This window comes from Fundulus heteroclitus, chromosome 4 (assembly GCF_011125445.2).
Source record: "Fundulus heteroclitus isolate FHET01 chromosome 4, MU-UCD_Fhet_4.1, whole genome shotgun sequence".
Lineage (NCBI taxonomy): Eukaryota > Metazoa > Chordata > Actinopteri > Cyprinodontiformes > Fundulidae > Fundulus > Fundulus heteroclitus.
The window spans coordinates 23,869,138-23,991,541 of NC_046364.1; the positions used below are offsets into that span (position 1 = coordinate 23,869,138).

A 122,404-nucleotide genomic window follows, 5' to 3' on the forward strand; every position below is an offset into this window, starting at 1 on the left:
TAAGTAAACAAGCTAACAACCACTCTTCCGTCTTCCCAATATGAGAGACCAAATCTATTTCTGTCTGGAGGTCTTCAATAGCTGTCTTGTCAGCCTTTTGTCACAGCATTGTTTCCTTTGTTGCTCCAAGTAATCCACTTCAAACAAGAAAGCCCTCCAAGCACTGTGTCATTACTCTGCTTGTCACGCATTGCTTCAGAATCCGTTTTTATTCCTCGGTGTCGCTCATTTGTACCATTCATCGCCTTGCACAATCGGACACTTCAATCCATTAGGCTGTTTGCCAGTATAAAAGTTTCTGTCTGCTTTAGTCAAGGGGCTGCCATAAATTGAATATATTTGTCTCCATCAAAAGGCAGATAGTGTTTACAAAATCGTCAAGTGAATCTTTGTGGAGAGAAATTGTCTGAACATGTTAATCAATGCTCCTTATTGACTCATCAAAGGGGAGGGGGCAGCGTTTGATGCCACTGGAGACGGCGGATGTTGGCAGGAATAGAAGACGTGATGAGATAACTGCAACTTTGGTCGAATTTGTTTGGTGATAACACAGAGGCAGACATCAATTAGACAGACACACACTCTGCACTGGGAGATTGTGTGTGGGCATATTTTTACGGCTCTATTTTCTGCGTGAGTGTCCCTCCATCATTTTGACTTTGAGCAGCCCTTTGCTCTGGCCGTTGCTCTCGGCCAACAGCGTGGCTCAGTGAAAACAGCAGTATCCAATTCACTCCCCCTGTAGTTTCATGCCATTTTCTCTGCTTAATCTTCGCCTCACTTTCATTCTCCATCAATCTCCTCTTCCCCTCCCAGCCCGCGCGTCTCTCCAGAGGGTTTGTGACAGCTGTAAAACCTTGTATCAAGGTGTTGACCCACAAACTGTTGCCCTTTTTCTTCCACCTCTCCTCCCCTTCATCCATTTTTCCATGATCGGCGCCCTCAACCCTCCTCCTCGGCTCCATCGGTGGGCACCCTCTGCCATCGCGACAGCTATCAGCAGACGATGCGGCGGAGCTGATAACAGTCTCTTTTATCTGTCGCTTAGCAGCACAAAGGGGCCTGGGCATTGATCAAATGCCAGCAGACTGATGGCTGCTCAACAGGCTGCCTTTTACACCCACGACACTGCCTATGGGACAAAAAGAAATGGGGGAAGAGGATTCAACACTAGCTGAAAATACAAGGACTAAACTGACAGCCTGTATTTCTGGTAATACAGAAGGAAAAAAATAGCAAAAAAAAAAAAAAATGAGCAAGCTTTGTGAGTTCTCACTGCACTATAAGGAGCGAGTGAAATACACTCAATGCCTGAAATTGGGGTTAAGCTGATGGAAGCTGCCTCAGACAAAGCAACAAGGTAAAATTCATCCAAAAACACATGAAACTGACATCAAACAGATTCTTTTAACAAGCAAATGGTTCCAGTGACCTGAGAGAGGCTTTACTTTTTTAAACGTAGACCATAATCCAGTGCTTGTTTTATAATGGTGCCACATAATCCCACAAATTTGAATGTCATTTATTAGGATTTTAGGAAATTAAAACATAAAGAGGTACATAAATAGGGAGATCAGGCCATAATAATTATGTCTTGGGCTAAACATTCAATTCTCTGAACATATTTCATATGTAGCCCCAAGTGGAGGGGTCAGATGATTCTCAGCTGGATCACTCAGAAGACACGGTCATCCCTGCTGCCGGGGAGTGATGGCCTAGTGGTTAGAGCAGTGCACTTGCGTCCCGAAGGCTCCTTGAGCCAGACCCTTAACCCCAGACTGCTCCCTGGGTGTCGCACAGTGGCAGCCCACTGCTCCCCAAGTGGATGGGTTAAAAGCAGAGAACAAATTTCATTGGAATGTATAATGCGATGACAATAAAGATCATTATTTTGTTCATTATCTTTTATATGGTGCAGCATATACAAATCATCTCTACCAAGGCCAAACAGTCTATTATGGCACCGACCGTTGTTTGCTGCCATTTATTGTTGGATTTTTTTAAGTTTGAAGAAACAACACATTTATCGGTCAAACAATCAGGGGTGTCATCTCCTCCATTTGCTGATCACCAGCTTGGTTAAACACTGCTGTGTGATGGCATCCCATCCTTCAGGTTCAAGGGTGTAGGGCATTGGAGGAAGCCCTACATGCTCCTGTTCTGTGGAGATATGGAATGGCCAGTATCTCTCTGCATTGGGCTAGCCTCCAGCAGTGACTGGTCTTGTTTTTCCAGCATGAGACATGGTGTCCCACACTGTTCTTACTGCCTCACCCAAAAGCTATCACCCTACTAGTCCCAATCAATCAAATGATGCATGCCTGGTGCAGGTACTATTTGACGACTGTAGCAGGGTCCATGCTCAGGTTCTCCCCATCAGCTACCTCTCATGCACCTGCATGTCCATGTCTGGTATGTCCATGGTGATGCACAGATGCTGACATGGGTCAGAAGTAGAATAAGCATTGTGGCATTGAGAGCAAGGATTTAGCAAGTTTTCCATGGACACCACTCTATGTAATCAACTCCACTGTTTTCATCACAATTCCTTTCAAGGAGAATAAACACGATAACAAAAACCTTTTTACAACAAAGGAAAATACTTGATTACTTGTGGCGTCTCTGCATCTGGGGCCAGTGGAACGACCAGATGTCGCTGTGGAGCTCTATGTTCGCAATAATCTGCGGGACAAGATCGTTCTTTATAGACTAATATTGTAAAAAAAGACTGACTCCCGTACCAATAAAACTCTGTTACAAACATTTATGTCTATATATCATAAATGTGCCACGAAACCGACAAGCTCAGTAGGCTAAATCCTCTTGAGGCGCCTTGATATTGTGGCCGGCCCATCATTTGTTTAAATAATGGACATCTGAAATCACAGCGCGCATGCCCAACACGCTCTCAGTAGACAGCTGTGGGGCACAAATACTCCGGCCCCAAGCTCAGATCGTCCAATCAGAATACTGGAATTGCACATGTTATGTTTACGGTCTGCCAGAAAGTGTGCCACCATCTGGACAAGGCAGATTTATTTATATAGCACATTTCAGTACAAGTCAATGCAAAGTGCTTTACATGGTTAAAACATTGGAAAATAAAAACAGAACAAAGTTGGAATAAAATGTAGGTAAATTTAAACAAAATAAAAGATAGCAAAATGTAAACTAAAAGCAAGTATTAATCTAGTGTTGCTTGTCCTTGCTAGCTCATTGAAGGATTGATGTGAATATTTTCTGTTCAATAAATGAACAATATAAGTCAGCCTTTATTCATAATTTTATGTATACAAATTAAATCATACTAATTTATCTGTTTGATTTAAAATTGGTCAGTCAGGTTGTATGAATCACAAAAGAAATGTGTTGCTGCTAATAGGTGTTGAGTTGTTATGCCTCACTTAACTTATCGTGCCACTGTTGACCACACATGAGTTTCTGTACTTTCTGCAAAGTTTATTTAAAGTACATAATTTATGAACTGAGCCAAACTGGGGGAAAAAAAACAACAAGGAGGTATTTATCTGCAAGTTTGTTTATGATGCCGATAAAATCTTCCCATCTCCTGTCACCAGAGCATTTCAGAAGTTTAATAAAAATATCACTTCAAGGTTATTAAAGTTTACCCTGACATTTCGATAACTTGCTGTTATCTTGTCGAGATAATCCATTTCACAGCTGTAACTATTATTAGTGGCTGCTGCCTGCGCATTCATGTGTGTTACATTTTGCGAACACGTTATTAAATTCCTGTTAGACAATAGCACATTAGTCCTCGGGGAGTCATACAAAACTGTGAACTTTGGTGCAACCACATGCCACTTCAGGGAACAAAGGCAGAGTTGCAGGGAGATCCCCGCAGCAGTCTCCGCTAAGAATAGAAGTACATAATGACATTTTAATTTTGTGCTGCTAACAAATCCGCTCCTTTCCCTTCCCCTCGTTTTTTTGTCTCAAGTGTCAAGCCTTCAACATTTCTTCCCCTCAGAGTGAAACGGTGGGCGACAAGCAGAAAGCAGTGAGCACGGCATTATTCTCAGACACCACCGCGACAAAGGCCACCTTTTGATTGTCTTGAGGATGATACTCAAGGAGCTTTTTGTCAGCATTTAATCACGGCGGAAGAGCAACACTTAATTTGCCGGTTTCTTGGTGGATCTTTTATCACTCGAACAAAAGCAGCTGCGTTAGTTATTTCCAGACAGTTTCGCCTTAAATGTTAAAATAATCACAGGAAGCTGGCTGTAAATAGACTCCAGTTGGCGTTTCACTAACGGGATAATGTGTTCAGTGGGTTAGTTTCTCACCAGGCATTAGAGTTGTAAATCTAGGCCAAAAAGTGCAAATCAAAGCAAAGCCCCATACATGTTTGCTGTGTCCCCAACATGGGCTGTTGCAAACGGTAAATAAGACTTATAATAACTTTCTTACAGCTCTGTCTTAATTTTTGATTATCCATAAAGCCGAGATTTGTGGAGTGTGTGACAAATATACTCTTGGCCCGGCGGTTTAGGTGGAAAGCCAGGGGTCTGTAGGTTTGTGCTGAGACATGCTCTTTCCATTTTGACATAGTGGATTAAGCGGGGCTCTGGGAGGTGTTAGACTTCACCACAAATGTACACCAGACCTGTGTCCCCCGGTCTTCATGATGCATTTACGATCTCCTGTATTTATACCAAGTTACAGCTAGGCATGTCACCATTACTAATTAGGGGATTTCTTTTAGTTGTACTGGATTTTATCAAGGGGCTTCAGATTAAACAAAGTTGCATGGCACTTTTTTCAGATAAAGATAGAGATAAAAAAAGGAAACTTTTCTTCCACTTTACATATTTAGACTACTTTGTGTTGATCTGTCATATCAAACCCCAAGAACAAAAACAACCGGTATAGGTATTGGTCTTACAATGTGATTTCTGCTCAATGCCCAGTTCTAGGAGACAAATGGACTTTTTTAAAGCACCTAATTACACAAACATTCCCCTCAATCAAGAAAAGCAAGATTTAGGAGATATTGCACAGGTTGTATTCCATTGTGATTTTTCTGGCTTTCGAAATTTGCCACTGTTGTTAGATATAAGTACACGGCCTGCTCCTGTATATCTATTGAAGGCCCATCTTACCCCGGTTCCAGATTTGGCAGTAAATGAGGAATACATTGATCAGAGGTAAAACACTGTTATATGCATATTTCATTTATTAGAAATTAAATATGGAGACAGAGTATTACATTACCATTTGTAGTATTCATTATAAGCTGCCCTCATGGCGATGTAGGATTCTGTCTGCTTTTTCACAAGTCTGAACACATTTTAAAAGGCTGAGTCCCCTCCTATGTTTTTTCAGGAGGAGGGATCTGTTCAAACAAAGAAACTCTCCTTTTCTGACCTACCCCCTCCTGCAATAAAACTTCATGTGTTATTCTACCCAGCAACAGAGAGCAGACATACCTTACTGTCTGACTAAGATATTTTCCTCAACACCACCTAATCGTCACCTGATTCTGGGAATTTGCATGTATGCATGTCTTCGTCATGAAGGCTTTGCTCAGTGTATGGCAGTGCTGTGTTCACAACTCGCTTATGTGTAGCCAGAAAATATGTAAGTCATTGTCTTTGTTGTCTGCTTCCCCATGCATTTATTCCCATAAACCCACCCTACTTTCATCATACATGCATTTGAATGGAGCCAGTTCAGCATCCCAAAGCATGCCTGAAAGAAAAAGCTGGGTCATAAAGCAGAAAGGTTGCAAAACCTTACTTGTTTCCACTTTTATGACCACTTGAAAAGCACGGTTGTGTACTTAAACTGTTTTGCCTGGACTTTGGGTCGCAAAAAGCGGCAAGTGGTTGAGCAGACATTTACCAATAACGGTGAGTGGGAGTGAGAACTTTGAAGTGAAACTGATTTCTAAGCTATTCTGCCTGGATCAAAAAATTGCTGAGTTCAAGCCACTGCTGTTTCTTACTGTCTCTCTATCTGCGTGGATGTCAGACTCAATCAGCAGGATGGAGACTTTCACGTTAAATCTGCTGATGCTGCAGGGTTGTGTGCAGGTGCAGACGCATTTATTTGTGGCTGTGAAAAAGAAAACGCATTTTAAAATTATTACAAACACAAGGTTTTATTCTGTCCGATTTTCTGACGTGCTCCTGAACTGACCGCAGTCTGTCTGTTGTTGATGGTTTCTCTGGTGGTTAAAAGCTACAAGTGTGTAAATTCGCACCTGTTTTCTCAAATGCATCTCCAATTATTGCAACTGATTAAACCTAAAAAAAAAATCCTTGGCTGTTTCTTAAACCTAAATGCTAATTTTATGCTGTTGAGACTGATTTTAAGTAGTTAAAACCCAACATGAGTCCAAAACTGATGGCCTGGTTATTCTGGATTAACAAGAGGCTCCACTGTTTTTTAACAGATAGACATTTTGGAGTGCACACTCTTTAATCACTGTTACCATAACTTATTCTGAAGCATGAAATGAAAATGGTAAGATGTTATCAATATCTTGCATTATCCTGCTAGTATGAGTGGGCTTCGTCACTTTAGTTCTCTTATAACAGTAGTGGGCAAAGCGTTTTGCCATTAGGTCCAGAAATGTCCAGTTAAAAGTAAAGGCCTCAAAAGCTTGATTTTCTTTTTTAAATTGCAAAAACAAAATTTTGTTTTCATTTTTTACCTCCTCAAAAAATAAAATAAAGACTAATTGCAGCTTTGAGAACAGGACTCGGCTCACTCCAGCTTTATTTATCCAAGTTTAATAAATGGGTGTGTCCACGTCTGCTTTTTGGTGAAAGCCCCTGGATGTTTGTTTTCCCAATTACCCCCAAATTCCATTAAAGCCAAAGAACACAATTTCCAATTTAAGCCGAGTTTAATTTGTCTGTCCCTTTTTTGAAAGGCCTCCCATCAGTGAAAATCGCTGTCTGAGTCAACCAACTGAGTTGGCAAACCCGATTTCTTTCAGTTCTTAAATTGTGATCAAGGGCTGCACTTTGGGCACCCCTGACTTAAAATTGCTATAGCTTAGTAATTAGCACAAGCTATTGCTGGCAAATGTCACACTGGCAATATTACATACATTACATTGTGAAACCTTCTTTATAAATCAGCCATAGATTGTAAGTCCTATCATACCTTATTTTATCACAAATATCTCTTCTGTAGTTACCTAGGGTAGCTCTACTCTGTTTCACCCTCTCTATGGTAGCCCTAATGTTTGACATTAATCTCTAAATCATCCTAATCTTTAAATCCTTCCACAGATTCCCCCACCAGATACAAGCATTTTGGGTGAGCAACCGTGGCTCAGTGGGAAAGTGGTGGTTTTGAAGTCTGAAAATTGCGGGTTTCATTGCATGAATCATTGCCAATTGTTGATGTACCCTTAGGCAAGGCACTTAACTCCAAGTTGCCTTGCGATCTGTGTATCAGCATATGTGTATGAACTCAACTGGGTGAAAATGGCCATAGTGCGATCAGTAGGATTAAAAAAGTGCTGTACAAATTCAATTTACCACTCAACTCCTCAGATGGAGACTAAGGCAAGCAGAAACCTCAATGTAAAGATGGATTTACTCCTTTAAATTTTGACAATCATGTAGAGTCTAAATTGGGTTACAAAGATTCATGACTCTTTCATGTGATTTTATTGGTTCCATATGTGTGTACCGACTGAATACAGCGTCGTCTTATGCCAAGGCAGAATGTTTCTGAGTGGAACTAAGAGCACAATGCAGCATTCTGTAGCGCAGCTTTAAAAAGTGGCACCAGAACAAAACAGAGAGGACCACCCGCTCTCAGTAAACTCTGCTTCTTTGGGAAATATGAAGGTTTCTCTTGCAGTTGCAGTGGAGAAAAAACGGAGGACCGGACCAAACCTTTATGTCAGCGTCCGCTTTTTTTTTTTTTTTCCACTGTGAAATTCATTGAGCTCCTGAAAGAGACCAGATCTTTCAGAAATAACTGTAGAAGCATTCTGCACGCCATGGAGGACATGGAGGTGTTTGGAACACCTGCAGTCAATGATTTGAATGGACTTTTAGGGCTATGGTGCAAGTTATTGGATGTTTTTCAATTGCAATGAAATCACAGACCTGATTTGTTTGGATCATGATTAGGCCAGGATAGAGTCCGATTAGATCAATAGTTAAGCTTATCCAAACAGCTTAAAATAGAGCAGTCTGGATTTAGTTTAAAATAACACCCAAGAAAGAGCTCTAGTATCTGTTTTCTAGACCTGCTCCATTTTTTTTCTTTTTTGGTTGAACCCAAATACAGGCAGCATTTAATTTAAATATAGGGAACTTAGACAAATGACACGAGCAGCAAGGGACATAGAGCCTGGAAGAGCGCAACGGAAGAAACCAGCGATAAACCGTTGGAACCAAGGAGTTGAGATACGGAGGAGGAGTGAATAATGACTTTGAAGGCAGGTGAGTTTAATCCAAGGGATGCAGAACAGTAGGGGGGGGGGGGGGGGCAGAGAGCTGAGCTGAACTAAACACAGACGGATCTACAAACCGAAGGGAAAAGCGTGAGCCGAGCCTAAACCAGAATGCACAGAGAAGGCAACACAAGAAAAAAGTAAGAATCTCAAAACAAAGGAATGAAATAAATACAATGACAATTTAACAACAATAATAAATAAGCCATAAATGAACATAACTCAAATACCTTCAAATCATGACATATTTACCTTATTAAAAATGTTCATTATGCTTCGTTATGAATGCATAGTTGGTCAACTATAAGCGTTTTTCTTCACTTTTTATACTTTTATTTGTTTTCTCTTTGCCCATTTTCTCGTTAGCAATTGCACGCTGTGAGTTGTTCGTTACCTGTCTGTAGCCAACTTTGATTCCAGCCTGAAGATGTGGTCCAGTGAAACTGGCTGCTGCTCTCATTGCAAGGATCAAACTCTAATACTGTGATTATTTTGGCTGCAGATTTCACATACTGAGCATAGGAGTTATGGGCTTCTCATACGCTAAGCATGGAAGTTAAAAAAGAGTGATTTTAAGGCAATTAGAGGCTTTCCCATGGGGAAGTTTTTTGAATAGGAAATTTGAAGGAACATAAATGAGTTTTCACAGGATTAATAACTGCTGGAAAGGGACTTAAAGGCTGCATTAAACATGAACATTAAAGGGACTGTTATATACTTTGGGCTTTTTCTGTACTTTTTAGTAAATTACGTTTAACTTTTTCTTCTGCACAAGAAATATAAGCCACATTGCCATGTATCAAACTGGGATAATCAAACTTTAAAAGGATTTTGGAGCTATCAGTTATTGTGTGTTTATCTTAGTTATCTTATCTATTTGTAGTTTTATTAATGTATTCAGCCAACTCTTTTCATTACTACTACTCTGCCAAATTAGTCATACTTCTTGAACCCTTCCACCTTTTCACATTAATCTTAATGCATTTTATTGGGATTCTATGTGACAAAATCAACAAAAAGTAGTGCAAAGTGGAGGGATATTGTCATTGACTGTGGTTCACATTGATCCAAAAACAGGATGCTATTATTGTGGATTTACTATCTGCTATTTTACTATACTAAATACTGTTAATTGTTTTGTTTTTTTTAGAATAATTATTATAAAAAAACATGCTTTTATGTCAAGCACTTCATCTGGGAGCTGACCTGAATTCAAAGTGCAACTAAATACAAGCTGTGAAGCATGCTTTTAAAACAAGATGGCGGCCCTGCTGTTGCAAACAATGAAAGTGCAACAAAATGTTTGCTGCTGGTGGTATTACAGAAGGAGCTTAGGACAGGCTTCACTTGTGTAACTTCAAACTAACTTAAAAAAAAATTAAGTAAATGAGTCAATTAAAGTGCCTCATGTTATGGTAATGGTGAGTGCATTTGCTAAATAAAATCCAGATTTTCCAAAAATGTAATCTTAATAAGGTGTCAATTTGAATTAATCAATTCAACTGATTTACGTATCATCCAGCCTTAACTAGCAGCATGCACTACATCCAATAAGCATGAATAACCTGACAAAGAAGAAGAAGTTCCTACCAGCAGTCAGAGCAGCTCTAATCTTCACCTAGAATAAAGGCGTGGTCCAATAATTTATTCAGCAACTTTTAAAATTGGGGCAACACCTAATCTTTTTTGCTGATTTATTCAAATTTCTCTTATCCTATTACATTAACACTAGGAACGTGGTTCACGATGTGTAAAACATTCACTTTATTTCATGAAACATTTCCAAGATGACAACCGATAAGAGACAAGATAAAAAAAAAAAGCTTAATCTAGAGCATTTTATCTTCACCAATCAGTGAAGATAAGATGCATTCCCTCTAATCCACTGGCGGACATACTAATATGTAAAAGAAGCAAGTTATAGAAATGAACACTGACAGGAAAAAAAACTAAGCAGAGACTTGCATTCTGTTGAAACATATGAAGTTCACTTGAATTTAAAGTTAAAATAAAACAATGTGCCCAGTGGCAAAAGCCGACTCTGCCTGCAGGGATAAGCAAGGTAAGATTTGAACCCCGGGTCTTCTTGATGGGGGCCAGCAAAGCTAACCATACCCTCCTGTTTGCACTGCCAATTGGTTTAAACATATTACAAAATGTATAATGGAAGAAGAACAAAGCTGTGAAAAATGATTCTAGCTAGTACGAATGCATAAGGGTAAAGCACCGTGTTCATGTAGAAGCTTGCATGTGTAATGGGCTACAGGTTTTTTTTAAATGTGCCCTTAATGGGCATAGGGCATAATAGCAACTCAAATGCACACACGCATACATTCGGGAACAGGATCAAAGGCTTCCTATAAAGTATGTGGATGCTTTTAATCTACTTCAATATAAATTCAGCTGGATGCATATCTGCAGGGGTCAGAGAGTTAAGAGAAGCTAAAAAACAACGCCTCAGTTGATGCGGCATCGCAAAGACACTCCTCTGTTTTCGACAAAAAAACGCTCTGTCTGCCCCCTCTGTCTTCCCCCACTGTCTATCCATCTATCTTTTGATTTTTTTTCTTCTTCCTTTTTTCTGCAAAAATGACAAAAGTGCTCATCCCTCATGGCATCAGTGACACCACTGTAAATCTAAATCCTGACAAGACTGGAGAAAAACTTGTCTCCGCTGATTTATGGAACCCCCTTAACTATTGATACAAAATGCTAAATCCAATGCGGAAGGTAGCCTGGTGACATTTGTCTTGCAGTGAATGCAGCCTGCATTTTTGGTTTTCCAGTAAGGAGAATAGATCATCTCTGCAGTTTGGGAAGCCAAGACTAAGCCTTTCGTTTGAGATAATTTATTTATCAAAGCCTCTGTGGTTCAAAGGGAAATTGGAAAGAAGAATGCAGCTCTTAAATACTGACACGAGTGAAAGGGTATTTATCTTCATGCCTTGCATTTATGTTGACCATGTATTTGATGTTAGGTGGTAGTTAAAACCTCCAGGGGAAAAAAAAAATATGCCTCCCCATTCACTCGCTTCCATTTGTTCTTTCAAACATGAAATTCAAAAATAACCTAAGATGATGCGTACCCACTTATCTCCCCGAGCATTTAGCTCTCCCTGCTAATTCCAGCACATCGCAACCACTTTAAGCCCGTTCCTGCTCACATGGCACAAGCACCTCTTATGGGCTCTTTTTTCCCCCCATAAAAATTCAAGAAAGGTTTTTGGTGTTTCTGTGAAATAAAGGTGCGGAGACATAAAGCAATTATTCCAACCTTTTCACAAAATGTCATGTTGAGTTGTGGGCTGTGGAAACGGCGGGTGTAATTTTCCCTCCTGAGAAATATTTCCAGGTTCAAATCTCCTTTTATCTATACACAGAAGCGAACTTGCTGTTAACTATTCTCTCATTCTTTGATTTCCTTTTCTGAGAATCAAGATGATGCACAAAGCGTGGGGTTCTCTGAGTTTGGCAGGACTCCTTCAGTCTCTGAGGCCTCAGACTGTACTTGAGGAGTTTAGTGGCTCGGCGAACCCCTTTGGCCACTTTAAGGCGGGATTAACGGGCCCTTTTGCTGGAGGGCAGATGAAAGTCAGCCCGCAGCTTCTCCGTGCCAGATGAGCTCCAAGAGCCCTGCATCAATGGGACCGATGCACTGTATTCAATTGGCCATCATTTAAAAAAAAAGACAAGTGTGCAGAGAGTTCCCGACACCGATTTCATGCATAGTGCTGACGTCAACGCCATAACAGACCTATTGTCGTTCCTACATGCCCGGCTTCATTTCTTGTCTTCAGGGTTTTTTGGATGGAAATTGTGAAAGTACCTTGTTTCAGCTTCTTTGAAGAATTGGCAAGTGTTTTTTTGTGGGGCTAACTGCTGGTCTACGACTGTAGCAGACTGTAGCAACTTGGATTCACAGGATAATGGAACTGCTGGGGTGGATGGTGGCTCTTACACCATAACATGTGAATACCTGATTGCAGGTTCTCCTTGCTAAAAATCCCATTGTCATACAAACCCCTATCACACCATTTGTGCCTCTGCCCTGTATTCCAGCGGCGCAGCGAAACACTGTCACAAAACAGCGGTATCACCTTCCAAGGCATCTGCCACTGTAGTGCATGCAGTATGATGAGCCAACATGAAATATCGCCCGTCTGACATGCCATACATATGTGACGCTGCTATAGAATCTAAACAAGCGCTACTCAAATGTCACAGCAATTACCGAAGGGAATTAAGGAATCTTATGATACACTAATCAGTCACTGACTCACCTTTTCACTACTTTTTGGATTATTCAGCTAACGGTGCTTAGTCTACTTGGCACGCATGAAGCACTGAACGTTTACCTCCAATTGGCCAGTTGATCCTTGATCCTGAAGAAGGAAAAAAAAAAAATCGATAAACAAGACAGGGACATCAAAGCTGAGACGTGGGCACATCAAAGGCTCCACACGTAGATTTTTAAAAAAAATGACAGGATCTGCATGGAATGGGTAGTCATCGGTAATTTTAAAAGCAGCGGCAACATCACACTGAGTGTGAGAGGAAAAGCTGTTACTGTATCACAGGGTTTTACCATTTTAAGACAAAGACACAATAATTACACACATGACATTTTGAATGTCCTTCCCCGTCTTACATTAGCAATTAGCACTGCCTGCTAGCAGAAGCACCATTTCTAAAGCAGACGTTTGTGCGTTTATGTATTCTGCTATGTTTAAAACACTACCAACATCTCCAAGTCCATCTTGGTCCAGCTCAGACCGTGACAAGAGTAAAGCTTCCACACGGTGGAATAAAGCAACTCTTCTGTACTAAATCCAGCCTTTCTATTCTCTGTGGGGACTCTCACTCTCTACCCTTACTGAACTGTAAACATACAGGTATAATAAAAAAAATTATTTGCTTTGACATAGCTCTCCACATCTTTGCGCTTTACTCTGACTTCATTTTAAACTGATAACAAAAATAGCTAACTTGGTTTCTTCTTTCCTCAGTAACAGCATCAACACTGAATAGTGTTGAGATTAAAGCTTCTACAGCTCCTCAGGTTTGGATTAGAAGCAACCACTACCTTCTCTTTTCATATCTCCAGCTGCTCGGAAGGGTTTTGGTCTCCAACAAAGTCACATTCCTGTTTTAAAGATTCTACTTACAGACACTTAGAATCAGTGCCGTGCTGAAAGCCACAACGCCAGGGCCGGTTCCTGTTTTTTAGTCGGACTGTAGAGTCTACGGAAAACTTTATTTCACAGCAACTTTTTTTTTAATATATGCATGCAGTGTATCATTTGAACAGCTGAATGGAATCCTTGACTTTTTTTTTTTCTCAGCCTTGTTTTCCCCACTTGGATTGTATAAACTCTGACGAAAAACACAAGCTTTCAAAACAAAACTTTTTCACAGCTGCACGGTTGTGTGTTTTCAGATTTATAAGGGGGGGGAGTCCTCTCTCCCTGGACTTGTTGTAGGCAGTGTGATAAGAAAGTGGAAAAAAATTACAGTGACACTTGTAGCACTGCACCATTGTGTCATCTGAATAGCTAATCTGCATCTGCCTGCTGATTCTACCAACACTGCGTTCCATACGCCCCCAAACAGGCCTGTGGGGGTGGGGGAGGATGCTGAGTTGGAAGATGTCTTGCCTTGCAATCAGTCCCCAGCAGCACATGGAGAGCTGTTGTAATTAAGAAGATGTGTCCCCCATGAATCCTATTCATGAAACAGGACTTTAATTCCTCACTAATTAAGGCCAATGTGGGAAAGGAAGAGGGAGGGGGGTGACGTATAGGGGTCCCCTGCTGGGCGGACCGACCACTGAGTTAGATGATTAGCTGAGGTGTAGAAAACATTACGAGAAAACTGAATCTCACCAGCACAGCCAGACACACCTGCCCACCTCTCTCGGCGTCTTCAATCGCCTTCCCAAAGCTGCAGGAAGGAAACCCAATCTGCAATGAAGCAAACTTTTCAACTGGAAATCCACTTTTATGGCAGCGGTTTTCTCTTCTAATGGGAGGCAGGTTGGGGGTGGGATGAGAGGGGCTGGTTAGCCAGGCTGTTAGACTGATTAGTTTCACTTGATTTGGATATATTGTCAATGGAGGCTGTAACGCTACGGCGTTGTAAAAAAAAAAAAAAGTAACTGCCCCTTACAGATTGCTTCTGCTTGTGCTCTTTTGTCACACTTACCTGTTTAGGATCATCAAAGAAATGTTGACATCTGACAAAAATTAAAGAGAAATGCAAAAAGCGGTTTTCTAATAAAGTTTTTTATTTATTAGGCAAAAGGTGTAGGCCAAAACGCATTCATGGGAGAGGTCAAAGCCTGAAAACTAGTGCTGACCAAAAGGAGCACACAGCCCAATTTCACAATTGATGATCATCAATATTACGTGTTAGAAAAATATTCAGTAGAATCAGGGGACCAAAGTGGAACCTTTCTGTAGTGTGTCCCGTTACTTCTGTTGTGAAGCAGTAAAAGGTAGAGATGGCATGATGGTCTGGGGCTGCAGGATTTGTGTGACTTGTGGCTAAATACAAACAGTTCTGCAAAGAGGAAAGGGCCCGGGTTCCCTAACAGAGGTGCAAAAGACTCATTGGCAGTTATCACAGCAGCCTGATGGCAGTTGTCGCCGCCAAGGGAGGCACAACAGCCTAAGAGGCAATTACTTTCAAATAGGGCCAGGTTTGTTTGGATGAAGACCTGACTGAAAACCTTCCTGTCACTCTAGTTATCTTTGTCGGTTAATAGAATTAGTTAGATGATCCAAAACATGCAAATGCGGGGGGAAAAAGCAAAATCCAACGAAAACGAAGCAAATGTTTTTTTTTAACTGCACTGTAGATGAGATAAAGAGAAACTTTGCTAAAATGATTATTTCAGCGGTCAACTCTCAGCTGCACGGATAAGTGTCATAGGGCTTTTTTGGGGGGGGGGGGGGTTTGCCAGCTTGTCACTTTGTCGATGTTAAAGATGACTGTAAACAAACAGCTGAAGGTAAAGTGAGGGGAGCCGTCAGAAGCGAAAGCTGCGACTTCGGATGACAGTTGTTTTTGTAATATGGCTGTTCGCAGCTTTGGCTGCATGCAATGTCTTCTTCTCTTTTATGTGTGTACTTCACCAGAGGCAACGGGTATAAAGCACTGTGGAAGTGTCTCTGAGGCACATTGTCACCGAAATCTGTCAGACTCCTCTCTCAGATTCTGTCTTAGTCTGTCTCACTCGCTGTGTTTCACTGTCAACTCGCACACAAGCCCACTGACGTTCATATTCGTCTACATATATATATATATGTATATATTTGCATTCAGAGGAAACAGTGCATACATTTGCTTCATTGAGTTGAGATTAACAGTGCATTGCAGAAGTATTCATATCATTTCCATTTTTCATACATTTTACTACATTATATCTGGAAACCTCAATGCATTTTACAGGGATTTTATGGGACACACCAGCTGGAAGTGAAAGAAAAATGATATATGGTTTTCAATCTTTAAAAATAATGGACAAATTTGGCATGCATTTTCATTCAGTGCCCAAGTTTCTATTTTGAGATTACAATTTTTTTTTAGGATTTATGATTCGGGCAATTTTATAACCTCACCCTGCTTACACTTTTCTTCATAACTTTCTCCCTGACCTGTGTGCTGTGTTCCTTTACGATGCCGTTTGGTTACTAACTAACCTCACAGAACACTTATCTGTTGGTCTGACACAGAAACCCCTAATAAAAATGTATAAAGTTTGTATTTATAACATGACAAAAGTTCAAGTAGTGTGAGTACTTTTGCAAAACGCCTACAAGCAATTCTACCAAAAAGAAATATTACACGAGGAAACCCCTTTTTATGTATTCCTGTGCATCTTCACCAGAATTCCCACCAGCTTGCACAGAAATCTAAGGTTCTGTCACACACAGGAGGATGTTACATTAAGCATTCACACTGTTTTCACAGTCCTAATGATCAGGTTTAAACATGAAAATTATTTTGCAATTATTTAACACCAATTTCCTGATGCGTTCTCAAACTTTTCTCGGCAGCTGACTTGAAGTATTTTGTTTAAAATCCTGGCCCTTCTGTAATGATATTCTGATCTGCCATCTCAGTTTTTTTTTTTTTTTTTTACACTTGATCGTCTTTTCTCTCTATAGAGAAAAAATAATTCTGTTGGGTTTGTTGAAATAGCAGCAAATAATGCAAATCTTGCTCAAGAGAGACTTTCCATTCGAGGAGATGGGCTTTTAATTTTTTCCGAGCGCAACCTGTTCAGCTTCACAAAGGCTCTGGTTAGATGAAAGTCTTGTTGAAGGTGAGTCTGATGTGGAGGCTCTTCATCTGCTCCGCTCGCCACTCGATACAACAGAGTACGCAGCGAGAGGTCATGTAAGGGGGAGTAGCTGGTGGTGGATAGTACACTCATTATGTGTGAGGATGCAGGAGGGCAAAATGTGTCTGAAAGTTATGTATGTTGTAATGTGTCCTTGTTTGAAGTGCTAACAAGGCTTTGGTTTTTCAAGGTTTATAACCTTGGCGGTTTACCTACGAAACCCCTCCTTCCATGCTTTTTTTTTTCTTCTTCCAAACGTTTCACCTTCTTTCTACCTTAGCTGCTTGCCTTGCACAAAAACGTCCTTGCTAATCGGTGAGAGTCCTGACCTTGTTTTTCTGTTGCTGCATTGTTTGTTTTGCTTTTTTGACATCTGGTGACATTTCCTCCGATTTATTGAAATTCAGCGTTGTCCTCAGAATGCCGGGGACCGCGTTATTTACTCTGGAAAATCACTGGTGGTCTGACAATCAGGGCCTGACATGTATTTGCCTATTCATCTTCTTATCCGCACGGGGCAAAAATGAAGGATGGCCTCGGCGATTTCGGCTGGCACTCCGGACTCAGAGGTCTGAAAAATTGATAGGTCTGTGGAATTTACATATCTATTGTAGAATTGCATTTGGTGTTGCAAGCTTGAGAGCATCGTTTCTGAATAAAATATGACTGTTTGAGCACGTAATGTTGACAGGACACTTGTCCAAATGAAGCTGTGCATATAGAGGCTTCTTTAGCTGCGACACAGAGGTCAAAGGAGTTGATGCTTAGATTGATGCTTCAAAGTAAGAAGACATTAGAGGAGGCTGATTTGCATGCATCCAACAACAATATAAGGAAAGGAAGATGTAATACACTTTGTATTACAGTGGTATAAATGAGTGAGCACTGCCCTCTAGTGGTTACGCTAAAAAATACCAGCTTTTCTGCTTTCTCCGCTGTGTGCTTTGAAACGGCAAAACGGGGGGAAAGAATCATTCCAAAGGATGCCCGTGTGTATAAATGTATATGTGTTTACTGCTCAGGGGTTTGCAATTTTAAGTCGATGGAATGCAAAGTAAAGCATCTCTGGGAAGGGAGGCAGGGGGAGAGAAGGTGGCTCAGGCGTCTGCTCAGAACAAAATAGATGAGCCCTAAGTTGATTAAATCATATCCAAACACAATGGAAGCGCATGTGAGTGGGAGAAACGTATAAATAGAAGCAGGCGCCCATTTGATGCCCTTCGGATGCTATTTCCCCAAGGGCACGGGGTTAACAGGCAGGCCGGCAAGCCAGCAGCTGGTGTCCGCACAGGGACGGCTCGGAGGGTCCTGATCAATTCTTGCATTTCAGAGGGGGAAAAAAAATGATGAGAATCCAACACAGAGGAAGATGGATGGGAGGGAGTCACTGTAAACACACAGATCAATAGTATTCATGGCTTTGAGGAGAAAATGCGTCAAGTAAAAGCTTTTTACTTAGCAGATCTGAGGGATGCTCAGAAAAGCATCTTCATAGTCCTGTGAGGGAGCAAGAGATGGGCTATAGTTTCATTAGTTAAAAGGAGAAGAAAAAAGAGAAGCATATAATGTCTGGGGTCTGAGAAGCTGGACAAAATAGGCAGGACTGCATTTCACAAGAGCAGAGCAAAGGCAGCTTCTGCTGCACTACTACAGAGACATATCAGTTTTAGGCTGCTGTGACGCTGTTTCCTAATTCACCATGATTTTTAGGTGCATCTGAAAATATCTGTGTATATATGTATATAGGATTAAATTAAGGGTACTTAGTGACCTCTACAAAGTATGCTTCTCGCTTTAGATGCTCCCATTTCATATGGTGTTGGCATGAAGGCCGTATGACATCACCGTCTTGGTTTTTTCTACGTACTTAATGATCAGGAGATGAACACTCAGTACTCCAGTCTCAAGTGGTCAAATATTTAGCAGCAAAATTAATCAAAAAGTACCCTAGCTCAGAGCTAGGTTAATCGTCATCAGGGCAGACAGAGCATCTGCATGAGATTACATGATGTTATTACAGCCCAGGGCTGAAAATGTGGACCTGTGTTGTGTAGCACTAGTGCACAGTTCTGTAATTCTGGTATAGTAACTTCTGAAGGGTATCGTATCAAAAGCACAATCATCAGTGGGAAGTTTTCTGCTGAGAGAGGCGATGCGACCAAGCCAAAGGACGTTGATGAGCCCTAATGCTAACTGTTGTCGCTGTTAGATAGAAAGCCGATTCGTCCTATAAACCTGAGCTTAAAGACCAACGTTCTCTTTAACAGACTTTAAAAAGCTCCTCTAATCATCTGTTCCTACAACAGTGAACTATTAAACATGTTAAGGATATTTTTTAAATATTAACAGCCCCCTTTCTGCCTGTGAATGACTGAATATAGTGTAAAGCTCTTTGGGGTTGCTGGACTTGATAAAGTGCTATAGAAGTACAAGCCATTTACCATTTACTACCATTTTAACAAATTAAGACAATAAGGATTCTGTAATATTTTTTTTTTCCTAAGAGCCAAGTGCCAGTAAAAGATTTACGCAGTATCAAAAATGATAATGCATTTGTACTCCACATCAGAAAATCTATAAAGGAAAATGGGGTTCCTTTAAACTTGGATAGACCGTATAAATCCCTGCAGCGACCAACACCGTCTGCAGACAGAAACCATGCATAAAGGCATCAAAAAGCCAAACAGTGCGATATTTTCTTTACAGAAAGAAGTGAAGTAAAAAAGCCAAGAAGCAAGACGTGAGAAACAGGTTGGATAGAAAGGTATAGATCTTTCGGTCTCAGAAGAGAGGATGGATGATAGGAAAAGCTAATGAGAGGCCAGCTGGGAGCATATAAGGCTCACAGGTGAGCATTCAACAGAGCCGAGGAAGTTTAGTGAGGTGCCAGGGATCCAAGAGTCTTTGCTCGACTCCTACATCATCCAGTGTGACAGAGGCACAAAGTGTGGCCTTGCCTTGACGCAGAGCCACCAGTCGTCTTTTGATCTCTTAATCACGCAGATCTGTGAGGTGCAGATCTCTTAGCGTCGGTTGAGATGCCTGGCAGCAACAAATGAGCCTCCCACGCAGCCGTTCCCACCCAGCTGCACACCCCTAAAGCCCCGCCAATGCCTCCGTGATCCTCGGTGCAGCCTACAACCGTTTGTGTGTCTGTGTCAAAATAAAGAACGGTCGAGGGCGGTGGGAGAGTGAAAGGGATGCCGTGGATGTTGGCACGTGCCTGGTGAACTCTGTCTGATACGCAAGTGCTGATGCGAGAGGTGGCGCTGAAAAGATGACATCTCTCACTTGTGAAGTCTGCCCTCGGAGTAAGCCCTGCAAGAAATAGAGAGATCACTTTCACTTCTCTCCTTTGCCCAGCGCCCAACACACATGCAGAGACACTAGGATGGTACTCTGTTAAGATGTGATTAGGCTGACTGTCAGTAGTGAAGGGTCCTATCAAGGTTCACTGCACGCCAAGAGCACACAAACGACATTCTTAGCCAGCCTGCTTGACAGACCGCTAGTGGAGAGATGTCAGGGCTGGAAATAACAACCGGCTCTGACTTACAGCCGGACCGTCTACGAATGGGGCCTGAGAAAAAAAAAAAAAAAAAAAAAAAAAGGACGGAGCTTGAGAGCGTGTTGAAAACAGGAAAGAAATACCTGCATCGATCAGCCTGGGTAGGAAAGGTATTAAGGAAGACAGCAGCCCTATTTTGGAGTTGACAGACCAAGGTATCTACTTTAGCTTTGCTTGGTGTGTCCCGCTTTTCCTAAATGGAAAAAAAATAAGAATAGCACAGTACCTTTTTAGATTGTGCTTACCTTTCTAACAAAGATATTAGATTTTTTTTTAAACTCCTCCTTGATTTTCCAGCCACATCAAAATAAATGTTAGTGTTGTGGCTAAATAGACCCCTGAGCAAAAGAGATACTATTTGTCCATTATTCTCCTGTGAGGATGGGTAACTTCATGGTCCTGTTTATTCGGGTTTTTACCCCAATTATGTGACTAGAGACTGTACTGAGAACCAGGAAGTATCAGGATAAGTATGGTTCTACACAGAAATGCTACATATGGACATATTTCAACAAATACGTAGGGCTGCAGAAACATTTGCCTCTTAATGAGTTATTGTTCAAATAAGCATGCTGAGAAAACATTCAGCTTCTGTGACTTTATTTCAGACTTGGCCTCCATAAAGCTCCACTGTAGTAATGCAGCAGGTTGATGCCAAAATAAAATAATATATCATTAAGAGCCAATTTGGAATTAAGAAAATTGAGAGGCATCCAGAACCGGATGCAAGACGGAGCAATTCTCCCAACAGATGAGCTGTTAAAGAGAGCCAGGCCCACGATGCAAATGTATCAGCATTGCTGCTCTCTGTCTCTAAAACACACTTTCTTGAAAATGCATGCATTGGGGAAACCATAATATGAGTCCACACTTATGTTTCAAAAGTTTGCTTTTAATAGCTTTCCTTCATAATTGCATTAATCGCATAGAATTGTATGGATATTTGTGGGGCTCTCGGATTTGTGCGCAGGCCCCACTTGTGGTGTCTGGGTCAAAGCAAGCCGGGAAACAGCATGCAGCCGAGAAGATGTGAGAACCCGCAGCTCAATGACTCATGCAGACGCTTTGATTAAAGAGCAACTGGAGCTCCCATCGAGCAAGAAAGGGTGGCGTAATCACCATGAGACAAACACTGTTTAGTAAGCAAATCTCAGCTGGCTTCTCGAGTTAAAACTTTGTTGGGGCGGCGTTGAAACCTAATGTGGTTCTCAGGTGGCCAAGAGGTACGCCCGTTTCCACCAAGTGTTGAGACAAGCTTCTGGTTGGTCAAGGCACCGTCTTCATGAGACAGGCAATGAAGTAAAGACAATATCACCATCGCTCTTCAGTTTCCATAAAGATTAGTCAACAAGAACATTAAAGCCAATTCAACCTCATGGTGGGATACCTCTACATTGTTTTTTAAGTTACGGGTAGTGATGTGATCCTGAAAGATCTATAGGCCAGATCCTCTGGACACCCAAGCCACCCCCAAACATCCCAGGTATATCATGATTTCCTGCTTCCCTGTAGGGATTCTTCCAAAATATAGCATTTTTTTTAATCATCTAAGGACACCTTCCTTTTAAGTTCTCTAAAGCCTCCCATCAGTATGAGATTAAATTTAAAGGCTTGTATGGTCATAGGTGCCAGGTAGTGACGAGATCCTTGGTTCATGGAGGTTGGTCTTCTCAATCATCACCTCCCCACCAATCTCACTGGGCTAAAGAATCTTCTTCTCTGTGATCAGGTGTTTAAACAAAGGACATGAAAAGTCCATCCAGGTGGACAAAATATATTTGGAAAAAGGGGAATGTTTAAATTATTGTAGATGTGCAACAAAAAGAGTTCTATACGCTTGGCAAACAATATCCAAACTTTTTGGAGGTGTTTACTATGTTGTTGGTCAGGGAAAAAAATTTCGGTATTTTTCATTCAAAGAGAACCAGACATGGATAACTCTTTATGTGAATATGCATGCCTGCTTTTTTTTTAAACTGACCGATATTTGAGTTAGTCGCTGGGTGTATGTGTCCCTATTTACCATGAAATCAAAATGAAAGCAACAACGTGGTTACTAAAAGATGAATACTTTGCGTGGTACCAAACATTTCCCATTTCAAGAACATCCTTGTCAGAGAAAATCTCACCCTAAAATTGTAATGAAATGTCCATCAGTATCCATTTCCTGAGCTCGTCATTCGCAGTCGTCTTTTAGGAACTGCGGCTGAAGGCCCCCACAAAGTAATTTCTAGGGTCACAAAGGGCCCCCCGGTGGCACTGTGGACAGCCTGCTCTAGAACCACACACACGCTGCTGAAGAAATTCTCCGTATCTGCACGCAGTTCCTCGGCTTGGGGGCGGCTGACTCCACTCTCGACTTTAGAACTACCTCCAGGCTGCATCAGACAGCTGCTACATCTTTTCAGTGCGTGCTTTCCTATGTACAAGATCCCACTCAGAAAAAACACATGCATGCAAGATATATATATAAAAATGCAGCAACATTTATAACTGAATAATCATAGTCTATCTTTAGAAAAGATGCAGCCTATTTATGCCTCTTTATCTTAACATAGTTGTGCTACAGGAGGAATGGGCTGGTCGCTGCTGTTTGTAGAGCCAATGCACCCTGACACTAAAGCAGCCAGATTCAGCATTCTGGCCTTTGCTGCCAGGACGTGACTTGCTGAAAAGAAAAGGAAAAAAAAACACTGGGTGATTCAGAACAAGTTTAGGCTGGTTAACAGCTCCAACAGCAGCAGTAAGTTTGGTGTTTAGGTTCCTCTAATTTACCTTTCAGAAATGGGGGGGGGGGGGGGGAATCACATATTTTACATTATTTTTATTGTCGTTTTAATCTGTATCAAAATGTCAGTTAAAGACATTATGAGCTTTTCTGTATCTGTAGCCACAGACAACTTGAATTTGTCTGTGGCTACAACATTTTTTTTTTCTAATTTATTTGTGGCCACAAGAGCTCAGTAAAAAGAATGAAGTAATTTGACACACAATAAGTGGATGTGTTATAGGTGAAAATTTTGCACATTTATTTGATGTGAAGAGTAAAACATCACAAACCTCAGTTCACGTTGATTCCCTGTTCAACTAGACTACCGAGTCTAGCTTTTACACTGTATGAGTGGAAAACATACAAAAAAAACAAACAAAAAAACTAATTGGTTTCTCAGGGGGGAGTTTTTTAGACAGGAAGGTTAGCTTCCACCAATAAGTAAGACTTTAGTTTTTGTGAGCTTTTCATACTGAAATCCTGTCCGCCAAAAAGGTTGGCAGGAGGTTTTATTGGTGGGAGAGAGGCTCATTAATCAGAACTAAACTCAGTACTAAAGCTTCTGTGCATTTGTTTTTTTACGAGCGGTGAACAGGGAAGCATGTCTGCGTCCATGACTAAAAGAGAAGGATACAGATTGTTTCCTTTTGATGTTTTGCGAGCATCAGGCCGAATGTGAGTGTGTCATCTCTTATCTCCAGCTCCACCTGCTCCAATAGTTTTGACCAGACTTCAGTGGAGAACACACCTACAATGTTTTCTCTTAACAAGCACTTGCTATCTAGACTGCACCCACGCTCACCCAGCAATCATCCTCTTCTCTCGCTCTTCACCCTCCTCGTCTCTGCCCTCCCCTAGGCCTGCAGATAGCCTCACTCATTATGCACCTCATTTTGTTGGCAATCGATAGAGCGCGGGGAAGGAAAAAGAAAGACGCATAGATGGCCAAGTTTTTTTTTTTTTTTTTTTTTTTACCACAGACAAGCTGGAAAGAAACAGGCGACCATTACAGCACAGCTAAATAAAATGTTGTACGTGCACAGAGGAGGCAGGTTTTCATTGCATTAGCACAAATGGAATGCGCAGGGGAAAGAAGCGTCCTTTCATGATCCGGCAAGAGCACACGGGCTGAGCAGATAATGTGTGAAGGAGAACTGATGATCACCGATTACTAACAGCGCATAAAAAGAAAACACCTTATCGTATGGATCCAGGGGTGACTAGCACAGGCCTGTGGTATAGCTGAACGCATCAATAATATGTCCACTGCACGCATCAGCAAAGTAGAAAATGATGTATAATGAACCATAATAACTTAAAAAAAAAGACATGTAACCAGATGCCTTTCAATATACAACATATGAAGAAGCAAAACTCTAAAGTTCTGCTCTTGTGATGACTTTCAGAGGTCTCAAACATATATATATATATATATATATATATATATATATATATATATATATATATGTGTATATATATGTATGTGTATACATACATACATCTATATATATATATATATGTGTATATATATATATATATATATATATATATATATATATATATATATATATATATATATATATATATATATATATATATGGATGTATGTATGTATACACATACTTACATATATATATTTATATAAGTCATTGTTAGGCCAACATTGCTTTGGCTGGGGAACACCATGAGTTACAGTCCCCTCTGTAACAGAGGACTGAGTCCAAGCCACGTCTCTCGTACTTCTTCACTGCTTGCGTCAGTCAAGTACTCCAGGAGGAAAACACACAATTTTGGGCATAGTTCTGTGTGCAGCAAGCGACGGCTCCCTATTGGCTTCCGTGGGGAGGGTGGGGGGGGCTCCTTCAGAAGCTGCACAGCTCTGCCTGAGAGCAGAAAGAGATCTATGGCTTCTTGATGGAGCAGGACTTGCAGCATTGCTGTCCATAGAACCTGTGATTACAGACGCCGTGTTGGGGGACCAAGTGGCACCAGTTGAAGAGATCGATGCAGCGGTCATCTGTCGACGGAAGAGAAGAATAGTATGAGCAAGGTGCAGGGTTCCTACGAGTTGTTTTATAAAATGCATTGCATATTTTTTCAGATTTCCTGAGTTGTCTGTTGTTTTGTTGTATGTTTATTAGTCATAGGGCTGGACGATACAGGAAAAAGTACATCAATAAAATAGGAATCATATTGCTTGATATTGATAATTATCCAAAAATTCTAAACATATACATTTTATACTGTTGCTTAATGGCCTATTTTTAGATAAAGAACACACAAACTAAATTCAAATCCCAGCTTTTATTCAACCAACTTTTTACCAAAAGTTTTTTTAAAAAGAAAAAAGAACATGTGCTCTCTGAACTTTTTGGAGGGGGCGGAGCTTGGTGACAGAGCATTCCTGGGTCTGTTTGTGATTGGTTGGGAGGAAGTAATGACTGTAGTATTAACCTACGGCCCTATATAGTTGGCCATCAAATATGGAACCAGATTTACAGATTAAGCTTTTTTGTCAATATTTTCTTCAAATCAAGGCACAAAAAAAAATTTAACAGCTCAATTTCTCTTTTTAGTTTAAGGCCATCATAAACACAGCTGACAGACAGCAAGCAGCAACAGGTGGGGGGAGGGAGAAGACTGATGGGAGAAAAGCCGCCAGGTTTGACAGCTCAGTAAAAGAGGATGAAACATTTTTCAGTCTTAACAGTATTGACTTTTTTGTAACTATGGAATATTAGGAAAGGGAAACCTGCCCATGCCAACAGAATGAACTGGAATACGGAGTTAAGCACCCACTGTCTGAGTTTATGCGTAATCAAGCAGATTACAAATTAAATTTGGATTATTTGTGTGAATATAAAAAATAAAATAAACAGACATTTAGGTCTTTAGTAGGAAAATAAGAATACATTTGAGCTGCAGATGGCAGGGTTTTTAAAATGCATAGAATATGCCTGAACTGGCATTGGTGGCATACATAACTTACATATCTGTGAGTTGGTTTAAGGCGACTGGGCAGCAATGGTTTAAGGGGGGATGAATGCTAATTAAATCATTATCATTTGTTTGAAATATTTATGTCTATGACTTTGGTTTTGTTTGTTCCAAGGCAGCGAACAGAAACGGAAACAAAAAAACCTCTACCAGGGAGTTTAAACTGAAGCTAGCCCCCCTCGAGGACGTCACCTTTCAGAGTCGGTCCAGCGGCCGGGACACGGTTGCCGGGGCGTGGTGCCGGAGCCGGGGGAGCCGCGGGGCAGAAGTTGGTGTTGCACGCCCGGGACGTGACGGGCTTCTGGTGAGCCGGGCAGCTGGCTGAGGGGCGACCTTGCTGGAGACACTGGAAGGTTCGAGTCTGAACCCCTCCTCCGCAGGACACAGAGCACTAAGGCAGAGGCAGAGGCAGGGGGAAAGTGGCGATGAGACGAGAACAAATGAATGAGCATCTCCAACAGGCTCTCATCAGGGGGGGCTACAGAGATACATGAAGAAGAAACTCTGCAGCACTCGCTGTAAAAGTATTTGCGATGAAAGCAGACACAGCAGGGAGGGAGAGGGGTGGATGGGAGGGGGGAAAAGTCTTGGCCGAGACCAAGAACAGATGAATACAAATATCCCAAGCAGCATGTTCTTGCCCTCTAGCAAAGCTGTCAGGAGACATCTTCTCTGGTCCAAACTTACAGGCATCCCAAGCCTGAGATCAAACAGAATGAGACACTGTGACCGTAAGACTTTTTGCATAATAGATGATGCAACAGTTAGGCCACACAACCCTCCCTCAAAACGCTCAATAAGAGAGAGGAGCTTTTGGATTTTATCCGAGGCCCTTTTCCCCACGGCCGTTATCGTGCTGCTGGCTAAGAACTGAGTTACATGTGTGAGCACCACACCAGCTACGCTGTGCAGTCTATCTGTGAGCTTACAGAGATAATAACACGGAGGATACAGTTCACGGGGTCCAATGTCTTGGACCGAGCCATTCTAGCATAGCTTTCAGATTGACTTATTTATGCCGGAGCTTTCAAGAGCAGACAGCCTGATGAACTGAAATCGTTCACATGGGACAAGTCGGGTGGAAAATAAATTTCACGAATTGTACTTTCAGCAGATTTCTTTTATACGTTACCACTTCTGCTGAGCAGGAGCACCTGTTTAGATAGAAGTTTTTAGTTCAGCTTGTGTTGAACTCATGTATGATGGGTGTTGATTCAATTTATTACCTACTTAAAACAGTTTGGCTGAAATGTCCCAAAGTTGATCCTAAAATCTCAACTTAATGCTCAATTGACAACTTGAAATTAATTCTCATTTCGTCATGTTAGAAGCACAAGTTTTACAAATAAAAATCAGAAAAGTGCACAAAAATCGGAATTCCCCTAAACCATTTCGCTGCAGTTATAGCTGCAAGTCTCCGGCTGCCTCAAACACCTACACTTATATTTTCCCCCAATCATTACGTCCAAGTCACATTTATTATTACATTTGACGCAAAACGGAAGCAAAGATGCCTGTCTAATATTTAAAGGTACCATATTCCAAAGTCAGCTGGTCCCACGGTCAGCAAAGGAATAATTTGGCAAATTCTCATGTGAAAACTAGCCCAGGCTCAGTACGGTTGGAACGGGAGTGTCTGTGAATATCTGTTGTCAAGTCTAGCTACAGATTCTCATCTGGATTTAGGTCGGGACTTTGACAGGGCCATTCTCACACATGAGTAAGTTTTGACCTAAACCCATGGTGCTACCACAGCCCTTGCCTTTAGCGGTAGCAGATTTATGAGAAATTTGGGTATAAAATATTTGCAAGTTGAATAAAAACAAATGAATTGGGGTGGGTTTGGTTGGCTACATGTGCTGTTTTTCATTTAAGTCTGAAAATGGAGCTTGAATAACGTTATACCTAGGGTTGTGTTAAAAAAATAAGATTTTCCAATTCTGAATCAATTCTCAAACTAATTCCTAAACATAAATTCATATACCCAAAGATTGATATTAAACAAATTAATTTTCCACTGTGAACCTAACAGTAAATGCCGGCACACACCACCCAGGGAGGTTAATTTTTAATAATGCAGTATAAATAAAGTTAGTGTCCAATTAGCAGCTGTAGATATGGCTGCCATCCTCTGTTTTCTACCCTGGATCTGTTTGGATATTCTGCCCAAGGGTTTGGTCCTTACAGCTGCCATTAACCACCATTACTTTATTAATTTGCTTTGGAATGTTAATATAACACTACTATTGATATGTTGCATAACTACATAGTCATGTAATTCAGGTAACAATTAAAAAATGTTTTAATACCAGCAATCCAATTTGAGAATGGATCTGATTGAAAATAATCGATTCTAAATCTTGAGAATCGGAATCGAATCAATTCTTGAAATTTGAATCCATACCCAGCCCTAGTCATGCCCAACTTAACCAAGCTCCAGCTCCAAGTCCAAAAACCAGCTGGAGCTACTAACTGGTATGAGAAGTGATCAGCAAAAACTCCTGTTAGCTATATCTGCCAAGAAAAGTGTATTTCTCTGCTATTGCATTAACACTGTGGCAACAAGTTCAAAAATGGATGTTGGGTAAATGAATTCTTGAAATGTAAATAATGTAAAGTGCAAATAAATGTGTAGATCTTGGATGCAGGCAGCCATATTGGATTTGGGTGTCCTGTAACTCTTAGATGTGTCTCTGCTTCAACACGCCAGACTCCAATATGAGCTCATTAGCATGCTAGTGAGGCAGTTTAGCCATTTGATTTAATCTGGTAAGGCAAGGGGCTCATCTACAAGTGGCAGGATACTGGTCCACGAGGATTTGAGTTGGAGATCCCTGTATAATAAGGACCTTTTCGCTATATTTCCAAATCCAAAGGTTGAAAATTCAGCTTTTTGAGTAAAATGTAAAGTATTTGTACGCCTCATCCTTCAACCAATCAGGCAGTGTTCGAGGGATAGAAAACGTTTTTTTTTTCTCAAAATGCTGCTTTATTATTATTTCACCATGTTTCTTGAAATCCATTCATTGATACTTGTTCTAAAAAAAAAAAGAACCACAGATCCAAATCGCTCCATTGTACCTCTGACTCTCAGTTTAGGGTCGTTTTCCTGCTGTAAGGTGAACCTCTCCTCCATTCTGAAGTTTTTAGCAGTTTCTAGCAGCTTTTTTCCCTCCCACTCCATGCTAAAGGAAAGCCTCCCCACAGCTCCACCACCCTGGTGTGTTCAAGTTAACATGCATTGTTAGTTTTCCACCACACATAGTATTTTACTTGTAGTCTTAAAACTTTAATCAGTCTAAACTAACGAGAGCACCTTCTTCCTACATGTCTGCTGGCTCCCCTATATAGGTAGTACTGGACCTCTTATGGCTCTCTATTATCCAGAAAAATATCAATTTCATGTCCAAATCAACAAATAATTGGAATCCTCTCAGTGATTAGGCTGTCTTTTTTTTTTAAATAAGGAAATCAATTTGAAAACAGACCAGGCTTTTGAATGGAACTGATCCACAAGCTCTAGCTAAAGTGATGTAAATATCTACGTGACTTTGTAAAAGATCTTCCTCTGCAGTCAGGAAATCCACATTCCAACATCTCCGCGTATATTTTTAAACAAACTGATAGATAACACCTCCATTGCTAAAAGTATGATTTATACACAGTATGGCTGAACTTAACCGAAGGAGGAAAACATCCATTTTATGGTTTCACTGAAATTCACACATAATCCTATCCAGTTTAATCTCAAATTATGAATATTTACCTGCTGCCAGGGAGAAGGGTACCAGCCTGACACCGCAGCGCTGGTTGTTCTGCCAGGGACCACCCGGGGGTGCTCTGGGCACGGAGCTCGTCTGCAGACTTGCTGAAGATCCACCAAAGGTTTGGCCACGTTTCTGCACCGGCGTGCAGGGTACTCCACATACCTGTGCAGAAACAGGCACACCGTCTGCTTAAAACTCCCACAGACGCTCCCGTTTTGAACAAATATGGGGAAGTTAAAGCACACGGGTGACGCAGCGGGGTCTAAAGCGTCTGTGCCGCTGAGTTTTAAGTATGATGGAAGCCCTGGCGTGTGGTTGAAGGCACATACCCTCCCTGCGAGTCTCTCTCCCCACAGCGCAGCTCCCTCCTCTGGATGGCTGAGCCACAGGACCTGGAGCACTGAAAGACAGTCCAGGCAGGAGGGAGAAAATCTTAGAAGATCACCTTTTTGAGTGTGAGGAGGTGCTGTGCTGGGTTCCTGATGAAGCACATATCACGAGCTACTTTTCTGCAGCAGTTCTTAGTTGGATATTTGTACTTTTTTTGTTACTTTTTGTAAAACCCGGAGTCTACCCAAAAACAGTTCTTTTTAAAAAGTGTGCATGCCACTTAAACTTCTCCACCTTTTGCCACGTTACAATCCCGGGGTTCAATGAATGTTCTTTGAGAGACCAACACAAATTAATGCATAACTGTGAGGGAGACGGAATAGGATGTCTGGGTTTCACAAATAAAAATAAACAATGGTGTGCTTTTCCATTTAGCCTCGCTGCCTGGAGACTTTGAATTCGAACCGAATTTCATTACACTCACAGCAGCGAGTCTTTTGGAGTATGCCTCTACCTGCTCTGTAGAGCTTTTACATCTAGGGACTGAAATTGTTTCCCATTCTTTTATGAAAAATAGCTCAAGCTCCGTCAAATTGGACTGCTTCGGTGAACGTCAATTATTGCCACGGATAAATTTAGCTCTGGACTTGGACTGGGCCATTCTAACAGAGGATTCTGCTGTACCTTCATCTACAAAGCGGTTATGTTTGGGGTTATGTTGTCGTGAACCTTTGCCCCAAGTCTCAACACTTTGTTCATATACGGTGATATTCCTCAGTTAGAACATATGCTCCGATGAGGTTCGTTTGTCAGATTAAAAGCACCTTCAGTAACTTTTAAGCAGGCTTTTAAAATTCTCAAGAAGTGCAACCTTCCAATGTTCTCTAACAAACTAGTGAGATTAAATTACACATACACTGACCCCTTTTAGTAATTTAATGACTTTTAAAGGTAGTTGGTTGAACTGGCTCTTTTTTAGTGGTATCTATCACAGCAAAGTGGGCTAGATACAATGCAGGCCACACTTTTCAGATTTTTATTTGAAAAATCTAATTTGTCATTTTTTATTCCACTTCACAACACACACACTTCAAGTGGGATGAATAGATTAGATTTTTTATAAAGTCCACAAGCCAAAATAAGGCAAATGGCATTTTTGTGATTAATCCAAAAACGATATGTAGCAGTAATAGAAAGTCTTATGAGGAGGTGGACTGAGATGGATTTTTTGTTCCTCAGGGACCAAACATTTGCTAACGCTACTACATTTTAGATAGCATTCATAATATAATATTAATTATATTTAAATACTATTTGGTAATAATGATTTCTATATTTGATGCTTTTAGTACTGCAAGGAATAATCGAGAGAGTCGCAGACCTGTTGCTGTTTATCATAAATATCTTAGGGCTGTGAAGTAATGGCTGCTTTTTAATCTGAAACGAACAACTGCCACCACTGATTGTTCATTTTCATTATGTTCATTATTTTTTCACAATCAGATAATCACTCATCACGTCAGTGCAACTATTACAGCAGTGTGGTACTGCTACAAGGACAGGAGAAGCATCCATCTGGAACCCTATTAACAACCGTGTTTGAAAAAGCAGAGAGAGGAAAATCCTGTTTGCTTGATAAAATTGAATAAATGAATGGGGAGCGATCAGACTGCAGTCAGCAAAAAACACTAATTGCGAGCTGCTTTCATCTGAGCAACATGTTTTCTCTCTCTGCTCTCAGCTCAGGTTGTCTTTTTTTTTTTGTCTGTATTATTTTCAACAAGCTTCTAACAGGGAGGTAAAGCTGAGCAGTAATGATAGTCCCAAATTAAATGAACCGCCTTGCATATTAATGTGTTGAGGCTGCGAGCAGTGAAACGAATTTCTCTGCTCTGAAATGAATTTCTCTATTAATGACTGATAAATGCGTATGAAAAATGGGAAAACAAGAAATGCCTGCCATCTAGGATTTCTCTGTGAGGTGCGGTCTTTTGTATTTCAAGGATAACGTGCAACCTGCTGAGAAACACGGCGGTACAAAAAAAAGCAACTCTTATGTTGGATCACTTATAAATAGCTTAGCTTTACTTGCAAAAGTATTCCATGAACTTTTTTCAATTGTTATGTTATGGCCACAAACGTCATTGTGTTTAATTGGGATTTTTATTTCAACAGGCAAATAAATGTTCTACACTTTAGCAATTTCAAAAGTGTTATTTGCATTTGTATTCAGGCCCTCCGAGTCAATACTTTACAGAACAACATGTTGATGCATTTCCAGCTGTGAGACGTCTGGGGCATGTTTCTACCAGCTTGGCACATCTGCAGGAAGCTTTGCTTGAAATTCTTTGGAAAACAGTTCACCGTTCCTGTGTGCACAACGCTTTTCAAGACTTGCTACAGATTATGTCATCAGATTTAAGTCTGAATTAGAGATCGACCGACACAGGTGTTTTTAAGGCCGATGCCGATACCGATTATTTTGACATCAGTCTAACCAAGCCCTGATATGTGCCGCCGATTTGTTTGGAGCCAAATCGGGAAGCCGATATTGCTTTTTTTTCCTGACATATATTACTAATGTGTAGCAAACAATGTATAACATAGCTATAAGTAAGATATTTACTGTAAAATCATTCTCATCTGTCACCTGGGATGGAAGTAACATTCCCTATAAACAATCGGTCCTCTCCATCAACAATGTCTTAGTCAAGTTTGTCTCCTTTCAAACCTAGAGCTACGGTCCAGAACTACTTTGGTTCAGAGTGTAGCCCATGTTCACTTTCTGGTTCCTCGGCCAATCTTATGGAACTTACCAGGGTTCCCAAGCCAGAGTGCAGCATTTGGTATTTTATGTTGGCAAAAGATTAGAAGCCTGCTAACATGGAAGCCAGTAAGAGAAGCGGACCAGAAATAGGACAAAATATAACAGCATATCTCCTGAAAGTAAAAATTCACAACAGCAACACACAGTTTAAAACGGCATATTAAACTGTTGTGATTGGCAAGCTGTTGTACTGATTTGAGCCACAGAGTCTCAGTATTACTTGTAGCTCCTTCAAATACATAAGAAAACTAAAAACTTAACACTTAAATGTTTGTGCACTTTATGTAGCAGCATGAGGCAATTGTAGTACAAATAGGCTTCTTGATTGTAAACAGCAATACAGCAAAAAATAAATAAAAAATGTGAACAGTCTGAGCCTGGGTGTTCTAATAAATTGGCAAACGCATGTACGTATCAGCCGGTGTGATACAAGATAAAAACGCAAATATTGTCTCAAAATATCGTCTGGTTAATGTATAGGTCAACCTCAAGTCTGGATCATTCCATTGTGGCTCTGGCTATAATCTCGTGTCGTGTTCTTACTGGAAGGTGAACCATTGTGTCATTTCAATGATTTTTTTTCTGCCTCTGGAAACTTTTCTTACATGCTTGCCCTATATTTAGCTCCATCAATCCTTGTATCAAGTTTGAATATGTTCCCTGCCAGTTGAGGTAAAGCATCTCCCCAGCATGATGCTCCCACCACCACATTCATGGTGGAGAAGACATGTTTGGGGTTATCTAGAGCTTTAAATTGCTTAAACACAAAGTATTTTGCATTGTTAGGGTCCATCCACGGGAGGAGCAAAAAAGACCGAATGGCACCAAAGACCCAAAGAAACTGGTAAAGACTCTGAAGGCCAGAATGCATCGTTTCAACACATGCACAGCTCCCAGGAAAGAGGAGTTTCATAGCTGGAATCCTGGTGATGTCAAAGAGCGCAAACCTGTTGCACACAGCAGCTTTTACTCTCTTTTCCTGCAGATCCACAAGACTGCATAGGGGGTACACACACATGAATGTCTTGATCTAGCTGGCTGAGTAAAAGATTGCATCTTCAAAGAATCCTTGGACCCAAAATAAGTACGGAGCGCTGTTTGTGTGCACACCCTCCTCCCATCAGAGAAAAGTGACCAGGAACCTGGACATAGATGTCAGGATTAAAACCTGCTCTATTATTTCTAGATTACAGCTTGTCCAGTTTAAGGTCATTCATAGATCACATCTCACCAAGACTAAATTAAAGAAAATATTTGCTTCTGTTCCTGCCACCTATGATAAAAGAAGATCAGATGACGGGACCTTGACTCATCTTTTCTACTCCTGCCCAAAGCGGCGTACCTTTTGAAGTGACATTTTTCATTTTGATTGTTATATATACCACAGCATGTAGCTCCTGAGGGTTTTTTGATAACACTGGGATGCTCTAATTTCTCTCTTACTCTTCCTGTACCTTTTCAGCAAGCTTTTCATGTTTGGCTTGGTTGTAGTTAAACGGGTCATACTGAGGTCTCTGGGGACCCTTTATTGAGTACATTCATAGTAAAGGGCGTTGTCCTCCGCTTTTATCATGTATAACCTTGTCACTCTGGATTTTTTTTGGTTCCATGATGGCCACTCTGTGCCTTCAATGGCCACTTCTAGCTTTTGTCAGCTGGAGCTCATCTCAGCTGCAAAACTGAGACTAATTTTAAAGAGATGTACATGTGCTGGCTTGCTCACATGTTTTCTATTTAATATTACTTCTATGGATTGAACGTTTGTCTTGTTTCTGGTTTTTGTGTTTTGCATATTTGTTGAAAATTTGATAACTATAGTATAAAAATTATATACTAAGGTTAAATTACACCTAGGTTGACTAACAGTGTCAGGATGCAGTTCTCCTGCTGCACCATGGACAGTTCCGGAGCCTTCCACTACCTTCTCTCCCCTGCTTCACTCCATGCTGGATCAGTTTCACCTGCTGCAATAATCAAGTCTGGACTCATTCCACCTGTTCAACCTCCTACATAAACTCCTCTCATTTCTGCTTTCACTGCTGGTTCGTCAACGTCCTTCCCACGTCTGCTCATGCCTCACGTCTCCCAGCGTCCTTCGTCCCACATCGTGTGCTCCCATCTCCAGCCAGCCTCGTCTCTGCCTTCCTGCCTGCGTTCCCTCAAGTCCCCCGGCTTCGGCTCCACTACGTTCTCCTGCTCCAGCCACGGTCAACATCACTCTGCTGCCATCTGGTACAGTCTACTGGTTACCTTTCCACCACTCATCTCCTTTAATAAAACTCTTAAAACGAAGCTCTGTGTGTGGCTGAATTCAGGCTCAGTAATCAGTACCTGACAGTACGAACCAGCCAGAATGAGCCTGTCGCCCACACAGAGTCCAGTGCCTGCCTCCCATCTGAGCTCCTTGGCTGAAACCATGTTCCTGGATCTGAGGAAGCTTCTGGACACTTTACCCACCGTTGACCCGCCCTGGGTGCGGGTTGACACGGCGGAGAGCCTGTGGAACCTTTATAAGGATCAAACCACTGTGTTGTCTGTACTTGGAATCACTGGGCTAGCGGAGGAGATCGAGTGGATTAAGCAGGCTGCCTACGCCCAGATTCTCCACAGACCACCCCCAACCAGACCTCCGTTGGCCAGCCTGTCCGCCGCTGCTGCAGCTCCTGCCTCGGCTGTCTCCGCCGCTGCTGCAGCACCTGTCTCAGCTGTCTCCGCCGCTGCTGCAGCACCTGTCTCAGCTGTCTCCGCCGCTGCTGCAGCTCCTGCCTCGGCTGTCTCCGCCGCTGCTGCAGCACCTGTCTCAGCTGTCTCCGCCGCTGCTGCAGCACCTGTCTCAGCTGTCTCCGCCGCTGCTGCAGCTCCTGCCTCGGTTGTCTCCGCCGCTGCTGCAGCACCTGTCTCAGCTGTCTCCGCCGCTGCTGCAGCACCTGTCTCAGCTGTCTCCGCCGCTGCTGCAGCACCTGTCTCAGCTGTCTCCGCCGCTGCTGCAGCACCTGTCTCAGCTGTCTCCGCCGCTGCTGCAGCACCTGTCTCAGCTGTCTCCGCCGCTGCTGCAGCTCCTGTCTCGGCTGTTCCCGCCGCTCCAGCAACTGTTGCCACTACTGTCTCTGCTGCTGCTCCCGATGCCCCACCGTCAGCAGCAGTCTCTACATCGCTGCCCGGCCCCTCCCGGCGCAGACGCCGGACGCGGCGCCCCAAGATTTCTCCTGAGGCCAAGCCTGACATCTCCGCTGAAGCTGCACCAACTGCAGCCGACGTTACCTCCTTTTCCCCGGTGAGTCGGCCGAGTGCAGATGCCGCCGCTCAGTGGAGTCTGGCTAGAGCACCCCGCATTCATGAAGATCAGCTGTGGGACTTTTTCTACGGGGACAGGGACGACCTTCTCCCATGTTGGTCCGCCCCTGACGAAACTCCCACAGCCTACGAGGCCGGGGTGCACACCGCCTCACCAACCACCGCAGAGGTTCCCACCGCACACGCCACGGCCCAAGCCTACGTGGGTGTGCGCGCATCCGCCGAAAGCTCCGCTCTGCCGGCCGCCGAAAGCTCCACTCTGCCGGCTATAGTTGAGGCTCCTGCTTCGCTGGTCACGCTGGGAGTTCCCGCTGCGCACGCCACGGCCAAAGCCTGCGTGGGTGCGCACATCTTGCCGCCGCCAGCCAACGTGAGAAAGGACCCGCCGGCCGACGAGAGAAAAGCCCCGCCGGCCGACGAGAGAAAAGCCCCGCCGGCCGACGAGAGAAAAGCCCCGCCGGCCGACGAGAGAAAAGCTCAGCCGGCCGACGCAAGCCCCGCTCAGCCGGCCGACGCAAGCCCCGCTCAGCCGGCCGACGCAAGCCCCGCTCAGCCGGCCGACGCAAGCCCCGCTCAGCCGGCCGACGCAAGCCCCGCTCAGCCGGCCGACGCAAGCCCCGCTCAGCCGGCCGACGCAACCTCCGCTCAGCCGGCCAACGCAACCTCCGCTCAGCCGGCCAACGCAACCTCCGCTCAGCTGGCTATAGCTGAGATTCCTGCTGCGCACGCCACGGCCAAAGCCTGCGTGGGTGCGCACATCTCGCCACCGCCAGTTTTCGCTGACGTCCCGCCGGCCGCCGAGAAGAAAGACCCGCCGGCCGCTGAGAAGAAAGACCCACCGGCCGCCGGGAAGAAAGGACAGCTCGAGGCCTCCGATGGTGCTGCTGTGCCTCAGCCCGAGGCCTCCGATGGTGCTGCTGTGCCTCAGCCCGAGGCCTCCGATGGTGCTGCTGTGCCTCAGCCCGAGGCCTCCGATGGTGCTGCTGTGCCTCAGCCCGAGGCCTCCGATGGTGCTGCTGTGCCTCAGCCCGAGGCCTCCGATGGTGCTGCTGTGCCTCAGCCCGAGGCCTCCGTGGGTGCACACATCTCGCCGCTGCCGGTCTTCACTGACTTCCCGCTGGCTGACGAGAGAAAAGAGCCGCCGGCCGTCGAGAGAAAAGACCACCCTCAAGCTGAAGTCCTGCAGTCCCGCGAGGGGGTCCCGGTGGACCCGCTTCCTCCCTACGCTCCCGAGTCCAGCGAGGCGGTCCCGGTGGACCCGCCTCCAGTCTACGCTCCCTAGTCCAGCGAGGCGGTCCAGGTGGACCCGCCTCCAGTCTACGCTCCCGAGTCCAGCGAGGCGGTCCAGGTGGACCCGCCTCCAGTCTACGCTCCCGAGTCCAGCGAGGGGGTCCAGGAGGACCCGCCTCCAGTCTACGCTCCCGAGTCCAGCAAGGCGGTCCAGGAGGACCCGCCTCCAGTCTACGCTCCCGAGTCCAGCGAGGCGGTCCAGGAGGACCCGCCTCCAGTCTACGCTCCCGATTCCAGCGAGGCGGTCCAGGTGGATCCGCCTCCAGTCTACGTTCCCGAGTCCTCCGAGGCGGTCCAGGGGGACCCGCCTCCGGTCAAGCCTCCAGAGTCCTCCGAGGCGGTCCAGGGGGACCCGCCTCCGGTCAAGCCTCCAGAGTCCTCCGAGGCGGTCCAGGGGGACCCGCCTCCGGTCAAGCCTCCAGAGTCCTCCGAGGCGGTCCAGGGGGACCCGCCTCCGGTCAAGCCTCCAGAGTCCTCCGAGGCGGTCCAGGGGGACCCGCCTCCGGTCAAGCCTCCAGAGTCCTCCGAGGCGGTCCAGGGGGACCCGCCTCCGGTCAAGCCTCCAGAGTCCAGAGAGGCGTTCCAGGGGAACCCGCCTCCAGTGCCAGCTCTCCAGTCCAGAGAGGCGGTCCAGGGGAACTCGCCTCCAGCCAAGACTCCAGATTGCTCTGAGGCGGACCAGGGGAATCCGCCTCCAGTCAAAGCTCCAAGGTCCTGTGAGGCGGTCCAAGAGGACCAACCTCCACTCTCAGCTTCAGAACTCTCCGAGGTTCCTTCAGTGGAGTTCCATGACAGGAGAATAAGGGCAAAGCTCCACTGCCAGCTACCTGAGATCCTCCTGCCTCTCTGCCAGCTGACCCAGCCACGACGAGGTCGCCCACCGCGACGCCCGCCTCTGTTCCAGCCACGCCGGGGCCGCCCTCCGCGACGACCACCACCAAAGACCCTGCCGTTTCGCCGCCCGATGACTGCGCCTCGCCGGGGTCGCCCACCGCGACGCCCGCCGCCTGAGTCTCTACTGCTCTGCCACCGGCTGACCCTGCTTCGCCGCCTGCCGCGCCCAGGCCATCCTCCACGGAGCCTGCCGAGAACTCTGCTGCTTTGCCGCCTGCCGCGCCCAGGTCGTCCTCCACGGAGCCTGCCGAGGACTCTGCTGCTCCTTCGCCTGCCGCGCCCAGGTCGTCCTCCACGGAGCCTGCCGAGGACTCTGCTGCTCCGTCGCCTGCCGCGCCCAGGTCGTCCTCCACGGAGCCTGCCGAGGACTCTGCTGCTCCGTCGCCTGCCGCGCCCAGGACGTCCTCCGTTGCTCCCAAGCCGCCGTTCAAGAGGCGTTGCTCCCAAGCCGCCGTTCAAGAGGCGTTGCTCCCAAGCCGCCGTTCAAGAGGCGTTGCTCCCAAGCCGCCGTTCAAGAGGCGTTGCTCCCAAGCCGCCGCTCAAGAGGCGTTGCTCCCAAGCCGCCGCTCTCAAGATCCCCGAGTTCCACGCTCTCAAGATCCCCGAGTTCCACGCTCTCAAGATCCCCGAGTTCCACGCTCTCAAGATCCCCGAGTTCCACGCTCTCAAGATCCCCGAGTTCCACGGCGCTTCAAGATGTTTCTGTTCTCCCGGCACCTTTTGTTGGAGTCTGACCCCCCGTCCTGTCCTCCCTCCGCCCACCCGGGATGGGTGTTCCTGTTTTTGAACTGGTGTTTTGTTTAGGCCGCCTGGGATTCGGCCTTGAGGGGGGGGTGATGTCAGGATGCAGTTCTCCTGCTGCACCATGGACAGTTCCGGAGCCTTCCACTACCTTCTCTCCCCTGCTTCACTCCATGCTGGATCAGTTTCACCTGCTGCAATAATCAAGTCTGGACTCATTCCACCTGTTCAACCTCCTACATAAACTCCTCTCATTTCTGCTTTCACTGCTGGTTCGTCAACGTCCTTCCCACGTCTGCTCATGCCTCACGTCTCCCAGCGTCCTTCGTCCCACATCGTGTGCTCCCATCTCCAGCCAGCCTCGTCTCTGCCTTCCTGCCTGCGTTCCCTCAAGTCCCCCGGCTTCGGCTCCACTACGTTCTCCTGCTCCAGCCACGGTCAACATCACTCTGCTGCCATCTGGTACAGTCTACTGGTTACCTTTCCACCACTCATCTCCTTCAATAAAACTCTTAAAACGAAGCTCTGTGTGTGGCTGAATTCAGGCTCAGTAATCAGTACCTGACAAACAGGTTTACTATATAGGTCATTTCTGAACATTTGCGGCATTGGATTCTTTTGGGGATCCAACCTAACACTGGTCAGATTTTCATTTGTAAAACTATCTTTTCTCAATTCTCAACTACGTGCTATTTTGTGTTGGTATATCTCATAAAATGCAAATAAAACACATCAAAGTTTTTTGGGGTGTATCATTACAAATGTGAAAAAGCTCAAAGGGGCCGTAAGTACGCTTGAATGGCGTCGTTATCACAGATTTTTGGCTCACCTCTCCCCAGGGCGTGGGGATCCACTGCAGTTTGTCGTTCTTGGGGCAGCGCCTCAGGATACATGTCTCCTGGGCTTTTGGCCTGTGGTGCTGTTTGCACATGCTGTCGGGCACCACCACCGCGTTGGCGCCCGGATCAGTGCTGCGGCAGAACACGGTCCGCTTCCTCAGTCCACGGCCGCAGGATTTGGAGCACTGAGAGTAGACGAGGAGAAAGTAAATTAGGCAACCACGGAGCTAAGGTTGAAGTGGCCATAGATCCTGATGCTGTTAGCGATCCATTAAGCAGGGATGTAATGACTCTAAGTGGACTCTATCAGAGATGCATGTTCAGACCTAGAGTGTCTTGTCTTTGTTTTATCCTTCAGTTGTCGTCACATTCATGCATATTTACAGAAGGGGACATTTTTGGCACAGACACCATGGGTAAGTTTGTTATTCACAGTGCGGTGGCCGAGCAAACAGAAAGTCATTGCTTTGATGGCGACACACCTTCTGAAATACGATAAAGCAATAGTTCTGAGATGAATGTGACCCCATCTACGTCTCCACCCACAGGAGACAGAGCCGCGGTAAACTCCACGTGAACTGTAAGAGACGGACAACAGAGTCAAAATGCTCCGCTGGGACTGAGGGCCAGAGCCCGAGAGGCTTTTTATCTGACAGAGTCCCACTAATTTATTAAATAACACAGACGTGCGTCTGTTGATCAACCTGCACATCCCAGTTGTCCTCTCCGAAATCAAAACTCTGATTGATCTTTTCAGCAAAGGCTGGCCTTTCCTCTGTATGACCGCCAACTGAACTTGGGCTAGAGCTACAAAACAGCGCAAGCACAGACCATGAGCGTCCCACAGAGTGACGTCTGAGTGACAGCAGGGTATCCGGACTGGGCCGATGATGGCAGCTAATCATTCCTAGATGTCTGACCAACTATCACATGTCCCTTCAGGCTGTTAAATTGAGCAGAGAGAGTCTCATCACTTCTACACTCTACTGAGTAAATTTAGCCACAGACTGGAGGTTTAAATACTGCAACCAGCTGAGGAGTTTAAATATAGGAGAAATAATGGAAGTAAATAAAAGGAATTAAGTCCAGAGCATCACTCTAATTCTTTGACCAAACAACACAAAAAATATGGATTTCCAGGAAAAACGAGCTGAAGTCATTTTAAACCAACAGCAAAAGGAACACAAATGACCTCAGAATTCAGTAAATAATACATATTGTATAAGTTTTGATTCATCAGATTAATAAGTGGCTTATTTGTAGCATGACAGATCATCGCATTCTCTGATTATCTGTCAGTGCCTCCCACATGACCAGCAGGGGGCAGCAAAGCACCATTCTAGCTTGACTGGCAGTTTGAAGAGTGGTGAGTATGAAAGCCTTAGTCAGGTCTCATCTAGATATATACATCATTATCCCCTTGTTTCAACCATGGACTGAACTGGATTATAACAACAAACGAAAATAAAGAGTTTTTTTCCATCAAAGAACTTAGAGAAAACACATATGAAGTCACTGTTCTTATGAATATGTTATTTTTTTCATAAGCCATAGCTATTGTCACCACAATAGGTGGAATCAAATAGTTTGATTTAGTTTTAGCTGAGCTGTTTTATAGTTGGGCAATCACCTTTACCCACAGACTGGCAATTCATAATCACAAGCCACTTCATGCATGAATTATGACAAGTTCACTCTGGTACTTTTCGTAGTGATTTTAATATTCTGGAGGCGTGAAAAATCATAGATTAAAATTTTGCTGTCATGTAGTTTCCCATCTCTGCTCAAGGTACCGTTGTGTGTTAAAAATACAACGCTGAGGCAGCAAATTAATCTTCCAACAATATTGTTTTGATTAAAAAAACTGTAATGAACAGTTTCTTTAAAATCATCTGCAACAGAAACATTTATTGTTGTTCGCCTATTATGGAAGATGTCAAGTAACAGCAGTGCTTTGAATTCCGACTAAAATATAGCCAGTGATGTATGATGTCCACTCTATTGCACTGATCATTAATTGCAATTTTAATCTCAAGATAAAATCAACACTTCTAAATGTTAACTATTTTAGAGGTGAAGACTTCAACAACACTTAAAGTACTAGGAAAAAAACTTTATCACCAGACCAATGCGTTTCAGCCTTCATCATCGTTGTTACAAAAACACCAAACAGTCTGGGTTTTAACTTACAAAGTGTAATATAGAAACAATTCAATGGGATCAATCTCACAGTCAGACATAAACAGGCTGACCAATGAGCTGTCAAGGGGATGGTGCTTCCTGATTGGTTGAGGTAAAGCCTAAATAGATTCTGGGCTGAAGGAATTCAGGCAAGTCAAAATTACACACAGCAATCAGAGGAACTCAGAATAAAACTCAATCCATATTAAAAGCTCAAAATATACACTATAATATCAATATTAAAAATCAAATCAAAAACATAAAGATAAAATAGGATCAATCACATAAATGTTCTGATCGTTAGCTTCTAATTCATAAACTCTTTATTAATATCCAGAATGCCTCTCTCTTTTTTCTTGATAAAATCAATACCACCACTTCTTGGCTGGGCTTAATAGCTTCAATGACTATAAAGAATAAATCGAACAGTTAGCTTTATCACATCATCAGAAAGACAAACCCACAAGCTTTGTTGTATTGTATTGGGATTTAAAGTGAAAACCTGACACAAAGCAATGCATAACTGTGAAGTTAAAGTTAAATGTCTCTGAGCAATAATAGTACTGCACACATCATCCCTTCTGTGAAACATGGTGGTAAGATGGATGGCGCTAAAGATGCATACGAAGGCAGACCACAGGTTTGAGACTTTCTTATTGAAAAAAAAAAAAAAACATGTACACCTTCAGGGAAGCAAGGTGGTACAGTTGTTGGCACTGTTGCCTTGCTGCAAGAAGGTCCTGGGTTCCAATTCGGACCTGACTTCATTCTCCTTGGAGGTCAATGTGTGAGTTCTCATCGGCTACCCCAGCTTTGTCCCACAGTCCAAAAAAACATGTCTGTTAGGTTGATTGGTCAATCTGAATTGCCCTTAGGTGTGTGTATGACTGTTTGGCCTAGGTGTCTCTGGGATGGCCTGGCGACCACCCCCCCCACCCACCCACCCACCCACCCAACCCCACCACGACCCTGTTGTCCATAAACAGGTATAGACAAATAGACAATGAATGGATGGATGTACTCCTTCAGATATGTGCTTCTTTGTGTTGGATTGTCTCATCAATTCCCAATAAAATAAATCAATGTTTGCCGCTGTAAAGCGACAAAAGGCGACAAAGGCGCAAAGAATGAATACTTGAATGCAAGGTGCTGTAAAAACCTACTCGGAGAAGACGACTATTCCAATCAGTAACATGAAAAACAACAGTAATTGTTAGAGAAATGCATTCAGTTGTCATATTCACTGGAAGCAATTAAAGGAGACAAGAAGGACGTAACATGAAAGTCCGATTTCTCTTCAGATTTGTTAGAAAATGGACCAAAGCAGCACACAAACTGATACTGCCAACATCGCAAGCTGCTGCCAGTTGTTGTTTTCAAAGACTGATACAAACCCACCTGTGACCACGATCCTGTGCTCCACTCTGGTGGGCAGGCCTGGGTGTGGCACGGCTGGATTTGGGCCGGAGAGATAACAGGACAGAGGGCGGGTGCCACCGCCTCTTCCCTCTGGTAGGTCACCTTCCTCATGCAGCGCAGCGTCCTGGTCTGCTGACCTCCTCCACATGAGCGGCTGCAGGGCCCCCAGTCTCCCGTGGCCCAGCTGTGGAGGGAGAGGAAACGCAGAGTCTCTGCATCAGGCTGCAGCATAAAGCAGCAGCGATCAGAGGTTTGGGTGAAATGTGCATGTTTAGGCTGGGCTCGGACTCTGTTATCAGGAAGCCAACCACAAAACTGAGCTCCTAATCAGAGAGTTCAACCACAGGTTTAGACTTCAATCTGCTTTGCTTATTTTAGTCCTTAAAAAAAACAGTTATAGTGTAAATGATCAGTGATTGCCATCAAAAAAAAACAAACAAGATCTCATAAAACACCCAATTATTCAGCTGTTAAAGACTTCAAACAGGTTGACATTGAAAGTTAGGATTCATTGTAAAGCAGAAATGCTGAACTGAACTTATGTTTCCATGGCCCACCCATTCCATCTGTCGCTACCTTTTCTTTTCCTATGAAACCAAACATAAAAACCATGTTGTACGCTCCTTTCCCAGATCTCCTGAGCCAATTGCAGCTTACAGTGTGGCACAAACGTATCTGTTCCCTGTCCCATTGCTTCTGTTCTATCATACTATCATGCCTCATCATGTTTCATCATCAAACTAATTTTAATATCAGACCAAAATAACATGAGTGAATACAAAAAAAAAGGATTTTAAATGAGGATTTAATTTAAGAGTAATTATCTCATAAGCCTAACTCATAAGCCCACCTCCCATCAAGCATTTGCAACAATTGGAGATTACCTTTAAACAGCTGTGCGTGATGTTTTGCCCACCTTATTATCACAATAGTTTAATTCAGTCACATCTGCGGGTTCTTCAGTATAAAATGCTAAAGTCTGAACTTTGACTAGGCCACTTAAAAACTCTAATTTTATTATTTCTCTTTTTGAGCCTGAACTTCTCCATCAGGATCTCCTGCTTCGTGTCCAGCTACACCAGACGTAAGGAGATGCCCACCTTCCAAAAGGTTCCAAAGGTTTTTGCTATCATCAAGCTGTGTGAGAACCTTCATCTCTGTTCCATGTTTTGTCCGCTTGTTTGTTGCTGTGGTTCCCCGAAATCTTAAAGTCTTAGAAATGGCTTTTTTTTTTAACCTATTCCAGATTAATAGATGTCAATGGTTTTGTTTAAAATCTGGTCTTGTATTTCTACATTGAGGCACAGTGTGTTTTTTTTTATTTATTTTTTTACATCATTTAACCAACTTCATGCTGTCAGATGGGTTCCATTTAGGTCATCTCTCACCTAGCCAGGCCTGAGCATCCATTTCTGTCCTCTGTACCGTCATCACTACATTTCTACTCCCTTCACACTTGTCCTGGGTTCTTTTCCTCACTTGTGAATTCCTGTTTTTCCACAAAACCAGAAAAGCCACAAAAAACCAACTGCATAGAAAACAGCTTCTTTTTTGGCATCAGCGCTCGGAGGCAAATTTCAACAAATGAGAGGTCTGACAACCACATAAGAAGAGAGCGAGGGAGGAGATGAGCAGATGGATCTGTTCAGGTCCGAGACGACAAGCTACCAAAAGCGACCGTTCATCCACGCTGCCGACCTGTCCTGGAGGAAGACAAGAAATGCTTTCATTCCCTTTCAGATGCCACAGACAAATGAAACAGCAGGACTCAACCGCAACTTGGAAGCTGGAAGGTTGCGGACCACTGGGAGCTGAAAGCATCGGTTTGGGACTTTTGCTCCAGAGAGCTGTTTGTTTCTCTTGCCATCTGTTTCCCTGACTTATAAATAACAGTATATCATTGAAGAAAAGTGGCGCTTTGCTGCAAAACCAATACAGATGTGGCCATAATTTGTATATCTCAAATATCTGTAAAGCTGACGTGTATTTTAAGGTAGGAGTGGGACCAGAATGTGAGGTTCTGGGAAGCAAAGTCCTTCTTTTGTTAGCAGCCTATTGCACATCTGCAGAGCTGGTAGAGCAAATGGGTGGGAGAGTTTGGACTAAACCAAAACATTTAAAACAGAATTCAACATCTGTGTTGAAATTAATTCAAATGTTGTTGTTTTTTCCCATTTAAGTTTTAATATCAGTTTGCATACTAAGAAATGGACCCTAATGAATAATTTCCATTTGCATCAGCTTTCCTAAAGTTTCTATTTGGTATTGCTTTTGGTTTTTGCTGTCATAATTAATTCCATCCATCCATCCATTTTCCGAACAGCTTTATCCCTCATGGGGTCGCGGGGGGTGCTGGTGCCTATCTTCAGCGTTTCATAATTAATTCAAAATATGTAATATAGAAACAGTGCTTTGAAAAAAAGTTTGTTCCTTACAGATATTTTCTGTTCTGCGCTTTTTATTGTCACACTAAAATTTCACTGATCTTCAACCTAAACTTGAAATCAGACAAAGACAACTGGAGCGAGTAAAAAAAATGCCATTTTAAAAGGATTTCATTGATTAAGGGAAAACCGCCATCCACACCAGCCTGTCTGTGGTTTACAATAATGGCCAATCAGCCTTTTACGTCACTGTGGAAGATGTCTGATCTGCTCTTCTTTGAAGAAGTATTTTAATTGAGCCACAATGGACGGTTTTTGAGCATGAACTGTCTGTTCGAGCAGCATTTCAGTTCGATTCGGGACTTTGACTAGGTCATTCCAAAACTTATTTTTTAGCCATTCACCAATTGACAAAGTGGGGGATTTTTTTCTACTAATTGTTCTGCTGTATAACTCAACAGCGCTTGTTGACAAACTGATGGCCGGACAATATAGTCAGGTGCGACTTCCTCTTTATGACACATTGTTTGGCTGATGCAACTTATAGTCCGAAAAATACGGTCCTTTGTATGTATTTAGTGTTCTGCAATTCTTTAGAAAATAATAAATACAATAATTGTAGACTTGGTTTGTTTAATATCTATTTATTGCTGTACTTTGCAATTTAATTTGTTTCAATATATCACAAATCCACCAAGATGATTTTTTTAATTCTCCCTGTATCCCTGTTTTATGTTAGGAATGCTGCTACACTACAGGCCAGCATTGTGCCGGTGCAGGGAGAGGAAGCTTAAAGCAAAAGAGCTGAGGGAGTGAAGGGAATGGGTGTTTGTGTTTGGGGGTCAACTCCTCTATGACCAGACTGGCTGGCCCCGTAGCAATCCCACCGTCTCTGCACAATGAAACATGGATAGGGCTGTCACTTGTGATACAGTCCTAGATTTAAACAGGCATTCTCACAGCCTCCCCTTGTCGGACACACACACACAGTATAGGTGCATCTCATCTTGTTGTCAACTTTTCTTTTCTGCTGGGCTCTTGAATGTGACCCTATACTTCCTGGAGACCCGAATGCAGACATTAAAGCTTTCACGCCTTTCGCTCAACTCAACTTTATTCTGGTGGAGCATGCATAAACCGGTCTGTACACACAATGGCTGCAGAAAGGGTGTCCTCTTCTATATATAGTATAATCCATGGTTGCCAAACTGCTGGCTTTCATTGAAGGGACAATCCTTTGGACATTTCTTCACCCAAAGGAGTTTGGGAAGGTCAGGACCCACAAGTAGGCTGTTTCATAGCTTTCACAGAGATAAGAGAAACTGTATGCTCAAGATCAGGAGCAGAACTTTCCTCTAGGGTGGTGAGAAACGCAGGCTACTTGGAGGTGTAACCAATAGCTGTCTGGCTTGTTTAGCCCCTCAAACAGGAGAGAACCCCTGTCCAGACCTGCTGCAGCATGGCTAGCAGGGAACAAAGCTCTGTCTTAAAATGTGAGACACAACCAAGTTCCATTTCTATACCAACCTTGTGGTTGAACTCAAAATCTATTAAATAAGCATTAAACATTAAGAGAACACGTGAACCTTTATCTGCACAGTGCAATTATGTTTAAGTCTATCTGTGGACTTTCCCTGACCCTGAGCTGCAGATCCCTGCCTGTACTTTAGTTCCCCCAGCCAAAGGCCTGCATGCTGCATTCATTCAGTGCTGCCTGAACTCTTCACTCCCATCCGCTTTCGCCTGGTTTGTTCGGTTGCATGCTGCACTGGTTCCTAAATGCAGACTGACTTTTAAAAATGCATATGATGAAATGCACTGTCTAGACTCCCTCGACGCAACTTGGATATTATTCTTCTGCTGAGAAAATCTGGATCTTTGTGCTGAAAAATGCATGACAGGAGCAAGATGCTGGGAGAGCAACTATCAGACCAACAAGGTTTTGGTGAGTTTGCCCCTTTGTTTAGCCTGCTCAAGTTACATCTTCTGTTCTACTTTTTTCTAATTCTCAGTTGCTTGCTAAAGTCAGAAGAACGTTTCAGTTAGAAATATCATTATCACAGCACAGTTAAGTCCAAAATGATTCATATTGCTTCTGACAAGAAGCATTGTTAACGTTTTGGAAGGGCACAACCAGAGTCCTGACCTAGGCTCAATCCGAATACCCTCATAGAGTAAGGAGTCTATAGCCAAAGCGGAAGTGCGTCAACGGTCACCATGATAAGTGCTATCTGAATAGTGTAGTCAGTAAGGAAGGAGGTTGGAAAAGGAACCTGTATGCTCCCTCCCACCGTTAGTTTTGCCTAGGATCCCCGCAACATCCCTTACCGGTGCTACAGAAACCTTAAGGTATCCCACAATCCTTTGTATTACATGATGTATCAGCACAGCCCACCTCGCAAGAAATCAATAAAATGTCCAAAGAGAAGAGAGAGCACAAACTTTGTGTTTCAGTTTCAGAAGACTGTAGGCCTGGATTTGACTCTCATCATCCATGTGCGTTTCCGTCAAGTAACGACGTCGGAGTTAAAGGCTGTCCGAAATCGGCACAACAGTCTAAAGCTGCTTTCCTCCCAACGATAGAGTTCTTACTGCTGATCCCATGAAAGGTCAAGGAACAGGAGCTAGGAGCTATTATTGAGGGTATTCGAATGGAGCCCTAAATCTAACAAAGAATCTGTAGAGGGAGCTAAAGCTTAGGCTGATGGCAAGGAGGCCTTGCAACTTCAAAGACCTGGGGGGCATTACCAATGATAAATCCTAAAAAATATCAGTGGAAATATGCATATCTTTTTTAAAGATTTGATTGATGTAATACAAATAAAGATTCCCCCATTGATTATTAAGCAGAGTATAAATATTTTTAAATGCACTTTTTTAAAGGGGAAGTGCGGTCAACAAGGAAAAATCAGGGGACCTTTAGCTATAACTAAAACTAAGACGTTTGTGGTTATTTAATGAACTTGTCTTTAATCAATAAGAAAATAAAAACATAAATTGTCGTCTGGATCACTGTGTCTGGGGGCACCCATTACTGCCCATATTTGGGCAGTAAGGGCTGTCTGACATCACATCCTGCGACGTGGAAAAGCGGAAGCGGCGACAGCATTTCTTCCCGCTTTCCATGCAAAGTCAATAGGAGCCGTTCTACATAGCTGCGATCATCAACAATTTTTTCGGATTTCCAGAGGACTTCACCATTGACATTCGCAAGAGCTATTGTTACAGCAACAATGCCCACGTGCATGGCCATTGGATGTTCCAATTGGTAAAAGTAGAAAAAACATTGCTTATTTCAACTTTCTGATTCATGAGCCACCGTGCTCGCTGCTGGATTGCCAACTTGAAGAGAACGGATTTGCCATCTAACTTCTGGCCAGAGAGAAAACACGTCATATGCAGCAACCATTTCGAAGAAGAATGTTTTGAACATGACATGAGAGCGAGGATTTTCGGTAAGTTATTTTTTAATTTAGAATTTTTAATTTAGAATTTTTAATTTAGAATTTGCGGAGATGGTTACCAACCAGAGGGGCGGAGGGATAGTGATGTGGTATCCCTCCGCCCCAGCATGTGCTGGAACGCTTTTATATTTTAATATTTATACAATAATGACCACCTGCCCTATTTACTAGGGGGCAAATATAACTCAAGTCACTTCAGCGCGATCTCTCCTCCGCCGCAGCGCCGGTAAAGCCGTGCTGCGGCGGAGCGGAGCGAGCGCGCACACATACACACACACACACACACACACACACACACACATATATATTGATCTTGGGGGGCCGACTGAGTTTGCCCTGGAAATAAGTCCGGTTTCTGTCAAGAAACTCTTCTAAAAAAATCCATATCGCTATCAGATGATGATAGCTCCACGGAACTCCCATCAATGTCACTAAGTACTTCATCACTCTCTGCTTTGTACAGAGCACCAGTCGTCGCCATCTTGGAAAATAGTGCGTCGTTGCTCAACAGCGGGTCCGCTGAGTGGCGTCACAAAATGGGAGGTGACAGTACTATTCTTGACCAAGATGGATTCCTCCACATAAACATGATTAAATGAAAATTATTCTTAATTAAAAAAACTAATTTATTGCACAGTATGTAGTAGTTTTATATTTAAAGTACTTTCAGCAGTTTGAATTCTGATTATGACCGGACTTCTCCTTTAAACTTAAATATGAACTGAATACCGAAAAGCTGCCAGAAGAAGCAGTTTAGAATTTTTATTTGTTAACTTCTTTCATTGTTGATGCCAGGACGTGAGAGTCTTTAGGATAATGATTTAGAGGTCTTTGCTTTCATTAACTCGGGTTGAAATCCATATCTGTTAGAGGGAGGACAAAAAGCGCAGATAAAGGCAAATCCTCAAACAGCAACAGTTGTCTGTCACACGAAGAAAATAAGGCAAAGCCAATGCGGAGAGCTCCTGCATGTGTCTTTGTGTCAGAGAATGTTTCCCTTTTTAAGGAGGAAAAACAGGAGAAAAAGGAAAAATTACAGAGTGTGCTGAGGTGGGAGATGAACACAGAGTGAGCAGAGTGGCGGCAGACCACAGCAAGCAGCACAACCACAGTGTGCACCTATAATAAACCTGTTCCATGGGTTCCTGAAAATTTGGCAACATTAGACCCCGAGCCACACAGCCCACAAGCAATGAGGCATAGAGTCAAGCCCTGACCCACGCCGAGTCTGAACACCTACTGCGATGGGCAGGGCTGCGTGTTGCAGAGATGGGAGCCGAGCGTCGGCCGGGTGTGGGGATTACACATGCTGGAGTTGACCTGGGTCCGGTGGTCCTGCAGACAGATGGCCTTGGTGGAGATGCGACCTGGTGGAGGCAGAGTGAGGAGGAAGCTTTAGGGAGATTTAGGGAATAACGAGACATCTTAATGCATGTAGCTCCGTGATATGAACGTTTTACGCTTTAGACTTGAGTTTGAAAGCAAATCTCTAGTAACGAGACAGCAATCAGAGAAGTCAAGCTATTTGAAATAAAAAAAACAATGTTTGGGAAAGGCGTTTAGCACAATGATAGATAAGGGGTAACCAACTGATTGTACTTTTTACTAAAAAACTGTCCATAAAAATGTCACCAATCTTCTACTTTGCTTATTTGTCAGATATAATTATTACATTTTGTACCATTATACAGTTCATTATAAAGCATCCATAACCTTTTACCTGTTTGACATTTTGTGGCAACCACAAACTTTAATGTATTTCATTAGAGTTTTATGTGATAGATGAAAACACAAGCTTTTGCAGGTTTTTCGTCATTCTTCTCTGTGAAATAGCTCAGGCCCAGTCAGAATGAATAAAGAACATCTGTGAACAGAACTTTTTTAAGCCTCATCTGGGAACAGAACTTTTTTAAGCTTTGCCACAAAGTCCCCACTATGACTGGTCCGTTCCAACAAATGAATATGCTTCAGTGTAAACTGTCACATCGAACCTCTGGCGGTGCGTTTGGGTCATTGTTCTACTGGGACGGTGAACCTGGTCTTAGATCCTCTCACAGGTTTCCCTGCATGACATGTGACAACCTTAAATTGGACTCCTCATGACCCTTTCAACAATAGCGTTCTTCCATCATCCCCCATTAAAGCCAGACTATCCCACCTGAGATGTGATCGCTGTAGCTCCGCCAAAGCTACTTTCCTCTAGGCTGCTTCTCTGATTAACGCTCTCCTTGCCCAGTGAGACGTTCATATTGTTTTAGAGCTTACGCTGATGTCTGTGGTTGCAACATGAATTAAAGGATAGGAATTCTCCTGTGTACCATTGATCATGAGTCTCCAGTTCAAGTCCTCAAGGGGTGCCCTATAACTTTTAGATATCGCTCTGCTCCAACACACTAGGAGCAAACTAGCAAACTAGATCCCTAGCAGGACTTAGAAGCACATGACCACATGCTGAGGATGTAATTTAGCCATGCATTCATACGTGTTGGCCCAGGGACACGTGTCAAAGTTGCAGGACACCAGCCCTTGGGGGCAAACCCTAACCCTGCCACTGACAGACGAGCCAAAAATCCGCTTTAGAAGCTAATATAGAAACAACCTTACCACCGGCACACGGAGCCGAGCAGTCCGAACGCACCATTCCCCAGCTGTACTCAGGTTTCCTCTCGGCGCGAGGCAGGGTGTACTCCCAAACCACACCCGGGTTTTTTCCCTGAAGGAGAATCTGCCAGACAAGGAAAAACGGTCAGAAAGGATGCAGCACAGCAAGACAGCTAACAGCGTCAAACAATCAAGAAGCAAGAAAAGAAAAAACAAATCTGAGAAAATAAAAAGTTCTGTTTAGACCTACATAGAAGAACATGACTGAATTGAATTATTATTTTACTCCGTGGCAGAACTCAAAAATCCACCTATCTCTAAAACGAATGGGGGGTTGCTATCCTTGCTCAGCTGCTCAGGGTCTGTTGTCTTGAAACTACGATTCAGGAAACATTACAGACTACTTTACTCCTTCTCTAGTCCAAACCACCAGACTACATGACCACCTGGCTCAATGGTGGACACCCACCACGTTCATAACACCAGCAGCTACCTCCTCTGCGTCAGGGAACTCTTTAGACTTTCAACTTCAGATAAGACTAAAGGATGAATGAAAGCAGACACACCTATTACTGGAGAAGAAGTAGGCTGCCATCAAACTAAGGACAAGTATTTTATTTGAGATAATTTTTCTTATAATCAACTTCTTAAATCTTGTTCTAAAGTGATTTAAAAACACAGAACTGGATTACTACAGCAAAGCAGCGCAGCTATGCAGCTGAAATCTCTTTGGTAAATTATGTTTGCTAAAAACTATCAGCATCTGTCAGACCCTTAAAATCACAGAAGTCTAAACTCATTCAGCTGAGACAACCAGTGATCTTCAAGACACCTTAGCTACATTTAATCGCCTTCCTTGGCCCGATCCAGATTCAGCTGTCCTGAGGCGTTTCCACCTACTCAGTCAGTCACCTTGGCTCACTGCCAGACTCGGGGCCAGAGGAGAAACGTTTATCTACTGTGAAACAAGAAGCGTTCAGATGCCAGCAGCAGATTTTGGCAAAGAATATGCACTCTGGAAAAGCTTGAAAGGTCCCACTCACCAATAAATCCGGGGCTTTTAGCAGCAATACTTGTTTTTGTTTTTTTTAACATATTAGTCTGTGAGGTTTAGAGATAACCAAAGAGTGGCATGTTATTAAAAGCATTAAAGATTTCTCTCATAAGAAGACAGTGGACAACAAACAAGTGTTGACAACAAATATTATTTTTTACTAGCTCTCAGCATTCTTCAGTGATTCTACCGAAACACTTTCTGCTGCACCAGTATCAGAGATTTAGTCAGCAAACTGAGTTCATATCTAAAACAGATTTGAGTAAATTAGTTAAGCACTGAAGAAGAAGAATATGGCAAGCTAAAAACAGATTAAAAAGCTGTGTTTTTTTTAAAAGAAACTTGTACAAAACCAGCCTCAGGTGATGTTTTTTTGGTGCTCTACATGTGGGAACTGTCTGATACCAATACACACACCCAGCGGCATGGGCGGGCATTGGGGGGCCGCGCCCGCCCGCTGAGCCATCCGTGCCCGCCCTGGACTGGAAAGCTTACTTTTTTTTTTTTTCAACCTCGGAGTGGCCATCGTTCTATTAGTACTATCTTTGATGTGTCAATCATACAATTCAACCAATCAAATCAACGACAGAAGGCAACATGCTAGCCAATCATAGCTGGAGAGGGGCGGGTCGCTGGGTCGTACGTTCATAGCTTTCAGAGACGCCGCAGCTCGGCTGTGGTCAACATTGGTGTCGGTAGAGCGGGCTGGATATTCGGTCTGATTACCAAACAATTACAAGAAGAGACAAAGAAGCAAAGAAGAGCGAGCTGGAAGCAGCACTATTAATTTCAATTTGAAACGTCAGCATTGAAACATTCACGATAGGAGGGTTAGCTACGACAGCTAGGAGCACAAGGAGCAGAACCAAGCAGGAAAACTGCCAAACTGAAGAAACCTGGGTTACTTGAGGCAGAAGGGAACTCTGCTTTGTTCTGGTCCTTGTTCTCATACCTGCTGTAATTACAGAACCTCTGCCAGTGTGAATTTTTACTTCAGTCAGTGTTCAGCCTGACATCAGCGCTCATGTTTATCAGTGTGTATGCTTGTGCTTGACTTTTGAGTCAAGACATAGCACTACAGGTTACCCTATCTCACTGTTAGTTTCCAGTAACCCAAACCAGCATAAAACCTGCTCAACTTAAAAGAAAAAACAAGCCCAAATCTCAAACTCTCTCATGTTAAAAGCACAGAACTATTAAACACATAAGAACATGCCATTAGCACACAACTGCGCTGAAGCAAAGAAAAAAAAAACTATGCATACAGGCTCCACACAAAATGTAAATCAGGCAACCAAATAACACACAAGATCGCTTTAACAATCATGATATATCAACCGAAAAAAAAAAAAACTTTTATCAATAGCTTCCCAAAATGAGTAGTAAATCTACCTTAATATAAACTTAATTTCTCTAATAGAGTAAAGCTCAATCAAAGATTTCTCTTTCACACAGCGGATCAGAAGAACTCAATTCCTCTTGGGGCGTTTACATATTTACTTAATATATTTACTTAATTAAGCATTATGCTTTACTTGTTTTATTATAACTATTAATGAATATTATTCATTATACCCATTATTCATTGATGATGTCAGATTCGACAGATTCGACTCATTTAAAGAATAAATTGACCGGTAAAATGAGTTCAGGGAGATGGCATGTTATTAAAAGGCTTTTAGTTTTCTTCCAGACTATTTTTATGTATTTTGTTAGTAAATCTTTCTAAAGGCCCAACAAAAGTTGTGAAAAGCTTCCCAAAATTTTCCAACCTGCCCATAAGCTATTTTTGTTCCAGTTCAATGTGTTCAAAAGAAGCCTAATTGATTGGAAACCTGCCTAATTTGGCAACACTGAATTCACTATTGCTTTTTGTTTGTTCGATTTTTTTATATTTGGGATTTTATTCAGAATTTCTTTCTCAGCACTGTAGGAGTAGTCCCAGAGCCACTGTTCAGCCTGAAGCATATGAAATGTTTTTTGAAAAAGTGTGCCCCCCTGAAAAAATGGAATACCCTCTCTGTAATTTGTCTCTCTGTGTGGTGTGGAGGCTGCAGCGCCTCCGACTAGAAGACCGTGAGGAGAGCAGAGAGGATCATCGGGGCTCCTCTTCCCTCCATTAAGGACATTTCATCCCAGCACTGTGTGTCCTGAGCCCGTAACATCATCAGAGACCCTTCACACCCCCACCATGGACTGTTCTCCCTGCTGCCCTCTGGGAAGAGGTTCTGCAGCATCCGCTGCAGTTCCACCAGGTTCTGCAAACAGCTTTTTCCCGGTTGCCATCAGACTTTAGAACTCTCATCTGGACTCTGCACCACATTTGCATCTTTAGTTTGCACTACAAATGTTGCTGAACTTTCATTATCCATTTGCCTTTTGCACCATTTTTGCCTTTTTTTACCATTATATTTTGTACATAAATAATTACTGAACATTCTTTTGTATACTGTTCTTGCACACTGTTTTTCTCCTGTAGTGTTACATTCCGATCACTGCTGCACTTTACATTGAAATGCTGCCTTATTCCACCTGCAATCCCATCACACTGTCGTAAGCTGTATGCAATGAAATTTTGTTCTGTATGCACTCTGTACATACAAAATGACAATAAAGTTGTCTAAGTCTAAGTCTTCTGCAGCCGGGTGTGCCCAATAAACATTATTTTTATTCATGTTGGACCAACACTCACACTGAAACTGTGCCTTAGCTTCTGGTTGATCAAAAGATAGCGAGACTTCAGGGCTTGCTAGGCCAAAATAAAGCAGAACTGGTAGCTGGAATCGCTTTATTAAACCAATCCAGAACCTATTGAGAACAGATATGTCATAAGGCCGTCCGCTCAGCTAATCCTTGATCCCCACGGGTTTTTTGACTGTTTCTGTGGTAATATTACAGCACCACAGAAGCCTAACATAGTTAAAGTTTTTGGTTGATTTTTCAGTGTTTTCTACTGGGTGAATTTGTTTTCAGGAATGAGGAGTTTAACAGTACTAAAAGGACTCAGACTCAGTGGAGAAACTTTTCACTTGATTTTTAGATTTTTTTAAAAGTGAGACAGACTACAGACAAGGAGAAAACATTGATAAGAGTTGCCAGTGTTTCCTGACACCAGACTGTGCAAAACCAATGAAAAACTCATCTTGGGCCGATTTCATACTTCCCAGTCCACTCATCATGGACCACAGAGTTTGTTTTTCACACTCTGCACCAGATCACCAGGCTGCAGCGCAGAGCTCTGCGACAGCACGGACTGTGCATGGCGACGGCAAATCGAAGGGTGGAACTAAACGCACATAAGACAAAGAAAATGGCAGCTACATCAGAAGCAACAGAAGAAAAAACAACAACGAAGCATTGCGGGGAGCTCCTGCTGTTTACTCCATTTGGACACTCTCAGGAAACACAAAGACAAAAACTGATTGCATTGATTTCCTGGTGTGAAATCACTTTATCTGGCCTTTTCTTCTTCTTCGTCTCTTCTAAGTAAACTGTACAAACCATGACTTTAACACCCCCCATGAGGCCCATTGAAAAAGATTTCCAATAGATTTCTAAATGGGAAAACAGCTGTCAATTTCAACGGGTAGGCCCTTTTGTTTCTGAAACTGACAGAAGTTTGCTGGGGCACACATATAGATCTCGGGGTACACGTCACAGCAAAATGGCTCCGGCAATGCTTTTGGTGAGATGTAAGAAAAATGCACGTAAAAAACAAAAAGGAATCAGGAAACTAAAATTCTTATAATTATTTCTTGTGTAAAATAAGAGAGGGTATAAGACTGGTGTTAATCTGTCTGACTGCATTGTCGACAACCGCACACATCATGGAGTCACATGAGAAGATGAGGGATTACAATCTGCTGGGTACACATATCAGCCTTACAAAGTTGTGTTTTGGACTGGCATGACCTTGCCCTGCCACAGCAGAAGAATTTCAATTCCAGAAGGGAATAATCCTGCTTAGCATCCACTGAGACCTCTGGAAGCAGCCATATGTTCCCCCGGTTCCCTCCTCCTCCTCCCGTTGTTAACTACCCCTCCAACCACACCCTCCCCTTCCCCATGCTCCTCGCCCAGCTGAGCAGATGTGCAGATGGGAGCACCTTGTCACAGCTTATGCTCACACTCCTCAACATGTGTTCTGCTTTCAGTGTTTCGAGCTGAATAAGGAACTGTGAGTGATCCCTGCCTCCGTCCTCCTCCACCTTTCTCTTTTTCTCTGTCGCAGAGTTAGTCCGGCAGAATGTGTGAAACAGATGAAGCTCTGCATCAGGAAGAACTTCCCAAATAAACACCCTATTTTCTGACCTTAACACCACACTTTCAAAGAGCCCAATTCTTCATCTTTTAATCTCACTCTGCCCCCTCCCGTCTGTCCGTTCTTATCTCTGTATCAGCCTCTGTCCCTTTTTTGTAATGACTGGATGTACCGATGCAGATTATGCTTACATCATCAGTAAATCAGCCCCATGACTTCCGGCTGCTACACTGGACAGATTTTTCACTGAGACTCGCAAACCAAAAAAATAAAATAATAATAATAAAAAAATAAAATAGCTGAATTTATAACTGCTTATATTACTCCTGTTTCCTTGCTTGAACTGTATGCTGATATAGTTTGAGTGCCCTTTAATTCACCACAGAAGCAGGCAAAATGTCATAGCCCCTCTCTAAATGAATCAAAATGATTTGAGAAAGTATTCAGCCTTAAACTTCTGCCACATTTTAAAACTTTACGTCTACAAGCCTAAATTCATCTCTGGAGCTTTCCAAAAAAAAAGTGTCTTCATTTTTTTAAGTGAAAATTTGATGTGAAGTGTAGCCCATGGAAGTACCCCCACCCCAATACACGAATAAGCTTTGACCTAAACCATTGGAGCGCTGGCTGTATGTTTAAAGTCATTGTCCTGCTTGGAAGAAAAACCTACACCCCAGTCTCAGGTCTTCCGCAGCCTCTCACAGGTTTTCCTCCAGAATTCCCCTTTATTTAGCAGATCCAGCTTCACATCAGCTGTTCCTAGCTTTCCAGTACCTGTTGAAGAAAATCATCCCTGTAGCATGATACTGCCACCACTATCCTTCAAGTGGGGAAGTGGGGATGGTGTGTTCAGGGTTAGGGTTCGAACATATATACTGTTTTCCATTTAGGGCAAAAGGTTCAACTTCAAACTGATCCCAAAGACCTGCATGGCTCCTGGCAAACTTTAAATTGGAATGCTTATGGCTTTCTTTCAGTTGTCCTGTAGAGATTTTACCATCTATGCTGCAGAAATCTGTAGCTCCTCCAGAGTTACCAAGGGCCTCTTGACTGCTCCTCGTATTAATGTTCTACCACAGGCTTAGGATGACACACTTATATAGCAACAAAAGTAAGAGTAAAATCATATCATTTTCCATCCACATCAAAAGATGCACTTTTGTTGGTCCATCAATTAAAACAGTTTTTCCAAGGCATTTACACATATGAATTACTTGATATGGAAGCAAAACTGATCCTAAGCACAAGTAAAATGTACATTTTAATCTAAAAGTGGGTCTGTGCGACTACTAGTGTGTCTGCCAAATACTTGCATGATATGTGACAGACGGCTGTAATGTGCCGTTTTCTTTCAGTTTTAACCAACTGAGTCTTTCAGAAGTTATGTCACCATGCTCCTATATCCTCACAGTTAGCTTGCCAGGCACAGGGCTATCCTCCAAAGAGCGTGTGCTGCCTTCCAGCTGTTCTCTGCACCACTGAGGTTTCCGGCGTCAATTGGAAGTATTTCAGGAGCCATTCAACAGTTCCGGATATTGTTCACAGCTGTTTCACTGCTGCTTCAGATACCACAGGCTCCCAGTAAAAGATAGGTATTAGGATAAAGCCATTGTCTCTGATTAGCTTGTTTAGCTTCCACCACTCTGAGGGTCAGTTTACTTTTTCAGCAAGGTCACAGTGACGTATGACCTTTCTGCCACAGGTCAAGAAACTATTACCAGTAATGGTAAATAGCGTGTACTTGTATAGCGCTTTAACTAGTCCGATAACCCCATAGCACTTTACACTACAATCAGTCATTCACCCATTCACACCCTGACAGTTACAGAGGCAAGGCTGCCATACATTAGGCACCAGGCCCTCTGACCACCACCAGCAGGCAATGCAGGTGAAGTGTCTTGCCCAAGGAAACAAAGACTGAGACGGTCATAGCGGGGGATTGAACCGGCAACCCGCCAATTGCAGGACGAACACCCTAACTTAAGTTAAGTTAGTGGTGCCACTGTTGCCACTAACCTAACTTGAAAAAAATTGAACTAACCCTTTAAATGTTTTATTTGGTAATGCAGCAGCAGTGATGAACAATCCAACACCTCAGGACCATGGGGCTAACATCTTAAAAAGGTGCGATTGTAGAGCTTAGACAGTACTAGAAGAGGTCAAAGGATTTTGCAGATTGAGATTAGTCTTGTGTTTTTGAACAACCACACTTGCTTCTAATGTGATGGATGCATTATATAATGCATTCTAACGCATTATACTGATGGTGATTAACCACATGGTTGGTATTGCCTATCTGAACAGACATTATTGTGGTGTAAATACACTTGGCCTTTGGGTAAAGGCTTGGAAATCTTATCACCACAGGTCACTGAGGACAACCCTGTGCTTTTCAGACAGCAACTAAAGCGTCCTCTTAACTTAGCTGCCCACAGACTGAAGTCTCTCCACTAAAAAAAGCAACATTAGCGCTCGGATTTTTCAAGACAGACAAACAAGTGACCGCCAAAGCACGTTAGAAATATAACACTGCTATTTCGCTCTGAACTCACGGGCCAGTCATTCCAGCGCTAACCGCGCCAATGTCGGTAGCCCAAGGGACATAGTGGAGACCAGTTTTCACATGAATTTCACTTCACTGTCTGCTCCTCTGCTGCTTTCCACTTCTGTTTTCACAGCAGGGGCTCAGAGGTCAAGAGAAAATAGATGCTTCTGCTGACAAAGTTATGCAGTGCAACTTCCCCCACATCCCCCCTCCATTCACTCAGACCTCTGCATGACTTGGCCACGCGTCGAATGTTGGTTTTGCCGTCTAGGGAATGCGTCTGTCCAGCATCATAATATGCTGTTTCAGGACAGGTACAGACAAGCGCTCTTCTCCCAGCTCTGGGTTGTAACATACCGCTAACTACAAATGTGAGTTAAAAAAAAGGGGTGGGGGGAGGAGGATAAGCTCATAAATCATCCGCTATACTGTGCAGAACATCTCACAACAGGCAACCATCTGATTTTATACTTTTCATGCCGGCTTTGAAAGAGCAGTTGACTTAAGGATTTTACTCGCTCTATAAGCCTCATATCACATGGCCCTGATGAAGCACATGAGGTCAGTGGCCTGAGGGGCCATATTTATGTTTTTTAGCGTGTGCACATGAATGTGAAATAATGGTTGTGTTAACACTGGAGCTGGCGGTACTAAGGGGTGATCTTTTTCTTCATTCAGCTTTTCCCTTTCAGGGGTGGCATAAGCAAGTCATCTGTCTCTGTCTAACCCCATCTCCTAAATATTCTTCTCTCACACTAATTACCTTCATGTCCTCTTTCACTCCATTCAGAAATCTCCTCTTTGGTATTCCTCTATGCCTCCTGCCTGGCAGTTCAAGCCTCAGCATATTTCAACATCTTACTTACTGTTCCCTCCTCTGCACGTGTCCAAACCATCTCAGTCAGGCTTCTCTAGCTTTAACTCCAAAACTGTCCATGAGCTCCATGAGCTGTCCCTCTGATGTACTCATTCCTGATCCTATCCATCCTCATCACTCCGAAAGAGAACCTCAAGATCTTCTTCTCTGCTCCCTCCAGATCTGCCTCCTATCATTTCCTCAGTGCCGCTGTCTCTAAACCACACAGCATTGCTGGTCTCACCACCGTCCTTTCATTCTCACTGATACCCTTTCATCAGACAACACACCTGACGCTTTCTCCATCCGTTCCAACCTGCTTGGACATGTTTCTTCACCTCTTTTCCACACTCACAATTGCTCTGGACTGTTGACCATAAGTACTTGAAATCCTTCACCTTTATCTCCGCTGCCTGTAACCTCACAGCTCCACTTAGGTCATTCTCATTCATACATGTATTCTGTCTTGCTACGGCTAACCTTCATTCCTCTTCTTTCCAGGGCAAACCTCCATCTCACCAGATATTCCTCCATTTTTCCCTACTCTGATTGCAGATCAAAATGTCATCTGTCATAGTCCACAGAAATTCCTTGGACTATGATGTTTGCAGATGACATTTTGATGTTTGTAACCTCATCTGTCAACATGTCCATCATTACAGCAAGCAAGAAGGGGATCAGGGCCGATCCTTAAAGCAGTCCTACGTCCATCTTGAACTCCGCTGTCAAACCTACAGCACACCTCACCACTGTCTTACAGCTCACTTGCATGTCTTCCATCACTCTAGCATACTTGTTTGCTACTCCAGACTTCAACATACAATTCCCCAGCTCCTCTCTCAGCACCCTGTCATATACTTTCTCTAGATCTACAAAAACACGATGCAGCTCCCTCTCACCCTCTCTGTACTTCTCCATCAACATCCATGCTTTTTCTTGGCATGAAACCACGCTGCAACTCACTGATCCTCACTTCTAACCTCAGTCTACCTTGCAACAGTCTTTCCCATAACTTCATTAAATGACTCATCAACTTTACTACTCTATAGTTGCCACAACTCTGCACATCGTCCTTGTTTTTGAAAATTGGTACCAGCACACTTCTCCTCCATTCCTCAGGCATTCTCTCGCTCTCTAAGAACTCATTGAACAACCTAGTGAAAAACTATACTACTATCTCTCCTAGACTCTTCCATACCTCCACAAGTGTATCATGAGGACCACCTGCCTTCCTTACTTCATCCTTACTAATTTTTGCTACTTCCTTGATTCACAGTGGTCGCTTCTTCTGCTCTTTGTTCTCTGTCATTTTCTTCATGAATTCCTTCCATCTTCCAATCACGCTTGTTGCACCTGTCAGTACATTTCCATCTTAATCATTAATCACCCCAACCTACTGAACATCCTTCCTGTCTCTGTTTCTCCGCCAGCCTCAATTAATCCTTCTCTCCCTCCTCACTGCCCATCTATCATACAAGTCACTGTCTGCTCTCTGTTTGGCCTTGGCTACCCCTACCTTCACTTTATGCTGCACTAAGGGACAATCCAACATAAAATCCCTACCCTGAAAGCAGGGTCCGAAATTAACACTCGCCAGTCGCCAAATGCGAGTAAATTTCCCGTTTGGCGAGTGAATTTCAGAGGGCTAGCTGCCACATGGCGAGTAAATGTTTGTACCAAATAAAATAAAAGTAACATAAAAATAACAAAACCCATACGATCCGTTCACAGCTCTGTCCACCCAGAGCTCAGTCTAGACCCGCCTTCTGTGGTGCTGGTTCAGCTTCTTTCACATTCAGAACCAGTCATGGCTGAACACTGGATCAGAAAACAGATCTGCTAACCAGATACAGTCTAAAACGCCAATTAGTCTGTTTATAAGTTTCGTTCTTATTTATTCTGATTTTTTTTTAACTACCTGCGCTGCGGCTCTGTGCTTCACTGCTCTTACTGCGCCTCCCCCGCCCCCTCTCGGAGCAAGGTGCGTTTATCAGCGGCCAGCCTTCAAAACGTGAATCGCTACGTTTAATGTCCTTCCACTCGTACCAAAATGTCCCAATTAAAGTCAGTAGGAGAGTCGGTAACTGTTTTTCATGCTCTTTTGTTTTTAACGACACAGGACCAGCGGTGCTTCAGTGGGCGTGGTGCGTTGAATTCAGGTGCGCAAAATTACGTTACATGTAACCTGTAACATCGGGGGCGCAGCGCACGAGGGTAAAATCCAGCAGCGAGATCAGCGTAAAGACGCAGCGTGAACCCTGAGTGCTTTAAGTGTTGCAGCTGAGGGGAAAATTTTGAACCATACACAGGGGCGGTTCTGAACAGGGGCCAACAGGGGCCTATGCCCATGTAGAACTGTTCCTGGCCCCTGTTATGGCCCCTGTACTAAAAACATGATGTTAAATTTCTTAGGATGATAAATGCTGACAAAGATAACGTGACTGACTGGTCATTTGGATCAGTTGCATTTTTTTCGTTTATGGTTTTACCCAATAATAAAATAACAAAATAATTAAAAAATAAATATAAAAAAAATAACAATAATTTAAATCAAGCTGTTTCACGTTAAGCTCCCGCTGTATTTAGAAAAGATCAGGGGTCTGCAACCTGCAGTTCCAGAGCCACAATTGGCTCTTTGGCTTACTTAATATTTTAAACGATGAAATGTTGACCTGTTAAGTTCCCCCCCCAATCTTTTGTTCTGTGCCCCTGTGAAAAAACTCTGGCCCCACCCTGACCCACCCTGCTAAATTTGGTCTAGAACCCCCACTGACCGTACAGGCTTGATGAAACTCTGCCTCATTCACAAATAAGGCCAACATGGATAGAATAATGATAATCTGTAGTGTTTTTTATCGGCTGGATGTGAATCTGATAATTCATATTGTGTCTTTTATAATCAACTACAATATATATATTTTTTTAATTCAGGAAACAAAGATTTCTCTTCCAGGTTCCAGTCAGCCACGCCCCCAACCACGCCCCCCATAATTAACATAATTTCACTCTTAATTTTTATAAAAGTTGAGGTCTGGTCAAAATTAATATTTTGGCCGGTAAAAAATATGCCTGGCCGGTTGATTTTTACATCTACCGGCCAACTTGGCCGGTGAATAACAAAGTTAATTTCGGACACTGCCTGAAAGACTGATCTTTACGAGCCAAAAAATTGGTGAAACGTCAACATATGAACAAAAAGTGAGAAAATCTGAGTTTGATTTTTTTCTTATTTTAAAATGCTTCTTGGCAAAACAACAAATCCAATATGGGTTGAAAACATGTTAATTTGCACTTAAATGGTGACACATATGTGAGATGTGTCCATGAAAATATTGGCAAATCGTCTCTGCCGATGCCAAACAATGCAATCTGTTACTGGCTATTGTTTGGTGTCATTTTTATTAATTGGATGACTGAAGAAACATGACATACTGGCAATTTAGTGTAGGTTTACCAACACTTTGGCTAATGCGTTATGGTAATGTGTCGAGTTATTTAACATATTTTTAAGAAAATGCTAAATTAACATTTTCCCTTTTATTTTACTTTTAAATTCCTACTTTTACTCCCAGCCACACATTACCTTAACAGAACCAAGCAGCCAAATGATAAAATCCCTGGCAAACCATCTAAAGGTAAAGCCCTTTTTAATATTTTATTCTTTACTCTATTTTTTTAACCCTCCACACAAACTAAAGGTATTGTTACCTTAAAGCCTCATCATGGCCAGGGTTAAAATAGAGCTACAGTAACTCTAAGGGTCCTGTCACATTGAGTGTGGAAATGGCGGCTTACTTCAAATACCAGCGTCTCGTTAGTAGGGCCAGCGGCATACAGGCTCTCTGGCTTGTTGAAGGAGCGCTGGTAGTCAAACACAGTTCCGCCGAAGTAAAACCTCCCCGGCCAATCCACAGTCCAGTCTCCAGTCAGGTAGTATTTTTTCTTCAGGGAACGGACAGCCAGGTAACTGGTGGACACCTCCATTTCCTGGATGTGGATGCTCCTAGCGCCAACAGGCACTGTCACCACAGAGTAATACTCTGGGAAAGAAGAGAGGGAAAACAGCTGAGGCTAAATCTCCTGCCTATATGTGGCTTTCTAGCAGCTCTGTACTTTTCATCTAACTAGCATAATATTTTCCTCATGGATTCAATCTCCCTTTGCTTGATCTGCTCATTGTCTGGTGAACAAGAGTCTGCCTTTCAGTCCATGCGAATATCTTATTCATTAATGCCTAGTGTATGACTACCTGCACCAATAGAACACCTACACACTAAGTAGAGCTTACCATTAGCCCGGTGCTGAAGGGTGTACTGGCCCTTTAAAAATTTGCAAGTGGAGTTGTCTCCTTTACAGACACCACATGCATCCGGGGTGGCCTTGGAGCCCAGAATCCGGTCACAGCCCATAGCCTGAAAACATTATCACGTTCCATTATACAGGTATTTATGTCAAGTATTCACTACAGCAGCTCTCAAAAGTGTACACTCCCCTGTTAAAATCGAAGGATTTGTGAAGTAAAAAGAATGATATCACAATGGTAGGATATCCTTATATTGCTAAGCTTCTGCTTCTGTCAATACCCCACACTTTGACTTAGGAGCATCTGTCCCACTTAGTTAAATATATCCAAGTCCCTCCTATTGGGATGACATCTCTTGTCCACAGCCCTCTTAAGGTGATCCCACAGATCCTGTGCTTTATTCTTGTCTTGCTCCATTCTTGAATTGTGGTCTGATGGTGCACAGAATCCTTCAGGGGACCGCGGATGGCCACCAGTTGCACTTGAAACACACCTGCACTACTAAGTCCATGGATATTCCTACAGCTCCATCAGTATTACTGTCAGAGTGCTGGGAGCAATCTGGGCTATATTTTCTTTAATACTCTACTTTAGTACTCTTCTACTGACTGATACTGTCCAATGAGATCCTTTAAGATCTCTCTGCAAACTATAAACTATAGATTTAGCTAATGGATGCAAATGTCATGTCTTCCAGTCTTCCTGGGAAGACTGAACTTCTTTCCCATGTTAACAGATTTGTTCCTTTTATTACAAGAATTTTACTGTAAATATGCCACAGTATATGTGCAAAAGATTTAGAAATAGTCAGCTAAATAATAATAATAATAATAATAATAATAATAATAATAATAATAATAATAATAATAATAATAATAACTTAACCCATTTACCTCACACATTCCGTCAATGCAGACACCTTCTTTATGGTCAGAGCATGAGGTGCCATCTTTCACCTTGCTGGACATGGCAAAGAAAAAGTCAAAGTCTTCTGCAATGCAGTACAGTTTACAGATGTCCTCTTCTGCAGGGAAAAGAAAGAATACTTTAGCACATTATGTTTTTTTTTTTTATGCATCAACGTTCTTATATGACCTGGTGAGTTTGTAGTTTAAGAACCTTAACAAGCTTTTGGTTGGCCCTAAAATGAAAATGACAGGAACTGGCAATGAAAGCACTTTGTGGTACTCTGGTGGGCCCACTGGTTCTTTTCTAAATTCAGATCGGTAATCACACAAAGGTCTCTACAGCAGCCTCTGATTAAAATAAATGATGGCGAAGGTGACTTGGCCCAAGGTCCCATTAAGCATTTCCGAACCTGTTCCTCTCCACATGGTCCCCTCCATTCATCAGCGGTTTAAACCGGCCTGGGATAACAGCCAACACGCAGCTCTTCTTCACAACACTCCCTCTCGCTTTCTCTGTGTAACAAAGCTGGCCTGCAGGCTTCCTCCTCTAAATCCTTCCCCCCGTTTGAGGGTACAGGTGGCTACATGTTTCCCATGCACATTAACCAAAGCCATAGTTTCCTACAGCTTTGTGGGCCCCGATCATTGCAACAGTAAACAGAGTCTGGCATTACGTGGAGTAAACACTTGAGAGAAGAGATGTGGACTAGTGGAGGAACACAGAACACGTAGGCATGCCCCGGGCTCTTTATAAGTCTCTTTATATTCATCGACTCTGTCAACAGGGAACAATGGTCACTATACACAACATATACAAGTGTACATGTCTTTCTTCAACTGACAGCCTTACCGTCCACTTTGGTGTAAGGCTTCCACTTGTAGTACCAGCCCCTAAAGGGTTTGCTGTTGTACTCAGCACACTGTTGGGCCCGGAAGTCCACGGCATTTAAAGGGCAGGGTCGGGTGTTGCACAACTGGTTGACACGACTCGAGCCTGGGCAGAATCTACCGTTGTTCTGAGGCCTGGATTGGGGATATAGCAAGTTTCATTAACAATGCATTGCTGGCAGTCCGTCAATTAATGAAGAGCTAAATCGGCTTTAATCCAACAGATCGGTTTACAGAAAAAACAGGATTCTGTTTTATCCTTGTTTTCTGTATTGCTCAAGGGAACTATTGGTTCTTATGCCTAAATAGCCTTTTTCTGCTACATATTTCTGGATAGTTTAATTGACTTTGACTATTTCTGGTTGATTAAACATTACAGGTAGTTCTTTTTATAGGGTCTTAGCCAAGACTAAGCGGGCTTATATTGAAACTAGGTCTTATAACTTTACTCTAATTTGTTAGGCAAGATGAATATGATTGGAAGTGCTTTAAAACAATAAAACGTGTTGGTGCTCCCAGTTTTCAGTAACCCGATCTAGGTGGTACAGGATACAAGAAATCATGAACCAGTGACCATGGTAAGGGGAAATTGTGCTAGGAGAAGATCCAACATCAAGTGATTTACAAAAATTGCAGTAAGTAAACGAAATCTATAAAACCTTTTAAGGCTTCCTGCCGTCTTGTTTATAGGAAATACAAAAAAAATTACATTTTTAAAACATTTAATTGATGGCTAGCGAAATGATTATGTGTAACCATTCACACGCTTTTGTCATAACCGCTGCTTGGTGCTGCTACCACCAGACCTCACTTTTCTGAACTTTTATCTGTGAACCCTGTACTCTTCTTTAAGTTGTTCTGTCACATAAAGTCCCAGTAGAACACATTAAAGATTGCATTAATGCATTAAAAAGTTTAAGGAACGGAAACACTGTCACAGCAAGGAGTTCTTATATGTCATTACTAATAGTTTTCCCATGGAGCCAGTTGCTCTGATACTACGGTTTGTAACAGTGAACAAAATACAAGAATTTCAAGAGTTGCAAGGAAATTAAAGTTTGGGAGGATTTGTTTTAATATTCTCACATCATAAAGGCTTGTGGACAAACAGTGTTTGTCTGATAAACGGAATTCTATAGGAAGGATATGTGATGTAAGCATTTTCCCTTCTGCGCTCTTGTATCTCCAATAAGGCAGATTTCTCTCCTGAATTTTAGCTGACTCAACCACATGAATGCAGTAATTCAAAAGTACTGGCTGAATTAATTTATGAACGTTTGATAAGCTACAGCAAATCTCCATCTGAAGAACGCATATCAGGTCTTACTGAGCTGTTTGTTTCTTAGCTGAGAAATCCCCACTTGTGAGAGAAAAGGGAGCGTAGTCCGTTTAACAAACACCAGGTTGCCATGTCTGACTTCCCAGGCTTTCTTAAGTTCTGCCAGGCAACAAACAGCCACCAACAGAGAAAATTGAGCTTGTTTGTTTACTGAAGTGGACTGCACACGCACATAAACACCCACACAGCCTGGGGAACTTCACTGTGTCTAATAAAAATAACTGCTTGTACAAAAAAAATAAAAAAAATAAACGCAACAATAAGGAGAAAACCTTGTGATTTTCTGCAGAAACGCCGCATATATCTGTGTCAACAGCAAAACACAGGATGACAGTTAGGCTGCATTTCTCTTCTGCTCAGCTGCTTATTGCCTCCATTTAGACCTGGACTCAATCACAGGATGACGTTGCTGCCAAAAGTGATGGAGCTCCTAAAAAGGTTTGTGAGCATGTGCGCAACCTGCTCTGTGCCGATCCTCCTCCCTTTAGTGAGACGGGAGGATTCGGGCCTGGTTTTCATAGTCCTGATCCTATTAAGACATAGCCGCACACAAACACAGACCATATGGTAAGGTGCTTACGGCAGGCCGGTGGGGGGACTCCACCGCATAAGCTATCAGTCAAGCCATCCTAATTAGAGCATACGGGATGCTCAATTTATTTGAGAACAAAGTTAAATCCTCCTTACCAATTCTAGACTCTTGTGTCTCGTTTCACCAAACTTCTTGGATCACTCTCCCTTATCCCTCTTTAGCTCTTCCAGTACCATTGCAGAACAGGAAGCTGATTTGACTAGTTTTTAGCGTGCAAACCTCATGACCCTTTCGGCTGCTTAGACGTCCCAGTAGCCCGGTAAATCTGCCCGGCGACCAGAAGCGGAAACCCCTGTGGGTCAGGGGTCACCGTGTCTGCTCCTGGACTCTTTGGGGCTCACCTGCTCCCTCCCAGGATTTTCCGCCGTTCCTTTTACACAAGCAAAGAGATTCACATTCCACTGCTGCGGCGCTGGTCTTAGAGTAGCAAAGGGCTTTAAAAGACTGTTGGGAAGCTCCACTGAAGCAGGGTCCGAATAAGCATCATTAGGTGCCCTACTAAACGAGGTGTTGACAAAATGTGCTCCCAACAAAGCCAGGTCAAACTCATGAATTTACTAATCTCCCAGGCTTGTTCATGAGAGATAAACTGGCAGGTCTAGACCTGGGAGGAGTTCTTTGAGTACTTAAGAACAAAAGAAAGCGCAGTCCCTCAGAAAGCTGAAATATAAACGGGCTTTTATACATTTTGTGATATATACCATACGTACTACATCTTGTTTTAGAAGTACTTCATGTCTCAGGACAGCCTAGAGTAGTCCGTATTTGTGAAGAGCAGTATCTTCACAAATAAGAATAAGAAACAGGGTGTGCATTTGTATTTAGCTGCAATGGGTCAAAACTTTGTCAAAGTACCTTTAACTGCCATCAAAACTGGCCGTTTTTCTGTGCATGTTTCTAAAAGCCTTGCACATCTAAAGACATTTTTGCTCCTTCAGCTGAAGCTCAGTTAAAGCAGATGGAGAAATTTTCAAATCTTAACATTAATTCTATATATATATAGAATATATTATATTCTATATATATATATATATATATATATATATATATTGTAAAAGAAAGATTCTGGCTAATCCTTGTTGTACTCCTGCTTATTAAAAGCAGTGAAAGCTTTCTAGAATTATAGCAGATATTACTGCCTTTGTCCAAATCTCTTGAATGAGGGACTAAAACGTGACTCAGGGGTTCATGCACCTGTCAGATGGGGTGTCCTCTGTAAGCTTTTGGGAGATTTAGGTCGGTGCTGGAGAGTGTTAAGCGGGTAAAAAGATGATGAGTTACATACAGCTATAGTCATGGAAAAATATTAGGACACCCTATGAACACTTGAGTTTGTCACATTTGCATAATTCATATTAATAATAACAATGTTAGGAAATGATGTAAGTAAAATACAAAAAAAATAAAGAGAAAAGACATTTAAAGCTGTTTGTGTAATGTAATAAAAATAATTTTCTGCTGAGGATTAAACTAGAACAACCCTTCATTGAGTCTTACTTAAAGTAAAGCAAATTAGACCGAGACATATTGTGCACATCAGGCGCAGATGATGAGAAAATCATTCTTCAGCATTTTACAGGTTTGCCCTGTTTAAACCTCAGACATTTACATCGCTCCAAGTAGGAGTGAAGAGAATGATGCCATCAGAAGTTCTGTCTGGCCTCCAGAGTTTTTGCTACTCTTGAAATGTCCATATCGTCCAATCAGAAAGAAACCGATTCAAGAAGACCAGAGAGAGCATGAATACATACCAGGAGTAATATAATAATGGAATAAATATTCTTTGGACAGATGAGTCTGCAATGATGTAATCTGGACATCAGAACAAAGGACGTGTTTGACAAAAATGATACATTGTTGCAGGACCACATACCAAGTGTGAAGCATAGAGCAGGAAGTCTCCTGATTTACAGTATCATAGAATTCACCATGATTTCTACAGAGTATCAGACAGTGCTGAAGACACCCTCACCATCTGGGAAAATATGTAACCTAAACTTGTAGCCGACTCGCAGCACTGACTCTGTACAGCAGCACGAACATGGGAACAGGTCATGTAATAGCTTTTGTTGCGTGGGCGCGATAACAAGGTAAAGGGGTTTCAATCAGAGACTTCACTTTCAAAAGCAAACAAAAAGAACTGCAACCTGCACTGCAAAAAGGCAACTAAAAGTAAGTCAAATTTTCTTGAGATGAGTGTTTTTTCCTTGATTTGAGCAGCTAAATAAGACTATTTGCCAATGTAATAAAATTTTTGCAATTAAAATAAGAACAATTTATCTCCATCATCTCATTTCAAGTGCAAGACATCTAATTATCTTATTTTATGGGTAGAAATACTAATTCCATTGGCTAAATACTAAATAGTCTTATTTAGTTGCTCAAATCAAGGAAAAATATGCTGATTTCAAGAAAACGTTACTTACTTTTAGTTCCCTCTTTGCAGTGTGCCACTCACAAATTTTGCATGTAACTTTAGAGAAAAACAAGCCCAAAGTCACTTGGCAACACTGCCGTTGACTTTTAATCTAAAGAACATTCTTAAAAATGTTGAGGTAATGTTTGACAGTGATTTTACATCTTATAAATCATATTCACTCTTGGGCCATGACAAGTTTCTGTGAGCTGTGTCCTTGGGCCAAAGTGAAGCCTTTTTGTGAATTGCCCTGACCTGGAGGATGCTGTTCATGCTATTATTAGCTGCAGACTGGACTACTGTAATGCCTTCTTTGTAGGTAGGTGGCCCCTCCACGGACTACCTCGGTACCTGAGATGGTCCTCACACACTGACACCATCCATAACAAGGCCCAGCAGAGACTGTACTTCCTGCAGTAACTTAAGAAGTACCACCTTCCTGAGGAGCAACTGATCATCTCCTGCACTGCCCTCATCCAGTCCGTCTTGTGCTCACCCATCTCTGCATGGATCAGCTCATCCACAAAACTTGACAGGTCCAAACTGCAACGAACAATCTGGTCTGCAGAGAGGGTCCTCCAGACTGACCTTCCATCATTTCATGACCTCTTCAGATCCAGGGCCAGTAAAGAGGCAGCCTGTTTGTATCTTAAAACTTGGAGAATGAAGTTCATTGTGATTCAGCACTTTGGCTAACAAGCTGTTGTTTTTGTATGTGCTTTATAAATAGATTAGATTTTGATTCTGAGCTTGTCCAGAATGCAGCCACCTGTCTTATAACGAACACCTCCCAGGTGTTCGTTATAAGACAGGTCGCTGAGGTCGCTGAGGTCATCCGGTCAGTTTTCTTTTGGATGTTCCTAGGACTCCGCTTAAAGGGGGACCAGGACTTTTGGGTGGTAGCACGTCCCCCTCTGGAACCAGTTTCTTTGGACCTTCGTGTCATCAGACCTTTTTAAGCGCAAATTAAGGACGCATTTGTTTTAATCGTTTTATTGTCATGCACTTTGGTCTTCCTATTTGGATGTTTTAAAGCACTGAATGAATGAGAATTTTCTTACTAAAGAACCTTCTATGTTTTAATGTACCAGGCCCTTTACATGAGCAGTCTTAAGTAGTCTAACAATGATATCATGACTCGGCCTTATTGGATTGTATAGTTGTCCCTCGCCATCTTTCGTTCCCCCTCTCGTCTCACTGATCCCAAAACTCACAGTTTAGCAGCTGCAGTCAGCAGCCTCTCCTGCAGAGTTCCGTTTAACGCCGCAGGAATGATAAATGAACTTGACAGCTAACGCGGTTTAGGAGGCTTTGTGGCCCTTTTTTTCGGTCTGCCAGTCACAGTGTATAATGTGTATCATATGAGAAGCAGTCAGCCTCGGAAGGCATCTTTGATCCTTCTAGGGGATTAGAAGACGAGTCGACTGCAACGGGCAGAGAAGCCCCATCGGTCTGTCTGCCCCAGTGGTAAAGTGTGCACCGATAATTTGAATGAAGGGAAGTGAACTGAAGAGGAAGCTGTGGTGGAAAGCCCATACATTTCTAAGCATTGTGTTTAAATAACCTTGATCAAAATTGGGAAAAAAACTAATGTTTTAATTGATGTGAACCCGCGGCAGCCGGAAAAGCTCACATCATCCTGTCAAATTGTTACAGATTGAGATGTGATAAAAACCTCTCGCTTGATCGTGACAGAGAAAGTTATTCAAGGTGAGTATGAGGAGCTTTTTCTGCCCCAGACTGACTCACTATAGTACGGTAAAATTGTGCCTGAATCTCACTGAGGTGGTGTTAAAGGGGTGTACTAAGATTAAAAAAAAAATATGTAAACAGGATAATGTTTATGTAACCTGCAATGACAAATACAACTCACCTTCCTGCAGCATGACAGAACATGAGCTATTGTGCTAAGGAGAACGGGTAAAATATCGGTATCTAGATGTGCTAAAACCTGCAGCTGTCATTGCAGAAAAGAGAAAATATTGTGCACATGCACACCAGGCGTTTTAGATTTCAATTTGTAAAAAAAAAAATCTGAACCATCTATTGTTTTTACATCAACTTATCAATAATGTATTACTGTATAGTGTTGGTCTGTCAGGGGATTTTTTTATTATAATATGACAAGAAATATGAAAAACTTCATGGCACTGTATCTGCGAGTATAAACACATGTGTGGGTCTGGCACACTTGCTGTTATAAGATCCTAAATGATGGCAGCTATTAAAAGTGCTAACTAATCAGTTTTTTTTGTGATCAAGTTTTGTATCCACCCTCCCTCCGTGTGACCCTAAAATAAACATCCACTAAATCTAGATGTGTTCTCTGTTACAACAAGGTGCTGCACGCCTGTTAAGCAACACGACATCAAAACTGAGAATCTTCTTTGTGCTTGTAATGGCGTGCACAGAGCTCTTGGCTGACTTGGGAGCAATGCACTCTGGGATCTGCATCCTTAGAACTGGACTTCTTCTGGCCGGTGAACAGCTTTAGTGGACATTTGCTGAATGACTTGGCAGCTTTCTAGAACAAGAGAAGCATGATATTACGAGACTTTTTTGTGTCGAAAGCACGCTGAGAGATAGTCAGTCTGGACTGTCAGGCCACCAGATGAGAACTGTTACGTCTGTGTGTGTGTGTGTGTGTGTGTGTGTGTGTGTGTGTGTGTGTGTGTGTGTGTGTGTGTGTGTGTGTGTGTGTGTGTGTGTGTGTGTGTGTGTGTGTACGTACAGCCATGCTGACAGCTACCTGGCTGAAGACTCTTTCAGGTGTTCAGAAAAGAAAGCTTTAGTGACAAAAGGACTTCATGAATAACTTTCTGGTAGAACTGCAACCCAGATTCTTCCTGTCAGCCGTGTGACGGGATGAATTGTTTTCTCATCTGTTTGGCAACTTCATCGGGTTCGAAGCATGAAAGTGGATGTGATTAATTGCTTCATAATCTAACACGACGTGTGTGTGTGCATACGGACCTCGGGTTGGTGCAGGATCGCTCCCTGTACGTGACCCCTCCTCCGCAGGTTCTGGAGCAGTCGGACCACTGGGACCAGGCTGACCACTGGCCGTGGATGGCTCTGGGACCATGCTCCCCGTATTTCACACACTGACCCTTTCGACACCACTGGAACAAGAGAAACGAGGAACAAAATGCAGTAGAGGACAGAAATAGCTTACTTATGAGGGATAAGGTGTCTTGCCTGGGTTTCAGAAATTGGACAAGTGCCCGGAACCACACCTGGACACCCAGGCCTTACAGCTACAGCCAGAACATGCACAACACACATCCATTGTGCATGACTCGGCAGCTGATCGAAGCCAAGAGTTGCTCTCACACATCAACACCTTTCTACCTGTCAAAATATCAGCTTTCTATACGTGAAATAGGGCCTAGCGCAGTGTTTACAGTACCCTGAATGCTTTTACACGTGCAGCTGTGCACGTGCAGTTCCATGCAAAAGTATTCACACCCATGAAGCTTGTTTCACATTTTGTCGCTTTATACCCACAGATGTCAGGGTAATTAATTATCCTCTAACAGAACGTGCTTGACAAACACAAAGTTGCACATGCTTGTGAAGTCGATGGGAAGAGATATGGAGGTTTCATTTTTTAACAAATAAAAAATAAAATTCAAATGAAAACATTTCCCATTTTGTCACCCTACTAACTGAATGATACCTGAAGACAGTTGATTAAACTGTATTTTAAATGAGGGTGTCCGACTAAAAGGGATGGTTGGTTAAATGGGGTGTGAATACTTTTTTTAAGACAGTGGATGGGTAGCATGGATGGATAGCATGCACCTGTTAAAATAAACAATCAATCACATAATTCATTGGTGCAGCTGTTCTGTTTCTACATGGTTTCGATCTTATCAGCTTACTCTCATGATCAAAATCTTGAGAGTGCTAAAAAAGTTTTGAGTATTCACATTTCATGCTGCTGGATCAAAACAATGTTGCAATTTGTGCTTTAAAATAAAAAATGGAAGAAGCAAAATCAAAATCGCTATTTATTGAAAACGATATTGAATCTCAAGCAAGCTATTTATTAGCTGATCAGAAAAGTGGACGATACATCCAAATGAATCCTAACAGGCAAGGCAAGTTTATTTATGTAACACTTTTCAGTAGCAAGAAAACATAAACAGAAAAAATATTACAGAGGGAAATATTACATAGGACATTAACAAAGGAATAAGCTAAGTAAATCCTTAGCTTTCTTTAGTTTCATTATAACAAGCTTCATCACTAACTTTCAAAGCTTAATTGCTTCTATTTATACATCAACAAAAATACTGAAAGCATAAAATCAACATTAGTTAATTGCTTCTATTCATAATAAGAAATAAACAAGTAAATCCCTCAAAGTTTCTGACCTAATGTAGTTTTGTCCAACTTTTCTAGGGATTACAGTTAACTAGACTTATTTAGTTTCATTGTAATAGAAATGAAGTAAATACTAAAAGCTACAACTGAAGGTCTCTGATCTGACTTTTCTGGCACTACAGCTAAAACAGAAATCAAGAGCAAAGGAAGAAGCACAGCAAAAGTCATGCATGTGCATGTCTGTTTTAGTGTAATCATGTGTGTGTAAGTGTAGGTCCATGAACACTGTTCTAGATAGACCCCCGCAGTCATAGTGATTGATAGTGATGAAACGTTATCAGGCAATTCAGTAGCGACGGCTCAAGGTCACAGATGTCATACAAAGTGGAGGCAAATTATCTTGTTTATATAACATCCAGGAGAAATTAAGATTGTCTGCCTTTCAAGGCCAGCACGGGGGAGCCAGTTTGGATAACAGCATTTGTTTTGGGGCAGGCAGACTCTTTTTTTCCTGTCTGTCTTAAAGTCTCACTGGTCTTTCTCAAATGGTGATTCCAAACAGACAAATTTGTGGTAATTCTGCCAAAGCCGAGCTTCCAACTTCTCTAAGATCTATTTCCTCCTGACTGTGAGTTCAGGAACTGCAGCTGGCCTGCGATTGTGTGCAAAATCTGTGTTTGGTACTTCCTTTGCAAAGTCCAAAAGAGCAATAGCCTGAGACGAGACCATTTTTGTTATTTTTTAAGTTTTTCTCTCACAGATGCAGTTCTGTGGTTCTTGGGTTTCAGAATCTGCTTATGTCCTCATCGACAGCCTGTCAGATTTTCCGGCAGAGGGCTGGGAATATAATGTATTTGGGATCTTCCACTTGACTTTTTTTTAACCCATAGCCTTCACGCTCTTTTTAAAAAAAATTGTAAATGGCTATCTTATTGAATCCAAGGTCAGCAGCAATGGGGCCTTGCAAGAGGCCTTGCTGGTGCAGCTCAACAATCCTGGCCTGTTCAAAGACAGAAAGCCCGTTTGCCTTTGTCCATTGGAAGTCCGTGAGCATGTGAACGTCTAACAGAAAAGAACACGACTGACTTTTTAGAGCCATGATCTTAAACCGGGTTTAAATGCAGTTTTAAACAACTTGCCTGGTCTATTTTTGGCAATTTGAAGCTCTACTTAAAACTGGTTATGATCTAAAACCACAATACTCAAATTCTAAAATTGTCTGCAAGATGACAGAGTTTTGGGACCCTTCACAGTAACAGGGATCTTTGCTCACCATGTCTGGACCACAAGTGGTCCCCTCTGCAGCCGGCATGAACTTGGTCTCACACCGATGTCCCACTCGATGACACCAAAGAGACTTGCAGATGTCCTGTCAAACAAGAAACACGCCACACAATCAGATATTACACACAAAATGAGACTTGTAGCTGTCTGCAGTCTTTAATTCCAACCAATTTCATTCTTCTGCTGACAGGATAGCAAACCCATCAAAGCGGTCAAGGGGCCGGATGCAATAGACATCTCCACAAAGCCTCGGTGTCAAACCAAATCAATGTCCTTTTTTTAATGAAAGGGCACTATAATTGCACGTGTCATCTAACCCAACAACACAAAGAAAGCGAAGCAAGTTGAGAGCAAAGAGGAAGAGCTTGGGTCGAAAGACAGGCAATAGATGCTGGCAGCCCGCCTGACTGCAAGAGAGGAACAGTCTGGGAAGGACCAAAATAGATTGTTTGATTCTTTGTCCTCACAGTGTCAGCCTCGCTGACATCAAGCAGCTGGGCGACAGCAAAGCCAACACGGCGAAAACACCGCAGGACAGGAAAAGGGGGTGCCCCAAATCCACTGTTAATAAGCAGGGAGGCTATTTTGCCACCCACCGTCTCGTACACACGTCTAAGAAAGGCAGACGGAAGACATAAACAACCAAAGCGCTAATCTCTCAATGTGCGAGTTTGTGAAGTCAATTTCCCAGCAACCCCGCAAGAGGAATGCTCGTAGTACTTTGAAATTTACATGTGAATGAACATCTTTCAATGCACTTCAATTGTGAAGGCTTATGTCAATGCAGCAATGATTGTGGGCAGGGGTGCATGAGTGGGCACCCTCTGAAACAATGCTTCAGACGCGGGGGGAAAGATCACAATGAATAATAGAGTGCTAGTTTTAGTTCAGGAGCATTAGAGATGTAAAGCAGACCGTTTAAGCTTCTGTGTGATCACAGGTTGCTCTTTCTCATTAAAGCGGGGTCTAGCGGCCCCTTAGTGTTGGACAAAGAGACACATGAATAAGGGAGTCAGAATAGCTGGCCCACATGAAAACAGAGCTAATCCACCTCTACAGATTATTTTCCCTACAACCTATAGAGGGCTGGTTTAATGAGCTGTAGTTTAAACTCGATGTTGACATCAGGGCTTTCAGGTTTTGATCTCAATATGGAATATATATCTGTGGCCCCCAGAGTGGCTTACATTTCTGTATTTTTAGTGTTTTAGGGGAACAAACATGATGGGTACAATATTGGGAGGCCTCTATATCGCTATATGGAACAGAGATTTGGATATTGTAGCTCAGAGCTACAGTCTGATAAGATCAACAGATGGCATTGCATAATTGTAAAGTGGAAGCAAAATGACGTATTCACAAAGATTTATGTGAAAAGTGTGCAAATCTATCAATCAAACCATCCGTGTAAACTAACAGGCCAGGCAAAAAAAAAAACAGCTTGGAGAACCATGGTGACTCTTGAGAAGCTGATTAAGACAGATTAAGACAGGAGAGACAGTCAAGGACAACCACTGTTGGATGCTTCACAAACCTGGCCTTTATAGATGACTGTCCAAAAGAAACCAATTGTTCAAAGAGAGCCAGAAGAAGCTATTTTTTGTCTGTGTGTGTGTTGGGGGGGGGGGGGAGGATTGTACACTCTTTAACAAGACCAAGAAACAAAAACAAAAGAAACAATAAAGCACAAAAAGTCCAAGAAAAGGCTTCAAGTCTACATACTACCTTGACAAAATCGAGGCCACACAGTTTGGCCTTGGATCCGAACTGCCACTTGCACTGCGTGTCTGCGTCATACAGCTGCCCAGGAAGCTGCTCGGGGTATTTGTACTGGCCGATTTGCTTGGGTTCGTCTCCAAGGCAGGATGCCTGGGCTGTTCTGGTGAGCACAGCACATAAGAAATATGAAGAGGGTTTGAGGCAACATGGAGGCTAAGTTGTACGTCTGCAGTTGTAGGACCTACCCAAGGAAGCGACTGAGGTACTGCCGACTGCAGGTGGACCAGGAGAAGACTCCATTATTGCCAGCCAAAGTGGGGGACATGATGTTGCCCTCTGTCTTGCGACAAGGGTTGCCTTCCCCATCATGGATCATCCCAAAACTAAAAACAAAAATAAACTAATATGTTCTCAGCTGAGACTAGCTTTGGCGGCGGTAATTAAAATTTATTGAAGACAAGGGTTAATTTGTCGCTTTTTTTTTTAGTCCAGAAGATAGATAAGTGCTAGTTGCTTTAATCATTTTTACTAATTGATTTTCTCTGTAATCTTTCCTACCATTTATACACATAACCTGAACAATACTAGGTTTGGAAAATGGTGATAATTACTGTGTTGTTTAACAAAAATAAAATAGCTGGGACGATATATATATATATATATATATATATATATATATATATATATATATATATATATATATATAAATATATATATATATATATATATATATATATATATATACCGTCCCAGCTTCCCATATGTTCTAACATAATGGTCTGCCTTTACAGTGCAACTGTTTCTGCAAATCAGACCAAATTTGGTCATTTAACACCATTCTCTAACATCATTTTCTTTTCTGGGACAATTTTGTTAACAGCCTCCGAAATGCTGGAGACAAAAAGATCTCAAGAAAAGTTTTCAAGTTCATCATGACGTTTTTTTAAACTTACTTGTGTCCAGACTCGTGAGCGATAGTGAAAGCCAGACCCAGTCCTGTGTCCTCATTGATGGTACAGCTCCTGTACTTACTGCACATCCCACTGATGGGGGCGAAACCTTCCAAGCCACCAAAGGAAAAAAAGAGGTCAGAGGTCAACTGTTGATAGCACCAGGTACTTGAACAGCAATAAATATTTCCCTATATTCAATCTCTGTTGTGTAACATGGGAGGTGCTCAACTTTCTCTTCATTGTTTTCGGCCCATTCTGTTTGCGACAGGTTTGGCAGGCAGAAACAGTTTGTCAAATGCGTACTATATGCTTATAGGAAGGGGAATTTTACTCAAGCGTCCAGATGCGGCCTCACGGGTCCAGACCTTTTCACTTAAGGTTGTTCTCAGACTTTTATAACCAATCAGTAAAGAAGTATGGCTGGTTTTCCTGACATCGGCCCATCCATTTTCCACTCTCACTGTATCCTGTTCCAGGACAAGAACGTTCTCATCCAGGAAAAAGCAGTAGAATGTCTTCTTCAAAAGCCTTAGTCAATAGACCTGGCCAGCCTATGTGCTGGGATACCAAGAAAGATAACGTTTGTGCAGAGGGAAGCTCTACAGAGGCATGTCCAGACAGAGCGTAAACAGGCTCATGTTTATATGCAGGTCAGCACAACACACTGTTAGTGGGAGTCAAATGTTAGTACATTAGAAACTGTAGCAGTGGCCTGGGTCAAATATATCCTCAGAAACAAAAGGCCACTCTGCAGGAACACCTACTGGGACCAACACATCTGCTCTTTTTGCATTCATGTTGATGAGGCATCGAGTTGGAGTTTGGTTTAGACAGATGTCTTTGTCAAACGACTCAAATTGTCATTGAGACATCCATAATATAGATTCTCCACACATAACTTATTAGGATGAGCTGAGAATTTCATACCCAGAGTGTCACAGGGCTCGTTCTTCCAGGAGCAGATGTCAAGTCCGGTGAGAAGAACAGCATGGTCATGCCGTTTACCTCCTTTTCCCACCAGGCCCGACTGCCACTGACAGAAACTGTTGAGGGACTGGTCAGCATGGTGATTTATATTCAAGCCCAGCTGGAAGAGAAGAGTGGAAAAAATGAGAAAACAGTGAAAGAGTGTAACTACGTTTGCTTGTGTCAAGTGAAACACGAAGGAACTTAAAGTTAAAGCAACTTTAGTTCACTTACAGGGTCCTGTTCCAGCAGCAGCAAGCTAACCACCACGATGTTGATGTCAGTCCCGATGGTGCCATCTTTGAAAAGACTGGAAACCTACAAACATATTATAAGTTAGTTAATTTAACATTCATTTTATATATACAGAAAATCAAACCACTGACTGCAACCCCACATTTTGAGATGCCACACTCCTGTTAACCTATTCATATTCAAGGCTATGCAAATTTATTTAACATTTATATTTATTATTTATTTATTACTAAATTATTATTATTGTTGTTATTATTATTATCCTTATTATTATCATCATTATTTTATTTTTTTAAAGGCACCTTCAGACACTGTACAGATTCGTCAGGGTAACAACAGTAAATCATGATGAAACAACAAACATTAAATAGTTACTATGAACCGGCAATTACAGTGATTAGGCATTCTTGAACAGATAGGTTTTGAGTTTAGACTTGAAGTGAAAAAAAGTGTCTGTATTGTGAATGTAACGAGGGAGTGAGTTCCAGAGTTTTGCTTCGTAAAGTAGAAGCACTAGTAATGCTCAAAGTTTAGATGCATTTAATGCTGCTCTAAGACTGTCGATGGTGCAAATAAAACGTGTATAGAAGGCGCACCCAACCTAGTTCTGATCTTTTGTGAGTCAGACTACTATTACAGATCAGAGTTCTCCAAGATTTTAGAAGAAGTACCACTTTCTTAATCTCAAGTTTTCTAAGGCGCAAAATCGTGACAAGCGTTTTTGAAACAGTAGTAAAAAAAACCTGTACTTCTGAGAAGAAAAAGCTATTTGTGTTCCATCTTTCCAATTTTCAAGTCAGAAGTTGGACAAATTATTATAAAACTTGCCAATTTGTTGGCATTCCAAGCAGAAAAGCTGCCAGTTCCACACCAACTTAGACCTCAAAATCCAATATGGTTGCCTTGTATGTAAAAGTTAGTTATAATTGCAGTAAAAAAAAAAAATAGCTTAGTTGCACGTCTAGCCATTTCTCTTTTCGCATCTCACAGACGAAGCATTTACAGGATTGAAGTGCAAAGTTTGCTCCAGGTTTTTAATGGTATGGCCCCATCAAGGTTAAAGGATCTCACACAAAGCCATACATCCACTAGAACACGATGTCAAACAACCAGTTGCTCTTAGATGTTCTGAGGTCCAACCAGAAGTGTAGAGTTGATCAGGCCTTCTCTGTTGCAGCTCCAAAACTGTGGCATAACATTGGATTCACATAAGAGCTGCTCAGAAAATGTGTCAGCAAGAACATGTCGTGATTGTAGCATGATCTTCTCCACCAATGTGATGAACAGAACACTGATATCATACTGTGCACGCCCCTGAATGGGTGTACACAATTGGTCCTACTTAATGTCTGTGTGAGGAATGAACAGGACTCTCGTGGGCACCTGTTGCGTTGTTGTGTATGAGAGTGCAGCACTGAAGCTGTAAACATCCCTCTACCTTTTAGATTAAATACGGTAAAATATAGTTAGGGTTTCAAGAGTCTTTTTATTACTGAAGAAGAACCATAGAAACACCACATTATCAGTTAAAGGTCTATTATTTAACAACTTTCAAGGTGATTTAAAGACCTCCTTGGCTTTTGAATGAAGTAGAGATTGATATTGTATTTCTACACTATTTTTTTATTTCTTTTAAACACTGTATTATTTTTTGCATGTTCTTTGCCTTTCTTTTTAACTACCATCTATTACAGTGTTGTTAATGTGCAGCACTTTGGTGCAGCTTGATTTCTGGAAAGTGCTTTATCAATAACGTTGACAGGTCGACAGTGCTAAATAACATTCTTTGTAACATGTTGCTATAGTATTTGAACTGGCAAAATGCAGGGCGAGTTTTTGTTTTTCACTTTTTTTTACTAATAGCAACTACCCTGGCCAATGAATATCAATTATCCCACTGGTTTCTTAATATGAAACCGGAACATGACATGGGTTAGATTCCCTGAACCAAGTTCCAACTTCAGGGGCCGATAAAATAAAGCATCAATAGCTACCAGTTCTTGTTCCTGCTTCGTTCCAATCTGCATCAGTTGGTACAGGAAGTTTTCCAAATTTGGATCTAAAACTGTAGATCAACAACCTTTAAGCTTGAATAACTCCTCATATTGGCTTGTTGTACTTATTAGTTCTGCGTCACTGGTAATTTTTTCGTATTTACCTTGCAGATAAATGATACCAAAGTATCTCATCTAATGGGAGCCCAAAGATAACCAGTGGTACTAGCACCAGAGGCAACGTCCATGGTTTGACATAGCACCTGACTCAGAAGTTGAATCAATATGTAAACGTTATGGTGAGAAAAGAACAAACTAGAACAGCAGCAGATCTTTTCAACTACAAATTTTTTGGATAAATACTGATTTACTCCTAGATAATGTGTTTTCTTTTTGTTTGTTGGTTTTTTAGATATTTGAGAAATATTGAATAATGGTGCCAACAGGAGAAAAAGAAGCAGTTTTTTTATTTTAGGTAAAATAAATAAATCTCAAGACATAAACTGGAGAAAAAGGGAAACACAAATATCCCTAAAGATGGACTTTAAAGGAGAATCTTCTGAATTAATGTTTGCTCCATGTTCTCTATAGAAAAAGAGGAAAGTTTTTAAAGGTGAGGCATTTTTTGTGTTCTCAGATGTTGCATACAATGCAGTCCATGTGTTATTAATGAGAAGACAAAAAAAATGCAGGCAACAAAATGTAGATTCAAACAGAAAACATAAAAAACTTTCACCATTAGACAAAGTACTGGGAAACCTAGGTAAAAAATGACAGCCTGGTGATCACTTGCAACATGAACACTGGCAGATCTGGCAACTGACTGAGGAACCAATAAGTATTGAAATGCTCCATTGTTCTCTGAAGTCAGAATGCAGATCTTGAAATGGTGATACACTCAGCTGATATCTTCCAGCTGCAAGTAAAAAAAAGATAGAAAACAGTCGGATTTGTTGATTTTGTGCTCACGGACCACATTAACTACAGAGACTGCTATATATCCAGTGAATTATCTGCATTCAATCACTGCAGCAGAATCTTCCTTTTTAGTGTTGATGGAATAGATGTTCGACTGAACTTAATCGGTACAAACCATCAGAAGTGAATATAAGCTGCAACTCTGGCTATTGCTATGCATGGCAGCCATATTGGATTTTGAAGTTAGGTTTGGTAAGATTTGCCGTATTGGTTTGATAATATGAACAGGTGAAAAGATGAGGAACTACACACAGAACAAGCTGAGGACCTCTAGAGGTAGAGGTATTGTAGGAAGTAAAACCTAAAAATGTAAAGTGCAAAAATCTAAACAAAGACACCAACAACAAAAAAAAAAAAAACAACAACCAGTGTCTCACTTGAGACTAAATTTGAAGAATCAGTCCAGTTGTTCACAAAATGAGTCAACAACTTTCAGATTACAAATATCTATACTATAATATATATACTCTAAATATCACATCAGTGATACCTAAACTTGCTTTATGTTTCCTGTGTAACTGTTCGAAGGGAAATTCTTATAAATAATAAAATGTCCAGCAAAAAAGAAGATTTTTTTTAACTAGCTAAACCACTAGCTCCCAATGGTTAGCGCTGTCTTCGTAGTACTTTGCCATGTGGCATTTGCCTTGCAGGTGCCCCTTCTAATAAAACAGCAGCTTCAGGGGCTGTCCAACTGCCTCCCGTGTGTTTTTAAACCAATACTACGTCCTCCCCTCCTTTTCCCACCTTTTTCTTTTCCACCCTTACCATATTCATGACGGTGAGGACGTAGGTGGTAACATTTTCCCTGCCGTGTTTCTCTAGCATCTTCCTGTCTGCCACCACCAAGGTCTCCACATTCAAACCTCCCACTCTGTTGGAGTTGATGGGGGATCTCCTCGCCCGCCCTGATTCTTCCACCTCAGGCACGGCAAACTCGTCAGACAAGATGAGCTGGTCCACCGTAGGAGGCTTTGGAGCATCTGAAGAGGCAAAACAGAAGGGGGTGGGCAGGGAGAGATGAAAACAGCAGGAAGGGAAGCACACGCAAAGGGTCAAATAACTGACCTCTCTCTATCCTTTAACAGCTCGCAGCAGGTAAATACTCTAGTATTACAACAACAGAAAATGTTCTTTCTGTGCTCTCACACTGACTAGCACAACCCACGAGCCAGAGGGCTGAGTTGCATGGAATAAATGTACATAATGTGCTGGAATACAATCAATATTTTATGCATCAATCCACTGTTCATGCAAGCGGACTGCTCCCTTTCTACCAAATAAAACCCCTACATATACATACATATATATATATATATATATATATATATATATATATATATATATATATATATATATATATATATATATTATAAATAAGTGGTGTCGATAAACGATAAAAAGTTTTAATCGCGAGAAATCACATAATGTCGATAGTTAACTCGAGATTAATCGCAAATTAATCGCATATTTTATCTTTTTATTTCTGAAAGTGTAAAAGCCTATTTGGGCATTTTAATATGCAAATGACACTAGTAAAAAGCATGCTTGTACAAAAAAAAATGATAAATTATTCTTGAAGCACTTTTCAGAATTGGAATGAAAACATCCTGGTGCCATAAAATGTTAAACTCTGGTCAATAATGGCTAAATCACTAATCATAATACCCTGATGTTTACACAATGTGTAAACAAATGTGTAAATAAATAAATATTTCATGCCAAGATATTTTTTGCCTCTAAAACAAAGATAAAAATAGTATTAAGCATTTACATATAAAGTAATACTAATTTTACATTTTAATAAAGTCACAGGTTTTATTAATTTTTTCTCTCTCACACACACACATCTAATCCTGAGCTATCACACCTTCAACAACAATTTCTTCATATATTTTTGCATGCTGTTTATTTCCACATTCATACAGTTTAAAGGCTGGAAAAGGTTTTTAAATGTTTAGGTCCTTTCAGAGTCTTACATTTTTCTTGCAACTGGGGCAGGAGCTTAATACCCTGAAATAGAACTGTTTAGCACAGCTTCATGTGCTGACACTCTAACTCAATGTGATTCAGCCATAGTTTGTCAAATACAGAGACAACTAATTATTAAGCATTAAAGTATGGTTTATGGGTTGGATTTCTCCAACCCAATGACAGCATGTAAAAACTCATCTTTAGAACCAATCTCTGCTCGAAATAGTGATCTGCACCGCCTAATCTACTTTCAGCAGTTATCACCGGTTATTGCACCGTAAACTGCAGAAATTACGGGCAAAGTTGCTCCCTCTGCTTTTACTCCCTTGGCTCGTATGTCAGGATGCACTCCAGCGCGTTATGAGGCGCAGGGATATTTCAGCTGGTTATACTCACTGTGTCTGTAGTGCGGCAACGCCACTTATTTTACAGCCCAAATAAGCGACTTCACTTTCAGAAACAAGCCCAAAAAAACTGCAACCTGCATCTCATGAAATTTACAAGCGACTTTAGAAAAAAGAAGCCTAAAGTCGCATGAATAGGACACAACACAACAACTGCGACGGTCGTCACAGGGGATCGAACCGGCAACCGGCCAGTTACAGTTTGACTGAAGCCAACTATAGCCCCATTTCCACTACCCTTGATAAACCAATCCAGGCCGAGCTCGGACCAAGCTTGGATCAGTTAACCGTGCCGAGCTTGGTTCTGACGACCGTTTACACATCACCCTAGCACGGTTCCTCGCCTCCTAGTGACGATCTACTGTGCTACTGCTCTCTAGGATTGAAGGAGGAACTCAAGCAAATCAAAATGGCGTCACCCGTAACATTCAGGAAGTTATGCTTGGTTACAATTGATTTTTGCGTAGAGTCAGGCGAAGAAGGCAACCTTTGGTAAATTTAGTTAACAGAGTAGGCTTTTGAGAAGTGGATAAGACAAACGAACGTCTAATTAGGATTTACAGACGCAGGAAATAACAACGGACGTTGAGGTTCATCACACTGCTGAGCAGAATCATCTCTGGAAACCGTGTGGCACGGTAAGGAAGCTAGTATTTTTATGAATGTCTGAAACCACAAAATCTTTGTTATCTGAGAACTGAGCCACTGAAAACCGGGCTGTGCCCATCCATCGAACTGGTCTAGACTTAGCGCGGTCCGGTTGTGTCTGGCACGGTTCAGTTCAGTTTGCAATCCATTTACACTCGAAAGTTACCGAGCTCGGACTGGTAACGGTAGTGTAAACGGGGTAAATGAGAGTGGATCTGGGACAATCTGCACTCTTACTTCTTCTTCGGAGTAAGTTGTAGTTGTCCTGTAGTTGTTAGAAAACTAAGTTTGTCTTTCTATGTCTATATTTCCATTATGTTGTCTTTTAAACTGAGAATCACTTTTTGTACGGATGCATGGGAACACTGTACAAAAATGCTGAACCACACTCAAAAGACCACCTCTACCAACAACTATTGCATTTACATCGACAAAGAACTATAAGACAGTTTACAGTAGGAGGAATATAAAGTTCCCTTACATACATTGCTTGCGGCGCCCGCAGAAGTGTTGCCGCTGCAACTTTCCGTGCTGGTAATCGTGGTGTCTCTGCGGCTGATGAGGAGGGGAGAGGTAGGGATTCTCAGATGAAGAGGAGCCAGCGCTCACTGGGCTGCTCAGCCGTCCATGAACAATGTGCTCTGCTGAGCGCTTGTAGACCACATGCGGGTGATGACCATCAGGGGCGCTGTAGTTGTGCTGGTCAGCCAGGTGTTCGGGTAGCGGCGCAATCAGATACTCCTCATTAGAGACCCGGATCAGACCTGCCTGGAAAACACACACACATTCCACAACTAGTCAAGCCTCACAGCAACCTCTCAAAAAGAATCAATGAACTTTTTTGATTTCAAAGAATCAACAAATTTGAGGTTTTCTTTTTTTTTTTTTTAGTTTATGGGTGTGGTTGTAAATTACGGTTCAGTTTGTGCATTTGGTTGAAATCAAATGTTTCTTTTCACTGAAACTAGCTCTGGCACAGACCTCTCACGAGTAGTGCGGGAAACATAAAAAGAACTGTTCACTGTGTAATAAACCCAACTATAGCATCTTCCTTGGAAGCAGAAAATCGTCCAGTTCTTACTCTCAAGCTTAGTCCAACCACGGTAAAACTGAAGCAGCTGTTTGCAACAATCAACCCAACTCAAGTGAGTGGACCCATACTTATCCTTACCCCAAAATTAAGCAGATGTGCACAGACTTGCCTCAGGGCTCGGGGTGTTGAGGTGTACTCCTGACAGATTTTATTTTATGTTAGCACATAATTCCCCCGTTTTTGGGGAAAGAAAAAGTGGTGAGTGACAAAAATAAATCTAAACACCTTGCAGCTTTAGGAGGGAAAGTGTTGTCCAAGTGCTGCTAAGCAAGTGAATGTGATTAGCGATGTTCAGCAGGAGCTTTAGCAGTTTGCTGCCCTGGAGACTAAACCTGCGAGCTCAAACAACACAAAGAGGGAAAGACTCCGGCAATGGTCCATCAATCTAGGAAAAACATGGATTTTGTTTTTCTGCAGTAAAACTTCACAAATGGACAACCAAAAACATTATCCCTGGAGCCATTCTTTGTTATCCTCAGAAAGATCGCTGATGAAGTAAGAGCTGCATTTCAGAATCTATGGATCTTAGCATGCTATAAGTTAAAGTTCATGATGTAAGCTAATTTACAACAGAGGAGTCAAACTAAAGAAGAATGAAAAGGCTTGTTTGGACGGATTGTAAGGAGGAAAGAGACGCTCACTAAAACAAATACTGTAGCAATACTTAGGTTTGCAAGTTACTGAATGACTCACAGGACGTTTGTGACAACCTTCTCTGGACAGATGTGACCAAAGTAAAAAAATAAATAAAAAAACACCTCATACCTTCTACAAAGCATGGTGGTGGAGGGATAATAATCTGGGTTTGTGTTGTTGCCACAGGGTCTGGAAACCTTGAGGTCCCTCAGCTTGCCATGAACTGGTTTATACACCAAACAAACCTTGAGCTAATTGCTAGGTTTTTCGGTCTGACAGCTGAAAGCTTGACCCAAACGGGGTCACCGACATGACAATAATCCCAACCACAGCAACACATCCACAACAATATGACTTTTAAAAGAAAAAATCCAGGTGTTGCAAAGACCAGGTCAAAATCCAGACCTCAGAAAAACTAAGATTAAGTAAATCCAAAATTAAATCAGTTCAAGCTTTACTCAGACTAATGTGAGACAGTCATTCAGAAAATGACAAGTTCACATGGGCATAAAATAAAGTCTTCATGAAATGATAGACAGTCAAATAAAATTATACCACATATTTGAAAATATTGGATGATCTCTATAGTTTAATAGAATACTTCAACACCCAGATAATTTAACTATACGTACATGTACTCTGGTTGAAAATGAAATGTATGAATGTATGAAATAAGCTGGAATGAAAATGCTAACACCTTGGTAGAAAACAGGGGCTGTAGTTATCACAATCATCTTCCATTTTGACTTCATTTTTATTCAAGAAACAATGACAGAGTGTTTTTATACACTTGAAGTTACAGTCGTGACAAAACTTTTCTAACATATTTGGACATACAGATACTTGATCAATTTTAACAAGATAAATTCAAGTTTTATAAAAATCACACTTAATAACATGTAATTTAAAAAAATGGAATTTCTGGCAGGGGAAAGTTATGACATCCCAGTTCTCCTTCCAGCCAGCAAATTTATTATCTACGCCCACTTGTCAATGGGGGAGAGGCGGGGAACTGATTTATTACCACATTAAATGGGTAAAATGACACATATGCATTTTACATCAGATGCACATGATAAGAAGATAATCACTAAGTATTTTCAAGACGATTTTCCCACACATATTTTGCCTTGGTATAACATCCTGTGGAAGTGAGAGTGAACACCATGGTGAGATCAAAAGTGCTGTCTGAGGCTTTCAAAAGAAGAGTGTAGGATCCTGTTAGTCTAAAGTAGGGGACTGAGATAAAGTGGGGATTTTAAAAGGTCTCAAACCAATATTGTTCAAGTAGAGGACATAAAAAAACACAATAAAAAACTGCCAATATAAAAAACATCTGAGCACAGAAGCAAGATCACCTTGAAAACAATAATTTAAAAAAGTGAGTCTCCAAAAATGCTGAAATGTCATCACAGGACCTACAGCAGACCTTTGTCCCTGTTGATGTCAGAGTGCATGCCTGTGCAATCAGAAAGGGACAGCACAAGTTTAACTTCAAGTTCTGTGCAAGGACATGGTGGCAAAAACTAAGAACTTCATCTGAACTGTGAGCCATAAAGCTGGAAGTAAGTTTTACAAGTAGGGGCGACAGTGGCTCAGATGTTAGGGAGTTTGTCATGCAATTGGCGGGTTGCCGATCCAATCCCCCACTCTGACCATCTCAATCAGAGTGGGGGATTGGCTGGCAAGGCAATTCACCAGAATTGCCTTGCCAGCCTTGTCTCTAGCCCCATTTACACCACCCTTGTTAAACCGATCCATGCCGAGATCGGTCTGAGCTTGGATCAGTTAACCAAGCCGAGCTTGGTTCTGACGACCGTTTACACATCACGCTATCTCGGTTCCTTGGTTTCCTCGCCTCCTAGTGACGATCTGCGGTACTACTGCTCTCTAGACTTGAAGGAGGAAATCAAGCAAATAAAAATGCCGGCGTCCGTAACATTCAGGAAGTTATGTTTGGTTATATTTCGTTGTTTGCTGAGAGTCAGGCGAAGACGGCAACTTTTGGTGAATTTACTTGACAGAGTCGGCTTTTGGGAAATGGATAAGACAAACGAACGTCTAGGGATTTACAGATGCAGGAAACAACAACAGACGCTGAGCTTCATCCCACTGCTAAGCAGAATCATCATTGGAAATCGTGTGTCACGGTAGGGAAGCTAGTATTTTTATGAATGTCTGAAATGTCAGCTGGCTGTAAGGAGATGACGCGGTCTGCTCATGTGCTCTTTGTTGTTAGAGGAATGGGCCAGAAAAAAAACGAGCCGAACCCACCCTTGGAACTGGTCTGCATTGAGGTGTCCGGTTGTGTCTGACTCGGTTCAGTTCAGTTTGCGTTCCATTTACACTCGACGGTTATCTCAGTTACCGAGCTCGGACTGGTCTCGGCACGGTAAAAAAGTGGTAGTGTAAACGGGGTATCTGTTAGTCTGCCCCAGGGAAGCTGTGGCTACTAACATAGCTCACCACCATCAGGGTGTGAATGTGTGTGTGAATGGGTGAATGACTAAACTGTAGTGTGAAGTGCTTTGGGGTTGTGAGACTAGTTAAAGCGCTAGTACAAGTACAAGCCATTTACCAAGTGCCATGGTTTGGATGCTTTGGGGGTAAAGTTTTCTCAGACTGATGTCAGAGGATGATAGGTGGCAACAAGAAAGGTCTCACTTAGGCCAAGCTGAGTTAGTTCAATCAATCATTACATACAAGTAGACAGGGTGTCAACTTTTTCTTCAATAATGATACACACATCAGCTTCTCTATATTGCCACCACAGAGATAATAGCTCAGGATTTTTCGTTGTGTCGACTCACTGCTCCAGCCAATTCTCTCGAACCGTCCTCTAAACAGAACGAGCGACTAAATTTTAAGCATTCCATCTGACCACAGACTACCTAATTCATCCTGCCACTCAACAAATGTACACAATATGGCTGTGCAATCGACACACACCCACTGAATTTAATAAAAACAGACTCCCGCCCATGCACCCACTGACCTACTGACCCATTTGTGTGTGTGTGTGTGTGTGTGTGTGTGTGTGTGTGTGTGTGTGTGTGTGTGTGTGTGTGTGTGTGTGTGTGTGTGTGTGTGTGTGTGTGTGTGTGTGTGTGGAAGAGCTCCCTGCTCCAGTTGAACTGACCCCATTCCCCTTAGACTAGCAGGTGACAAAATAATCTTAGGCAGGACAAAGGGAAGCCATGGTGAGGCTCTTGTTGTCAAAACAGTCCCTGGATATAAGGCAGACTGCCATCACTAGATCCATCCATCCATCCAGCTGTCAGCCATCCTCCTTTAATCTGCTCATTGCATCAATCCTTGAAGTTTCATTGAGCAGTTTTACACAATGTCAATATTTGTGAAAACATGTGGGTCCACTTGTTGTCGTGTCTTCTGTTCTGTCAGTGATGGGAAACCCAGTTAAACAATGTCTCCAAAAATCCCCGGGGTCATTACATTCAGATGTACTTTATGTAAGGAGTTCGTGCTTCAGCCATTAGATGGGATTTAAATGTGAGAAACGAGCGCTGACAGAAGGTGGCTGCCACTTCCTCAAACAGGCTGCATTCATTAAAGGTGTGTAGGTCAAAGGAGAGGTGCCCCATCAGCAAACAATCTTGTGACTCCTTGTTCATCTTTCACCTCATCTTTCACCTCATCTTTTCATCTTCGTAGCATTAACCCTAGATGTGACTTGATAAAACGTATCCCTGACCAAACACTGCACTGAGAGGAATTTGATTTTTAAAATTTGTTTATGTGTTTTATGTTTTATTAATTCAATGTGTCACATAAAACTAATAATAACACCAGACAAAGATCCAGCCATTACTTTCCAGCTTATCAGAAATCGGGTCATGGGAGCTAAAGATCCAGTGGAGATACCCAGACATCCCTCTCCCCAGTGACATCCTCCAGGTCATTCAGGGGGACCCCAAGGCATTCCCAGGCCAGACAGCATATATAGTCCATCCATAGAACTCTGGGTCTTCCCAGGGTCTCCCACCAGTGGGATGTCCTCAGAAAACCTCCAAAAGGAGGCGTCTAGAACAGATATCCACACCACCTCTTCCTCCTTTCCATGCAGAGAAGCAGCAGCTCTACTTCGAGCTTACCCCGGATAACAGAGCTCCTCACCCTGTCTCTAAGGCTGAGCCCAATCACAATCCAGAGGAAGCAAATTTTTAGCTGCTTTTATCTGGGATGCCGTTCTGTCATGATCCTCATGACCTTAGGGGCGACTGTGGCTTCATGGGTTGAGTAGTCGTCTGGCAATCAGAAAGTTGTGGGTTTGATTCCACCTTCCCCTTGCCACATGTCAATGTGCCCCTGGGTAAGGCATTTAACCCCAACTTGCCTACCGAGCTGTGTCTCAGTGTATGGGGAGTGTTGGCCTAGTGGTTAGAGCAGTGCGCTTGCACTCAGAGAAGGATGCAAGTACCCGGTTCGATTCCCAGCGCCTGCACTCTGGGTCCCTGAGCAAGACCCTTAACCCCAGAATGCTTCCCGGGCGCCACACATGGCAGCCCACTGCTCTCCAAGGATGATGGGTTAAAAGCAGAGAACAAATTTTGTTGTAATGTATGTTTCAATGACAATAAAGATGATATTACTATTACTTAGGTGAGGGTTGACTCAGCTTTACCACAGAAGACCGATCCGCTGCAGCATCCACATTACAGCTGAGGAAGCCCAAAGCCAGTTGATGCTACCAGGGATTAACTCACCAAGGCCCCCACCCTCAACTGCCACCCAGCTTTTGCATTGCACCTGATTCTGATGTTCCTGTCTGGAGGTGGTGGAGCCCCAAGGATTGATCACTCATGGGCTCATCACTCATTGCTCATGGGTGAGTCAATTAAAAATTGCATTTTTTTCTGTTCTTGGTGTTAATGACATGTTTTGGCACCGGGACACTACAATGGATGCCGTTTTTACCCATGTCTCTCTTTCTTAACTTTTAATCTTGAGCACTGAACTTAACTGAGGCAAACCAGCTCTGCAGTGCTTTTGTGGCCTCCTGGATTAGTCTCATGAGCCTCTGGAGTGATCTTCGTCGGCCAGCTTCTCCGTTTGTGCATAATGGCTTTCAGTATGTTTGGATTAAATCCCAAAGGCTCAAATGTTGCTTTTTAACCTTTTCAAGACTGATGCATGTCAGTGACTTGTTTCTCATTTGTTCTTGAATTTCTTTAAATCCGGAGACGATGTTTTCTTCTTTTTTTATCTTTTAGCCCACTTCAGGTTGTCAAACATATTTGTTTTTAATTACTTTTTAAATCCATGTCAGGCGGTAATCGTGCGTGGGTGTGGCTAGTGAAGCTGAGCCGAAAAACTTTAAATTCATGACTCGATTAGAGCAATTATCAAAGCTCCATTTAGGACCAGGTTAGTTTGGATATCTTTCCTCCCTTAATAAATAAAACCAACATTTGAAAACTGCTTATTGTGTTTACTCAATCTTTGCGTAATATTAACATTTTCAGGATGAGGTGAAACATTTTAGTGTCTGAAAAAGTCAAAAAAGAAGAAATCTGTAAGGGTGTAAATACTTTATCACAGCACTGTATCCCAACACATTTTCAGTAGCGGTTCAGTCTTCCAGAAAATGTAGTCCACCAGGCAATAATGGAGGACGTGTTTTTTTTCTTCCTCAACAATGCATCCATTAAGAGATTAACATAAATGACTGATGAGACTTCTCACTCTGTTTGAGATCACAGTGTAATTACACATTCTTTCAGCGCTGCCTCTCATTTCCCTTCACTCAAAGGTTTAATTATTGACCCACCTGAACCACAACTATCCAGCAATAAAAGTGTAAGAAGCCACCAGCATTAACCCGCATCACCGACACGTCTCCCTGTCTAAACGCGGCAGCGACACGTCTACCCGCTCCCCAGTTTCTTTCCCGGCAGCGATGATAATGACAGGAAATTAATCCCATGTGTAGCGATGGTTATAACAAGGCTTTGTTAAAGTGTCGGAGCATGTATGTGTCTGCACGAAAAGTGCTTTTGTCAGCGTTTGTCATTGTTTTAGTAGATATCAAAGCAAAGCGTCCTTTTTGCGTTGTGTATATTTAGATGGGCAAATTTGGATTTTCCGTGGTTTTGCTTCCCGTGTTTGTTTCATGGCACACCTGTAACCTGTTGGCTTGACAGCTCTTCCATTATAGTCATCACCTGCAGCGACCCCGTTTACTCGATCTTCGTCTGTTTGTTTCTCACTCTGCTTCCTGTCATGTTTTATCCAGCGTCTTTGGATCTTTGTTTGTTTGGACTCTCGTGTTTGAAATGCAGCAAGATATTCGTTGACTCGATAACAGATCCAGCAAACACTGAGCGCTCTCAGTAACAGGGCTGCGTGGCAATAAGTAGTCATATGATTTGCTTTGATTGAAAGCTTAAAAACTAAAAACAGATCTGTGCATCAGGGCTTTGTTTTTTTTCTTTGTTTCTTCCATCGAGGGTCTCCCATCACATAAATGAACCACATGGACGAGTTCAAACTAGCTCCAACTCCCACAGCTGCAAAAACAATTATAACAATGTTTTATTGGCGATTGGTCTTTTACAATTTTTATTTGTTTTGTCACATTGCAAGCATACTAGTAAACTGATTTAATTGGGATTTTTTGATAGATCATAATGTTACGTTTAACGTTACGTTTTTTCCTATCATAGCGAGGTCCCCATCACTTCTGAGCTTTAGCAGCTTGGCCACTAAATTTGAGATCAGGAGTGGCATAAATTACAAGAACCACTCTAAAATCCTATTGGTATCTAGGTTTAAATGCATGGCATCTATAAATGTATTACACATCCAATATTGCATCAAAGCAGTCCTATGCGATTGCACTAATACACCTATTGATAGTGCGATAACGATGACGATTTAACACACTGTGAAATTCCAACTGAACGACAATTTCTTCGGGATGTGTTGGGCCGCAGTGACAAAAAAGACGCTCTAAACGGTCTCGACCACTTTCTGGGAGATCCTTTAAAACTCTTGGGAACATTTGATTCACTTTTTAAAGCTGTTGGAAAAATTGCCACGGCGGATATCAAGTTATCAGGTGTCAAACAAAAATACAACTACTTCCATTCATCTTGATACCCACAGTCAAGCAGTCAATCTTGACCTATTTCAGGAACTATATATAGATTTCTCAGACTGCACCGGTGGAAAAAATAGAAACAGAGAAAGAACATAAGTATTCATGCCCCCAAAGTCACTACCTCATGGAGTCCCATTGTGCAACACTTCTAGCTTCAGGTATGTTGTCTCTGAATAATTGGCAGACCTGGGACTCTGGGAATTTTGCTTTTAATAGTTCCGAATCTTTGGAAGGTGTTCATTTTTTATTTATTTATTTATTACATCTGAGGAGGACACAAACTAGGGACGTAAATCAGCAGCTTTATCACAACACAATGTCATATTGATTTGTTTGGATGACAATACGATATTTGCCACAATGCGATTTCTGTTGAATTAATTTCACAAGTCTGCAATGAATATGATGTCATATCATCTACCCATCTAAGACATTTATTTATATTTAATCAGCTCACAAAAAAACTCAAATATGATTAGACCATTTTATTTCTATGCTCTTATAGGCATCAGACGTTTAAATCAACAAAAAGCATTCTTCTAAATAAAAAAATAGATCACTATAGTCTTGTGCCTTGTGAATTTAAAACTAAAGTTATATCTTAAAGATGATGATGAGGATAAATGTTTTTGTTTTGCATCAAGGTAATTGGATCGTTAATCATTTAATCGCTGTATCGATGTGGATATTGTTACACTCCCAACACAAACATAATACTTATATTTAGAAACTTCAATGAACAGAAAAAGAACACAATCAGTGCTGTCAAATCAGAAAGTGAAGGAAATAAATACAAAATACTCCAAACGATATTGGGTGGAGAAAACAAGAAAGGTGTATCACAGGTAAGACAATCAGGCATAGGGGTGCAAAATCTCAAGCAAACATGGAATTGTGATTAAGTTGCTGAAGATTGCAATAACATCAGCTATGATTCATTTTCCACTTTTCCCTCTTTTTCCCCATCACTCTTTGTGAGCTTTGGCATCCCAGCCACTAACTATCCAGTGTGGACATCATGAGCAGTGAAGGTCTATCCAACAGGCCACATGAATCATTGACACGAATAAGGCACAGCTCAGAGTCTGTCCCACAGTCCTGTCTGAGGCAACTTTGTCCTCTGTAATTTCGGAGGGCAATAAAGATACAAGAGGGAAACTTGACTAAAAGAAGAGAAAACAGCAAGGATGATTTTTTGGAGAAAATGCCGTGGAAGGACTAGGGCTGCATGACATTAGGAAAACACGATTGTCATGTTTCTGGTGTTTGAGTGTCTGTTACGTCTGTTTTTTCTTTGTTGTTCCTGATCTCTAGTTCATTTTAGTTAATTTGTTTTAGGTTCTTAGCTCCTTTCTTGTTCTTTGTATTATCTCTGTTTTCCTCTCAGTGTCTCAGATCCTGCTCATTGTTCTCCTTAGCCTTCATTGATCTCAGGTGTTCTTCATTTTCCACCTGACTACTCCCACCTGTGTTGCCATGCCTTCCTCCACTCCTCCATCCTTACACAAGCTGTCCGGTTGTCATTATTCAGTTGCTGGATTCTTCCCTTACCATTCCCATGTCTTCTCCATTCAACTTCCATGCCTGAACTCCGTTATGTGTGGCTTACTGTTAGTTTTGCCTTTTTTTCAATAATTAAATCTTTGTTTTCATCCTGTGGCTTCCGAGTTCCTGTCTAAAGCCTCACAAAGGCATCACAAAACATGACAGTGATATTTGATAATAACGGTGAATGTAATGATAATGATATAAAGTTTGCTGTTTTGGCAAGGGAATAACTCATAGTTTCTAAATGGCTTTGCCCCCTTATAAAAGGTCTTCTAAAACCTTTTATGCGGCATCAAACAACAAAAGTCACAAACTATATTACTGGCACATAGAGCCTGAATGCATGGTTGAAACCGTGACAGTTCATCACAGTATGCATATTACATATTGTGATATTGCGATAAGATAATAGAAATAGAAACAGAATCTGCAGCCAGCACCCTTTGGAAAATCAGTTATGCTTCTTTCTTCTTTTATCTTTTGAATAGACAGTTGTAAAAATGCTACAGTCGTGCTTTCTAGTGGCCTGGAGTGTAAAAATGTTGACTCCCTCACATTACACCCAAAAGTGATATAAATAAATGTGAATAGGTGCACTTCAGTGAGCTTCCAACTGCTCTACACATGCTAACATGGAAGCCATGGCAGAGGCTTGATACTGCCAGCACCATGGGTTGTGGGTTTATGCTGCATTTGCTATATTTCATTCATGACATTCAAAAACATTTAACAAATTAGAATATGCATTCCGATGAGGCTCATCCATCAGATTAAAAGTACCTTTTGAAAATAACCTTTAAAGCCTTTATGTGGACCCCAGGAAGACTAGCTCTTTGCCATGGCAACAGCTAATGGGGATCCTTAATAAAATTACAAATTACAAAAAAATATTAAGTATACTTTCCATTAGGCCCACATTTCTGTACTAAACAAGTTTTTATTGGTCTGATGTGATATTCTAATCTTAAATGTCCTGTTTTCATGAACAGTAAGCAGAAAATCATCATATTTAACAGAAATAAAGGCTTTAAAACACCAGTCTGCATGTCATTACTCTATACAATGTGTTCCACTTAGTACAATGACTTACTGAAATAAATTGCATTTTCAATAATATTCTAATCTAGAAAATATGACTTTGTATAATTGTTACCCACCGTTAGAGAATTTAGGCAAAAAAGAAGTCAACAGGATCTCTCTTAAAAGTATCACAGAATTATTATTGATACACACACTAAAGGTGGTGCTTTACATGTTTGATAATTACAGGCAGGTAAGGCTGTATATGGTTTTGCAGGCGCCCTCGTTAAAAGGCCTGAAATATGCAGGGTGTAATGTCACTGGAGAAGACCTCTAGTTATCTCTTGACATTAAAACTGCTAGGACTTGGCAAAATTAAAGGGATTAACAGTCTTAGCTAAACAGGGTTTTCCTCCCTGTCACTTATTCATACAGACCTACACATTTCTGAATATCTCACATGGTCAGACAACAGACTGAAGGAGAAAACTTCCTGGGAGCAAAAGCTCTAAAAAAAAACCTAATTAAAAGAATGGCTTTCCTCTTTCTCTTGTTAAGGTGTATGCAAGCTACTAAAGCTTTCGCTTGGCAGCGCAAAGGTTTCTGCCCAGGGAGACAGCAGATCCAGCTTGTGTGTGCATAAACTAGTCTCTTTTAAGGGTTTCCTACCATAATATTACGAGGCAAATGAGTAAGTGCTTACATGCTGTTAAAGACTGGGGCCGAGCAGTGAGAAGCCCCAAGCTGGTGATTACCGAGCTCTGAAGCACATCTGCACTCCAGCTCAGCAGAGACCACATGAGCACAGTGTGTGGTGAAGAAGGAAGAGAAAAATCATACGGGACCAAAGGAGGCCCCTCAGGCATGCAGCATACTCAATGGAGTCATAGTCAGAGTAATTACAGTTTGCTTATGTCAATGATGTGTCTTTAAAATGGGGTAGAAATGGGGTAAAGAAGAGATGTTAATTTTGGATCTTGGATCTGAATGAGACAAGAGCAAAGCTAAAATGACAGGGCAGAAGACAGAGGTTCTCCCTCTTTGACTTCAGAGTTCCCATGGAACATACAATCTGGCATACATGCAAAAATAGCTGGAGAGCTGAGCTACAGCTGCACAGTTTCTAATCACTCTATTAAGAAAACATTTATAGACCTTCCATGTTAAGATCCCAATGATAAAAAGGTCTCACAGCCTGTTTGTCTTCTCTAAGTATATCTGAGTAACCCTGTAATGACACCTCTTATCATGTCTAAGGGAAGACAAGAGAACAGGGCACAGACATAGTAAGAGAGTTATAAAGAGCTGCAGAGATATAAATTGATGATTTTCAATCAGTCGATGGTTTCACTCTTCATCCTATAGAGAACTAACCTGACTCTCGCCAGCTGTATGCCGCTCCGCCTAGCTTCACTCACATCCATCTGGGACATCTCCCATAGTAAGTGATTTCTCCAACCAATTTTATTGTCTAGCCAATCAGGACGCAGGGCTGGAGTTTCATAGATGTGATGTAGTGGAGAAGCGACCATGAGACTGTTTTGATTCAGACAACAATGGCGGCTCGCATCGAGGAAGCAAGCGTTAACATTGATGCTATTATTTTTGTCCAATCTACCTAATATTGTTTCATTAAAAGAACATCAGAGAACGCCTCTGAAGGCTTTTGTTGGTGGAAACGATGTTTTTGCCCTTCTCCCGACCGGATTTGGCAAGTTTTGTTTTCAAGGGCGCATCCGCAGCAGACGCACCTCGGAGTGGTTAGCGGTTAGTGCAAACCATGTTAGGAGGCCTTTAGTCCTCAACGCGGTCGGCCCGGGATCGACTCCGACCCGCGGCGCTTTGCCGCCTGTCTTCCCCCTCTTCCTGTCAGCTCACTGTCAATAAAACGCGTTCCACTAGAGCCGCAAACACATAAAAAAAAAAAGTTTTGTTTTTTCCTGTGTCGCTCTCACAGCGTCACGGGTTAGCTTTGGTGTGAGTGGTTGAAATAGCATGTCGATAAAGATGACAGACAAGTGGCTTATCCAATCATATGCAAGGATTTTTGATAAGGCCCAGCCTTCAATAAAGGCAATTCCTATGGAGATGTCCCAGATGGATGTGAGTGAAGCTAGGCGGAGCGACATCCGTCTGACAAGGGTCAGGTTAATGGAGAACCAGCAGGAAAAATACTCGCCTTGTTAATGCAAATGCAGTAAAGGAGCAAAACGTGTTGGTGTAAAATCCAAAATAAAATCAATAGTGTCTGAAACACAACCAAAACTCAAAAATCTGTCATTGTTGTTGTCTGTGTTAAGGCATATGTGTTAAGGAAGAAGCGGGGTCTATGTTGGCTAACATGTGCAAACGCGGCAGTTTGTAGCCGGTTATGTGAATAGGAGTGTCCAGACAGAGCCGCCGCAGGGCGCAGCTTAAAAACCTCCTACTCTGGAAGTCGGCTTCAGTTGTTGTTGGATTCATGGTTGCTTCGTCTAAATGGGTCCCCTTATCAGACCAAGAAGTTTGTTGGATAAAGGGCGACTGTGGCTCAGTGGGTTGAGTAGTAGTATTGCAATTGGAAGATTGCCAGTTTGATTCCTGCTTGTCCCTGGGAAAGGCACTTAACCCTAAGCGTACTGATCTGTGTATTGGTGTATGAATGTGTGTGATTGGGTGAATGTGGCTATAGTGTGAAGCGCTTTGAGGGGTTGGTATGACTGGAAAAGCGCTACACAAGTTCAGTCCATTTACCAAATCACCAACAGACTCATTTTACTCATACCTCAATGAAAACCATAAAGCCTAAACAATAAGCCTAGCCCCATTGACATAACAATGTCAAGCTGGATTTGATGCAACCGCAGCGGAACAAGGGATTTAAAGTGAATCCACCACTGTTACACCTCCTGGCGAGGCGATGGGGAGAACATGAGTGATGTAGGAGGCAGTGCGTGCTGCGCTCTGCTCTAAACAATGCTTAAAAGCAGACCTTTAAACCATCATTTTCCTTTTGAAGTTCATGTTTGTTTTTGTATTTATGAACTGTACACGTCTCTTCTTTCTAAAGGTTGCTGGTTTTTGGTAAGAGTATCCAGTGTGGAGTCAGACACAGGGCCCTTGCATCAGCAGAGACTGTAACTCCTCCATCTGCAGCAGCGTCGACCAAGCCATGATTTTCATCAGTAAAACTAGGACCAGTGTTTCAGTCACAGCTTTATCAATTGGTCCCTAGAAACTCAATCATAAGATCGATTTAAAAGAGTCTTGCTGATTAGGACTTCTGTGTTCTCTTCTAAGGTGAGAGGACAGCTGTGTTCTGTATTACAACTGTTTTAGACATAAACCTTTGCGCATTTCAGGCTTTACCTGTGAAACTGGACTACCATAAATTCACAGTCAGAGGAAATAAATAACATTAAAATTGTATTTAATACGCAAAGCCTAAGAGTTGGTCCCAAAGAGTATTAACCACACAGACAAACAGCAGCGCCTCATTTCTTGTCAATCTGTTAATAACCCAGCCAGGTTCTAGTTATTTTTATTGGAAAGTAAACCTTAAGTATTACTTTCATGGAAGGATTTGCTTCTCTGTTTCCCCACAGATAAATAGTGATCAATGGTTTGAAATCTGTTACAGTTAGTTAATAGAAATGATTAACTGCAAACTGTTCTAAATTAATATTAAAAGCCTGGATTATTTTGACCAATTTGAAATGCTTAGAAATGTTCTCCCAATGAACTCCAATTAAAAATACTACATGCCACCCAGGGCATTTTTCTGGGACAAAAAATATTATCCTAAATAGAAAAAAACTATCTTTGTTCCTGAAAATGGCTCCCTCAATGGAAAGGCATCATAAATCAAGATATGCAGCTTTAGAAGTGCTGCAGTTTTTTTTGTTTTTGTTTTTTTTTTAGCTCTTTTTTAGCCTAAGCTGTCGTTTCTATTCTTGAGCTGTATGAATGGTTTGCTCTTTGTGGTGAATCCTTTTTTTCCGCTCTGGTGAAGTCTTCTCTTCATGGTACATTTGGATAATCATATGCCTCCTGACTGAAAAGTATTCTTCATTGGGCTGATTGGTGACAGGGTTTGTTTTTTTTTCTTCCCTGAAAGTATGTTTTATGCCGATAAGATAGCCAGCACATTAATTTCTCTTACAATGTACAATACTTCTTGTGGACTCTCCTAATATTTCCCCTATTTTTGCCTTACTTTTTCTGCCGGAAAACGCCTTTTTGCAGTTGAATTAAGAGCTCATTTTGAGCAGCGAATTTGGTTTCCCAGAGCCTCTACCAGAAAGAAACCAGATTACATTTCATATGTTTTACTTGTATTACTGTTAAAGAAGGCATAGATGAAACGATATAACTAAATGTTTTTTTAAAACATGCCAAACTTCTTCACAGTTTACCTTTTCACCATCTTACAACTGCTACACTCAGTGAAGTGCTAGAGCGACAATAGTGGGTCAGGTTTGATCTATGAGCACTGTTTGTTAAAGCTACAGCATTCACTTGAATACTTCAACACTGGCCATTAATCTTGTGTGAGAAAGACTTTGCACATGGTAAGAAAGAACACAGAAGCACACACACACACACACACACACACACACACACACACACACACACACACACACACACACACATACTGTCTGTTTTTTCTCCTCCATTCATGCACACACCATCCCATATCCATCCACGCTGGGAGCCTGACCCTCCTCTCCTGCTGGCATCTAACAGCGGGCACTACATCACTGTCAGCATCCAGACCACCAGGGAAAACCTCCGGGCCACTCTCCTACTGTAGCACTGAGCCCTGAGCTCCCAGTCGTGGAATTATGGCCAAGCAAGGGAAGCAAATTGTGGAGGCGAGACATTCCAATTTGTTGGCCTTTGGAGAAAGTGGACAGGTACAAATGGCCCAAGAGCTGTCTGGGAATCAGTCACTTGAGGGTCTTTTACCTTTGCAAAAATCCAAAAGATGTGAAGCAAGCTGCTAAACACAACAAACGGCATTTGTGTTTTCATTCTTTGCCATGTGGATCCCGTTTAAAATCCTGTAGTCACATACAGCCCTACACAGTAAATTTTTGTCTTAGTAAAATTTAATGAGATTGAAGAAAATTTACTCAGAAACGGATAACATTTGGTCCCTCTCAAAAAAAATTTTTTTAATTTGAGTCAATTTTACATAGACACATTTCCTGTGCACGCTACAGAAAAACAACATGAGAAAATTACCTTGCGATTTACACATTTTGTCAGGTAAAGACTGCAAACTTTAAAGTGTTTTACTGAGATTTTACAAGACAGACCAAGACAAAGTGGCACATAATTGCAAAGTGAAGTGAAACTATTAGCATATTTTTTATACAATCTGAAAAATGTCAGGTAATTGCATTGAGTGCATGTAATCTGATAACCTGACTCTAGCCAGATTGATATCGCTCCGCCTAGCTCCACCTAGCTCCACTCACATCCATCTGGGACATCTCCCATAGAGAGTGATTTCTCCAACCAATTTTATGGTCTGGCCAATCAGGATGCAGGGCTGGAGTTTCATAGATGTGACGTAGTGGAGAAGCGACCGTGACGTGAGACAGACATCAATGGCGGCTCGCATCGAGGAAGCAAGCGTTAACATTGATGCTGCTATTTCTTCCGTGTTTTCCAATCTACCTAATATTGTTTCATTAAAAGAACATCAGAGAACAGCTCTGAAGGCTTTTGTTGGTGGAAACAATGTTTTCGCCCTTCTCCCGACCGGATTTGGCAAGCTAACCATATTAGGAGGCCTTTAGTCCTCGACGCAGTGGCCCTGGATCGACTCCGACCTGTGGCGTTTTGCCGCCTGTCTTCCCCCCTCTTCCTGTCAGCTCACTGTCAATAAAACGCGTGCCACTAGAGCCGCAAACACATTTAAAAAAAAAAAAAAAGTTTTGTTTTTTCCTGCATCGCTCTCACAGCGTCACGGGTTGGCTTCGGTGTGAGTGGTTGAAATAGTATGTTGATAATGATGACAGACAAGTGGCTTATCCAATCATATGCAAGGATTGTTGATAAGGCCCAGCCTTCAGTAAAGGCAATTCCTATGGATCTGTCCCAGATGGATGAGTGGAGCTAGGCGGAGCAAAATACATCTGGCTAGAGTCAGGTTAGTAATCTGATACCACTAACTAAAATCCAGACTGTAGATATTTAGTCTCAATGTAAATCCTACTGCCTTAGAGCATTTTAGTGAGCTTTAGTGAACAAACACCATCAAGAAAACTGGAGGTTGATAGCAGATTTAGGTTGTAAAACAATATCCCAAGTTTTGAAGATCTAACAGGGAAATTCTTTTGTCTGGAAATGGAAAGAGTATGGGACATTTATTAACCTAACGATGCATAGCTGTCCACCATTACTGACAGGTCAAGCTAGCAGACTGATGCATCGGTCAAACAAGTGAAACAGTGAAGAAACCTATGGTATCTGTGGGATGAGCTCCAGAGAGCCACATCTCAGGTGGGATCTGCTTACAGGAAAACTATTAGTCCCACGCTAAAGGAGGAGTGGGAAGAAGAAACCATTTTGTATGTATGTATGTATGTATGTATGTATGTATGTATGTATGTATGTATGTATGTATGTATGTATGTATGTATGTATGTATGTATGTATGTATGTATGTATGTATGTTTGACCTTGTCACACAATTCTCACTGTGATTCAGAGAGGCAAAACACAGATTTTATGGCACACAAGAAAACCATTTACCTTTTTTCCTTCCACATCACAACTACGCACTACTGTTTTGGTCCATAGCATTAAACCCCTCTGCAATGCATTGAAATGCATAGAAGTTGGATGCTGTAAGATGACAAAATGTGAAAAGGTTCCAAGGGTATGAATACTTTGTTAAGGCAGTGCAAAGAACCGTTTCTGTTGCAGAACCATTGCACGGCTTTTTCTCAGATAATTTTGAGATGCATAATTAAACTGAGATGCTGTGGTCCAAACAACAGTTCCAGAAACAAATGTTTCTCAGCTCTTGATTAATCCCTCTGCACTGTGTTCTGCAGCCTCAAACCTCATCAAGCATCAATAACAAGCCCTGGGAAAAGAGCAGGGGCTCTCTTCACACCACAGGGAGCCCCTCAGAACTCCCCGCTTACAGCAGTCACTGCTGGTTGCCACAACACGCGGCACCGTGTCAACGACGGCCGTCACACTGCAGGTTTGATCTGAGCAGCCTGAAAGGAAGACAGAGGTTGGAGGAGGTGTGTATAAGGGACTATTTCAGCAGTCTTTTTTGTCTCCTACGTGAGTTTCCTGGCACACATTCAAGCTGTAAATTATGGTGCAAGGACGGGCTGTTATCACTACATGACGTCTCCCTCTTTACATCTCTGATCAGCAGAAACCAGCCCCTTAAAACAATCATCTGTACAATTAACATACTCTCCAGGATTCAAACATGAGTCCTGAGTAACTGGATCAGCAGGGAGAGTGCTATCAGATCACTGAGAACACATTCAGATGAGGTCAAACCTCTAAGACAAATTCATTCCCATTTTTCAAGCTGCCTAATGTCGTGTTCATACCAGGCACTGACAGTCATCCAGTCGCAGGATATACAGATTCTGAACTCCATCAAGGCTTATTGTGGCTTTCTTTTGATAACGAGTTTTATTTAACCCCTTCCTGGTATACTGATCATTAAAGATTATATTTAGTCAGGCTTAAGTAGGTCACCAGGAAGCTGTCATTAACTTGGCCTTCATTTTAGAGGTAATTTGAAGCTAACTACACCCTATAGTGGTCACCCTTATTGTAAAATGTGCTGTGTCAGATTCTGAGCTGTCATCTGCCTGTAAACAAATCACTGTAGCTCTGTGGACCCGTCTGTGAACCTCCTGAAGTTTGCAGATGACACCACTGTCACTGGCCTAATCTAAGACATACGAGTCTGCATGTAGACGGGAAGAAGATCCAAAGGTGGCAGTCAGAACCATCTTGAGCTTAAAACGGTCAAGAATGTGGAGAAGACGGTGTAGTTCTGGAGCACTCCCCCAACACTGTCTTCCCTCACCATCCTCAACAGCGTTGTCTACTGTGGCTCACTTTCGATTCCTAGAAACCACCCGTTCTCTGGTCCTCACACATACTGTTCAGAAGAAGGCCCAGCAGACACTGCACTTTCTGTGGCTACTGTAGAAGAACAACCTTGCACAGGTAATCTTCTACATTGCCATCATTCAGTCTCAGCTGTAAAAAAAAAAAAAAAAAATCCATCACTGTGTGGTTTGGCTCATGCACAAAACAGGACAGGTCCAGATTGCAATGGATCAACAGGACTGACCTTTCCTCCATCCAGAACTTCGTATATGTCAAAGTCCAGGCCCGCTGGATAGTTATTGCCAGCCCGTGTGATTATATAACTAATTACTATTAGAACTGGCCTGGCGGGATATTGCATGCCCAAAAATAATACTACAAGTCCCATAATGCACTCCATGTGCATTTGGTGAGCATGAGTCCCGCCTCATTTGTTCATCAGCAGCCTTAATCCAATCCAACTTTGTTTATATCGTATTTTAAATTACCAAAGGGACCAAAGCGCTGTACGAGATACATAAAAAACATTTAAAACATTAAAATGTCATTGTAAAGAAACAAACATAAAACACAGAAATGGAATATTAAATGGAACAGCCCAAGTGGCTCGAGATCAGATCAGGTGGGCCTTCCTCCCAACCACACCCCTCCAGGTCTCACTGTCATTGCCCACATGATTGTTGAAGTCCCCCAGAAGAACAAGGGAGTCCCCAGGAGGGGCACTCTCCAGTAACCCCTCTAAGGACTCCAAAAAGGGTGGGCAATCTGAACTGCTGTTTGGCAAATAAGCACAAACAACAGTCAGAACCCGTTCCCCCAAACGTATGCGGAGAGAGGCCACCCTCTCTTTCGCCGGGGTAAACCCCAACGTACAGGCACCAAGATGAGGGGCAACAAGTATGCCCACTTCTGCTCGGTGCCTCTCACCAGGGGCAACTCCAGAGTGGAAGAATGTCCAACCCCTCTCGAGGAGACTGGTTCCAGAGCTACGCGTCAATGTAAGTCCGACTATCTCTAGCCAGAACCTCTCAGCCTCGCGCACTAGCTGCAGAGTTGTTTGTGGATGTAAATGGAAAAGCTGTTTGTCTTTCTGTGTAGAGAAAGAGAGTGTGGCTGTGATGAAAGAACACAACATAAGACGATTCTGTTTGTCCAGCGACACACACATATCTGGGTGAGCAACTGTTCTCTTTGATGATGTTTAACAAAAAAACTAAATCCCGCAGGAGTTGTGTCCCTGATTAACACCTTCACTCAAACCTGAGGATTTCCTCAGCTCAAACATGTCCTAACTCCCAATATCGATGAACTTGTTTCCCAGACGAGACGCCAAGGATCTGGCTCAGACCAGTGAGCATCCCGTAAAGGCAAACTGAACGCAGACTGTGTGTCTGCCACTGACTGCTGCTCGACTGACAGCTCCTGCTGGGATGCTGGCAAGTTTTTATTTGCATGCAGAGGAGGTAACTCAGATCACTTCACACAGGGTGCGTTTTAATACCATGCGTTAGCAGTTGTGCTTTAATGAGCCCATTTGTTTCTGAATAAGACAGGACGGATGTCAATGGTAGGCTTCATCTGGATTTCAATGCAACTCTGTTCTGGGCCACTCTATCTGGAGACTGTGGCTCAGTGGGTGGCTGTCTTGCAATCAGAGGGTTGTGGGTTTGATTCCTGATTCCTGCCTACCATGAGAGCAATTGGGTGAATGTGGCTATCGTATGAAGTGCTTTGCCTACTCCGCATACCCAGAACCCGAACCAAACACGGAGAAGCAGCATTTAGTTCCTACACTCCACTTATCTGGAACAAACTTCCAGAAAGTTCCAGAGAGTTCTTTTAAATCAAGATTAAAAACACATTTGTTTAGGATTGCCTTCGATTGCTCCAGTTAAACAGTTTTACTGAAACATCATTAGCTCAACTTAAGAGTCCAACTGATTTTAATGTTTGCTTTTAGTTTCTATTTTTCCATGTTCTATTTCGTTTTCTACATTTTATTCCTATTGCTTTTATTCTGTTTTTTTTTTTCATTGTATTTTAATCATGTAATGCACTTTGCATTGTCTCTGTACTGAAATGTGCTATACAAATAAATTTGCCTTGCCTTGCCTTTGAGTGGTCAGTAGGACTAGAAAAGCCCTACAAAAATTAAGTTTATTTACAATTCCATATATGGACCTTATGCAACTCATGACCTCTTAAGCTTTTTTTATATACATTTTCTAATAAATGTGAAGTGGAATGACAAGGAAATATGATTTTCAGCATTTTTGTGCAAAGTGTGGCTGGCACTCATTCAGGCCCATTTCCCTCAAACTAAAATTCTGCACAACCGATAACCAGCCTTCGGAAGATACCTACGTAGTAGCCAGAGTCCCCTTGCATGTCATTTAATCTCAGCATAAATCCAGCTGTTCAGTGAAGACCTTAGAGGTTTGTTAGACAGCATTTGAGAACAAACGAACAAAAGTTATCCAAAAAAAAAAAAAATGTAGAGGACATAACGATTGTGTGTAATAAAGGGCTCTGGTTATTTAAAAGTAAAACGTAACGTTTTAGATTACATGCAAAAGGCTTTTATGGGGAGGCAAATTAACACTGCACTTTACTGTGAACACGGCATCACCAAGGACCCACTACCACCATGTTGGCAGCATCATGAACTTTGGACGATGGAGAACTCTCTTCAGCTGGCCCCTTTTCCACGGGTTCCACTTGGTTTGAGCATTTTGATTACGGGTTGTTGTTTTTTCGCTGACTTTTTTCACCTCCTCAGGAGGTAGTTAACCGGAGTTGGGTAGGGCTGAAATGTGAAGTGAACACACTGCTGTTCACTGATTGGTCAAGTACGAGGAGAAACGAGAAGTTTTTTACTGAGGAAATGCAAGGAAAAGTTCAACTAAAGAGCAACGGCATTTATATTAAAGGAGTATTGGGCAAGTTTAAAAGTTGAATATTATTTTTATTTTCTTTCTTACACATGCTCTTACTGTTGCCCAACATGTCGAATGAGCTGCAGTCCACTATAGCAAGATCGAACCCAAAGAACATACTGGCGAATCAGCGATGCACAAATATCCAATATTCACCCTACAAATATAATTTGAGTGCCGTCAAAAGTCCATGGTTTTGCATCATCGTTCTTATCATCATTTTCACCTTAGCTGAAGCAAAGACCTCCTCATAAAGCCCTAAATTTGGGCTCTGTAAAGCAAAATTTGGAGCAGAACAGACCCAGGAGCCAATTTTCTCTTAGCTTACTTTCCCTTAACGTTCATGTACCCTGGCCATTACGTCAGGAGACGCTGAGCTGTAACATCTCCCCCTGCATCAGGTTTTACTTTGGTTTCGTTCAGAAGGTGGCTGAGTGTGGAAAAGACTCTCCCTTACAAGAATTAAAAGCTGAGATTTTTAGCAATGAAAAGCTAGCATAATTAAAATGGATTTCACGCAGATGGACTTCCACATTTTATCGCTGACATGAGGAAAGGACAGCACCAGTCCAGAGTAAAATTAGCTGTTCTTGTCATAAACCTGTGGTCATCTTAATTACACTGTAAAACTGTGCAATAATCCATTCAAATCCAGAACTAGTTTATAACAATCACAGATAATAATAAATAAAGCCTGAGAGATGTGACCAAAACAACCATTAAATCACACATGTATTGTTTGTTAAGATTCTATTAATGATCCAAGCTGTCACTGTTTTTTTTTTTCATTTCTGGCACAGAAGATCAATGGTTATAAACCCTAACATATAAAGTTAAATTGCTGATTAACTTCCTCTTTCAAAACAAATGGCTCTAGACAGACATTGGTTATTGTATACAGTTAAAGGTAACTGAACATATGGCCTGTGAGCTATTTAAAACTGTTAGTTATTTAAAACGTATTTCAATTTCATAGCATTTTCTTTCCACAACACTCCATACTATAGTTTCTTGTAATTAAAAAAGTAATATCTCCCATCCAAGGCCTTTTCTACAATCTACTCTGGATGACAGAAAAAACGTATATTGATAAAATGTAAATAATATTGTTTAATATCAATAATTATCAAAAAAAACTCTAAACATGCAGCCCTGGCCATGTTATGCAGTTGCTTAGGGGTATTTTTAAATGAGGAACAGTTTTTTTAAAAAGCGGAAAAAAGAAGTGCTGTATTAACTCTTTGAAGGGGGCAGAGCTTGTTGACAAAGCGTTCCTGGGTCTGTGTTTGTGATTGGTTGGGAGGATGTAATGACTGTAGTGTTAACCTTCATGATAGGCTAGAATGCAAAAAGAAGAAAAAAAACGTTCTCCTATTGAACTTTTTATTCACCCTTTGTCTTTCTATCACACCACAACTCTATTGATTGATATATATTGTTATTGAATTATCGTTTGGCCCTAACCCTGGTCATTTAAACTATGGTTAGAAAAATACCTTGGTTCCTAGAAAACCCAAACTGAGATGAGCAACAATTGATGTAATAAGACTTGCAGCAGTAAATGCAAGTTCCACAAAGTTTTAATTAAGGGAAGGACTAATCAATACACCCCCAAAAAATCAGATTTATGCCACTTCTATGTAATACAAATTTTTTCAAAGCACCCACTGTCTGAATGGTCATGTCGCAGTTTATCCGTCTTTCACGTCACTCTCCTGTCTCTCACTACATCCACAAACAGTAGTAACAGTTAACAAAATTTACTGAACGCTTCAAGAAACAATTATATTCATCATTATTTCCGCAAACAGTTCTGTGACATCTCCTTCTGTTACCTGCGCATGCGGGTCATGAACCACTCAGTCGTATTTAATGGTAATATGAACGGCCACCTCAAAAATCTCAGCAAAAAATCGGAATTCAGCATCAATACCCACAGTGTGAAAGTAGCCTTAGTGTCTCAAGCAGAGGTGGTTCAATATCATCTCTTAAACCAACCCTGGACAGTTTCTTCCACCTTACTTCTTCTGCTTTGGCACACAAGCATTGAAAAGTCATTAGAAGATGTTTTGCACGGTGTATCAATGTCAGGGCTCAGGAGGTGGAAGCAGAAAACAAATGCATGCATTTGCTCTTGTCTGACTCCAGACCTGACCGCTCAGTTCCCAGGGAGCTCAACCTGTCTCTGACTTGGCCCGTTGGGGCCTGGGAAAAGGTCACAGTAAAAAATCATAGTGGGCTCTTCCACAGTCAGGCAAACAGCAAACCTAGGAGGGTAGGGTATTTCAGTTACCAAGACTGACAGCTGCATCAGAGCAGTAAACCTTGAATTTATTCAAGACATGTATCGTAGCAATGGCCAGGGTGCCTCAGATATATATTCTGAACTTAAAAAGGGCCTGGCAGTGGAGGAGTCAGACCTGCCCTGGTCTCCCCAGAAGAATCCTACCCTGGCAGGGGGGCTGGGGGACCAGAGGGGAGCTGTAAATCACTCCCGTTTTCTGCGTTTACTGAAGTACTGAGCAGCTCTGAACTTGTTCCACATAGTAAAAACCTGTGTGGTTGACACCCACCAACCCCCAAACAACCAAGCAGGGAGGATTGGGGTCAAGCAGCGTGACGACCTCAGATGTGAGGCCCAAAGAAAGAAAAGACCCCCACCACCAGCTCCCCAATGCACTTCTCTTACACACCGCAGAGCAATAGGTCTGAAATGACATCCTTTCATCTCTCAGGCAAAACCAAGAATGACAGCTTTATTTGGGCGGAAAGGCGTGAGTGAGATGCTTCCTAAAGACGGGGTGTGTGAAAAACAAAGAACACTCTCGGCTATCGCTGAGGATTTACAGTAGAAAATCCCACGTTGTCATCAATCCATCTAGCTCAGCTCTTAATACCACCTTGCCCTACTCTTCATTTCAACAGCTTCCATCTGTTTAAAGGAAAGACTCACTATGGTTCAGCCCAGTAGCTGGAGCTGACGACTCTGTTGTTACAAATAGTGAGCCAGGTTCAGGAACCCTATTACAGACTCCAGCCCCTCTTTCCTCTTCGTTGTTGAAAGAAGACAATAAAAACAAAGATCAGAGACTCTCCTTTTCTCTACACCTTCCCCTCTTCTTCACAACCCTTTGACATCGCTCTCAGTAAAGAAAGTGATGGACTCGTCGCTCTCTGTAAAGAGACCATCCAGACTCCCCGGGAGCTTCAACCCCAGACAATAAATTTGCATTGCTCTTGTACAATACTTTCACTCTCTCTCTCTTCAGCACAGCGCTCCCACCACAGCCTAGTTCTGATCACTTCTCATTCGCTACTTCAGCCTCTTTGCTTCTCTCTCCATTGGGCTTGGATTTCTTCTTTTTCTGACCCCCCTCTTCCACTGATGTGTCTTAATCCAAACTTAATCTTTATTTGATTTCATCAGAACACGCTCATCTGGTTCTTTTTCTCATTTGTTCTTGATCAAACATTGCTGCTGTTGACCAAAGCCTAGCACTAGATAAATAGAGTTCGGGGAGAGTGTCTCTTTCATTTGATATACTTGTTCTAAACATTGAACATTGAAGTCATATATTTACAAATTAGGCATGGGCCATTTGCCAATATCAAAGTATACCAAGGGTTACTGTTTCTGTGCTTTAAAATTATTTTGAAGAAAAGTTGTGGAGGGGGCAGAATTTTGGTTGGGCTATACGACCCGCAATGTGAAACAATGCTGCCCCTCCTGCAGATGATGCTTCATATAGCTGGTCAACTGGTTAAAACAGTTACGACACAAGTATACAACACTTTTCCTTCACAAGCAAGAATATTATGTGTTTATTTGGACATATGTTGGCCTGCACAGTGCTGAGGTTTCAAGAACGTTGTGGTGTTCTGTGTGGTGTTTGCATGTTCTTTGTGCATGCGTGGGTTCTTTCAAGGTACTCCGTCATCCTGTCCTCGGGCGTGTGTGTACAGTGGTGGGCACAGCTAACCAAAAATGTTGCTTCGCAAACAAACATATTAGCTCCGCTACCATTGAACAGATGAAAAGTAAGGAAATTTGGGGAAGCTAATGCTAATAGCTAACTGATAAACGACAGTTGTCTGATTCACATGTCTTCAGACAAAAGATGCTGCACGCACACACACGGCGCACACACACGGCGCACACACGGCGCACACACGGCGCACACACACGGCGCACACACACGGCGCACACACGGCGCACACACGGCGCATGACGACTGTGCGCGGCAGTTTTAGATCAGGATAGATGACTTTTAAACTTTAGCTTTTATAGGGCAGTGGAGGCATTGAAAAGAATATTCTATCCCTCTGTGCCCAAGCAGCCGCGGTGTGAGAGTTTGAGTTGGAAGCTAGTGTTGCCAGTTCTTGCGGGAGAAACAAGCAACCAGCTTTATTACCTCTACCTTGTAGACAGTATAAATGAACAATCCCAAAGTCACTGATAATAAGCAGACCTGGCAACACTGCTGGAGGCCTGGAACAGTGCTGAGCATTTCCGGGGGTCCCTTTACCCCTCTGTCATCAGACTCTTTAACAAACGTGCAATAAATCATGACTTTCTGGGTTACTTATTTTTGTAACATGAATAAAATTAATATTGCTATATTTAAGGTGCACAATTTGTTATTAAAAAGAATAAATAATTATCTGTTTCAACATTTCTGTGTAGAAAAATGTTTTCCATTGTTCATGCTAAGTTTCTAAACTTAGCGTGTGTCTGGGAGTGTATGCATTCATGTTTCTTTTTTAGTGTCTGTGTTGCTCTGTGATTGCCTTGTGACCTGTCCGAGTTGTTCCCCACCTCACAGCCATTGACCACTGGAGGCAGCCACTAGTGGGTGTAGAAAGTGAATGAAAGTATAGATGGATGGAAGTTTATTAACCAACAAAAAATGGTATAATGGTGTTACTCTATAAATATTAGAATAACAAAAACATTCTGCACAATAGGCCATGTCCCCTTAACTAGTACAAAATATAGTGGGTATTTGGGTTTTATCTTTAGTCATGACAATTCAAACAACTGTAAATAAATGTGATATATATCATTACTATGTCTGTAATAACCAACAATTTATATTATTTTAGCTTTTTAAACGGTATTCTTTGTTTCTATGTCTTGAATAAAAGCATTTTGTTTCTGCGATACAGTAAATTTTGGTGTCTTTATTCATTGTAATCATAGCATGAAGCTCTCTTACTGGCTCATGCCTATTATAGATACCTCCCAGGTGACATTTTCACAAACACAGAAGAAAAGGCAAAAGCTGATGTGGAGCAAAAAACAGATAAAAACAATTGTACCAGCCCATTGAAATGCGATCACAACCTGATCTCATTGCGTCCTCACAGCACTTTTAAGAGTAAGGATCAGTGATTTATTTGTATTATTTTTTTTATTGTGATTGGAAGCAAGAAAAAATGAACAGGGCAATGCAAAGATTAGCAGTGCCAACCAGGAGGTCCAAACCTGACTTTGATTGCTGCAAACAAGGGGAGGGGCAGCGGCAGGGCAATCAGAGGACAAAAAAGCAGAGCAGGAGTAAGCACAGAAGGAAGGAGGTCGGAAGAGCTGTGGAAGCAGGATAGTAAATAAAGGCATGGCTTTTAGGGTGCTCTGACAGGTCCATCTGGTTCAGGCTCGTGTTAGATGTGTCAGGGAATGTGTGAGCTCCGCTGGCACCTCGAAAACCATAAATGACAGTGGAGGATCTTGTAATTACAGAGTCTCTGTGGTTTAAGGGGAAGTAGATTCTTGATTGGGACAAGTCGGAGTAAATCAGAGAGCAAGAGGAAGCTCCTGTCATGTCTAAGGAACAACTTGGAGCATCCAAAATTCTGTGATGGAAAATGTTCCTAATAGTTAGGTAATATTGATAAAATCTGCAATTGAAATAAGGAGTTCAAATCAGAATGTGATTAGTTGATATATATAAAATGTTGAAAAAGCCTCATCCATTGAAAGTTAGAAAAACTAAAGTGATTACAAAGAGAGATTACAAAGGATTAAATAAATGTTGTGAAAATGATCACTCAGAAGAATAATACAAAAAGTTCCTCTGCATTATTTAAATAGCATAACACCGGTCATCAATATTGGAGAAAATATGAGACATCAGCACAACATTTCGGGAACAGGAAATTTCTCCAAGATTATGAAAAAAGAAAAGATAGAAACTGATCAGGGACAATAGCAACAGATCGACAGAGTCACAGAAAGAGGTGCATGAATTTCAGACTAGGACCTGGTGTGTTCTACATGAGAAGAAAATCTTCTTTACTCTCCACAGGCCGGGTGTGGAGAATAAAAAGGTAGGAGTGTAAAACATTTGACTTTTCTTTGATAGAACGTACCCAGCCAGGTCTAGCTAAAAGCTCCCATAACCATGTGGGATGTTTTATGGTCTGATGAAAGCAAACCATCAAGTTATGGGCAAAAGATCCAAAAGGTAAGGTTGCCCCAAAAACAACACTGAGCGCCACCAAAAGAACATTTGTACTAAAGTACAGCATAATGTTAATTTTTCAGCATCACTGAGTAAAAGCACACAAAGGGAAATTCAAAAGTTTGGCCACAGTCCGGAACTACTGTAGGCCACCTGAAGAGGGCATCACAATCTGACAGAGTTTGAGAAAATGCTCACGCTAGAGTGGGCAAATATTACCATGACAACATATGGGATGCTGACAGACTCCAACCAAAGAAGGATGAATCCAAAAACATGCAATAGAATACGACTGCTTTAGAAAATCAATGCACACAATGACTGCGACATTTTTCCACCTGACAACGTTGGGCCACAGCTCAGTGGAGCTCACTTACCAGTCCAGAACACGTTGATATGGCGGCCGAGGAGGCTGACAGGTTGCGAATAAATCCCTGATACAGGCAGTGGTGAAACCCCGCGTCGCCCGTCACCGTGGAGATGCCGTCCGAGCCGACCGTCTGCACGGTGAACCCCGGGCCGACCACAGAGGATGGAAGCAGTTCCAGGTGCATGTCGTGCCCAAAGGCAGAGAGCTGATAGTGCAAGGAAGGAGACAGGGACCTCCTGCTGCGACGGGTCCTCCTGGTCACATCGTGCGTCAGGTACGCGCCGTCCGAGTCCACCTCCACCGGAGTTACAAACACGTAATCTGAAAGAACGGGAAGTAGGAATCAAGTCAGAGTTCCACAGCACAACACCATCATGTAAAAACCAACACAGCGTAGCTCATAACTGCGAAGTGTAGAGAACAAGATAAGTAGTTGTCACAGTTTTTTTACAAACAGATTTTTGAAAAATTCATTAGATGTTTATTCTCGGAAACCCCTAAATTAAACCCCGTGCAACCAACTGCCTTCAGAAGCCACCTGATCAGCAAATACGTTCTATCAGTGCATTTGGATACAAGTATAACTACAGCTGTTCTGTGAAGGCCGCAGAGGTTCATAAGAGAACATTAGGTTGCACATTTATTTAACTTTTACTAGTGGCCCAGACCACACCCAGCCTATTACCTGTGTACTCTGAAAGACTGGTCTTTCAAAAGGGTGGAAAGAAGTAAACCATTGTTAAAAACAAGCCACAAGAGGTCCTGTCTGAAGTTCTCCACAAGCCATGTAGGGAACATAGAAAAAATGTGGAGGAAGTTATCTGGGTTTTTTTTGATTTCAAGACTTTCAAGAAATGAAACTTTAAACAAAACGCTATGTTCAGTGGGAAAACTAACACTGCGCATCACCATGATAAAACATAGAGGCGGCTGCATCATGCTGCGGGGATGATTTTATTCAGCAGTGAGAGTTGTTGCGGAAAAAGATGGAGCTCCATTCAGGTTCTCCCACTATGGGGGTAGGTGGACCTGATAGACACCGTAAAACCCCAAAGCTGTGTTGGAGGTACTGTGCAAAGCTTCAAAAGGCTACAGCGCTTTCCTGATTTTTATTGTTTCTTCCACTACACATAAACTCCTAATAAAAGTTTGTGGTTCTAACTTGCCAAAATGTGGGAAAAAAAGGCTCCAGGGGGGTGAATTTATCCCAATAACCCACACAATCTAAGCAGCACATAGGTACACAACACATGATTTCATTGTGTTTCCTCTCTTTTTAGAGGTAAATCCTTCAGTGCTGGGAGCCTGGGAGTGATGTTGGGACTAAGTCCAAATGTAAATCATCTAAATAATCTTTAAACGACAAAGCAGCCAAGAGAGAACCCTTGAATGGGTTCTGCACTAACCGCGTTTCAGACTGAATGGATTCAATGGAGATGCAAACTTGTCTCAACTGTCCTCTTTGGGAACCGCCGCTCCAAGTTCATCCCCATTCTCTCTACAAGCCGGTGGAAGAGCGCCAGCTGGAAGGCAACATCCACAGATGTCAAAAGACGAGCACTCACCGTGATTTAATCCGTGGCTACGGCTGGAGGAATAGCTGGCCGTGACGGAGTGGGAGGCGTGTGTGCAATAAATGTGCAGAGTCTGCAAAAAAGAAGAGAGGGAAAAGAGCCATCAGTGGACAGGTAGCAACAGGTAGGGAGCAGTGCTGCAAACTGGATGCCAGAAAGCGGCGATGAATGGAGTTCCTCTGTTGCAACATGAGTTACACTTGAGCTTAATTTTGGCATCACTTTTCAACACAACGACTGACAACTACGGAGAAGACGCCACTTTGCGGCTGGCAAAAAAAATAATGTTTGCTTCGTTCCACGTTTACGCGTCCTGAGTAAAACAGTGAGAAAGAACTCTTGCCGACATGCCTTGACGATGTTCCAAGTCAAGAAGGTGGAGAGAAACTTGACTGGGGCGCAGCCGACCAGCGGGATGGGTAAAGTCCATATCAGTAGAAAAAGGCAGTCCATAATGATGGCACGCGGGCAGACGCACCTCCGAGGTTACCTCCGAAAAGAGCGCAAAAGCGAAAGCGAGCGGCGGCAGCGCATAATGCAGTTAAGGCGCATTGTTTGGCGGCTCTGTTCTGCCGCTGCGCTCCGCACTGAGCGCTCAGGTGAAGTCCGCAGCGGAACAGCGGTCAGGAGCGCTCATGTGTACGTGGGAGTTTTCGGAGTGAGATTGTGCGTGTCTTTAATGAGGAGCGGAGTGCCGTGGTGCGGGTTGCCGCGGGAAGAAGCACCGCCTGGGAAGCAGCGCTCAGTCCGGCTGCGGGTATCGGCGTGCAGGATGGTCCATAAGTCAGCTGCAGGCAGCCAATCAGCTCGCAGCATCCTTTACCACGCCAAGATGAAAGAAAAGAGATTCTCCTCCTGGCAGCGAAAACTACGAACGCCGCCCTCGCATGCAGCTCGAGAGTGTATCTTTTTACACTCAACGTTCAACATGAGGATAATAACTTTGGAGGTTTATTTCTACTCCTCAGATGCTGATAGAAACTGAAAATATACTTTTGTAAGTTCCTTCTATAGGTTCCTGCGTATATGCTTATCTTAATCTAATAATAAGGACAACTAAACAGAATAAGCATTAAACCAGAACCATAGAATTGGTGTCCAGTGTATATAATAAGGATGTCGGGTAAATCTGTATTTTCGCTGGGAATTTTTGCTAGAATGAATGGACAAATGAATTAAATACATAAATGTAAAAGAGTTTACTCTGAGACTTAGCTCCCTAAATTCTTAACAAAATAATATTCACCCTGTGGTATTTCAGGTGTTACTTTGTCCCATTCCTTTTGAAAACGTGTTCATGTACAAGTACAATTACAATTTGAACTTTTTCCTCCATATTTTCCTGTAACGTAAGCAGGGCCGGACTATCCATAAGGGCCAGTGGGCCAGTGCCACCAACCATGGGGGGGGGGGGGGGGGGGGGGGCACCACATGACACATGCTTTAAAAATATATTTTTCATAAATTGTTATATTATTCACTTGAAATTGTTGAAAGACCATGCATTATTCGTTTTGTGAACACTGATGTCACAATAATAATAAATGATAAATAAATCAAGATTTTTTTGATTTCAACATTTTAAAATGAGATATATGAGATATTTGAATATTGCTCACTGCTCATATGCCTACATGTAGTTGTGTAAGTTAGTAAATAGTAAATTACATTACAGAAATCCCCTTCATAATGTCTGATGTTTTTGACCGGAGGACAGCATGGGGGGGGGGGGGGGGGGGGGGGGGGGGGCTTTGAGGTATATTGCCCAGGGGCACCACATTGTCTTAATACGGGCCTGTATGTAAGTGTATTACGAAGCAGTGCAAGTGTACTTAAGAAGTGGAAAGAAAACAACTCATATTTTTAGTTAAATCTGAAAGGTGTGCCACGCCTTTGTATGCAACCCAGTTTGAACATGTGGAGGAAAGTTCTCTGGTCAGGAAACACAAAATTACAATGAGTTCTATGTGTGGCAAAAAAAAATGAAAATAAAAATAAAACTTGCACCAAAGATTCCCACCATCTCCATGGTAAAAGAGTGGTGGGAATCTTTGGCAAGTATTGCAAATTGATGAAATGCCATGTTGTCATAATCTCTGCAACTGCCTACAGACTGTCCCAAAAGGAAACAATGCAGGGGTACCTAAGGAGTACTCATCCACTAACCAAGCTTGAATGTTAAACATACCTTAATAGGATTAAATGTTGGTGTACCAAACAAAAGATGTAACTGGAAACCTGGTAAATTCTACTAACAATACTGCAGGGTTCAACAAACAGACTGGAAACTCTGATGTTTCTAAAGAAAATAGGATAAGACACTCTGTTAAGGCTGTTTTAGTCTGAGTATTTGTTGCCTTACTTGTACACATGTCAGATCCTATAAGCCATGTTTTATCTTCACATGCTGAAAGAGTGCAAGAAATTCGTAAAGCTCGGTCCCTGATGACATCGGTGTGACATAATGAGATCCATACTGATTAGCCCATGAAAACAATTCATTCTCAAAAAGAAGTACAAGGCAAATAAACTTTGGCACACGGAGACAATAAGAAACATCAATCACATTTTAAGACATTAGAAAGCAGGAATAAAAACTATAATATGAAAGGTACTTGTTGTATACAACTAACATTTTTTTTATCTCATATATACTGGTATTCTCAGTCCAAAGTTAGATACAAAGACGTTTTCCAAACTTTTGACCCAACAGTGTTGAAGGAATATCCTTTGCTCCTTTCCTCGGATGGGAAGCAGTATTAACTGTTATATTTAAGCAACCAAAATGGGCACAAATAAACCTTCACGACTAACAAGATATGTTCAATTTAAAGGGTAAACACACTGAACAGTGTACTCATTCTGCTTGTGATCAGATGATCTTGTTCAAGGCTAGATGTAGGAAGTCCATAATGTATAACTGTCTGCACAGATACATCTGGTCCATAGGATAATATTCTACAGCAGTGCAAGTTATAGTACAGCTAACATCTATTAAGAAGAGGATTTCCCCAATATAATGTGTTAATAATCATAACCGATTGAGCACAAAAAAAAATCAACTCATTACTTACTGACTTTTCAAAAGTAGACCAACTACTTTCTAAAACACACTGAACCCTCCATAAGCCATCTTTATATTGGGCTCAGAAGTTCTTAAAAAAAAGCCATTAATGTCAACCCACTTTGTAGGCCATGATAAATAAATAACTTAGCACAAAAATAAAAAAAATAAAACATAATTTGCAATTAACTACTGACCTATTGGCATCGCATAAGCAGCTGCTGATCGCTATAGAATATGTTGACATATATCACCTAGGTTTTTGTTAGACACAGCACTCTGAGGGTTTACCAACTATACTCTCCTTTGCTAAGAGTTTGCTAAATAATCTGTTTTTATTCGGTTTAGTTTGACCTTGTTGACCCTACCATACTCAGTGACAGAACAATTAGCTGGGGGTTTCCAGTGCATGCTCATTCCCCTGGCGTTCCTCCTTGCTGCGCGGTTCAAGTGTTCATGTAGCCAGTTAGCTTCGGTTTCAGCCGTTCATTGTAGCTCCGCTGCTCGCACCGGTATACTTTGAAAATAGCTGAGACTTGCGAGAAGAAAACTTTTCTGACAAGTTTTATAAGAAGAGGAAGGCATATCCAGAAGAAAAGAAGAAAAAGACAGAGTGTATTAAGAGATTCACACGATTGTCACAAAAGAACAGATAAGGATGGTCTGCGCCTGTTGTGCAGTTTATTACAAAAAGTGACTTGGGCATCTCTTTACCTACATTTCTGGCAAAAATCGTCCACTATACCTTTAAGGCATTCAATGTGAGATTCAATGTGAGATCTAGAAAACAGTCAGTAGATAAACGTAATCACCTTTATTAAGTCACTAAGTATCATGCAGATTTATGTACAATTATGCATTTATAAATAAAAAAAGAGGGAATGGATGACCTAAAAATACTATCTTCAGAGATCTTACTAATGTTTGAAAAAAAGTAAAATATATATATATATATATATATATATATATATATATATATGGCTTTGGTTGTTGATCTTTGTTTTTTTGTTACCGCCACCTGCTGGACTGAAGGTAAAGTGCCAGTTTCTGGACAACTTCCCCATTGGACATTAAACTGATTTATATCAATTACCTGCTGCCATGGGCTTAAAAGCCTCAGGCTTTCATTTACCCTGGAAAACTAAATTCTAGGGATTTAACTCCTCTGACTTTTAATGGAAAAAAGGGCTATAGACTCATTTTCACGCAACCATCCTTTGGGTTTACAGAGATGCAAAAAAAACTGAAGATTTCTAATTAGCAACAGATGATTGTACAAAAACACTGTATCAGAGGTCAGAGAAGAATAGGCTGACTGGTTCGCGACAGTAGAAAGACAAAAGAAGCTCAACTAAACACTCACTGCACTCTACCAACATAAAACAAATAGAATCAAGAAGCAGAGGGGCGACTGCAGCAGAAGACCACATCGGGTGACCCTTCTGTCAGCTAAGAACTGGAAACGGAGGCAAAGATTTGAACACCTAAACCAAAACTGGTAACAGATTTGAAATTACATCAAAGGAATTATTGTCAAAATCATCCCAGACAGGTTTTTATTTTTTATAAGCAGCAGTCAGAGCATGCAGAAGATAGCCAGAGCGTTCAGAATATATTTTGATTGGAGTAATGGGAAATCTATGTTTTATAAATTATGCATTGGTTGTTAAAT

The 122,404-nt window shown here is 42.1% G+C and overlaps 1 protein-coding gene and 1 long non-coding RNA gene across 2 annotated transcripts; both read right to left on the reverse strand.

Moving 5' to 3' along the window:
- Positions 1-24,760: 24,760 nt before the first annotated feature.
- adamts18 (ADAM metallopeptidase with thrombospondin type 1 motif, 18) lies at positions 24,761-118,582 on the reverse strand. The gene is made up of 24 exons (XM_036136280.1): positions 118,020-118,582; positions 117,660-117,741; positions 116,102-116,415; positions 87,311-87,593; positions 84,568-84,782; positions 80,807-80,890; positions 80,534-80,693; positions 79,607-79,712; positions 78,899-79,036; positions 78,660-78,813; positions 76,924-77,019; positions 74,295-74,443; positions 66,937-67,109; positions 66,072-66,202; positions 65,164-65,287; positions 64,671-64,915; positions 52,163-52,283; positions 50,799-50,925; positions 43,690-43,894; positions 40,101-40,295; positions 30,225-30,295; positions 29,895-30,057; positions 26,321-26,519; positions 24,761-25,148 (listed from the first exon to the last, which is right to left on the reverse strand). The coding sequence occupies exons 1-24, from the start codon at positions 118,119-118,121 to the stop codon at positions 25,033-25,035; spliced, it is 3,753 nt and encodes a 1,250-aa protein (XP_035992173.1). The 5' UTR covers positions 118,122-118,582; the 3' UTR covers positions 24,761-25,032.
- On the reverse strand, positions 30,355-37,307 carry LOC118562950. The gene is made up of 3 exons (XR_004930910.1): positions 37,207-37,307; positions 34,163-34,166; positions 30,355-30,366 (listed from the first exon to the last, which is right to left on the reverse strand). It is a non-coding gene; the product is annotated as an uncharacterized LOC118562950 (long non-coding RNA).
- Positions 118,583-122,404: the final 3,822 nt, after the last annotated feature.

What these genes read in the sequence shown, in the direction of transcription:
- adamts18 (XM_036136280.1), bottom strand. Translation starts at nt 118,121, where the DNA reads ATGGACTGCCTTTTTCTACTGATATGGACTTTACCCATCCCGCTGGTC. An exon ending in CTGCGGGCGCCGCAAGCAAT is followed by an intron (nt 84,783 to 87,310) that starts GTATGTAAGGGA and finishes TTGCCTCTTCAG; the next exon opens with ATGCTCCAAAGCCTCCTACG. An exon ending in CCTTCAGCACCGGGCTAATG is followed by an intron (nt 64,916 to 65,163) that starts GTAAGCTCTACT and finishes CTTCTTTCCCAG; the next exon opens with AGTATTACTCTGTGGTGACA.